Here is a 144,179-nt window from a genome sequence, read left to right on the forward strand (position 1 = left end):
GAGGAATCTAGCCAGCAGATGCTCTTGTGAAATTCCACAAAAACAAATGGTAGAAATGTTCACCCAAAACGTTAACAAAGACATTGGCGATGATCTAAGAAAAGCTTGTTTGTCTACCTTCAAGGATGTTATTGAAAAAGGCTTAGCGACAAAAAAGGTCCTAATTGAACAAGGAGTCATTAAGATATTCAAGGAAAACAAAGATGACTTTAAAGGAAAAGACAAGCCAAGATTTTGGAATAAAAACAAGAACACAGTCAATAATGGTGTTGTTGATGCCAATACAGTGCGACCCAAATTCATTTTTTTCGGATCAAATCAGGTGAATACTCAAACAACTTCTAAATCACGAAGGAAGTACACTCCATTGGGAGAACCACTTGAGTCAGTTTTCAAAAAACTAATGGCAAACAAGGTAATCACTATTCCAGATTTTCCTCCATATGAACCAAAGGTTAAACCAAATTGGTGGAATGAGGATGAATATTGTGAATTTCATAAGAGCAAGAGTCATAAGACAGGAAATTGTCATCGACTAAAGAACATCATACAAGATCTCATTGATAGGGGTGACATTGAGATTGAAGGGCACTCATCCAATCAAGAACATGAAATGTTTAAGGAACCATTCCCAAAGCATGACAAGGGAAAAGCTGTAGCCACAGATGACCAAACCAACTATACTAGAGCATCTTATAACTATGATTCAACTATCAATCACATTTCGATGGACAATTATGTCTCTACCATTATCATCAAGGACAAAACCCCTGAGAATTCTACCCAGAGACCCAAGACCGTTCTGAAAGGCATTGGATCTTCTTGGAGTGGTTCCAGTGAAGAATCTATTGAGTGTATTTCCAGCCCTCTTAAGAACTCACATAGCCTTACCATTTCATCCACTCATTCCATTTCCACTCCAGTCTCAGACTTGGATCAACAAGAATTACAAAAGCCCTTACTCATTGGGGATGAAAAATCAAGTTATGAACAGAAAAAACTAAAAGTCAAAACTAAAGAGAAGTCCTTTAGTCCAAATCAAAATCAAAAGCTATTGGACTCTGCAAAAATCAAAGTCAAGGATAAAAATCCTATGAAAGAATAGGAACAGGAGTTGATCTCCCCTAACATCAAAATAACTGGGGGCAAAAGTTCTAAAATTTCAAGTCATAAAGCATACTTGTTGATCTTAAGTCTCCATCATGCTATCCCACTTTCACTTCTTTTTGCAATCATAAGCCTTCATCACTCATCCACTTGTTCCACACATCCTTTCTCTTCTGGTGATACATCATGGACCTTTAATGGAGCTTTCTTGAAGGGCTTTGTTATTAGGGATGCCCAAACTTCTTTAGGTGACACGCATATGGGCTTGTGTAGTCCACACACTAGTAATTATATCGCAGTTCCTTCATCAAGGAAGACAGACACTCAAGCTACACATCATTCAGTCAAGGAACAATGCAGTTACAATCATAAAGTCAAGCCTCGCACATTTGAGGTAGGTGACTTAGTTCTCAGAGAAAATCCTAAAAATTAGCAAGACAGAGAGAAGAAGGGCAAGTTCGAACCAAATTGGCTTGGTCCTTACATCATTACAGTAGCATATGGATCTGGGGCATATCAGCTCTCAACTATAGAAGGTGAACCTTTGGAGGATCCTATCAACAACATGCACCTTCGCAGGTTTTACACATAGCTCTTCAGAGTATCCTAATTCAAAAAATACAAAAAAATTCAAAATTTTCAAAAATACAAAAAAATCTTAAAATATAAAAATCGTTACTTGGTGAAAACCTGGCAAACAGGTGCCTTGTGACACAAAAAACATTGAAAAATCAAAAAAAGTAAAGAGAAATAATTTTGTCCAATAGTGAAAACCACTTCGGCGACACCCTGGGCAAGTACCATGGTGAAAACTGGGTCACCAGCGCCATGTGTAGAGACATTGCTCCTCCCTCCTTCAAGATTCTCTTTCATCACTTCACTTTGCACACACTCACGACCAATTCATCCATAACAAACTTACCCATTCCCATCATGGCTTGTTATTGATCTACCCAAGATTGGTTAGCCATTCATAATAAACCTCCCTTTTCACCTCCCTTTCCATCCATAATAAATCAGATCCTATCTGTGGCTAAGGCAAATCCTACGTCTAGTGATGGGTGTGGAACTGAGAACATCACATGTTTTGAGGAGTATAGTTTCTTCCAGCTTCCTTCAGTCTATCCACGCACAATCTGCAATAAAGCAACATTTGCATCACAGATCCGCAATAAAGTTTCATCTTTTCCACAATAAAGTATCAGTTTCATGGATTCAGTCAGTTTCAGATGAGACAGCAAAAACAATGGGCTTCAACAAATCAAATCTTTCAACAAACTCAGACAACATATGGTTCAGTGCTATCTATCCTTTTTGTGAAAGTAAACATTGTGAGCACAATCAAATAAGACTTATACAAGTGACAAGAGACACTAAACTTGAGGACTACAATGAATGTTGGTGTCGAGTCTTGGTTTTCTTTTGATTTTATCTTTTTGGTGACATGTCTTTTAGCTTTTCCGGGATGTCTCTGACTAGAGATTCTATCTCCAGGATGTCTTTGACTAGAAAGGCGAGGATGGGGTATCATCACCTATTTGTATTTGTTGTCTATGGATTGTCTCTTAGTAATGCTATGACTTGTCCAAGGATATGAGGACACTGTGAGTCTAGCGTGAACTGGGGCATTCCTTGTTTGTGACTGTCTTATCTCCATGCAAACAGGTACAATGACTTTCTAGGTCGAACATATGCCTCGATTGTCATAACCTACTTGCCATAATAAAGCTCAATGATGATAACGCACAAGAAGCTCTTTCACTTTCATATCTTCTGTCTTCCATCCCCCTTTCTTGATTGACTTCCATCGTCCTTCTCGAGTCCGCGTAGCCTGCTATCACATGACTGAGTATAATGACACGCCAAAAACATTTGCATTTCATGTAATTGCACCTGCATTACCACATATAAGCATTTCATACATACATATAGATATCACAACTGCATCACATCCTGCACACAATGCCTGTTAGCACAATTTACATTTGCATTATCATATTCATCTGCATTACATACATTCACATTTGCATGCATTGCATCATATACATATTTGCATTCATATCATAAGCATCACATAAGAACATCTCATCACATAGGTACACATGCATATAGCTGCCGCAAAGATGAATCATCTCATATATATATATATATATATATATATATAAAGTGTCATGATACAATGATGTCAAAATCATATGGCTATAATCACCCGCAGGTGTCTACATCATCATACAAAAATGGTACAAAACTGATACATAGGGAGCCCTCTAAGGCTATGATGAACTCGCTCCCTCAGAGCCAACTAGCCTTGATGGTGTCTACATCCTCCAAGGTAACTATCATCTCACCCATCGGCAAATGGAAACTACAAGTCTTTGAGTCCCATCTCTCAGTCAGCGCAGTCAGCAATCCCATGTTCGCCTGAAACTCAGGCACATACAGAATATGTCTCAATCCCATAGCCTCGATTGCAGCTCGGTCCTCGGCTGTCAACTCAGGTCACAACCTTTGAGTCGATGGGAATCTCTCCCGTGACTCCAGCATAGGCAAATACTCCTGCAGTCACACAAATCAATCATCTCAGTCCTAGTGACACTCATTGTTCATCACAAAGTGTTGCTTCTATCCTAGTGGTACTCCCTGTTCATCACAAAGTACTACGTGTTTGGCACTCCCTGTTCATCACAAAGTGCTGCTCACATTTGCACTCATTGTTCATCACAAAGTGTTGCTCATATTTTAGTACTCCCTATTCATCACAAAGTACTATATCTTGGTACTCACTGTTCATCACAAAGTGCCTTGATCTATCTTATCCTAGGGCCTATGCTTGAGTGAATCCTCTTGAGTAGTTTCCTAATTGGCAACGTATGTTCTATCACAGAATTGTCAATCCTAGCCCTATTTGTTATCCTAGTCTTCCCTAGAGGACCTGCTTGAGTGTATCCTCTCAGCAACTTATCCAATCGACAGCGTATGTTCATCACAGAACTGTCGATTTGACCTAGAAGACAAAAATTCACATTTTTGGACACAAAGGCGCTTTCCTGACATAAATGTGCATTTATTACATTACCTAGCATGCATTAATGACAACAATAAATGCATCAAAGTACAAGGAGGTTTTGTGGTACTTACTGGCTCTCCTGCCTCTGCTGGCCTCTGGAATCAGCGACCGCAGTCGAATCTGTGAACCAAAGCCATCGCTGCTGACTATTGCTGCTCTTTTCTCTCTCTGCACTCTAATCTCTTGGAGGTGTAGATGACAATGAGGATGTATTTCCCTCATGGTCTATCTTATAGACTTCCCTAGCCCTCGTTTCCCGAGTCAGTCTTCATTATCCCGCTCGTGGTCTATCTTATAGACTGCCCTTGCCCTCGTTTCCCAAGTCAGTCTTCATTATCTCGTGACTCTATCACTTTATCTGGTCAATCCATTTTATCCCGTCTTTCTTATCGAGAGATTGTCTGCGATCTTTTCAGACATTTTTTCATCCAATCTCTCGAGGGGGCATATCATTCCCATCTTGGGGCAACTTTGTATCAGTTCATATTATCTTCTTTGAAACAACACGACAAGCCGCATTGTCTCAAAGAGGGGCAAAATGTAGACACCTAAAATTGTCCAGTCTAATTAAATAAATATCTTTATTTATTTAATTATCTTAAGCTTAATTTTTCTATTAATTAAATAAATCTTTATTTATTTAATTAATTCATTTATCCTCTTCTAGCCTTATTTCTCATTTAAATAAATACATTTATTTATTTAAATTATCCTTTTCCTAAATTAAATAAATATCTTATTTATTTAATTATCCCACTTCTTCTATTAATTAAATGAATCTTTATTTATTTGATTAATTCATTAACCTTTTCTACCCATGACACATGTCATTCATCTCTTAATTCATACACTACCTACCCCTTTCATTATTTTATTATTTCTTTTACCTACCCTCTAATCATAGCTGACCTCCTTTTACACCTCTCAATCTTATCCCTCCATTTCATATAGTGTCTTCTATATAAGGAGATGCTTCCTTCATTATTGAACCCTAATCAATCATCCTAATGACCTAACTACTTGATCAATTGACTACTTGGCATATGCGATCCTACTTGCAACCACATTCTGTTCTTTGTTGAGCTCTTGTGCACATAAAATCTGAGAGCAAATACATCAAACAAGATCAATGGAGATAGGAAAAATGGAGATCCAAACCCTATTGGACATGTGATGGTATAATCTTTGTGATTTTGTTTGATTTGCATTGTCTTAGGTAATCTTCATATGTTATGGTGGGTCTTTGTTGTTGTTAGGCTAGGGTTCTGTGGTTGAATTCATTTAGCCTTTCAATATCGTTATTATTGTTATCCATTTTCACCATATACAATCATAAAATTGGGACATTGCACTAATCTACTCACATCATGATATATTCTTATTGTAGACACCTAAATTTGATTAATCTAATAAATTGAATTTAGCTATCTCGAATGATTTTAAATTAAATAGTTATGCATTATTTAAGTAATTAGTGTTTCCTTTGTTCTTAATGGATTCATTAGAGGCATGAAAAAAGAATGTAACCTCTTCTAGTCTATACTTTCTTGTGAAATATTATGGATTATATGGAAGTTTAGAAATGAATCTATTTTTCAAAATAGGGACAAAACGCTTACTAAGTCTCTAAGGAGACTCATATTTTACACTATTAGTGTGCAAGTTACTCTAGTCATGAAACTTGCAACCAAGAAATTTGAGAGATTCATTAAGGAAGGATTTGTTCAAGTCTTCATGTGAGAGATCTCTCATTAATACACCTAGTCAAAGTTCAATATTGAAAGATCTCCTTTTGTGAATGCACTTGAATCCTTCATGTAGGATTAATGAAGGAATGAAGATGGAGCGGCAATACCAGGCCCAACTGATTGAAGCCAGAGTTATCCCAGGAACCAAAACCATTATCTGAATGGAAAGTCCCATGGGATGGACCTCCTATATGGACAACTGAGGGCATGTTTGGCCTCTTATCTTGATGTCTCACGAGTCTCTATTTTTGTAGTTTAATGTCCATGTTGTCTATGTTGCTACAGTTTATGTTGGGAGCCTATCATATATGAGAGGACACTACTTTTTAGAGTCTGTCTTTTTTGCAATTCGTTGGTTGTATCGTTTATAACTGTTGGAGTATATTATAGGAGTTCATCTGTATATTCTCAGTCTATTTATATTGATTCTCATGTCTAGTGGTGTCTAGTAGATAAGTTTTTGGTATTTGGTTACATGGTATCATTAGTTTAAACTCTTTATGATTATCATGTACATGATCTATTCTCTATATTTAATATTAAAAAATTAGTGTCCTCTCCTTCTAGCTAATTAATTTAATTAATTACACTATATTCCCCTTTTAATTAATTATTTGACAACCATAAATTATTTAATTAATTAAATCCACCCCCTTTCTTCTATTAAATACATCAAATACATAATTTGATTATTTAATTTACCTTTTGTCCTTTTCCTCCTTTTCCATTATGGAATTAATCAAATCAATTAATTCCATTTCCCCGCATGTCTCTTAACTCTAACCCTCATCTACCCCTTCCTCTAAACCTAACCCACCTAGCTAACCATAGGTTTTAGTCAACCTTATCCTCTTTCCCTCACCATATGTGTGCACATTCCCAAAAAATCTTAAATTTCCTAGAATTTGTGGAAATTTCTCAAAAATGGAGGAAATATCTCTAATATCCTAATATATGGGAATATCTTCATTTTGGAATGGAACCTTCCTATTTGGGTGTCCCTCTCCCAAATGGGCATGTGTCCTCAAGGACACATGTCATTTGTCCCCATGCCACTTGTCCTTCTCGAGGACACATGTCATTTCCATCCATGACACTTGCCCTTCTTAGGGACAAGTGTCTCATTTTCATGTCTCCTAATCTCCCAGCCTAGCCTATTTAGTACCCTCATTTTCTTTCACAATCCATGCACTTCTCATTTTCATATTGTTATAATACTATTTTGAATCCTCATCTTACATCCATTTTGCATCCACTTTCATTTTCATACCATTGTAATGCCAAATTGTTTACTCATCCATTTGCACATACATATCCATTTAGCATCCATTTTGCATAATCTTCATCTTGCATCAACCACTATGGAGCAAAATCGAGCATCTAAAACATAGCAAGCACACATCAAACTAGAATACAATCAAATCGAGGGTTTTGAGAGATTGTGTTTCTTTTATTTACCATTTGCTTTCGAAATTCCCTTTTAGCATCTTTATCATGAGTGTGGTCAGTTTTTGTGCTTGTTTAGATGTTTAGTTTAGCATTTTAATCTTCTTCATCCCATTTTGATGATGATGAGAGTCTTGTTGATTGTCCTTCATTTTCTTCCACTTCATAACATTCTAATGATGATGATAGTTGTTGATCAAGATGAATATGAATTTGAAAACCTTGATGCCCTCATCCTTAGTAAGCTTGCACCAAGTGTCATATACCAAAATCCAATTGTTCATCCTAGCTACCCTATCATTCCTCCATGCGCATCCACTCATAATCCTTATCATACCTTTGACAAGGGAAATCCATTATGTCTTCCACCCACATATACCACATCCATGTATCCCTCAAATGCAACATCCATGCCTCCATCTTCTCACATGAGCCTATCCCAACCTCCATATTTTCATAACAACACTACTACTTACATCCATTATCTATATCAACCATCTCATTATACTCAAATCCATTACACAATCCATAATCCTAATCTCCCATCCTGCCTCACTCCTCCATTAAATCTTAATCCCCCATCCTACTTCAATCCTCAATCTACTTCTAATCCTCCATCCGACCTCAATCCTCCATCCTACCTCAATCCTCCATCCAATATGAATCCCTCATCCTACCTCAATCCACCACCATCCACTTCATCTTATCTCAACCCACCATCCACTTCATCCTATCTCAATCCACCATCTTCCAATCCATCGTACACCAAAACACCTTCATCCACCCCATCCTACCTTAATTCACCATCGTCCACTCCATCTTATCTTAATCCACCACCCTCCATGCCTTCCTCCATTCCTACAAATTCCCTTCCACCTTCCACTCCTGTCATTCCTCTGCCACCTCTTAACACCATCAAAAACCTCCCATCCATTGAGACCATCGAACCACAATCCCCATCACCTACTCCTACCATCATTCAAACTCAATCCAATGAACCTCCCATCCTTCCATCCACTCCATCTACCCCAATTGAAGAACCTCCCATCCTTCCATCCACTCCATCTATCCCAGTTGAAGAACCTCCCATCCTTCCATCCACTCCATCTATCCCAGTTGAAGAACCTCCCATCCTTCCATCCACTCCATCTACCTTAGTTGTAGAATCAACCAAGTTGTTGGTCTTTGTAAACAAGATCAACTTTGTCAATCAAGAATAGATCCGCGTACACTGATAAAATGATTAGATGAAAAAATCTATAGAGAGTACAAGTTGCCTATTATCCTCAATTTTTTGTGTTGTGAAAATCAAAGGATACCCCACAATTTTTTTTCCGATTTGTGGTTTTTAATGCCCTATGCACACTTTACAAGACGCCATTGTCGTCGTAAGCGTGTTTTTCTCTTTTGTTTGTCCCTTTTTCACCAAGTGTGATATTCAGGTGCAATTCGAGTTTACAAACCTGATGTACACCAAGTATGGTTTTTAGGTGCAAATCTTGTTTATAAACTCAATTTACACCTCTTTCCTTCCCTTTTTTGCTCTTAGGTGCAAATCAGGTATATAAACCTGAAATGCACCTTGGCAAATGCAAATCGGGTTTATAAACTTGATTTGCACCTATTAATGACACTTCATGTTATTAATTACCCATTTGCACAAATCGAATAGGAATATTTTTCTTTGGTTTTTAAGCCTTTCTTCCATCATTTCAATATGTTTTTTTCCTGTTAGAGCTTGCTTGAGGTCAAGGGAGGAGGACTTGTTCGAATTTCATCCAAAGTTTTTTTCATCCAAATCGGGTATGTATTTATATTTCTTTGTTCTTCCTATTTAGGGTATTGAAACCCATTTAGTTTGAATGCATATTGTTTTTTATATCTTTCTTGTTCGATTTGCATGATTTTTCACCTCATTTAAATATGGTGTCGCATGGGCTCATTGGCCCAAATGACACCATGTTTGTGATGTCATTCGAACCAAGGGACTCGGGTGACACCTTTTCTTCCCTCCCTTTGCATTGTTTTTGTTGTTATTGCACTGTCTTCCATAGTGATGCGTGGTGGGTCTATGAACCTGCCATACACCATGAATATGCTTTCCCCTTTGCAATGGTGTGAGGCGGGACCGTAGGCCCGCCATGTACCACACTTTGCAGTGGTGCATGGCGGGTTTGCGACCCCATCCTGCATTGTGTTTATACTATTATGCCCTTCAAAATGTAATACCAAGTGTGGTTCTTGGCAGGGACATAGGCCCACCATGCACCAATGCATGGTGAGTGGTGGGTCTATGACCCCGCCAAACACCGACGATTATATTGCCTTTCCTTAGGTGTAAGGTGGGGTTGTAAACCCACCCTACACCATTTTGTGAAGTTGCTAAGGTATATGGTAGATCTATAACCCCGCCTTACACCTATGTTTTTCTAATGCTTTCTTTAGTGTAATTTGGGCTTATAAACCCAAATTACACTAGCTTTTTCTTTTCCCCAAAAGTGTAATTTGGGGTTATAAACCTAAATTACACTTGTTAGCCATACTTTTTCATAAGTGTTTTTCGAGCTCATAAACTCAAATCTCGCTTATTGCACACATGTAAATTGGGATTTTAAGCCTGATTTACCTTGAAGATATCAAGTTATTATGAGGGTTTTGGGAATCCTAATGGTCTCAAATGCATCATTTTCAGAAGATTGTTCAATTCAAAATGAACCAAAATGGTTGATCAGTTGCATTCCTCCAATACTGATGAATTTTTCTATCATAGTGTTTCCATTAAACAAATAACATAAGCTTCTTCGAGCAAGAAGGCAATAAAATTCAAGAAGCAAGACCCCCATCCAATCTTCTCGCCTTCTTCAGTCACATCAAATGTAGATCACATAAGAGATGCATAAATAGGTCATGTTGACCTATTTGAGTTTCTAAAGAGGGTTGACCAACCTTCTTCCTACAACAAAATGGAATCTATTATCAATAATGGAATCCATCTAGTGGCGGCCTTCCCTATGTCTGTTCAGGACCCCAAGTTCATCATAGTAGTTGCAAAACGCTTTGATCCAGTTAGTAAGAGTATAAAAGATGAAACTAGAAAGAACTTGATCAGGATAGATGAGTACTTCTTTGACACTATTTTCAAGTGTCCCAGCATCAAAAAATATTTAGACATTACCATTCAATCAACTCTAGCCTACTTTGATAGAAATTCTAACAAGTGTAGGCAGAATATGAATGAAAATTAGTTGAAGGTCTCAAGGCCTACCATTGCTAGATGGCCAGAAACTCTTCCTAGATGTGACTTGATTGAAGAAGTTAATGATTTGATAACTCTCTTGAGTAGGGTGAAAGGGCTTCCCACCTCCAACACCTACTATAAATGGATGTATCAATACATCCATGTTATCAAAGAGAATAAGGAGAAGATATTCTGGGGGAAACAAATCAGTGATGCCATTTTTTAGCAGCTCTCCAAGGTGCCCACCACTCTCAAGTTCTACATGACCTCCTACTTGGTTTACACTGCAGTATCAATGCGACATTTTCCAAGTTTATCTGCAATAGGTGATAGGAGGCAAGTTGTTGTGCACAAGTATTACTCCCAGTTGATATCAAAGAATAGTCACAATCATTTTCAAAGGGTGAATGACGCTTTCTTTGGAAACTACATGTGTTTGTTGAATAAGAATTTGTACAATAGAAGAGTATATGATCATACTTCGGAGGTGGTGAACCAATATGGATGCATGTTCTTGCAATTTCTAACCTTTTTATATCTCAAGGTTGGATGTTTCAATGGCGAGCCTTTCATGCTCCCAAGATATCCCTCAACCAAAATTGTGTTGATAGATCTATCTCATCAAATGGTAGCGGTTCATGAGGCCCAATCATGTTCTCATAAGACAGGTATGAAATTCTCTCACCATTGGAAGATATTCCATCAACTCCATCTTCAAAGCCAAAGCAATGGAGGGGGAGATGAGAAGAGTTACCATGAGGTTCTTCAAGCCCAAGAGGAACTTCGATTATAGAGGGATGAGAAATAAAATGAAGAAGGCATATATTCATGTGCATCGCATTTGAAGATGTTCGAGTTGAATGTCAAACCAAGAATGATGTAAGGAAACTTGATTATTGCCAGTTAACACTGGATCAAATCAGGGAGTTTTATCCTAGACCTTACCTATGTTGATAAGAACGTCTCCTCTACCCCTTTTCCTCTCATCCAATGGTCACAAAAAGAATCAACTTCAATCAGAGATCGGTTTTAAAGTATTCTTATGAACACAAATGTGTGGCTTTCAAGCAAACATATTCCATTGAAATCCTTCTCCTCTAGTTTTGATGATGACATTGTTGGCCCAATGGGAAGAAGATCATAAATTAGAACTAAGAACAAATAGGATCCTACCACTCTAGCTGGTGCAGTCACGGTTAGGAGGGACCTCAAGGAGATCAATTTGGATCGTGCAACAGGAGTAAACACAATGAAAACAAGACAAGATGATGGAGGCAATGCAAAACTGATTGAATTATATCATCAAAACCAATTACAATTTGTAAGCAACATGCGGGCTACAAGATTCGACTCACTGGCCTGATTACAGTATAAGCGTGTTATGTAACATTTAGCTCAAGCAAGAAAGCGAGCCAACTCTGAAACACCTAATCCTTAGATTTATTTTCTATATCCTAATCACTGCCTATTACATGCTAGATTACATTAATTTATATGATCTAGAAGGATCCATGTTGATCCAAGATGAATCGAATTCCGATGAACAAAATAAAGCGTGTAAAACCACCAGGTCAGCCTCCGCTAATGAAAATCCTACGAAAAAATACAAAGGAAGAAGTGCAGACCAAAGGGAATGTCAACCACACACCAAGGAACGTTGGAACAATGAACTAGAGCTCTACAAGCTATGGAAAGGATTCACAAGATTTACCAATAGCAAAATAGGTCCAAGCAGTTCTAGTGTTCTAAGCCAGAAAACTGTCTCGAAATCCAGAAGTGATAACTTGCCAGAAAAAAGATCCAAACGTCCTGCAAACTTGGGGTAAGAAAGATAATCACGTTCACAAGTAAAATCCAGCTCCGCAAGGTCAGATGAGCAAATACAAGAAAATGCAAAAAGAAATGTTGAAACTACAAAACTAAAAACAAACTGAAAAATAAATGTTTTTGGTTGATGCAAGATTGCCAAGAACTACAAATTTTCCTGCATCAGACATCCGGCATTGTTGAAAAAAGTGAGTCCCTCACTTTGCCGTCCAAGGCGGTCTACCTCTGCCTGATAAATTCAAGATGAATCTTCAACTGGTTTGTCCTTCCATTTCACAAGATACTCTTTGTACTAATTGCTCCGGGTGTTGCGCCCAATCCTACTATCCAAAATATCTTCAATCTGATCTTGTTCCTTCCAGGGCATGTGCTTCTCCAAGTCTGCAATACCATCTTCACTTGATTCTGATCTGTGATACTGATGTAGATCTGCAATGTTGAATATAGGTAAAATATCTAAACTATTTGGTAACTCCACTTCATATGCATTTCGGAACTGAATTTCCTCAAGATCTTGCAAGGTCCAAACTTTCTCATCTGCAACTTGTTATAGGTTCCAATTGGAAATCTTTCTTTTCTCGAGTACACCATCACTTCATCGCCAACTTCAAATTCCTTATGTCTTCTCTTCTCATCTTCTTTCTCTTTATACTTGTTGTTCATATCCTCCAATTGTTGTTTAACCTGAACATGTAAGGCCTTCATGTGATCTGCAAATTCTTTTGCTTCTGCACTCCTCTTGTTTTCATTACTGATATCTCTTAATTTTGATATTCCTCTAGGGAGTACTTCAGTAACAATCTCAAAAGGTATTCTTCCTATACTACTATTTACCGAATTATTGTAGGCAAACTCAGCTTGTGCAAGAATCAAATCCCAACTTTCTGTCTTCTCTCCAACTAAGCATCTCAACAAATTTCCCAAGCTTCGGTTTACTACCTTTGTCTGTCCATCAGTCTATGGGTGAAAAGTAGAACTGAATTTCAAATCTGTCTTCATATTCTTCCAAAGTGTCCTCCCAAAATAACCAACAAACTTAGTGTCTTTGTCTGAAACTATGCTCTTAGGTAATCCATGCAATCTCACTACCTCCTTGAAAAATAAGTTAGCTACATGCACTGCAACTAATGTCTTCTTATAGGCTATGAAATGAGCCATCTTCAAGAATATATCCACTACCACAAATATAGAATCATTCCCTCTCTATGTCTTAGGTAATCCAAGTATGAAATCCATGCTTATGTCCTCCCAAGGTCTCTCTGGAACTGTCAAAGGCTTATACAATCCCACAATCTAACTACTACCCTTTGCAACTTGACAAACTCTACATTTTTGCACAAATTTTCTGACATCCTTATGAATCTGAGGCCAAAATTAATGTTCACTCACCAATACCACTATTTTTTCAACACCAAAGTGTTCGACTAATCCTCCACTATTCTTCTCCTTTATCAAATTCTCCCTCATAGAACTCTTAGGTATACACAACTTAACTTCTTTGAATAACATCTCATCCTGAATGAAATAATCCAACCACTTACTTCTATCCACCATAATTGATTCTCTACATGCTTTCCAAGGTTTTGCAAAATCCAGGTCATTAGCATACAAGGTCTTCAACTCCTCAAATCCTAACACTGTCACTCTCATCTCTATCAGCAAATTCCTCCTACTCAATGCATCAACAACTTTGTTTGACTTCCCACTTCTATGCTTCAACACAAAGGTGTAACTCTGCAAGAATTCTACCCATCTCACATGTCTCTGATTCAACTTACTTTGACTGTTCAGATACTGCAAAGCTTAATGATTAGTATACAACACAAACTCCTTAGGAAACAAGTAATGTTTCCATTTCTTCAAGGCTTGAACTATGGCATAAAATTCTTGATCATACACCGAATATCTCCTTCTTGTATAATTCAACTTCTCACTGAGATAAGTTACTGCTCTTCCTTTCCGACTTAACACTACTCTAATTGCATTTCCACTTGCATCACAGTCTACTTGAAATACTTTGCTAAAGTCTAGTAAAGCTAACACAAGCTACTCAATCACCTTCTGCTTAAACAATTCAAAACTCCTATTTACTCTGGTTGTCCACTTGAATTTCTTCCTATCTCCTCTCATTGTCTCAGTCATAGGGCTACAAACTGAACTAAAATTTCTAATAAACTTCTAGTAGAAACTAGCCAATCCATGAAATGATCTGACCTCTCCAATGCTTTCCAGTGTAGGCCATTCTACAATTGCTCTTACCTTCTCAGGGTCCATCTTAAATCCATCCGTAGATATCACAAATCCCAAATAGACTAATTCTTCCTTCATGAAACTACACTTCTTAAGATTTATCAACAACTTATCTTCTCTCAATCTCTGCAAAACTTGTCTCAAATACAATGTATGTTTCTCCTTTGTCTTACTAAAAATCAAGATGTCATCCAAATACACAATAAAAAACTTACCCAAGTGTTAGTGAACAGATTTTGTCTTTCTTTTAATTGAATTGATTTGAAGCTCTGTTACCCTCTTTGAAAGACAAAAGTTCAACTTAAACAGTTGGGTAAGTGTGACATACATCACTTCCCTCTTAATTTTAGATAGGTACAGCTCCCTCCATTAGTTATTTAGGGAATAATCTAACTAAATCTGGCATGCTTTTAACCTGAAAGCATGTAAGGTTGCCTACTTCATTCTTAGATGAGGGGCTAGTAATTTACAAATATTTTAGAAAAACCATTCTTCAAGGTGCCTCACCATGAAAATCAGAAGTAATCGAAACAAAGTTCAATAACACTGACTCAACACTTCATAAAAATAAACAAGAGCAATAAAGTCTCTTTTCAAACAAATATCCTTCTAAACAACATAGAAAGAAGTCCCAAATTAATAACAACATTCACCTTCTAAAAAATAGAACTACTACCTTGCTATGGAGAATTGCTTTACCACACATGTGCTGGGGTATATGGAAAGAGAGAAATGATAGGATTTTCAGAGAAAAGTATACTAAGGCTAACATTGTGTTTGAAAAAATAAGAAGAAGCATAGTGGAAAATATGAACATTATAGGTGGTATTGATAATCCTAACACTAAGGAGGATCAATTTGTCTATAAAAAATGGAGATTAAAAGCTCAAGAGAGTATCCAGAGTAACCCTAGAGAGGGAGTGATATGGACCAGCCCACCTGGGGGATGGATGAAAATCAATTTTGATGGGGCCTCTAAGTGAAACTCGGGGGTTGCAGGATGTGGAATGGTCCTAAGGGATGAATGGGGAATATGTAAAATCATAAAATGTATTCCTATAGGAAAATAGACCAACCATGTTGCCAAAGCCATGGCAGCTTATCATGGGATTATCCTTGCCAAAGAAGCCAAATGCACTAAAGTTTGGTGTGAAGGAGACTCCTTAAACATTATCAATTGTTTAAATATGAAATTCCCACCATCATGGTCGATTAGTAATGCTATTAAAGCAACAAGGAAAATCAGCGAAGAGTTTGAAATGTGTGTTTTTACACATGTTTATAGGGAGGCCAACTCTTGTGCTGATTAGGCAACCAACCTGGCTTGCCAATCAGAAAACATCATCACTAGTTATGGTGAAAAGGAGATTACAAGTGAAATGAAATCCTTGCTCAATTAGGACCAAAGCTATACAAGGCAACGTGATACTTTTAATCATTATTTCTAATGACCTTTCCACCTTTTTTGATGCATGGCTTGCTTGAAGATAATGAGCTATTAAATAGGTGTCATATCATCATTATTTGGCACAGATTATGGGCGCTCTTACAGAATAACCACAAAAACCAGAGGAAAAGTTATCAAAACGAGAGAAGGCATTGCAAGGAAGGTCCTGGAAAAATGGGAGGAAACAAGAAGAGATTTGAACCTGCTTCCTGCTCTGAATGGAGAAAGAACGAAGAAGTCTGGAGTATCCTTCAGCAGGGGGGGCTCAATGTTTTCATGGAACGACTGAAAGGTAAGGACCCCACAATTACCAGCTACTTCATAAAGAACTAGAAAAATGGAAAAGTTCTGATTGGATCACATATGATGAATGTAGACGAAGACGTTATTGCTGAGGCCACGAGGATGACTACCGAGGGTATGAAATTTTACAGGGACAGAGGGATATTAGATAAGGCTGCAAACAAGTTTCCTATTACGGATGGTGAGAGAAGAAAGATGATCAAAATTGACAACTCCTACCACTCCCCAAAGAGAATTTGCAGGCCATGGAGGTTTGTCTTATTTGCTTCTATTGAATATATTACCTTAGATGGTAGGTTTACCAGGGCTTATGGGCATCACTTCATCCTTCTTAACCATTTTCGTCATGGTGAAAGGGTTAGCCTTCCCTATTACCTGGCCTGTTCAATGGATCATACTATAAAGGAGATCCAGAAGGACCCTAAAGGCGATCATGCCCTCCACCAGGGGCTCATGGTCCTGGTTTACAAAATGCTAAAGGGGAAGTGCATTGAAAAGCCTATTAAAGGCAAAAATGCCAGAGATGAGACTACGGAAAGTAAGGATAGTGGTTTCAATTTTGATTCTGAGACCGAGGGAGAGTCGGAAGAAACTAGCAAAAAAGGGAGGATTAGGGCTAAGAAGAGGAGGATTATTGTGGAATCTGAAATGTCGGACTCTGAAACTGATTCCCTTGAGGAAAAACCTATTAAAAAGAGGAAAGGGAAAGCCTCTGGAAAGAAGACTCAAAAAAAGAACACTAAAAAGGGTAGCAATTCTGATCTCAATTATGTTCTGGTTGAGTCCGAGGAGGAGGATGATGATAATAAGAGGATTGATAGTCAGGACAAAGAAGGGGAGGGTAACCCGATTAAGGATAATTTGGATACCGTGGAGACCATGAAAACCACTAGACTGCATAACAAGGAAAAAGGGGGTCAAAGTGATATTGGTGACAAAGATACCGTTAAGGCTTTCTGTGAGACCATCACTACTCTAGTGAAGGATATTAATAGTTTGAAAACAGATACACAGGCCATGGCAAGAATTACAGTTGGTGACAAGCCCTTGGCGGAGCATGTTAAAGAGTTAGTGGCCGTTCTGCATAATGCGCAAGCTATTGAATGTATGGTTGGTAAAATCTTAGCCACGGAGAAAAAGGTCAATGAGATGGGAGATAGAAAGGAAATGGACAACAAACTGAAAGATTTTGGCAGCAGAATTGACAAGCTGGAGCACAATGTCAAGCAGCTTGCTGATCAAAATTTCCAAATTCTTAAATCTTCGGTGGACAACGTGAACATCTTTATCAACAGGTACGAGAACAATGCAGAGAAGGAAGGTGATAAAGAGCAGGTGAACAAGAAGGGTCATGAAAGGAGGACTAGAGCCAGCACAAAGAATAAGGTCGACATCAAAGGTCGTGAGCTGGAGGATATGAAGACCTCAGCAAACAACATGAAACAAATGGTTGTTCATGCTGAGGAGATCCTGAATAGTATTTAGTTCCAGTTGTTGTCCTTGGTTCTGTCTCTTTGTTGTCTTTTGCTTTCCTGTTGCTGTCTGTTCCAAGTTTTATGTAATTATGTAATGATGTTTTAAGCTGTGCCCATCCGGTGGGTTCATTTTGACTTTTTGAAGTGATCAGGCACTTTTTTATGCTTTTCTATTCTCCTGGCTTGTAAAAGGTTCGGGTACCTTTCAAATACCTATTTTTACTTAATCGAAACATTCACCATCATAAAGATAATCACAGACAATTTGATTGGATTAATATTTGCAAAGAAACACTACTCCACGAATTCAAACTCAAAGATTTTCCACCTCAAAATGCATATGATCTTTATATGTATATTCCATGCAACAAAGACATAAGGATACACGCATAAGTTCTTTCCAATTTCAGTTTCTAGAAAAACTGATCACTTCCTTCAGACGAAACAAAATTTTCTAAAATCTAAGTCTCCTATTCTCACCCCTTCCAAATCTATCTTCATCTAACTTATAGTGGTCTCTTAAGAACAGAGGAGGTCTCCCTAAAAACTCGACCTCCTCTGAAACAGTTATAAAAACCAACAGAGTATTTAGGGGATAGGTGTCCTGAAGTCATTACAAGGTTTTGAAAACCATATAAAAATAAAACAAAACATAAGCATCATGTTATGCCACATCTCCAGCGCCATCCTCCCCTCCACTTTTTCGACATCGTGGGCTGTTGCAAGCTTCTGAATTATAGACTGACTCAGATTCTTCATGGCATTGATCTTCGCTTTTGCGGCCTCCTTTTCCCACCTATTTTTCACCATTTTCTCGGCATGCTTAGGTAACTGATCGTTGCCAATGAATGTCATGGACTCAATTCGGGCGATCTGTGTTATATCTTCAGAAGTTAAGTTACCTTTGGCCTTAACTTTCTCCATGTGCAACTTAAATGCCTTTATCGTGTCCTGTGTATTCAGCCCACAAAGTCCTTGCCACTCATGGTCTGGGTTAACCACTTTATTGTCATTGACCAAGCTACACTGAAGTTCCTGAAGCTCGTAAACAGAGGCCCTGACATCAGAAATCACATACTTGAATATAATTACCCGCCATGCTATAGTTTTCTTCAATACGAAGAGCTGGCACTCATCAGTTACCAATTTAATTGAATTTTCTGCTAAAAACTTCGTGGCTCCATATTTTTCTATCTTGGTGAACATGGGTAATACATTTTCCCATTTATGCTCTTCTTTTTCCCATGGCACAATCTGATTCTGGATCTCCGCAGTGAGGTTTTGTATTTCATCGCATAGCTTCTTGGAATCAGTAATATATTTTTCGCCATCTCTGATCACCCCTTCAATCCATTTCTCTATGGCTCCTACGATGCTCTTGGCTCGCTGAACTTGATTCATCAGTTTCTTATTCTCTGGTGAAGTGGGGTCGAAACTTTCTTAAGCATGTGATATGGGAAGTGCTCCAGAACAACATATGCTATCAATGAATTGAGCTAGAATCTTGATATGTTGTTTCCGTTCTCTTTTCTCTTGTCTGTCTTTTTCTGACCTGGTGAACATCTTCTTAGCCATCACATTAAAAATGTGATTATCAGAGTCCTTGCTCATGTTTTCGAGATCTACTTTAGTGACCTCAAAATCTTCTGCATTTATTTCCTTACTTTCTTCCTTGGGTTTATAGGAAGCGATTTCAGCAACCCATCTCCCGATCTTTTCATCAGCGTCCAACCTGGTGATTGTTTTGAACTTCTTTTTTTTAGGCCCTTTCTCCGTTTATTTCACCACCATGTCTTGAATTGGGATAGACATTGGGATCAAACTCCATTTTTTGCTTACTGAAGTAGTTAACCATTTGGGAGTTGTGCTTGAACTAGTTGTTCCTCTGGTTACTTTAGGTGGTGGTGTCATGGCTACAGTGATAGCATGAGAATATGTGGTATTGACAATGTCACTATCAAGGTCCTCAACCTCAAAAATCTGAGTATCAAGGATCTTGTCTTTCACCTCTGTGTCTCTGACCTGGTCCATTTTCTTTACAACACTCCGTGACCTTGTGTATCGAGGAGCAGGAAAGTTCAAAGCAGGATTAAGCTCGTGCTTGCTATGAGATGACTTCTTATTTTTACCTGCATGGATAGGTATAGAAGTGGTGTTAGAAAAGCGTTTTGGGGAACGTAGAGAAACCACATTATCTCTTGCATGATTAATCTTGATGCTTGATTTTGTCGCTCTTTTCTTATTAACCCAATCTGCAATTCTCTCTAAGACTCCTTTTGTTCTGAGTTGTATATCATCTTCCTCTTCCAAATCCTAGTTAATGTAGGATGTTTTAGGTTTAGTTTGATCTAGATACCCAGGTTCAAATAACTCCAGATAATCCTCTTCGATCCCACTTATATCAAGTTTCACCTACAGTGAAACTACCTATTCCAGAACCATTCTCATATTTGCTCTTTTGAACACTTCAAGCTCATCACAACAATCTTCCCAAAAGTCCTCCAAGTGTGGGATATGAAGGTGCAACATCAAACCAAGACTCCGTGAGAAACCTTTATTATCAAAACCCTTCCTTTCATGATACAGTTGAAAATTGAAATTCTTCAAGTTAGCTCCTATGCTCAACGCATCTGACATTGAACTACAAGATAAAATACCCAATTGAATAGGGAAATGATCCTCCCATTTATCTCTAGGTTGAGCTTTCTTAATTATAGTAGACAACTACCTACAAATCTCAGCAAGGACAAAACAATCTGAACAAAAACGAGGAAGTCTAAAAGGCTCTTCTTCAAAACCACCTACCCTTATATAACAGAAATGAGGAAATTGAACAAAGAAACTGCCATATCTTTTCACTAAAGCTTGGGCATCTTCAGACATCCTTTTAGATTTCATGTTCTTCAATTTATAACATAAGTCTCCCAGGAAAGCATTATGCACTCTCCTAAAATCTTGCAACGCATTATCTTTTTGCATTATGGGGTGTAAGTCGTATACAGAAACATCCCCTTCAGCAAGTTGCCTAGGAATTCCCATTATTTCTTTGACACATGCCAAACAATATATCAAATACGAAGACATAAAGAAATTTTGCTTGAACTTCTTCACCATGCTCAGTTGTTCCCTCATGGAGTCAGCAATAAGCTCTGCCTAGTCAAGAAACTGCTTTCCTTCCAGCACCAGTTGCACATAACAGTAAATCCAGTCATCAAAGTTGTAGGCCTCAACTAAACCTCTAACTCGATGTAACAACAACATAACATCATGGATGTGGGGAAGCATGTGATTTTTGTTGGGATATTTAGGTAACCTGGAGCCACCCCTCTGAGGAACTCTCAACCAATGCTTCGCTATATTGTTCTGGTGTCCAATTTTGTCTGCATTGAACTCAATGACTGATTGGGCAGGGGAAAATTTGAGAACTTATAATCAAGCAATTTGAAAATAGAAGAAATGACTTCCCTATTAATCGCAAGGAGGGTTTCACCATTGTCCCTCTTGATAGTTTTAGAAATAGGGTCATATCTCGCAATGCACTCCCTAACTAATTCTAGGCAAGGAATAGTAGGAGGAAAGGCCATCGCCTCTATCAGGCCACTACTTAGAATTTCTAAACCAAAAGAACCTTCAATATTTTTTAACGCCCTTTCCTTCAAGACCTCCAAATTCTCTCCTTTCAAGTCTATGTCACTGACAATGGGTTTTGTGCAAGCAAGACTAAAAATATTTCCGAAGAGATGCAGAGTGGACTTCATAATCCATAAACAACAACCCTTATTTCTCCCAGCAATTTTATTACGAGATAGAAAAACAACTAAAAATCACTGGGGAAGATAGGAATCAAAACTCACCTTCACAGTTGAAACCAATCGAATGACTATCAACAGACAAACCTTCTATCAAACACTCCACAACAATGAAGAACAAGTTTCAAAAATTAATCACTTCATACCTTATAGCAAATGAAGTGACAAAAGCTCATTTAGTGCATTAATTTCGCCCATCAACTCAAATGTGTCGAGCATCGGGATTTGACATCACGTGTGCGTATTGAATGCACGATGGCACTTTCAGCATAACTGCCAATTCCCAAAAATGATTACTTGCCTTAAAAAATCGGCAAATTGACATCACCCGATATATGGTCAGATCTTCATCACATTTGGAAATAAATGCACCATCACATTGTTTAGTCTATGGGACCCACCTGATTTGAACATGCATGAACAATTTGAACTGACTTCATGAGGGTTCAGGTAGTTCAAAGCATACGCTGCACCAAGGAGATTTCCTTTTGAAAAGATTAACTTTGTTGATTGTCGCTGGCCCTTTGAACTTCATCGAACATGTTGAACATCACTAAACTGTTTGAACTAAGTTCAAATGGTTCACAGTCTAGAGAAAGAGTATATGGAACATCACCCACAACCGTGAACAAGAGCTGCTGCAAAACACTTAAGTGAATGTTATCTTGAAAATGTCTTAGACACATCTTGGAACCTGCGGTACCTAAATGAACACTATGAACTCTTTTCAAGATGGTTTGAGGGGTTCATGAGGTTCAAACAGACCATTGAAACTTAACGCTAAGGATTAAGAAACGATTTACAAGCGGATTAAGGATTGAACCAACGAATTTTAAACAAGACAAGGACTCAACTAAAAATTTTGCAAGGCAACTCACTCTTGTTATGAGGAACGAATGACAAGGTAACACCAAGAACTTCTTCAATACCTCATTCATCAATCTCATGAAAGTTCTTGATGCATTAGTCAACCCAAAAGGTATCACCAACCATTCATACAATCCTTCATTTGTCTTGAATATTGTCTTCCACTCATCTCCTTCTCTAATTCTGATCTGTCGATATCCACTCTTCAAATCTATCTTTGTGTATTATTTGGCTCCACCCAAACAATCCATTATGTCATCCATCCTAGGAAAAGAAAACCAATACTTCACTGTGATCTTGTTTATTGCTCTAGAATCGGTACACATCCTCCATTATCCATTCTTCTTAGGTTCTAACATGGCTGGTATTGCACAAGGACTCAAACTTTCTCTAATCAAACCTTTCTTTAACAATTCCTGCACTTGTCTATTCAAATTTTCATTTTCTTTCAGTGTCATCCGATATGCTGCTTTGTTAGGCAAACCTTCGGGAATCAAGTCCATACAATGACTGATACTCCTCACAGGTGTTAATCCATTAGGCACATTATCTGAAATGATGTCTTCATACTCTATCAGCAACTCCTTTATCTCCTCTGGTTGTTCTTCATGCTCTGGGTTATCAGTTTTCTTAGGAACTAAGGCAAAATACACATTATCATGTCTCATTCCATCCAGGAATTTCCTTCCATCAACCAAACAGATTCTAACATTCATACAGACTTCACTTTTTAGGCGCTCCTCCAAGGGCAACAAGGTTTATTTCATCCCATTTACAACAATAGTGTATATGTTCTTTCTCCCATCATGTATTGTCTGTCTATCAAATTGCCAAGGTCTTCCCAACAATATGTGTCAAATATTCATAGGCACGATATCACACAAAACTTCATCATGATAATTTCCAATTTTCAATTTCACCAAGCATTTCTCACTTACTAACAACTTATGATCATCTTGAATCCATGCTATCTGGTAAGGCTTAGGGTGTTTCAATATTTCCAACCTCAACTTATTCACCATCTCTTCTGAAACAAGATTATCTGAACTACCACTATCAATAATGACTTTACAACACTTACTGGATACCTTACATCTGGTCTTGAACAAATTTCTCCTCTGCAAGGGTTCTTCATCCTCTTCGACATGACACAAAGCTCTCCTCATCATCAACAATTCCACATCTTCTAGTTTGTTGGTTGATCTGGTAGGGTTTTCTTCTACCAATGTTGTTCTCCCAGTGTTCTCTACCTTCTTACACTCAAAAGCATGATGTCCTTCTCCTCCACACTTAAAACAAGTTTCTCTAAACACTCTGTTATCTTGTCTTCTGTCATCTTTTCCATAACCGTCATTCCAGTAACCATTAGGTTCTCTTCTCTGGTAGAAATTTATGTCATCCTTTCGGTATGAACTACCATCCTTTCTTACTTCCTTGTCCTTGTTCTGATCTACACAAGTTTCTCTTCCTCTAGAATATCCTCTTCCTCCTTGAAATCTTCCTCCGAAAAACCTTCCACCTCTACTTCTTTGTCTCTACTCATGTCTTTTGTTCAACTTCTCTTACACTTTTAGGGCATATTGGTAAGCTTCCTCTACACTTTGCATATTGGTAAGCTTCCTCTACACTTTGCAACTTGATCAAACCGAGTTCATCTTATATAGACATCCACAACCCATTCAAATATCTTGCAACTTGTTCAACCTCATCATCAGTATGTCCAGATCTAATATTCAATTTTTAGAACGCTTCGGTGTACTCCTTTCACATTTGATTCCTTCTACTTCAGGTTCTATAATTTCCAGAACAAATTCACTTGATAATCAACTGGCATAAACTTCGATTTCAACTTGGTAACCATCTGCTCCCATTATTTGATCTTCTCTTTACCTCTTCTCTGTTTATCAACCTGTAAATGTTCCCACCAAAGAGATGCATGACCTTTCAATTTAGTACAAGCATACCTCACCTTCTTATCTTCTGCAGTGCCTTCAAAATCAAAATACTTTTCCATCTCTGTGATCCAATCTAATAATTCATCTGAATCCAACCTGCCATCATAATTCGATGGACTAAAATGCGGTCTGGTATTCACTCTTGACAATGCTCTTATAAATCTTTCCTCATTTGGATCATTCACTAGTGGATTTGCTACTTGTTCTTTTGGTGCTTCTTCTTCTTCATCTTCACTCACATCTTCACTCACATCTTCAATATATCGACCTCTTCTTTGGGTTGTCTCAATAGCTTCTAACCAGGCTGCAATTCCTCTCAACATTTCCATCACAACAGGGTCTACATTTCCACGTGCTCCACCATTCCTATTTCCCCTTCCTGCCATCTTCACACCAATCCTCTACAGTTGCAAGTTGGATCCTCAATCCACCATCCCACAACAAAATATTAAGGACAACACAATCTCCAGAATGAAATCTTGCTATGATACCACTTGGTGCAGTCACGGATAGGAGGGACCTCAAGGAGATCAATCTAAACCGTAGAACAGGAGTAAACACAACGGAAACAAGATAAGATGATGGAGGCAATGCAAAACTGATTGAATTATATCATCAAAACCAATTGCAATCTGTCGACAACATGTGGGCTACAAGATTCTGGTCACTGGCCTGATTACAGTATAAGTGTGTTATGCAACATCCGACTCAAGCAAGAAAGCAAGCCAGCTTTGAAACACCTAATCCTTAGATTTATTTTCTATATCCTAATAACTGCCTATAACATTCTAGGCTACATTGATTTATATGATCTAGAGGGATCCACATCGGCCCAAGATGAACCAAACATTGATGAACAAAATGAAGCGTGTAAAACCACCAGGTCAGCCTTCACCAATGAAAATTCTCTCAAAAATCCAAAGGAAGAAGTGTGGACCAAAGGGAAGGTTGGCCACACGCTAAGGAATGTTGGAACAACAAACTGGAGCTCCGCAAGCTATGAAAAGGATTCACAAGATTCACCAATAGCAAAATAGGTCCAAGCGGTTTCGGTGTTCTAAGCCAGAAAACTGTCTCAGAATCTAGAAGCGATAACTTGTCGGAAAAAGATCCAAACATCCTGGGGACTTGGGTAAGGAAGATAATCATGTGCACACACAAAATCCAGCTCCGCAAGATCTGGTGAGCAAATGCAAGAAAATGCAGAAAGAAATGTTGAAATTGCAAAACTGAAAATAAATGTTTTTGGTTGATGCAAGATTGCCAAGAACTAGGGATGCTCCTACATCACCAGCTAAGGCTCCCAAATTGAAGTTCACAATTGGATCCAAGAAAGGGAAAGCTCAAGGAGAGCTATTTGCTTCTAATGATCATGAGATCCAAGAGTCTAAGGTACTAGATGAACAATTGGAAGGTGAGCATCCTAATGAAGAACCAATTGATGTTGACCGGTTGGAAGAGGGTCAAGAAGGTGAACAAGAACAAGGTGAATTTGATGAAGAAGATTTGTCACAAGCAGACAAGTCCTTACCATAAGTACCTATTTCTTGATCCGCAATACAAGTTCCTATTTCTACTTTTGAGTCATAGCCTTTAGTGGTCACTTGTATTTCTCCCACTAATGTTATCCATGTATCTTCTACCATGCTAGTGAGTCTTCCCCAGATACTCATGACAACATTGAGAATGTTTTCTCTATTTTTCCCACATTATCTAAGGTGTCTTCCACCATGCTAGATGATTTTGACAAGTTTATGACCGAGTTTTCTCCTAGGTCTAATGAATCATCCCTGTTGTCACAATAACATCTTCTATTGTAACTACCACCATTCAAGATTCTATCAATCCCTCTCAAGTTGTGGTAGTAGGGTGAGGATGATGATTTAACTTTTCCACCATGGTTATTTTCCAATGCACCTAAGAGAAAGAAGCAAACAGTCTCAATTGAAGATTTTGATTTCCGTCAGCTTGTTCTTGTCAATCTCAAAACTACAAGGAAAGCTAAAACTCTGTCAAGAGTAAAAGTTGACAAAGCAAGGAACAAGTATGCTGAGGTTTTTGTGCCTCCCCTGAATATTGATTTTGATAAGATGCAGGAGTCAGACTATGTGGTCCACAAGATTGAACTAGGGAAGTAGACTCATGATTCTATTGCATAGGATGATCAATTAGCTTTGGAGGACCTAGTATCCAAATATGATGAAGATAACACAAAAAAGGACCAAATCAAGGCATGAATTAAGCAACTCACCTCAATTCTTATCAAAGTAACTAAGTCTTTAGAATCTATTGAATTGGTAGCCTCATCTTTGGACGAATAGGTTGTGAAAAGAGCTAAGCAAGCAACATCACAAAGTAGAGCCGTAGGGGAATGGATGGATAGAATGCAACTCCTAAGCTCAGCTTGCACCATTGTTAATAATTTCGATGTTGTGAGGACAAAGGTGGACAACACCATAGAAGCCTTCTCCCAGGAACTTAAAACACAAGAAAAATACTTTGAAGCCTGGTTGAAATTTGAGGATTATGATCCAGATGATCTCATTCAAAATGTTGTTATTCCTTCATGGCGCATGTATATTGAGCAAAGAGAGGCATTGTAACATCAAATGAATATTATAGAGTGCTTAGCCAAGGACACGAGGAAAGCCCAAAAATAATGTGTAGATAAGAAGAAAGAGATTGTTGAGAAAATCTCTGAAATTCCATTTGCTTTCCTTGATGATAATGGAAAAGTCCTTGATGTTGATGAAATCATTAAGGAGTTTAGTTTGTTGTGTCTGCTGAAGTTGATAGAGAAGACTTCTCCTTGTCCTCGATTGATAGATTGGTTGATCTCCAATTCATCTTGGATTTTCTAGATTCACTTTTGAAGAACACACAAGAAATGCTACATAGACTTAGAGGATTCCATCACTAGGGTCAAGATCATCACTAGCCATACCTAGGGACTCGATGAAGTTCAAATGAAGAATGCCTTGCAAAAGTTTGAAGAATTCCATAAGAAAGAGTCAAATTGAGGAAAATGACATGTTTTTCTAGTGCCATTTGGTTATGTCAATCGACACCTCAAGTGTCATTTTGTATATGCTTAGGTGCACGTGTTGAGTGCACAAGTCCTAAGTCAAATCAAACTCTTCTTTTGACTTAGTCTTAGAATTAGTTATAATTTCCTATTTTCAGGTTGCGCCCCTCTTCTATATATATGAGGGTTATTATTGTAATAAGGATCTTTTTTCCATCATTGTTTATGCAACAAAACTCTACCAAAGTGAAGAACAAATCGAGACTTGTTGTTAATTTTGTAAAATTTGCCATTTAATCAAAGACGAGATAAAATTGACATTCAAACTTTGTTTTGAGAATAAACTTATGTATGTTATGAATGTTCTTATGTCATTGGTATCATATTTTCTTGAATGATTAAAATTGAGTAAAGTTTTTGATGCTAGATATTGAAGAGTTTTGGGTCTTTGTAAGTAATCTTTGAGTTACTTTGAAATTCAAGAATTGGAAATTGTTTAAGAGAGGGTTGTTTTAAGTCTTTGGGCTTTTGCAAGTTATCTCTAGAATTTGTATTGAAAATATAAAAGTAGAGTCTTTCTGTTGTATAAATTATCTGGTTAGAGTAAAAGATCTTTTAATATATTTGTAAGTCTTTGAGCTCATAATATATTTGGGTTGTAGAGGTTGATAGGGATTAAGTATTCAAAAGAATCTTTGAGTTCTTAGTGTGCATAATTCCCGTCCCCAGGTTATTTTTTCAAAAAAAAGGAAGTAATGAAAGACTTTGTTCTTTCACAAACACTTTACTTCCTAGTTAGATTAGTTTAACATTCCTACAAAATTAGAGTTGTATTAGTTAAGAAATTTGTTCTAAAAAGAGAATTAGATATATCTGGTTCTGAAAAAAGAGAACAAATTTGTTTCATCCTAGAATAGTGTAAAGTTGGGAGGTAGATAGAATAAAAATTAATTGTAGTAGAAAGGGGGAGCCTTCCCTTACAATTAGGAGAGATCATATCTTACCTTTTGAGAGATATTATCTCATGTGCTGTCGTGAAACTCACATTTTGTAAACCTTCATCTGTTTACAAAATTTTCACCCAAAACAAGAAACCTGTCGTGGCTAGGAAGATAGAAACAATTCCTTCCAAAGCAAAAAACACATAGAGTTGTTGACGCAAATGAAAAATGTCTATCTCAGGAAAGATCTAGCTTGTTAACTCAATATTCCTACAAACAAATAAGAAGATTTGACCAAGCTAATATAAAGATCACCATGAAAGCATGATTAGATAAATTCTCAGAAACAAACTATTGGTATGCAATCATAATCAATTTTATAAAAGGTACGAAGGCCAAAAAAGCCAATACAAAGTTGCAAATGGAATACAAAACCGACCCAAGACAAGATATTGTACCTAACTATTACAAAAGGTCGCACCCAAAGATATAATTTACTTAGACAATATATGCTAGAACAAGGATTTTTTTACCCAGATCTTATAAAATTATTGTAGAAACGAACAATTATTGAAAAATAAATTCTGTAAGATGCTATTGGGAGGGGGCCTAATGGTCCTCTAACTAAAAAAATTTCTACAAAAACAATTTTACCCAAACATAGGCAAATTTGCAGTCAAAATTCTTGGAAATGACCTCTCAGATGCAATGGTGGAGTCAGATTTGGCCTAAGACACTCCAAAAATGTGTTGCGTCGAAAATCTCCCAAGATGCCAACCTTCAAATGCACCGAGATCTCTCCAAAATGACTATCAAAAGCACCCTATAGGCTCTGATACCATGTAAGAATTGGCTATGAAGGTAGCCACCCAAGATCTAGAGGCCTATTGAATAACACAATAATAAGAGAGAACAATAAAGATAACAACAAACTGTATTCTCATCAATAATCCAATAAGCTAGACTAGACCAAAATACATAGGAGACCCCCTTGGTTATATAGCCAAGGTGAGTGAATGAGACAACAAAAAGTGTTGTTGTCTCATGACATGATAAGTAGAGTGAAAAACTATCAACCCACTTGAAGTGGAAAAGTGCAACCATGAAAGGTGGATATGATAAAGTGATATGTACAACAAATGTGGAGATGCTCTAACTACTCCTATGCAATTCCCTAAGTAAGCTTAAGTAAAGTGTAATCAATACGTGGGAAAGAATTAACCAAGGTAAAATGCCTAAATTACACCATCGAAAACACTTTTACTAGGAACCCAAGTGGATGGTGGAGATGTCAAGAGAACATGAGAAATTTTAGGTAGTCCCCCTTCCATGGGACTGTAACCTTTCATTGTGATTAAAAGTAGATTAAACACAACTTAATACAAAACTCAATTTTCAATATAGATACAAATGAAATAGAAATTAAAGTTGACAAGGGAAAAATAGTAAAACTCTGTGTGTGTATATGATTTGATGGAAACAAATATATTACATAGATATTGACATCTTTTCCTTTATATAGGGGGTTGCATTTATGATGAAGCATATATATTTAGTGGTTTAGATATTTGTGGTCATGAAGAAAAGGATATCATTTGTTAAAATCACTAAAAAATTGAACTTAGTCAATCACACCTTTAATAGATTTGAACCTTAATAAATGATATAATGAAGGTACATATTATCGTCCTCATCAATTATAATCAACCACTTAGACTATACTTAAAAAATTATATTCCAAAAATTCCTAAATTTTCTAAACAATATTTAATAAAAAATTTGAAGGAACCTCCCCCATAAAACGACACCCTCGCTATTTTAATTTAAATAAAAAATAAAGACGACTTCATGCAACAGCTCTAGTTTTAATCTTCTAGGTAGTAACGAAAAAGAAGCCAAAAGTTGACTCGGGAAGAGGAGCAAATTTCCTTATAATTATAGCTCTTCTGTTGTCCCCAAGCTTTGATTGCTTGGAAATAAGAACCCATTTCCTCGTGGTATAAATTGCGAAAATGCCACATAGACGCAGGCGCTAAATTAAGAAGCGGTGACTTGTTCTGCCGATTCTGGCAGGGCAAGTAGAAAATACCGGACGGCTGAATGATGGGTTTTCAACACTGGTTACTAATTTCTAAATCTTCCTCTGCTCTGTTTTTGTATTTGTTGTTATAGCAGGCGAGAGTATTTTGTATGGATGAATGAGGAGAGTTGTTATTGTGTACGAGATTGGTTCATTTGGATAAGTGGATGGCGACATGGAGTTGGGAATAAGATGGCAATGGCAAAGGAGATACAGAGGCAGAGGATAGTGCTCATCAGAAAAGGGAAAGGGAAGGGGAGAGGGAGAGGGAGAGGGATCGGGATCGGGATCTCCGTCTCGCTTCCTACCCTTACACTTTCGCTTGTGTGTGCAGCATTGCTGCTTCTCATGGCCTTCGTATCCCTTACACTCAGTCGCTTCCTTGATCAACATCGGCAGGCACAATTCCATTTTTATTATCCTCCATAATAGATAATGGAATGCAATCTCAAATGAAATATTGATGAAAATAAACGCAATATTTTCACCAAAAGATTTCTCTCATTATCACGAACTGTGAAAATCTAATATTTGTTATTGCTATTTAATGTTTTAACATTAACCTACTCACCTCTCTCCTTTCTACTTGATATTCCTTAGGCGGACAAGGTCTATACCAATCTCACTGCTCGCGAATTAAGAATCAAAGGATTGGACGATGTCCCTGTATGTATCATTTTCTTTTCCTTTTTCCCACAGTTCTTCTGTTTCATTAGTCATAGGGCTATATGATTGATTTATGGGAATTCGGATGCATAGTGTCAGGTTAATTTTCACAATTAAACCATGCAGTTGACTCAAACTGTGCAATTCAATCCCGATTAATCATAATTTAATTTGATACTCATTTGTAATCTTATTTTATTTTTCACAATTAAATTTTCAACCATTTCAAAATCAATTTTATTTTGTTACAATTAAGAGGGTAACCCCATTCGTTTATTTAAATTAAGCTAAATATCTTTATCTTTCATTCTTATCAAGTCTTAGTTAAGCCCATTTGCATTCTACTTCTCTATTTTCATTAATTTTCAGGGTATATAATGACAAAGTTCAATAATTATAAATTTTGCTAAACATAAACTAAAGGCAGACTAAGTTGTGTGTGCAGTGTCAGAAAATTATTGAAAAAAGATCCCAAAACAATGCCACGGATTTGAGAATATAACATAATAACACTCATCATCTTTTTTATTATACTGCAGACTGAAGGTGACCGTTCAAGAAAACATGTCTGGAGTTCAAGGTTTTCAGAGTTTTACTATGGATGTAGCGATCCAAGCTATCGATTTCCATGTAAGTTTGATCTTCCATTTATTTGAATCTCATAAGCGTACCTTACATCAATTACTAAATAACTTTAATGCCGACTTGACATTTACCTTTGAAGTGAAAATGCATCCGAATTGTTGTAAACCATATATACATTGACCAAATTTGGTCTAAAATAGCACCATTAACTGTTTTTCTCTAATAAGTCAATAACACTGTATATATAAACTAAAACGTGATCTTGCGTAATTACTGATACCTTCACCTGTAGGACATGTACACGAAAACTGATGCAATGTATATGTGGCAAAAATATTCCTGTTTCCTGCAATGCATTTCAAATGCAATGCACCATTAGGTTTGACCTTCACCCGCCTTTGCTTTTTGTATAATAGTGTCTTAATTTTTTTGGGTGCTAATACTATTATCAAGCATCTTTTCTTTATGTTTGTATTGCGTGTCTAATACTCCAAGAGGGTATGACTATTGTAGTATATAACTTGTTTGTGTCCTTTACTAAACTTTTGAGCAAGTGTTGTTTTGATGGATACTCAAATGAATGAGATGTAAGGTAGGTGAGGTCTAGTGTCATTGGGAGGTTAGAGGGTGGGTGTGGAGAGGAGGAATATTATTATGTTTTCAAAGATCTTTGCACAAAGAGGTGTTCAAATCGATTTATTGTTTTTCTTGAGGTCATTGATAGGTGTTGATAAGTGAACTCGGGGGCACAATGGCAAAAAGTTGAGTTTTCCTAGAATGATTGTAATTATTCAACTCCTTTAGGTGGCTACATGCCTATGATGGCTTTGATTTTCTTTGGGCAACAAATGCCATGCATAGAGACCGAATCTGAGAAGTTTGCTTGTATTTACTTTGAAAACTATTTTGTGCACAAGATCGTGAAAGATATGTATGGCTTGCTAATAAATTGTGGCCTAACCTCCGGTGATCATCTTGTGGATTTGTACTATTGGTGCAATACCCCACAAAAATGTTTCCAAAATAAATTCCCAAATTTTTTTATTTTATTTTTTAAACTTTTGACATTAATTCTGATAACTCATTTTAATTACCCTTGACATAAATAACATTTAATCACAACACACAGAATCACTAATAAATAATCACTCTCTCACACATTACATACATGTGATAGTAGCATCACATTCTCGATTTTTTTAGATTTAATTAGTTGGGGCAATCTATAGGCGTCCCTGCTTGACAAAATAAAAATTTCATTAATTATGCTACATGAACATCAATACACATATGATTGAGAAGCCACGGAAATGGAACAAAAAGACTATTGCCAAATATAACTCCTTGTCACCTTGTGGGGCAAAGCCATTGTCCATGAGCCAAAAACCTCCACAAACCATGCAACTTCCATTCACTAGAGAGCATCACATAGAAACCAGGCAGCACATCAAAAGATTACAAGACAACCTATATTTTGTTGAGTTAAAAGGATAAATAAAAAAGGAACTAATTTTACATGTTACTTGACAATTTAAAAGCTTACAAGATAAATTATCTAATCTATCACATCTATATATATATATCAACTTTTCCAATCCATGATCTCATAACCTTAATTTACTCAAATTCCTTTCCATTAAATAGAAAAGCACGACTAAACATAATTGCTACTTGATGACTATCAGGCATTCTTCAATACGGTTTGAGACTTTAACTTATTTTAAATTTGTTTACTAGGCTCAATCGAAAGATTTATCACAACACTTAATTTGAACAATGTCTACAATCCTTAGAGCTATGTCACATACTTTGTTTGCTAAGGATAACTTATACGAGTAAAAAAAAATTTAAATATTCTATACTAAATTTATCATGCTATTTATGATTCTAATCCATACATAATGTTGTGATTAATATTAGAAACTGACTCAATTGAGGTTTACAGATACCAAAAACAAATTCACTAATTTCAATGCAAAATCTTAGAAACTGACAACCAAAAACAAATTCACTAATTTCAATGCAAAATCTTAGAAACTGACTCAATTAAGTTTTACAGATACCAAAAACAAGTCAGTGGATAGCCAAATATAATAGGCTGAAACTGTAGCCTATCAAAACTTTCTTGAGAAGGTATGGATGACAATTACACTTAAGAAAACATGTTTTTTTGAAGAAGCTCCGCAAAAGGGTTGGAAGCCAGTTGATGAGCTGTAGAAACCACATTATGCATACTGTAATAACCTACACGGAACATTTAGACACACGGATGTAGGATTATAAGGTTATTGGTTAAACATTAGGTAAAAGCATTGATGAACATCAAAAGGGGATGACAAGCTCCTCCAAGACATTGTTGCCTCTTTTTTATCTTTTGTTCACACAGCTCCATATCAGTTACAGAATATAGACACGGAGACATATTTTTTAGTAACCCTTTTGTTATAAACCCAAAGGTCTGGAGGCTTGGGATTCCTGCCGGTTGTTCACATGAAGACCCTTCTGAGATATTTTGGTTACCTAGGGCAATTAGGTTACCATTGTTAAGGCATATATTCTAATTTTAAATTCTATTTTTCAAAAAATTTGGGTGAAATAAGTGGCTATCATGGTTTAAATGAGCTGCAAAAGATGTGACCTTTTCTTTTTAAATTTAGAGTAGACACCTATGTCAACTTTGATAGCCAATAGCTTCTTCAGTATTCATCAGAGGTATGCATTATGGTATTCTCTAAAATGAAATTCTAGTTCAAGCAAAACTTGGATCGACTATGTGGGGCTATCATAGTTAGACAGAGCCATGAAGGGCATGACCCATCCTTTTCCAAAATTGTAGTAGATACCGTATGTCAACTTTGATATTAAACAGCTTCTTCAATATTTATCACAGGCATGCACACACTCAAAAAAGCTTAATGGTGTATACTTTGCAATAAAATACATAGCAATTCCTTGTTGGAAACAAAAAGCTGTGGGCTTTTGAGAACCAATCTCAAGTTGTGGACTGGTGCTGAATGAAAGGGGCATTTTGCAAATTTGGAAAATATAGCTGGAAAAGCCTTGAAAGTGAACCAACCCATCTACAATAGTTGCTGTATAGAGAAGTAGAGGTCAGGTATGTGACAAGGGCAAAAATATGAGGAAAGTGGGGTTTTTTGGATTAGATATCAAAAAAACTTAACATAGCATCAGCAAAAAGACTGAGTTCAGCAGTAGCCGGGGCACCAATAGAAGGTGCATATACAAAATACACAGTTAATGGGCACCTCCACTATATCAGGGATGATTACAATTGATATACATATTTGTAGACAAAACTAACATTAAAACATACTAAGCATCAGCTAGGGAATTAAGATTTCAACGTCTGGTGAGCTGTTGTTTCCCAGTGGGGGGAGCCATGCCACCCAACCCATACTTCCTTCCTGCCACACTTCCACCCGGCCATCAAGTATATCTTTCTTATGAGGATGGGATGTGCGCTCATTGATCAGGTCAGCCTCCTCCTAAATGATCTCTATATGCATCTGTCTACGTTCCAATTGCCTCATGAAGGCCATCAAAGCTTGCTCAAAAGCTTCTTTACCTGGTTCGTCCCTCTCCCAACTGAATCCGTCTGATAGTTCACGGATGTACACCGTAGTGGCCACCTCCTTGATCCGTCTGTCAAACTTGTCCGAGTCGAGTTTAAGCACAATAGTAACTTGCATCGAAATAAAATGAGTAATGAGTCTCCTAAGAGACTCAGTGAGGTGCCTGGTATTGCTATTAAAGATGTCATCATTGCGATACTTCCATATGAGACAAAGAACTTCCAAAGAAAAACAAGACCAAAAGATATTTGCAATTCTCCCACAGCCCTTGATATAGCCTAGAATAAAATCTATGTAATCAAGAGAAACAGATTCTAAGTTAAGACCAAATAGTCTCCATATTTCTTTAGCAAAATGGCATTCAAAGAAGATATGTTTCACAGATTCAGGTACTTTGCATATGCTACAACTTAATAAAGCACCTTCCTTATTTTTTATGGGGAGTTTATTTAGCAGTAGGCGCCAACCAAAGAATTGTTTTTTGGTTTATTATGGGCCATCCAAAACCTACTCAGACAATCTTTCCAGGTCTTCGGTTCCCAGTTTAGGTCCCAGCAATTGTTAAGGTGTATAAAAATGGCATCAGTCTCAGTGAGTGAAGAGTATATGTATTTGGCTTTTAGGGAAGGGAGAGGCGTGCCATCAGTCCAGCAAAGTGCTGTCATGGGGGGGCGAGGGAGAGGGGTGCGGGAGGGGAGGAGAGTAGAGGATAATGCCATTCTAAGTATGTTATACATCCTGCTCTGGGAGTCCGGGATAGAATAGGTGAGTTGCAGCTCCTCCCACGATCTGAGTTGGTTATTTGTATACAGCTATTCAAAGTGTTTAATACCCCTATTATGCCATTTCAATGCAGAACAGCCTTGGAGAGTGGCCAACGGTTTCCCATTATGAAATAAATTCCACCATATTGATCTGTCATCAGCAATATTCCCCTGTTTAGTGCCATCAACTTTGATATTCACCAAGTGTCTCACATGTTCCCAGGCCTTCCATAAGGACTTGAAGATATCAGAACCAGCCGGAGCTACCTCAAACTGCCCCATAAGACTATCAAGTAGTGGGAGGTCCTTCCATTTCTTAGCCTTCTTAGGAACTAAACATATAATATTATTCCTTATAAGCACTTTTCATGGCTCATTACCTTCCATGGCCTTAAGGATCCACTTGGAAGCAAGGGCAATGCCTTGTAGTTTTAGGTCTTTCAACCCCATCCCACCATATAATTTATTCATAGTGCACCACTCCCAATTGACTGCATGTTGTTTCTTAGTACCCTTGCCATCTGACCATAAGAATTCCCTAATCTGCTTTTGGACATGATTAAATTGGTAGTTCTTAAATAGCTAGGCTAATGAGAAATAGATATTATATGAGGCCAATATTTTTTGACACACTTGGAATCTTCCAGCCAAGGAGAGAAAATTCTTATTCCACTTGGAGAGTTTCTTATCAATCTTGTTTCTTACCCATTCCCACATTTCTTTTAGATTTGGGAGGACAGAGAAGGGAATGCCTAGATATTTTACAATCTGTGTTGGGCCCAACCAATTGAGAGAGAACTTTGTAAGCCAACCTGGAGGGTTGTTATCCCAGCCAAGAAGATTAGATTTGTGTAAAACAATTTTGCTGCCAGATGCTAGACAAAATATATCAATATTTTTCATCAGGGCAGCAAGGTTCTCTTCCTCAAGCTTAATTAATAGTGCAGTGTCATCAGCAAATTGGACATTACAAATTTCCTCCTTGTTAGGTAATGTAATACCCCTAACAGGGGGAGTAGAAGAGGAGTCCTTAAGTAGGTAAAACATTGCATCAGCAGCTAGAACAAAGAGGGCAGGAGCTAAAGGGCACCCCTTCTGATGGATCTAGTAAGTGCAAAATTGGAGGACCTTAATCCATTGACTTCAACAACAGCATTGGCATCACATAGTAAAGTTCTGACCATATTACAAAATCCAGGGGGGAAGCCTAATGATTGAAGCATCTGAATGATATAGTCCCATTCTATCCTGTCATAAGCTTTCTCAAAATCTATGAGCAACATGGCTCCACTCTGCCCTGATTCCTTCGCCCAGTGCAAGGACTCCCAACATGTAATTAAGTTTTCTAGTATATACCGTCCTTTAACATACCCTGTTTGAGTAGTACTGACAATCTTAGGCAAGATTTTTTCCAATCTGCATGCAACCAACTTAGCTAAAATTTTGTAAGACACATTCAACAGTGTGATAGGTCTCCAATTTTTAATTAGGGTTTTGTCTCCTTCCTTGGGAATGAGCTTTATTAGACCCTGGTTAATATTCTTGCCTAAGGAGCCACTATTTATCGCCTCAGTGTATAGGGAGTGTAGATCATCAATAATCCATCCAATGTTTTCTTTGTAAAATTCTATTGGGAACCCATCAGGGCCGGGGGATTTATCATTGCTAAGAGCCAGGATAGCTCCCCTTATCCCTTCTTTTGTAATATCCATTTCAAGTATCTCACTATCCTCCTTGTTAATGAGTTTAGGGACTAAGGACATAATAATCTTTCTGGCATTATCCTGTTCCTCCCTACCTGGTTCAGTAGAGAATAGATTCTTGTAGAACTGGGCAAAGCATTCAAGAATTTCAGTTGGTTTAGATAGGTTTTTATTCTGATCCCAGATAGAGTCAATTTTTTCTTTGGCTTGTTTCATTTTAAGAATATGAAAGAAGAATTTGGATCCTCAATCTCCAGTATCTAACCAATTCAATTTAGCCCTAGCTCTCCATCCTTTGATTTTCTGATTCTGCAGTCTTCTAAGATTGGTCTTGACCCTAACAAGCTGGTTGGTGAGTGATATATTCTCAGGGTTCCCTTGGAGTTCCAGTTTAGCCACTTGGAGGGCATTGTGCAGTTGTAACTCAAAGGCTCTGGCATCTTTTGCCTTCTTTTTACCCACAACTTGACAGAGTGAGGTCCAAGTTTTAATATTCTGATTCCATCTGTCTATGTTGGACATTTGGGAATTACCATATTTATTAAACATTTTGACCAGACACAGGGCACATTTCAGGTCCTCATCCTTTAAGAGACTAGTGTTCATTCTAAAGTTCGAGCTAGGGTTTGGTGGGGACACCCTTTTATCAGTTAGCTTTAGTCCTATCATAATAGGATGATGATCTGAAAGTGTATATGGTATGACAGCATACTGAACTCCCCCATCATTTTTAATAATTTCAAAGAAGTCTTTGTTGAAATAAAATCTATCAAGCCTACAGTAGACTCTTTTATTATACTGTTGATGGTTACACCAAGTGTACCATATTGATTTATACTCACCCTTCTTTCCTGCTAGAGGATCAATCAATTTCATCTTGTTAGTCATCCTCTCTCACTGCAGTCTCTCAGCACCCTTCCATTCCACCTTATTACCTCCCTGTTTATCTTGAGCATTTACTACCATGTTGAAATCCTCTCCCAGGAACTAGGGGATATCCTCCAAGTTAGCAATCCATTCCCACATATTTGCCCTTTCCCGGTAGTCATTGGAGGCATAAATTGAGCATATGCCAAAGGTGGAGTTGCCATTCTGAATGATAGCCCATACTGCCCTTGCACAAGGGGATTGCCCCCATTTTTCCACCTTATTAGCCCAGTTAGGGTTTAATAAAATTGCAGCCCCTCCTCCTCCTTTAGGGTGGTTGGTATATAAGGGAGTGGCCTCCCTCCAAATGGATTTTAATCCAACCTCTAAGGTGAAACCCACTGATTTTAACTCCTGGAGCATAAGACAGTCAATATCTTTGTGCATATTTAGAAATCTTTTGACCACATATTTTCTATCAGGAGCCTCAAGGCCCTTGATGTTCCATGAGATGGCTTTCAACATTAGGAGGGTTGTTCAGTAGTATCCATCGGGGACTTAAACCCCTCGAAGCACTTAGGCCAATCCTCAGGATTAGAGAGGTGACTGGCATCAAAGGCCACTGTTGAGAGTGGTCTACCTCTTTTTTTCCTTAGTTCAGAGAGCTGTTCGGGTCCCATTGATTCCTTCCTATCTGATGCCTCCTTAGATACCTTAGGAGATCTTTTCCTTCTTTTTTTCTTGGATTTATTTTCTGATAAGTCCCCTTCCCCATTATTAGATCCAAAGTCAAAGATTCTAGAATCTGAGGAGAATGGCTTATCCCCACCATTGTTGTTAACCTCACATTCATCAGGTTCCACACAGGGTCCAGTGCCAAGATCATCCTCAATGGCTTGGTCGGAAGGGGGGATGGTCAGCCCCAAAACCCCATCAATGTCACCTGATGCTAATTCAAGGGGTGTGGTAGGGTTTTGTGTCCCCTCCCCCTCAACCTTGGCCTCCAAGGGAATGTTTGACTCGGCAGCTATGGGAGGGATGTTCTTTTCCCCAAGGATGTCCCATTTGCCCCTACATTCAGCCCCCGGACTTATAGTGCAAATGGCATTGGTGGTATCTTGAAGATCACCATCATCCCCTTCGATCAACTCATGGAGGAAGGGCATGGTACTGGCCTCAATTTCCTTTTTCTGATTACTTAAAAACATTTCGAGTTGTTTTCTGTGTTCTGCAACAATTTTCAGCTTTTCAAGGACAATTTGCTGTGCATTTTGGGTCCTGGGTCCACCAATGTTAGTGGGGAATCCAACCACTTCAGGTTCCAGTGAGCTGGGGACATTGGTGGCCAAGTTGGCCTCTTTTATGGCCTTCTGGTATTTAGCCAAACACTCAGCAATCGAGGGAGGAGCACTGGGTGGGTTAGAGCAGCCTTGAGGGTAATAGCTAGTGGGTGGGGGATCAGTGGCAGGTGGGGGTGGCGGATCGGTATGGTTAGATTGAGAGTGGATGGAAGGCGGAGATTCAGTGTGCAATGGGGGGGAGTAGGGTTAGTCTGTTTAGGGTTCGAGGGGGTTTCGGAGGCAGAGTGTCTAGAATGCCGAACAAAGGTATTCTTGGAATGGGCGGCCTTGTTCCCCGCTAACAGAGGACAGTTTTTGAGGAAATGTCCACTTCTTCTGCACTTATGACAAGCATTAATTCTTCCCAAATACTCTAAGGGACATGAAAATAACTGGTTTTCAATGTACATATCAATTATAGAGGGAAGAGCCGAGCCAGGATTGAGGGCAATAAGCACTCTCGCATCCATATGGGGTAACAGGGCAGCAGAAGAATCGATTTTAATCACTTTACCTAGGGGTTCGATAATTTTTGAGATACAATTCCATAAAAAAAGCGGCACATTTTTTATAATAACCCATTTAGGGTTAGACAATACCATGACTTCCTTGTTACATGCAACAGGGTTCCAAGGAACAGCCCTAAAACAAGAGTTTCCAACATTCTAGAATTGTTTTTCTAGCACTTTCTTCTGTGTTTCTTTATCATTAAAAAAAAAAAAGAAACAATCCCTTTTGTAACATTCTACAGAACGAAAAATGAATGCCAAGCTTTGAAAACCAGACATCTGAAAACCATCTATTCAAATACTGCCTAGACGGCATTCTATCTACATCAAGGGCTGCTAAAAAAATCGTAGAATCCCTAAGTCTAGAAATTTCCTTAGAAATACATTCTACCATGGAAGAATTAGGTTTAATGACAACTTTAGGTGCCGAGGCAACCTCACCTTCTTCATGGGTCTGGCTTGTTGCTGCATCTTGGAAGACCTTCGACTCAAATCTTGCATCCTTCGGGAAGATGGTGCAGTGCCCTTCAACCGCCTGTCGGAACGATTTCTTCCCTTCTGCGTTGCCTTGGTTATTTTTCTTTCCTTCTGCGGTGTTTAGGTTGGATTTATTGCCGACCCCAACCTTATTTTTCTCCATTAATGGAGACACGAGGCGAATTGAATGCAGGGGGCCTCCCGGTATGCCTGGGAGCCCCTGGCCAGAGAGCCGACCTGCTTCCAAGGACTGTTCGTATTCGTCCTTGGTTGCAGAGCCAGCTTTTTCAAATCCTCACAAAAAAAGATTTCCTTTAATCGGAAAGTGGGGTTCACATAACAAGATGAAGGTTAACATCCCATGTACTTCTATTGGTTTGATATCCTCACACCTATCTTTCTTTTCTGTTTGAAGTGATAATATTTATGATATAATGATGCATCATGCTGTTATAATAAATGAGAGGACACTTATTTATAAATACGATAATGAAAAGCTATATCATATGCTGCTTGCTGAAGAACTTGATTATGAGATGCGCATTGTATGATGATCCGCACAAACCATTAAGTTTTTGATGTGCTTAATTAAGTTTGGTTGCACGGTCATGGTTGCATGATAGGTGTTATGCATATGCCTCAGAGACCATTTGAGAGTATTAGATGGTGAGGATAGGGATTAGTGATTGCATGCATGATTTTTGGAATAAAGTGATACTGGCTTATGGTTCATGAATCCTCTTAAATACTGCTTACTAATGGTGACAACACACCTTATAACCTTTCTTGACTAATGATTGTATTGGAATGAAGATCAATGCATTTGTTTATATTATATTCCTTTTAAATTAAGAGGGCTTATCCTCATGGATTATGACCTTGTGCAGGAAGTTTAAACTGACATTTTGATTTTTTTTTTAAGGCTTCCAACCATTATTGCTGTTTCCAGCCACCACTTCTTTTGTGTACAAGCATATCCCAAACATTCATTGCCGACAATAGTAGTTGCACTGGCATATCACTCTCCTAGCAGGGAGAGCTCACTCATTGCACAGTACACAGCACTGAGCACCCTTAAATATGTATGTTTGCACACAGATTCTACTATGTTTATGTGCAGGTATAAACTGAGACAGTTTTATGAACATCATATCATGGAAACATGCCATAAACATACAAGTAACCATCATAAACATGAATCAACTGGATTAGAAATGGAACGAGATTCATGATGCATCTATCGTAAACCACCTCATATATTATATTAACTGCCATTCTGAAATGAGGATTACCTTTCTCCTATCCCCCAAATCTTTCATATTAAATCGTAATCACATCAGACATGGTCCAACCATGAATAGATCTTTTTCCGGCATTTCTGTCAATCAACGGTCTGACCCAACTGCTAAGGTTTCTTTTGACTTGCCACTATCCCCTCTCATATTCTTTCTAGGCCGACCATAGCTCTAAAATTCCCTCATGCATGCAGATCATATGTGCAGGAATGTTACATCTGCAATAACAATGGCAATCAACACTAGCCTGCTCCAACTGATACCTATGCTAACACCCAAAAATAACTAGAATTGCCATACAGCTGGAAAGTGGAATTGAATATCTCGAGGGTTGACCTCTTTCTAATAGGATTTTGGTTCTTGGCTCTTAAGAAAATTGTGCTTGAATCATGCATTGTCTTTTGAAGTAGTTATATTCACTTTCACTTCCATTATTTGTATGGGGGCAATCTTGGCTTTGGAGGCAGTCTTTCTTGCTCTGGTGCGCAAATACCATATTCTGTGCCTCTGCACATGGCTCTGTGCTATTGCTTCAGACTGCACATCCATCACCAGCACTGTTGTCTTTAGGCACATGAATGCTCAATACTGTACTTCATCTCCTGCACATACCGATTTAGATGTTGGCCAAAATTCAAAAGGCTTGGTGGTTAACAGACCCATTTTGGGTTCTTTGTCAGAAAATTTGTGAAGCTACAAGACGCCATATTTACTTAAAGAATTTTAAGTACAACTCAAGTACATTAGGAATCACAAATGTTAGTAATGCAAGTAGTTATCCCTTAGCTGGTAGATGGATGCCCTAGCTATTGCAAGCAACAAATACGGAGTAATTTTGTGGACTCAGTGACCCTTTTTCCTAGGGTTTTGAAATAAAATCAGATCTTGTTAATAATAAACAAATTGACAAAGAGGCTGGATTTCATCTGTTTCATATGCATCAAGAGTAATCACCAACCTGATATTTTTTTTAATGCTTATGGTTATTCTTTGGAATAGTGAGTGCACACCTCTCATAGATTGATAATATCTTTTGATGTGCAGCTGCTACAGTTGATACAAAGTCCAAGCGGTACTTAATGATTGCAGCCAGTGGAGGACTGAATCAACAAAGGACTGGAGTAAGATTGTTATCTGAATCTGCAAAACATAAGACCATTGTTTGCTTTTGTTGTTACATAAGTTAGTCTTTAAATGCATATATTTACATGCTTGTGTTAATGCATTTTGAATAGGTTTTTCTAGCTACAAGTTTTTTGAAGTTATCGCCGTAGTTTTCCCCTTTTCTGCTTGTCATATATGATTTTTTTATCAGTCTGTGCTGAAGCTCTGCAAACTTTTTGGGGTGGCATGGCCACACCCTGTCTTGGGAGTTGCTGACTTTGCATGTGTAAGCCCGGTGGAGATTTATGTTGGCCTCATTTTCTGTTGTAAAGTGTTGAAGATTTGTCAATCACCCATGGGTGGGCACTGTTCCAACTTGATAAATTGCAGCTTTTCACCCCAGGCTAAAAAAGTGGGTTGGACAACAGGGGTCTTTCAGAATAGTTTCTATTGTTCTAGGTGTATAGGAGAAGTTTTTTAAGAAGTATTTACAGTCAAGAATAGGATAGGGAATATTGAATTTGTGAAAATTTTGATAGAAGTATTGTAAGCAGATACCAACCATTAGGTTGCGATTCACTTTGGATAGTACTACGTTTCTTGAAGTAGTCTTTGTGATGCTTCTGAAGTCACATTTGATGGCTTAGTGATAAAACTGATTAGTGCTCTATTTTATTATGTAAAATCTTTTCAATATAATCATGGAATGTTGTAGATCATTCATAGTCACGAAAAAAGTTGTCTTCTATTTGATGTATACTGAATTCTTTGAGTTCTAGTACAGATGAATTTGCAGCTAGATTGAATAGGTTCCAGAGTTAAATTCTTGTTTACCTATGTAAGGTTCACATTAAATCTTTGCTTGTTTTGATTCTTGATATTGTTTTCCAATGGGATATATACTGATGACAAGATGGTCCAATTGGTCCTCTCTTTCTTTTCAATCATTCTGTAAGCATCATATGTTATGATCTAATAAGTATGCAGGAGCTTAGTGATGCTAATCAAGGTCCAATCTTTAGAGAAAAAATTTGTATTGTTTGATCATTTTAGGAAAGCTTTTCATGTCTGGACTGTTTCAGGTTATGGGTGTTGTGAGTGCCAAAAACTGAGTATATCTTCTGGGAATTAACTGTTTTCATCTTTAGTCACCGTATAATTTGAATTCTATCTGCTTTGTTGAGATCGTTGGTCAGCTAAAATGGCAAGCTAGTGCAATGGGTAATTAGTGACAGTCTTTTGGGCTGTCCCTGTACATGTTATATTTGTTCCTGTATGGGGATCTCTGGGAAGACTATTGGTCTTGTACAGACCAAAGTGTGGAAGAATTGCCCACTCTTGTTAGAAGAGTTTGGTTTTGTAGTTTGATGATGAATCCCTCCTGGTTGCATAACCTAACTTTGTTACCTAGGGTTAGCCTTTGGTATGTGCCCTCTAGAATTGCAGGATGTGGCTTGGAACACCAACAAAATGCGAGACTCAAGGAGCACAAGGAAAGTGGGCTCTAGCAACATAGGGCGTGGAGGTTGCATAAAAATGGAGCATAGGAAAGAAAGGAAGAAAACACAAATGTAAAACACACTAGAGTGCAACAAGTTGTTGGTGGGAAAGTTGTATACATGTAATGCAGAATGTGAGGAGTTCAAATTTGAAAAAAAGGTATAAATTGGAGTAAAAAATGGATTCAGAATAATGCAAATGGAGATTGAAGCACAAAATGAGATAAAAGAGAAAAATACAGTGAGATAGAACTGGTTTGAATTAGGGTTGCATACTTGAGTATTCTAGTGACAAAATAAATAAGGAAGTGAGCAATGGGCCAAGTCAAGCAAAGATCATCCAGGACGATGTTGAGGAGGAAGCAGAAATGAAAACCAAGCTAAAGAAAGGAAGGAAAGGAAGAAATCATTGTTTGTAACTTTCAACCTACCATTGATGAATTAACCATTAGATGTGCCTACCGCAGAGATGTTGGAAACTTGCCTAGAGTGTCATGAGATTGATAAATTCAACCATCTGGACATTGTGTCTGTGTACAAGGGTTTTGGAGAATCCACAGCGATGGTGCATTGCATGCTAATATGAGTGAGGATGAGTGACAAGAAATGGGCACTATCCTTTGTAGCAATAATGTGATACATTTAAGTAGCCCTAAGTAGGCCGAGGGAGATTTCAAACATGAGTGACAATATAGTCCAACTTGATTCCACCATCATTGACCATTATTTGAAATAGCTAGGAAATAAGGAAGTGCTTTCAGATGATGATGAATTTGAAATTGATCTAGCAGTGATCATGAGTTTGATGGGAGAGAAGTGACCTAGATAAAAAAGGTGAAGCCTCATAAGAAATACAAGGTACCAACTGCAGAAGGACACAAATGGAAGGCCAAGAGAAAATATTTTAGTCTGAGTATAAGTGATGAAGTGCAAGCGAAAAAGAAGGCCATAGAAGAAAAGAAAAGGAAAAAAGAAGTTAGAGCACTGCATAGAAAGGCAAGGAAAAGGCCTTAGGAGTAGGTAGTAATTGAAGAGTGGGACAAAGAAAAATAAGCAGATAACGTGCCAAAGAAGAGAAAGTGAGGAAATTATGCTGCAGGCCCAATCACCACTACCACAATAACCACAGCAATCATAAGTTCAAGCTATAGGGGAAGGACAAGTAAAGAAGCCTAGGGTGGAGATCCAGTAATCCCATGGCAGCCAAGCCCAACTTTGGTTGTGGAGGAAGGGGTGCAAGAAAGGGGAGATGAAGATAAGGTTGAGGATGCATAGAAGGAGAAGGGTCTGAGATGACACTTGTGCAAGAAACGAAGGAGTCCAAAGTGGTGACATGCGACCACAATCAAGAGGAACTAATGATGGACTCTTGTGCAAGTGTTAGTAAAGGAGAAAGACATTGAGGACCTATGCATGAAGGACTAGGAAATTGAGGAGTGTTGGATTCAGCTGTGAAAGATGTGTATATGTGCTTCAACAAGTTACTGCTTAAGGATCTCTTGACTGGGAGGATCATGTTATAGTTTTTACCTTGAGTTGCTTGGCTAGTGTTCTCACAGTGATGCCACGACCATGACAGTAACAAATTTATTTTCATGTGCAACGGAGATATCAACATGGAGATGGCACAATTATTTAGAAAAATAATGCCCATTTATGTAGGACTCACTAGACTTCTTTGAGATTAGCACCTAGTTAACTATTTGAGACATGTTTGAGTTCTTGATGTAACTTAGTCTCAACTAATTTGATTAGTTGTTAGTTGTAGGCTTGGTTTATTATTAGTCAAACTTGTTGATCAATTTGTTAAATTGAGTTTCACTACAGTGATTTGTAAGCTTGATACCTAATCTAGTTTCTTTTAGTTAGGTTCTTAGTGAACTTGTCTATTTAAAGTCTACATATTTCGTAATGTCTAATTTTTAAAGTTTGGAGCTCTCACATTGTTTTCTTATTTCAGATTTAATGAGGAGACACTAGTTTTGAGAGTTCAATATTGTCTATTTGCTATTCATATTTTCAGCAATAGGTGTTTGTAGATTAACTTATTCGGATATTGGTGAGCTGGAGGATTTCAGCAGGTGTGATGCCTTTCCTTTAGTGTTTGATGTGACATGGACCTATGAGAGGTTGTAGGATGGGATCCCCTATGTGCTCCAGTGATTGGAGCGTTGTTCTACACATGTGTAGGTTGCTGATCTGAGTTATTTCTATCTAATTTGATTGGTTTTAGTGTGTTTTAGGAGGTGCAAGTATGACTAGTTTCAGTCTTAGAGTGTCACTTTCTAGAGGGTGTTTCTAAATTTACATCATGGAAACGAAGATTGTAGATGTTATCAGAGGAGATTAATCTTTGGACTTTTGTGGAGACAAAGGTTGCAACTCGTATTGACCTTTCTCAATTGGTTGAACATAATAAGAAGTCAGCCAAGGCGAATTCAATCATCCTAGATTTGGTGAAGGACCATAATGAGATGTATGATGCACTGATCACTTTGTAACAGTTGTAAACATTTCCTGTAAGATGTTGGTAATGAACAAACTCAATGCCACACACATGAGCGATATAGACATAGTGGTTGATTAGCTTATGAAAATTATTGAGCTTCAAGATCAACTTGTTGCAATTGAGCTGAAGCTGGAGGATGATGAGTTGGTGGCCATAGATATAAATGGGTTCTTTACATCTTGGAATTCATTTGTTCGAGTTGTTTGTGTTGATAGAAGCCTTCCACTCTTGAGAAGCTCTGAGATTATTTTATCCAAGAAGAGACTAGACTAAAGACTATTTCAGCCAAAGTGGAAGATAGCTAGATGCTAGCCTTTATCAGGAAATGAATTAAGGTAAGAAGGTGAAGGAGGATTTCAGTTATTCTCAATAGGGGAAGAAAGATTTGAACCATATCAAATGTTTAATTCTAAAAAGCCATAAGAATGACCACTTGGCTTCTTTGTGTCCTCAAAAGAAGAGGAAGGGCAAGTAGTAGTAGCAACAATTTGTAGGGAGTTGTAAAGATTTGGTAGTGGAGGAGCTATCATCTAGGTTTGAGACAACCTTCTCCATGGTGTCATGCCTATACACTTAAATGGTGGTATGTTAATGATGGAGCTTTGAGAGACGCAACCTTGAATAAGAATGCTTTCTTCTAACTTAGTAACAAGAATTGAGACACAAAGCTTGATGAGGATGCTTGGTCCTCTAAGTCTTAGGAGACCCCTTTGTGATAAGGAGGGTAAACAAATATCTTTTTAGGGTGTTGACCTTTAGAGTACAACAATTCAAAATGTAGTTTAACCATGTTCTTTTGCAAAAGCAGATATTTTAGGACAATCAAGAAGCTTTGATGTATTACTTAGATATTGTAGGAGGCATAGTAACAAGTAGGAGCATTGAAAACTCATTTCTTAGTGATTGATTAGTGGTGGTTGTACATGGTGATTGATTCTAAGTGATTGTACAAGATGAAGTAGGCAATAGATGAGAGCAGAGAGAAGTGCATGACTATATTTATTGTAGAAGGGTTCTTCTAGAGAGAGGGAGTTGACTATGACGTGACATTTCTCTAGTTTTGAGATACATTCTGATGATGTGGTTTATGCACAATGCAACACGGAATAAAATACTAAGTATTCTATCCTCTCTTGAACAAAATCACCTCCTATGCTAAACTTCGTGATCATAGGAGGTGACTCCAAGGTTCCGAATGTCAGGTCTTGACGTGCTCTTGGATGGATTCAATGATTGTGATGTGATATTGCTGGACTCACAAGGCGACTTACGTTGAATCTTGAATGCTTGAATGTTGCTGGAACGTGGGATTTTACTTAACTTAAAAAATAGCAAAAGGATAAAGGGTGGAGAAAGCTAATCTAATCCTAGGAATGCAAGAGCAATGGGCAATCTTTGGTGAAACTCAACTAGATTTTGCTTTGTCATGCAAAGCAACAACTCCACAAAGTTTAGTGCAATCTTCTAAGGTAAGCGTAAGATGTTCAAATCACTAACACGAGCATGGACACCATCAAGATGATGCATGTCAATGAGGAAGTAGCAATTGGCTAAGATGGATCCAGTTGACTACGCAAGACACTTTACAATCAGCAAGGTGTTAGTAGTATGCATGCATGAATTTTACCATTGATCATGCACAAAATTCTTCCATTCATCTAAACAACATGAAAATTAAACGAGAAGTAGAGACCATGCAAATTGCTGAATCAACATATGAATTTCACCATGTCTTCAATGAAGTTTACATGCTTCTTACAACAAAGTCTTGGCAACAATCTTTGCCTTCTTTTTCTACTCTATTCTAACTATTTGCTTGCTAGCTACTATTAACTATTAACTATTCACTATTAGCCTTTACAAATGAAGAAGTAGAGCCTTATATAGTGCTCTCATTACAATGAATGGCTTAGATTGACCCACAATCAATGGCCAAGATCAAAAGATAAAAACCCTAATTAGGGTTTGTGTCATGTCCTCGACTTGATGTACAACTGTCTTGCCCCTGCGTCAATTACATGTTTCCTTTCACTGTGAATATTATTAATAGAAAATAGGAACATCGTATGCATTTGGTCAATGCCGTGTAAAGGATGACACAAATTAATTAGCACGTGTTAAATAGTAGCATATACGATCCATCAAGATAATGGATTAACCAAACAATTTGTTAAGAATAACAAATAATTAAGTTGCAGCAGTTGAGAAGATGAGGAGATGCCACTCCTCAACAAAGAACCCCACCCAAAAGCCACACCTTCACCAAGTAAGGAGTATATGAAGAAGACATGGGGAAGATATGTCATTACGTATTAGAATAATATCGATCAGAAAGAATAATAATAATGCAAGCAAGGTTACAATCATTCGCACAACAGTCTGATTTCTATGATAATTTATTAATTTATTGTGAATTGAGAATATGCATTAGCAGATCCAAAGGAGCATAAAATAAATATATATAGAGATTGAAATTGCTGTCTAAGACAAACACCAAACTGTAAATATTGTTAGTGATAATTCGATTAATTTGTAATCTAACCGATACCTGGAATGCACAGTTTATTATCATATGACAGCGAATTAATTAAGAGAATGATCTGTGGCTAATAGATGTGAAAGGGTGCAAGGAAAGTGGTGGTTATGAACAGCCAAGAGTCAGGTCTTTTGCAACATAACTTTCATTGCCATTGGATAGTATATAAGACCATCGTTCCAACTGCAAGAAAGGGAAGCGATAAATCTGGCTCTCAAACATTCAGTGAAATTGATTTATTGCTGCAAATAACAAACGGCTAAGGCCGGGGGGAGCTTCTATGGATATGCCATGGGCAAGAGATTGGAGATTGGATAAGAGGAAAGCAAAAACACAATCTTCAGCAGATCGAAGGCATCACTTATACCAGCAACCAAGCATCAAACACCAATCATATTAGTTAAGTCTGCAGAAGCAGGGATTGAGGTACGTAGCAGCCTTATATGATAGGTTATATGATACATATCTATAAGTAAATATTTGATACAATCGATCCAAACTGGATATGTTTGTAAATACAATAGCATTATTTATTTAGATTTATTCCACATGAGATGTATGCACTTGAAGAAGTGGTTCAATCTGTTTGCTGCATCTTGTGGGAAGAGGTTTGAGGTGTAATCCATGGCGATGGGGGGCTCACAAGTGGTCATAAAGACCCTTGGAGACAAGGAATCAGATTGCACTCTCCATGCCAAACTCACAAGATGCTGTGTATGGGTAATGGGCTTGAAAGGTAAGCAACATGGGCTGCCAAGTCTAGCAAGGAGGTTAGAAGCAACCATTCATTGGGCTTGGTAGACAATGGATCCACGCAACCCCTCTCATGTCTCATATATCAGTTTCTATCTGTTTTTGCATTAGAATGAATTAGGTCTATTTATAATTAAACATGTATGTAGGTGTTTGCTTTTCTTTTTGGGTATAGGTTGTCCTCACAAGACTACACTCATCTAACATAAGGTATGCCTCAAACCTTAATCCTACTTATGTCATTCACGATTTCTTGATTAAGAAATAATTACATTTTACTGTTGAAATAATGATTTTATTCAGATAATAAGAATAGTAATTGTCTCCTAATTAACCAATTTTAAGCCATAAATATATTAAAATAGATTAATTATTGCTAAGCAAGCCTACATCTAGTAGGGGCATTACAATTTGTTACACCCATTACAAAACATTTAATGCTTGATCAATGATAGATTTACAATAAAATGGACACATGTCCTTCATTGAATATTCAATTGATAGATGATGAGGGTAGGTGCATCGAACTCTGTGCCCACATGTGGTAGTTATCCTCTTTGATGGATGAGTCAGGTACATTGAATCTGGATGCCTTAGCTTGAAATAATGTGATTGGATAAATGTTGATGGAGCGCCACCTCAGCTAGCTGTAACTCATCACAAGTTGAAGGTGACTGAGGCATAACTCTTGATGCTCAACATTTCCAAGTGCTTGCAGTGAAGAATGGGGTGATGGTAGGAGATACTCCCAAATTGCATTATCTCCTTGACTTGATCAACTCTGCCTTGGAGCTTCCATATTTTGGATTTCCAGAGGAAATTCAAGATTGTGCAAAATTTTTTCCTTGAGTGTTTGATCTTCCTTGTACAATGTTGTTGTCTTCATGCGGTGAAAATCCTTCATACTAAGCCTGGAGTTTTCTTGTACTCTCCTTGATCTCTTCTACTTGCCTTGTAGTGCTTTCAGTTTGGTGACCCTATCCTTGTGCTGCCCTTGCATGAGCTTGAGACTTGAAGTGTTGCAATGTCTTCCTTGGGTCCTCATCTTTGCTTATGTGGTGAAATCTTGATGTTGTATGTGAGCTGATGAGCCCTCATCTTGGAGCTGATCCTCATCACTCGTTGCTAAGTCCAACCATAGCTTGAATCGCTTTCTCTAGCTTGCCTTAAGTGTTTTGTGTTTGATCCTTCGAGCCTTTATTCACCCTCTTGCATGTGAGTGATGTTCCTTCCACGCCTTGAAGTCTTGACCCCCGTCACATTCCTTTGCATGTTCATCCCCCTTGCATCAAACCTGGAAACAAACATAATTTGAATTAAGCTACCTAGTTTTAGTATCAAATTTAATGAGTGCACAATCTTCTTACCATGGTCTGGAAATTCAACAGAGCAGAAGCAAGAACATGAAGAACACTGTGTGGAGAAAGGAGAAAGAAGAGGAGTAACATAGAACTTTAGTAGAACATAGTGGCATTTGATTGGTCCAATTGGTCTTGAAAGATAAGAAAAGATGCAGGGAGATGACCAAGGAGAGTCATGGGCTCCACTGAGATCAGAATGCACATCCATTGAAACATGGAATGAATTGACTTAGCTAGTGGAGCATCACGCGGATCATCCAAATTTTGAAGTGTGATGTGGGTCATGTGGGATGGTGTTATGTTGCATTTATAGTTTCATTATCCTTCAAGGGGGAATGATAGTGAGCAGGTGCGAGAAAGATAGAAGAACTTTTCCCTGGCAGTATGGGAAGGAAAGATTAAAAAAAAGCTACAAGCAAATGCAGCAATGAAGTAGGTACCCTTATGAACCACATGGAGATCAAAATGGCCTCCTTGATGTAACATCATTCCACTTAAATGCCAATTGGTGTCTTAATAAACCAAACATGAGGTAATAGATACTTTAGGACCTTTGTAAGTGAACATGGCATGGTGTGTCAGAGTGATCCAAACTAGATGCTGTCTGATGGCAAGTTCTTTCATGATTTTTTGATTGAAGGAAAGAGTATGAAGGTCAAAATGTTCTGTAGCATATATATAAATAAGCATTATGATAGTTTTGTGATTATGGCCATTCTATGTAGGATATAAGTTACAACTCAACAATATTATAGATTTCTTTTCAGGTAGATTTGTAACCAAGTGGAAAAAAAATTGTTTAATCATTGAGAATAATAATAACAATTAGCCATAGCTCGTACCAGCTTTGTCTAAACATTAGTACAACGCTTTGTCTAAACATTAGTACAATAGTATTTGTGGATAATAAGGAAAAATGATGTAGTGGAAAAGTGCATTCGCAAAATGGTGTCTCCATTACAACTGTTCCCCTTATATAACAGTACATGTATGAAAGGATTCATTCTCTCTTAAAATTTATGATACAGGTTGCATGTGTAAGATATCTTAGAGGAATTATTATATAAAGGCTGTTTCTAGGCAGGTTTCTGGAAGAAAATGGTCACTCTCTTAATTGTCTCTACTGTTTAGTGATACAATTTTCACATTGATTTTGTATGTTAGTAAATGTATGTATTTTAATTTTATGCATAAATAGCTTTGTGAGCTGTTCTTTGTTTTGCTGACTACAAAATCATATTTTTCCCTGGTGAATTATGTGCAGATAATAGATGCAGTGGTCGTGGCTCGAATGCTGAATGCTACTTTGGTTGTTCCAAAATTGGATCAGAAATCCTTTTGGAAAGATAAAAGGTGCAAGTTTGTGTGTTGTAATCTCTTAATGATGGGGTCAATGAACATCATTAACAGATTTTGATGTATCGTCTTAACCTAGACATTTTGTTGATCTGCAGCAACTTTGAGGAAATATTCGATGTTGATTGGTTTATATCTTCACTCTCAGATGATGTTAAGATTGTCAAAGAGCTCCCTGAAAATATTAGAAAAGAGGTGGGAAGGCCAACAAAATTGCGTGTCCCCAGGAAATGCAGTCGGCATTGCTACGAAAGTCGAGTACTTCCAGTGCTTCTCAAAAGGCATGTATGTATGCAGGATAGTTTATACAAACTTCTATGGCGGCTCTGCAAATAGATTGATTCTTGATGCCTAGTCTTATGGCATTGGGACTTATGTCTTGAATATGTCTTGATTGCTGATTTGAATTAAAGATTTACATGATTCTATGAGGAACATGGAATTAGATTCATAAGAAAAGTTTGCTAGTTATGCTTGATCTATCCTCTAATTGGTCCTAAAGTTATATGATACAAAGTATCATTTCCTTGATGGCAGTCTGGCTCTATTTTTTTTCTATTGGTTGATTTATATGGGGTGGTTCATTTATATTGAAAAACACTTCATTTCCTATGTTTATATATTTGTTGATGTTTAGGGGACGGCTTCTTGTGTTTGTAGTGTTAATATCCTTGGAGATTGTAATGAAATTAATTAGCATAAGATAAGAATAAGAGAAAAGAAGATGCAAATACTGTATTATAATAAAGCACCTTGAGGGGGCAACCGCTAAACTTCTTACAATAAGAACAAAACATTCAATAAGATACTTAACAATTACTCACTACCTCTTATTTATAGGCATTGTTGGGCAGCATTAATCCCCTAATTCTAATGAGGCCGACCTCGCTTACAGTAAATATAATAAAGAATTAATAAATGACTAATATAGAGATTATATGAGTCATTTGGTCGTCACATGTCCCCATATATCTAATGGGTTAAAGGTGTAGCATGCCTCTCCCCTTTTAAACAAGTGTTGAGGATGACAATGATTAATTGTGGATGGTTGTACATGAAATATTCATCTCTCCAATTAGTATGTTTAAGATGAAAGTTCTTTCTCTTGATGAGGTATTCCATAATGAGCCTAGTCCTCAACTTCTATCAATGAAAAACCAAGAATCCTCATTTCTATTAGAAGACACATTTACTTCACGATTCTTGATGTGAATCTCCTACTTCAAAATTTCTCACTTCTGATGTTGGTCATCCTTCATTTGGTTTGGTGCTAGGGTGAGATTAGTCTTGAGGGAAGAAAGTACTTGCTTTCGATGTAGAATGGGATCCTTCACCATTTGAACTCTTCCTTAATTATTGAAACTTTCTTGAGAAACTTTAGCATTAATTCAACCTAACTTGGAAGCTATGATCAAATTTATTTTTCCTTGAATTTGGTGGTTGATGCGTTCCAATTAGCCTCAAAATCTTGGGACATCTCTTCTTTTACCGAATCCTCTCTATCCACAGGATTCCTTTCTGTGATTGGATTCCTTCCCTTGTTTCTTTTTGAAAGCAGCCACAAAGTCACTAACTAATCTTTCAATAAATTATTAAAAACAAATCCAACTTTTTTGCCAAATTTTTACTTTAGCTAGCATCCGATGCTCACTTTGGTAAATTTTTTTCATAAAGATAGATAATGTAGCCTTGGAAGTGAATGTGGTGAAAAATCCTAATTTCACAATAAGTCTGTAAATAATGTTTCAAATTTCTTCAAATTTGGAACGTAGCTTTTTTAATGTGTCTTTGATCACCCATCTAGATTTCAAAATAAATTTGCAAGTATGAGAGAGATATGTTTGACAATAGTGCCTGCTAAATTATAAATTTTTTTGGTTTTCTTCCCCTTCAAGGTGCCAAGAACATGCTCTGATACCACTTGTAATGAAATTGCTTAGCACAAGAAAAGAGGATACAAATACCTTATTCTTATAAGTCACTTTGAGGGAGCAACCTCCAAAATTCTTACAACAAGAACAAAATTTCCAGTATGATGCTCGACAACTAATCACTACCTCCTATATATAGGAATCATTAATAAATATAATTAGGAACTAATGAATGACTGATATAGGGATTATATGAGTCATAGTTGGTCATTATATATCCCCAACCATCCAATGGGTTAAGGGCTTGGTAGAGAGCTTACCTACCAATATATTTTTTATACTTGACATCTCCTATTTTGGGATAACCTTCACCTTAGAATCTGTGCCAATCAGAAGAATGGCTGCATGGAGTTTGAGAGAATTGGATGGCATACGTTTCAACATGTCTGTTTGTATTGAATGTGGAAGTCACATTTATGGATAGTACATACATTTGTGATATAATAACTTTATGTTTGTCTTATCATATATATGTTGAAGACATACATTGATTGTGTAACATCATTAAGTGTCTAAAATCTAATGTGGTGTCATTACATCATTAAATAAGCAATAAATGCATATGTACAAAATGTTGTTTAACATTGTCTAGTTGCCTAACATTATATTATATCTAATACCTCTTCTTATTGTCTAAACCAAAAAACAACTCCAGTAGTCAAAGTCAAGAAAAGGATAAGGATGCCCCTCAATGATATTTTATAACTCTTTATCTTTTACATTTGAGGTGACCTTATATAAAGTTACTTTGTAATAACTTTAAAGTAAACTTTAATGTTATATGATAATGATAAAAAAGCAAAGTTTCTTTCTAATTTTACTCTTCAACGAGTTACAAAGAAAGGTTTATGTATGATCATTAGGTAAAGGAGTGATCTTTTTCTTCTAGCTTATCTCATATTTTTTCCAGGGTTATCCCTATTCTTTCTCCTTATTTCCATTTGGGAATATTTTTATAGAAGTTGTACAGGAATTTTTTAGTGGAGTCTTTGAGCTCACAGATTTTGAATGCAAGGAATACAATTGAACATTGCATGATTGATTCTAAATTGCTGTTTATTTTCCTTATGTTAAATTACAACAACCTTTCAAAGATTGCTGTTCCAGTTGTAAATATTATCTCTTTTATCAACCTTTATTTTGCATGCTAGAAGTTGAATAGTCATATTCAGATTTCGAGCCTAAAACTATGCACAGATATTATTTTTCTTATGTTAATATCTTGCTATTATCTTTTCGACAATCTATTTTGAGGAATTTATTATACTAATTATGCTGAGTATGAGACTTATTGTTTATACCGTTAAGTTATATTTCTTGGAAAAGCTAGATTTTGGCCTAATATCAATTATATCTTGAGTTTCCTTTCTTTCTTTTACTTTTAATTTATGCATCTTTCCTATTTTTTGTTAAAAGCATTCTCCCAATAATCTTATAATGTGCCTACTTTGAAATAAAAGTTAATGGTAAATAATAATAATAAAATTTAAAATAAAAATATACAAGTATAATTAAATATAATTAAATTTTAATTAAGTTAATGAATGCTCAAAAGACAAGAAATGAAAAGTTGTGACTCCCTCAAATATGAGATACAAAAAGGGAAGAGAACCTCATTTGAGGGGAATAAGTTGGGGGAATCAGAAGTGCAGATCTGATTTCAAAGGGCAGAAATAATAAAGAGTTGCACTCTTTCAAAGTGTGCTAAGGGTGAAAGGGTGTGCCTCTTGCCAAAGGGCATACATGATGAAGAAGTGTGACCTCTCCCCCACATTGAGTGATATAAGGGAAAGGAATCAAAAGCCTCCAGTGATATCACCAACGACCAGACCAGATCAGCACTGTTATTAAGTTACATGGGGATGTGCTTAATATACGAAGTCTGATGATATTCTTATGCAGAATTTAATAGTAATATTAATATAGACTGCAATATGAATGACAGTCATACTTAATTCCATCTACATTCATAATACATTGAAGTTAGTACACTTCTAGCCCATTCCTTAATTTGTCATGCTCCCGACCTGATACATGGTGAGCAGCAAATCAATCGTTGAAATTGTCTTACAAAGTAAGACTTCACAATTTCATGAATCAAACACAGTCGCTTATCCCATGGAAGTCGGGTTCGTTAGACAATGCACAGCATCACAGCATCAGCCTAAAGGATCAGATCACTTCTATAATGCAGTGACCATATTCGTCATAATTGATTTAAGAAGTGCGATAACATTCCTAACAACCGAATAGTCCACATAGATCAACAAAGGGGCAACGGTCAAACCATGAAAAGGTGCATCCCTCACAATTATTGCAACCCATGGAAAGGATCAGATTATTTTTTCAACATCCTCACATCGTCCTGAATTAGGTTTGAAACTTGCTATATCTTTATCATCAAACATTCTTTCATGACTCATGACTCTCCAATGTCTAGGGAAGGATATAAGGGACCACTCTAGTGCCCAGATCAGACCAGGGAACAACCTTGGAAGAGAAGAGAACAAAGAGATTGATTCTGCAACTACTGTCAGGATAAGACAGTATTCTGGATTTCTTATTTGAGAAATAAAAGTATTCTTTCTAACCCACCCATAGCTGTTAAGAATTGAAATCTAGGATAAATTAGGGCATTTCATAAAAGGGGACATTACAAATCTGAAACCTATTATATGATGGAATTGTCCCTCAAATGCAGAGGAAGATCGTTAATTCAATGTGATCTTTGTAACTACTGTAAACTTTGTCACTTCTGATGGAAATGTTGTTGTGACTCCCTCAAACATGAGATATAAAAAGGGAAGAGAACCTCATTTAAGGGGAATAAGTTGGGGGAATCAGAAGTGCAGATCTGATTTGAAAGGGCAGAAATAATAAAGAGTTGCACTCTTTCAAAGGGTGCTAAGGGTGAAAGGGTGTGTCTCTTGCCAAAGGGCGTACATGATGAAGAAGTGTGACCTCTCCCCCAAATCGAGTGATATAAGGGAAAATAATCAAAAGCCTCTAGTGATATCACCAACGACCAGACCAGATCAGCACTGTTATTAAGTTACAGGCATTAACATCCTGGTTCTTGGTGGTATGCATGGGGATGTGCTTAATAAACGAAGTCTGATGATATTCTTATGCAGAATTTAATAGTAATAGTCATACTTAATTCCATCTACATTCATAATACATTGAAAGTACACTTTTAGCCCATTCCTTAATTTGTCATGCTCCCGACCTGATACCTGGTGAACAGCAAATCAATCGTTGAAATTGTCTTACAAAGTAAGACTTCACAATTTCATGAAATCAAACACAATCGCTTATCCCATGGAAGTCGGGCTCGTTAGACAATGCATAGCTTCACAGCATCAGCCTAAAGGATCAGATCACTTCTATAATGCAGTGACCATATTCATCATAATTGATTTAAGAAGTGCGATAACATTCCTAACAACCGAATAGTCCACATAGATTAACAGAGGGGCAGCGGTCAAACCATGAAAAGGCGCATCCCTCACAATCATTGCAACCCATGGAAAGGGTCACGACTCTCCAATGTCTAGGGAAGGATATAAGGGACCACTCTAGTGCCCAGATCAGACCAGGGAACAACCCTGGAAGAGAAGAGAACAAAGAGATTGAATCTGCAACTACTGTCAGGATAAGACAGTATTCTGGATTTCTTATTTGAGAAATAAAAGTATTCTCTCTAACCCACCCTTAGCTGTTAAGAATTGAAATCTAGGATAAATTAGGGCATTTCATAAAAGGGGACATTACAAATTTGAAACCTATTATATGATGGAATTGTCCCTCAAATGCAGAGGAAGATCGTTAATTCAATGTCATCTCTGTAACTACTGTAAACTTTGTCACTTCTGATGGAAATATTGTCATTGATGTCAAAGAAGACAAATTAGTCATGTCAAAGGTAATGGTTAAGGAATTGGATAGCTGTGATTTATATGAATTGGATAGCTGTGATTTATATGAATTGGATAGCTGTGATTTATATGTTGAAGACATCTCCATGATCAGATAAATGATCAGAATTGAAGATAAACTCCATATATAAGATGACTCTATGATGACTCTATGAATGATGAAGAATATCAACAGCAAAATCAATATGAGGATAGCTGATCTGATTGGGCCATAAAGCACCAGGCAATATGTGTGAAGATGATAAAAGTCAAAGGAGTTAAAGGCTATAAAGGAGAAGCAATTCATATCAATCCATTAAAGATACAGTCCAACATAAAAGATGCAGTGATATGTATACATTTATTTGGTGTAACATACATATACAGAAAACTATGTGTATGTAGAGAAATATCTAACAGAAGCAGCTACGGTGACCATTCTTGTCATTCTACCTGCACGTGAAGAACATACCGAAATATATGCACTGTAATACGGTGACTATGCCAATGTATATAATGGAAAGTCAAAACTTGTCCAAGATAATTACCCATGTCCAAGATAAAATCGATTATATCTAAGTTGTATTCATCGGCTGGTAAAATCTATCAATTTGGAGGGAGTCGATAATTCTATCATCGACTTGGTAACATTAAAAATTAAGGGTGAAAGGTTACGATTTATATTGACTAAGTCAACAAATATAAATCGTGTATAATGATTATAATATACAATGCGGTGATTCAAACCTTACAAAGGTTTTTGTATCCTTCAAAAGACAGCGATTACATATTACTAAGGATAAGGACAAAGGAATAGTGATAGAAGTGGCGAGAGACAGAGTCACTACCTTAGAAGGGTTTGAAAACAAGGTGCGATCAGTTAAGTCAAAAGTCAGAAATAGTTATTAAAATAAATACTGCCGACTTCATGCAATGATTAATATGGCCGATGATCATCAAAAGATTTTTAGAAGACTTTATATGCAGTTCGTATTTGGAGAACAGTTCACATTTACTGGCAGATGTCTACACAGTCAGTGCTGTCAAAAACAAATCGACAGATCATTGCTGGCAAAGACAAATACGCAGTCAATATATATGGAACTGCTAAAATTATGAGAAGGCAAATACGTATCAAGGTATGACGGGGTTCTTGAGGAGCTTCAGGCAGAGAGGAAACATGGTAATACCATCGATAGTTGAGACTACAATATACTATTGCATTGAGATGGTAGCGACTATGGAGTAAGGTGCGATTTTATGGACGAAACAAAGAAGGGTGTTGTGTGAATGAATGGAGAATAAAAGTATATATATCATATTAAGCACCCGTATATCTCAGACAATAGCAGCGATTAAATGACAAAGGATAAAACCCGATAAAACAATAGTATCCTTCAAAGCCAATCAAAATATGATCGAAGTCAAAAACTTTCGATCTAAATGTGTTAATAAAGGTGTGATCATATTCAAGAATAATAATTGATATAAACGCTTGTTTAAGGCAAAACTTTTATGTCTCATCTAAGAGACACGTATGATACAGATGTTAAGAAAAGTTAGTGAAAGAGAAGACAGCGACTCTATTGGAATGATGAAAGGTTATTAAAGTTACGATTTCTATAATGTAATTTGTTTATTAAAAACTACATGCTAAAGTCAGTCTTTTTCTAGGAGACACAATCCTTGTAAAGAGATATATGAAAGATATAAAGCGTAAGTAATAGAAATATAGAGGTGTGTGTGGTGTATGGCATGAAAAAGAAATATATATTTAAGAAGTGTAGTGCGGAATACAATGCTGAAATAATAATTCAGTAAAAGTGTAATTTTCAGGTGTACGTGGTGAGTGTGAGTGAAGAATGTAATATGTGTGAGTTGTGTGCAATAAGGAGTGTGAGTGAAATAAAAGAATGAGTGATAAGTAATAAAGAAATATATAATTCAGATATATATGCTGATGTATATGCTGACAGAAAAGAGTAGTATACACAGATATTAAAGAGGTATTCATAAAGATATAAAGGAGGATATTATACAGATACAGAGAAGGATATGATGCAGATTTAAGGAAGAATTTGTAGCAGATGTAAGAAAGACTTTACAGCAGATTTGTGAAGAAGAATTGAAAAAGTTGTAAATGCAGATTTGTGAAGAAGAGTATATGCGTGTGAGGAAGGAATATATGCAGATTTGAGAAGATCAAATTGTCCATTAGCTGTTGTTATAGCAACATTGCCAAGGTGGAAAATCAGATTTATGTGAAGTAGGTTGGTGCTCACAGATTCTGAATTGGGAGTTGGTGCTTCCAGTGGTAGGTGCTCACAAATTTCAGAAGTGGGAGTTGGTGCTTCCAGTGGGTTGGTGCTCACAAACAGGGTTAGGGGTTGGTGCCTCTAGTAGGTTGGTGCCTACGAAATATTGTAAAAGAAGAAATAAATAAAAGTATTGATTTACTGTGGTTTTCTCCCGTAAGGGTTTCCACGTATATATCTTGTGTTCTACTTGTGTTCATATTATTTAGATCACATATGAATGTTGGTGTGCAATGAATATCTTAATGAAATAAGTTATATACTTGTGATTGAAGTTGAAAAAGTTTAAATTGGTAAAAGATTGTTGTTATACTGATTCACCCCCTCTCAGTATAACCGTGTGCTCTTCAACTTCTATTGGGCAAGTCAAGTTGTTTTTTCAGAAAAACATCTTAGGGACAAATCTATTTACCAACAGCTGCCATTAGGTACCTAGTCTGCATGTAACATACTCTCTAAGGTTGTGTTATGTGTTAATAGCAGCTTGGTCTATAGGGCAATCTCTAAACTTCTTATGTTAATGATGGGTGGAAAAAGATTGCTTCCCACACGGTGGTCCATGTGAGGGTTGCTTTTGGAAGAGTAGAGGACTTGCCTCCATCAAGAGACAAAATGAGCCACAAACTTGTTATGATCTTAATTTGAAGAAATACCTTATGCCAACTTTGAGCAATTTGATCATGCCAAAGGCTGATAACTATCCTATTGGTTGTGCATGGATAGTAATGATATTAAGAGCTAAGCTGATCAATCTCATTGCCAATTGTGGGGATCTAGTTTCTGGGAGCAAACTAGGTGTTAGAGGCATGTAGATTAGGGACAAGGATCTCCTAGTTAGCCTAGTTTTCCTATTGGCGAGGGGATGGTGAATGTGATTTGTTTCTAACTACCTAAAATGATCTACTAATGTGTCAATAAGGCTTCCAAGAATGGGTAGTATGATGACCTTGTTTAGGGTTTTTATTGCCACGTTGAGTTTGAGAATGCTGCCTACTATCATTTTTTGTGCTTTGAACTAATACAAACTTGTCTTCCATTTGTTGCCAACTCCTTATATCTCATGTGAGAGAGATAGTTAGGGTTATTTTGACCTATTCCTTTCTCAAGAGCTTGTTTGGCATGCATGGATTTGTGTCTTTGCTGAGAATTAATATAATTAGTATAGGTATATTATTCCTTTCCTTCTTAATCTTTAATTTTTTTCTTTCTTTTTTGTCGGGTGACCCTTAATCTTTAGATCACCCCTTTGCTTAGTTTTCACATTTTCTTTATTTTTTCATCTCTTTATTATTTTCTCACATCTTGTCTTGGTTCTATTTCACCTTCTTTGAACCTCATGCTATCCTCTCCCCTCCACTTTTTAACTTGTCTTGGTCTACATTTCATCCGTTTTTTTCATGCAGCTCTCTCATCTTGATGATGGGTCATAGTGTGTGATCCAAAACATTGATGCAAACAAAATCATACACAGTAAAATCCAGAAGCAAAGCAATAATTATTAGGCTTGTTTTGATTGTTTTTGGCTTGATCATTTTATAGGGACGAAGTTGTTGATTAGGATGTGATCCTTGATTAGGGTTTTGCTAGATGTTTGGTCTAATTGCTTGTTTTTTGTTTTGTTGGTTGGTCGGGCTTTCTCATCCTCATCCCAATAATGGATCATAGTGTGATCTAAAATGTTGATGCAAAAAGGTTAAAACAGTTGAGTCCAATAACACACAATATTTTTGTCATGGACTATTGAAAAATCATGTCTACTAGGACCTCCCCTTCCATTCCTCAAGGCAACAAGTTGTTTTATTTGTCTTGCTTGTTTTAGCAAAGAAACTGTTGCATCTATCAGAGTGCCTATCTTAATGTAGTGTTTCCCTTTTTGGTCCATTCCAACATTTTTGTAAACTCCAACTTCTTTGGAGAACACCTGCTTTCTCTTAAGGAAATTTTGATAGCAGTGGTGTGTTCTGGGAGCCTAGATATGCGCAATGGTACTTTCCATCTGCGAATCCAACATTCTGGGAGTACTCCAAACTTCTTGGAGAGAGGTCCATCATCTTTGGATAGAGGTTAGTTTCCATGGAGTAAACTCTTATGCAGTTAAGGAGTTGGTGGAACTATCAGGACAGTTTACTTGGCCTATTTTAATATTTTCCGTAAGATCTTGAGATGGTCTAAAGGGGAAAATTAATTAAATAATTAAATATCAAAGTCATTGAAAAAGTAAAATTAAATGACTTATATTTAATTATTTAGAAAGGCGTTTTAAGTTGTGTTGCTAGGCTCGAGGTGCTAAAAAGGGTCATCAGGACACTTTATGTTTTTCGTTTGGAAAAAGTGTTTTTTTAAAAGGAACAAAAAGAAAAGAAATGCTTTTTCAAAAAAGTAATGAAGAAGCAAAACACTTTTTTATCAAAAAAGCAATGAAAAAGTAAAAGAAATTGCTTTTTCCTAAAATAGCTTGAAGAAAGTCATAGGAGGAGAGTTATTGAAAAGGACTACATTTTTTTTTGGAATTATTTCTTTTGTCAAGAATGAACGCACGTTCATCTTCTTCATTTCCCAAAGATGGAAGCCATTTGAAAATTTGAAAGCTTTGAGGACAAAAACTGTCCTAGTTTTCCACGCAATTTCATCTAGGGATTGTTAGTGGACTATATTTTGACATTTTTTAGTGCTTCAGTTTGGGGTGTGAGGTTTTCAGTTATGCTCTTCCAGTTTTGATATGAATATTTTTAGAGTTTGCAAAACAGTTTAATATGATTATAGATGCATAATTTCAGTTGTTGAAAGAGCCAATCCCAGTATTTCAAGCCGTACAGTTTAATCCTTTTTATAGAATTTTCAATGACACTGAATGTTGAGGAGAAGGATTTAAGTGTTGGTGCCTAGCTATTTTCATTCTAGCTGTACTAATACCTGTCATTGCTGCTGTTCTATTTTGATTGCTCCTTTATTTTAGGCTGTACAAGTCTCTACTAGACCATCCTAGCAAAAGATTAGGTTGCAGCTAACTAGGGGCATTTTGGGGTCAATATTGGGGCTGCAGACCTTTTCTAGCCTAGCTGACACTATGGGAAGCGTAATTTCTGAATACAGGTGCTGCTTTTAATCCTTTGTTTGTCCTTGGATATTACACCAGTTGAACTATAACTTTTGAGTATGATTGAGCATCTTCATTTAGGCTTCTAGTGGCTTTTAGTTAATAATATTCATCATTTTCAGGCAGTTCCAGTTAACAAGCAAGGTGCAAATTTATTTTTTATGATTTTCCTGTTGGTTGTAAAGTGTTTGACAAAATGCTCATTCTCAGAATAATGAAAACGATGTGTCTAAGTTTGGTTCAAATATGTTTGTAAATGAATATCAATCAATATTGTAATAATCTGAAAGGTATTTTGCCATATTCTTTCTTTTCCAAGTACTTTCATTGTAAAAGATACTTGGATGGTAGTACAGTTGGATCCCATTTTAAGTTTCTATTTTACCCCACCTTGCATAGTTAATCTGCCATACAACTTTGTTTGCACTCAATATCAATGCATTTGACTAGCATGTTTTTATGATTGTTTTTAAATTGTAAGTTGTTTGGCTTGCCACCAATACTTCTAATTGTTTTTCCTCTATCCTTGTTCTTACTTTGTATGCTCTCAACTTGCCCAGTTCTGGGACTTAAGTGATCAGAGAGAGTAAAATTGTGTTGACCGCAAAAAAAAATTATTGGGATTTGAGCTAATGCCCTATGTGGAGTATTGCACTCAACATGCCTAGGTTATGCTTTCCATCATTGTTAAAAAAATCCAATGAAGGAAATTGTTAAAAATTAGGATCTTAGGTTAGTAATTATTACAAATAAATATCTAATAAATAAGATAAAATTACAAGATACAATGATCAAACACATTACACAACATATACATGGGGAAGATCCTTTCAGTTGGAAACCCCATAACACATCATTCTATTATAGAACATAAACAAAGTGATCAATTAAAATATAGATTGAACCTAGGGAAACGCTTCTCCTTACTTCTACATGACCAATAATACATCTTGTGCATAGTAATAGAATTCACTATATAACTCCAAATTCCCGTACCTCTCAATGAGAGAGAAGCTCCTTAAATATGGAAGGGGTGGCAAAATAGCTGAAGAGGTATTAGTCATACCTATTAAAAACTACCATTTATAAATAATTAATAATTTAATAAACTATTAGATTATTAATTATTTATATGGTATATGCTTTGAAAAGCATAATATATGTATAAGGTTTTAAAACCTTATAATGGAATAATGTATAAATGTTATAAGGGTATGATCCCTAATAATATTTATGTTCTAATAGAAATCCTCATCTCATGACTTCTTGGATTTGAGCCAAAGCAAGCTGCAGAGATTGGATGTGAGATCCAAAAAAGGAACTTAGACCAAGACTCTAGAAATTCAAAGAAAGAAGTCCCTAAAAGAGACCCTATATCGCCAAGGAGCTTGCTTGGTGACAAATGAGTCGATTTGGCTAAAAAGAGGGGCCCACTACGTGCACTTATATGGCTACACCATGCTCTATGTCTAAGAATAGATCTTTTTAGAAAATTGGATCAAAAGCTCTGCATGGAGACTACAGCCAATTAGATCGACTGGGAAGGATTAATGTTGTTTGTTGACATTGAGCTGAAGTCAGGGCAAGAGGTGTAATAGGGGTCCTGTGGCATGAGTAGGCAAGTGGTCATGATGATCTTGGAGCGATTGAGTGAGGGGTAGCAAGAGAGTAGTTGGAGGTATGGAGGTGCCTATCTCTAGGATTGAGAAAAGGTTCTCAAAACTGGTGGAGTTGCTCAAGAAAAAAAGAATGGGAGTGATGATCTATGTTTTGACTTTTGAAATGCTTTAATGTTTTTGGGTTTTGAAGCTGTTTTGATGCCAAAAGTTATGTCAACTAATATGGAAAGTGAATCTGATCTAAGCATGCAAAAGAAAATATTTTTTTTATATTTTTGTCCAAATATAGTGAATGCAACCAAAATGGATGCAAACCAAGGATGTAAGTCTTTCCTATATAAATGTTCCCTATATACTACATAGCTCTTTACGGCAATGCAGGGTATCAAAGTGAGCATGAAAGAGGTGCTAGACTGCTGTTGTATAACATGAAAGCGATAGGATAAGCCTGAGGTATATAGGATCTTCAAAGGCCAAATATGGTTTCAAATAAGCCTAGTAGAGTGAGGCTAGCAAAGAGAGTTTCGGCAAGCAATCAGTGAGGTCAATCCAAGATTTTCAATGCTCTTAGGGGTTGCTATGTCTGAGGGGCAAGCACAGACTGATACGGGTGACTTGGAATTGATGAAAAGAGGGCTGAAATGATGGAAATCAAGCTCAAAGTGTAATGCCCCCTACTAGGTTTAGGTCAGTTTTAACCACAATTAATCTATTTCAATATACTTATGACTTAAACTAGATTAATTAGGTAACAATTCCATCTTGACATGAATCAATCAGTGATATTCCATAGTTCAACTGATTTATCAAATATTAAATTGTTCATTCACTATACTAGGTAATTAATTTTCTCATTCATAATTCTAAATGCAAATGTCCATTTTTATTACTGCTTCAACTTTAAGGACGGAGACAATGGTCTTTGTTACTAAAGCGCTTGGATACCACAATACAATAGGTTCCCTCAAGGTTTACAGGTTTCTGATTCCCACCCTATCTTGGGACTTAAACTATTGCTTGGATTTAGACTATCCCTCTTTAGAAACATCTCAATTCCCAACTTCTTAAACATTAACAGTAGTAACAAGAATTATTAAATATAAACATATTTTTCTTACTGTTTATTATCTTATGAACTCTTGTTGGTTTACAATCTAATGTCGTTATTTGTCTTTTTAAAACTATATATATATATATATACCTTATTCTGATATGAACATATAAACAAATAAATAAATGAATTAAATACTATTACCAATGATTTATGTATTTGCTAATAACCTATTATATAAATTATAATACTACCACTGCTTAAAACAATTTTAGTTATTTATTATATTTAGGGGCTGGCAATGGCAGACAGAACTGGCCATGTCAAATCTGGTCTACCACTGTCATAAAATTATGTATTGCCATATTAAATATTTCAGTCTAAGTTAATATTATTATTCAAATTCTGTATAAAGACATTATCAGGCTTCATATATTACACATACTTATTAAGCACATTCTATGCATACCACCAATAACAAGGATGTTGCTGTCGGTAAACTTTATGACAGTTCTGGATTAGTCATCTTGTCTCCCTTATTCTCCCCCCGTCAAACTCACATGCTGATTCTTCCTTATATAACTTCCTCCGTTAGGAGTTGCGACTCTTCAATTAATGAAGAGTTGTGTCTTCATCAAATCGCTACCCCTTTAAGTTAATAAAGCATCGCGTCTTTTTGAATTAAGATTATTCTGACAGTGCTAATGATCATTTTTCTTACCTCAATCGCTTCCAGGATAATAATCGCTGATTTAATGTTTTCGATGTCTTTTTTCATAGCAATCGGTTTGCTTATCATAATCGCAATTAGCTATTTCTAATCGTTGTCTTATTTGTGATTATGACTTATCATTGGATTAGTCGACTTCTTCCTAAGATGATTCATTTCGGTCAGCTGTTGTTTGGTTTATACCTTAATCATGATGTGAGTCGATATTTGTTTGATTAATCGAACTTCCTCTTTGGCGATGGATTAGTAGCCTGTACTAATTTTGGTATTGCATTATTTGCTGCATCTCTATTTTGTATGTGGATATATACATGTGCTCATATCCATATATATATATAATAAATATTAATGAACATTAATAAAATATTAATAATATTAATTAATAAATATTGAGAATATTATTAAATTATTAATCATAAATTTTAATAAATAAATAAATATCTAATAATTTCAAATAATTATTCGTTGATAAATATTATACTAAATAATAATAATTGTTTCATTGATGCTATATATATGTAACGATCAAGGAGGGGACATGACATCAAGAGAGGATGTGCAGGCTCCTCTAATGCAATGCAAACCTAGGACAGTGGGGTTTGAAGGGAGAAAAAAGAAGCAAATGCCACAAAACACCTATAACAACACACACAAAACAAATACGAAAAAAAGCATATTAGAGCATAAACACACTAATTCTATACTAAAATAAGGCAAACAAACAATAAGACTACTAAACTGTTGATTTTCATGATCAGATTAACAATAATGAGCAGGAAATAATAATGCAGTCGCAAGAATCAAAGCACACAAATAGAAAGGGCACACAACACAAGTTTACCCTGGGAAAACCTCCCTCTTGGAGGTGAAAAACCCGGCAACAAGATCCAAGTTTATATTAGACAATATCAGCATACAACTTTGCTTACTGCACTTGAAGCAACATATAAATAAGAACAACAGAATGAAGATTCCAAACTAGGGCACAAGGAATAGCTTGATAGACTTATCTGCACTATCAAGATTTGCTGTTTGCTGTCATGCAGATCATTCACAAAGCATAGGAGTGAATTTGCTAACTGTGGATATGATTCGCTGCCACTGAGACAATTCGTTGTTCCTAGGAATGAATCGCTGACACAAGGAGATAGTTCGCTGCTCTTTGAAGGTTGATTCACATAAGGCTAGCAATGAATTAAAAATGAATGTCTATTGTGTAGAATGAATCTTGTTTATATACAAGATTCATGTTCAAGTCTTCTAAGTCGGCCTTAACCAATTCTCTTTATTTTACATATTTTACTTTGCACGTTGGCACCCAATTTGGGGCCTACATAACTTGCAATTTGAGCCACGTTACCTTTTGGACCCAACCCTATTGCTTACACATTACATTTGGGCCCAGCCCTATAGACATCAATTGCTTAATCTACACGTTACATGGGAATAGGACCCAGTTGAGTCTCCACGTTACATCAAGAAGAAGAACCCAGTTGAGTCTCCACGTTACATCAAGAAGAAGGGCCCAGTCCTATAAGGATTCGAATCCTTACTTATTTTCCTCACTAAGTTACAATAAACTAACACTCCCTCTTAACTAGGGAGGAAAATAAATACATAACCATATTCACATGGACAATCCCATGGCATGAATAATTACAATGTTTAAGATTAGGGCCCAGCCCTAATAGTACAATCAATACACAATTCGTGATTTGATCACGCAATTATATTACAATGAACCTTTACATGATCTTCTCTTGCAGTCCCTGCAGAGGATGAAACCAACGCTTCATAACTTTACACTACATGTAACACCATGATCTTTCATCATGCACATCCATAGAGGATGACAAAGACCTTTCCATATGCAGACCTGCAATAATTAATACTCAAAGATATATATAACCATACAACATAAATCATGCACAACCGTAGAGGATACATAAGCTTCTTCATTGAGAAGAACAACCTGTCACCTTGCACACCGTAGAGGGTGAACTCACCTTGCACTCCGTAGAGGGTGAGAAATAACCGCCACCTTGCACTCAGCAGAGGGTGGAAAGAACTGCCACCTTGCACTCCGCAGAGGGTGGAGAGAACTGCCACCTTGCACTCTGTAGAGGGTGGAGAGAACTGCCACCTTGCACTCCGCAGAGGGTGGATGATACGCCTAGTGTATCATAGAATATAACTAGAACACTTGTTAGTTTCAAAATAAAGGAAAACATTTGCAATAATCAAGTTACACATTTATCAATTTCATCATTAGAGCAATAGAACACAATGATTAGAAACCAGCAATAAGATTCTACTGAGATAAAGAGTATTTTAAAGATGTCATAGGACTCCCTCTAAAACCCTATCTAGAAGATAAATCCACAACAAATTTCTGACTTAAAGTTGGAACGAAACTTAAATCTAAAACAGAATTTAACTTAAGGATGGATCAACAAACCAATAGATCAAAAGAGGAAATCTTCACGATTGTGAGGATTTGATACTTCATTTATGTTTGCATCTTCTTGCTCATCTTGAATTTGACAGTCCCTTGCAAAGTGGCCACGCTTGTTGCATCGGATGTGGGATAAGTCTCTTGGTCTTTTCTTTGAAGGAGGGGTAGGAAAGCTGAAATCTCTATTTCTCTTGAAATCATTTTTCTTCCAATGGCTGCCTTCCTTCTTAGCCAAGAGGACATGTTGCTCATCATAAGGTTCTTAATTTTTCCTTTCGCAGCCAACCGAGACTCTTCTTGAATGCAATCTCCCATTAATTGATCAAACTTAGGAAGCTCAACTCTGGCACAGATTCCCTGAACAAATGGTTCCCAAGAGGGAGGAAGACCATTTAGGGCAGTCATAGATAAGTCACTGTCTTCAATGCTCTTCCCAACGGTGGCAAGTTGATCTCTCAGCTTAGAGATTCTCATGAAGTAAGCAGCAACAGGTTCTTCTTTCTCTAATTTGATGTAGGAGAGTTGATTCCTTAAGGCAAGGATGCAGCTGGTATTGTTGACTTCGTACATCTTTTCCAATGTAGAGAACATCTCCTTGGCGGACTTCTTCATGGAGATGGATGGCACCAAATGATTTTTGACGGAGATTATCCTTTGAGCTTGGAAGTCTTTCTTCTTCCAATCTTCTTTCTCACTTGCACCGTCAGGTTCCTTAGCATTCTTGCTAACATAACATATTCAGCAAGATCATTCAATGCCATCATTATCTTGACCTTCCAAGAAGAGAAATTTGTGTGACCTTCCAACCTATCTTCAAACTTGATATAAGAAGCCATGGGGACTAAAATTTTGAACAGCAGGTTAGAAGGAAGCACAAATCTGATAACAGTCTCTATACAAACCTAGGGCTCTGATACCATGTTGATTTTCGTGATCAGATTAACAATAATGAGCAGGAAATAATAATGCAGTCACAAGAATCAAAGCACACAAATAGAAAGGTCACACAACACAAGTTTACCCTAGGAAAACCTCCCTCTTGGAGGTGAAAAACCCAGCAACAAGATCCAAGTTTATATCAGATAATATCAGCATACAACTTTGCTTACTGCACTTGAAGCAACATATAAATAAGAACAGCAGAATGAAGATTCCAAACTAGGGCACAAGGAATAGCTTGATAGACTTATCTGCACTATCAAGATTTGCTGTTTGCTGTCATGCAGATCATTCACAGAGCATAGGAGTGAATTTGCTGACTGTGGATATGATTCGCTGCCACTGAGACAATTCGCTGTTCCTAGGAATGAATCGCTGACACAAGGAGATAGTACGCTGCTCTTTGAAGGCTGATTCACATAAGGCTAGCAATGAATTAAAAATGAATGTCTATTGTGTAGAATGAATCTTGCTTATATACAAGATTCATGTTCAAGTCTTATAAGTCGGCCTTAACCAATTCTCTTTATTTTACATATTTTACTTTGCACTTTGGCGCCCAATTTGGGGCCTACATAACTTGCAATTTGAGCCACGTTACCTTTTGGACCCAGCCCTATTGCTTGTCCACACGTTACATTTGGGCCCAGCCCTATAGACATCAATTGCTTAATCTACACATTACATGGGAATAGGACCCAGCTGAGTCTCCACTTTACATCAAGAAGAAGGGCCCAGCTGAGTCTCCACGTTACATCAAGAAGAAGGGCCCAGCCCTATAAGGATTCGAATCCTTATTTATTTTCCTCACTAAGTTACAATAAACTAACAAAACAACACCAAAAGCAGCATAAAACATCATAATATGCTGAACAAAGTACTAAATAAAGAAGTAAATATTTGCAAGTAGGGATCATGAACCTTAGTAAAGTGTCTGTAAGTACCCATTTTCGCATGTTGCTATATGGGCTAACATTTTGGTCTTTATCACTTTTTATCAATAATGGGGAAAATGGCTCTAATGTGCCATTAAAAATATATGTTGAGATGATGATAGATTGTCAAGAATGTAAGGTAGGGTGGGTAATAGGTTAGATCTATTATGGATCATCATGGCCCATAGTTGGAGTTAGTGGCTCTCCTAGGGATTCTTCCCCTATGATTCTTGCAAACAAGTAAATGTACCATCTCCCCTTCAATCCTTTTGAGCCAAAAATTTTGGCAAAAGGAAATGACATGCCATGTATCAATCCCATTATCTCCACCCAATAGACACTACAAGATCATTCCAAGGATGCTTTTAGCATCTAGGGGTCACAAACAGACCATATATCCTGATTTGAGGGATTGCCATATATGTACTTTGTTGTGCACTATATGTACTTTGTTGCCATATATGTATGTAGAGCGTCCAGAATGTATTGCTACAATGAATAGAGCAGCAATGGTGTGGGCTAGCAGTACATAGTTTAAAGGTAGGCAATGATGGATAGGCTCATGATAATGGCATCATTGGATAGGTCATGCATACAACTACTTATACATCATAGATAGAGTTTGACTAAGTTGGGCTTCCTTTTCATAACAGAACTGTCAGTTTTGATACCTTATCATCTACAACTCCTTAGAGGCCTTCGTGAAGGCTCTCTTTGTCCATTCAGTACTAGTACTAGACAAATCCAACCTAGAATGCAAGGTTATAGCGCTGGAGCTTATTTTGACGAAGAAACAATTGATTCCTTTAGTTATCAGTAGAGTTGCCAAAATTTGTGCTTCCGACATGTAATTGGATGTCCACACCATAATACCAAAAAATGCCAAAAAAGTGAATAACTGTGTTTAATATGTAATTGCCACCAAAACTGTATGGTACATACTCCCCGTGCTTGAGTAATTCATTATACCAGTCAAAACTGGGTCAATGTGGGTCAAACTGTGAATAAAAGACAGGTAGTTGAAAAAAACATGTTTTATAATCATATAATTCAAAACACTGCTGGCTTTTTCAGTCAGTCCATGGGTTTTTGCCTATAAAACCATCTACCTTGTTTATTTGACTTTTTTGCAGTTTTAGGTAGGAGGTAAATAGAGTTTGAGTATTTTAGCATCTTTTAAATAGAGTTTGAGTATTTTAGCATCTTTTAAATAGAGTTTGGGTTTTTTGCCTTGTTTATTTGACATTTTTGCACTTTTAGTTAAGGTAAATAGAGTTTGAGTATTTAGCATCTTTTAATTTGCCTTTTTTTTTCCTTGTTTTAAACCAATGTAAGAGAATTCCATTTATACTTTTTGGGTTGTCGTATTGTTGCTTTGTATGTATAATGTGACTATGTCCCAGAGTGCTCCTATGAGTAGTAGTACTGAATGGACAAAGAGAGCCTTCACAAAGGCCTCTAAGGAGTTGTAGATGATAAGGTATCAAAACTGACAGTTCTGTTATGAAAAGGAAGCCCAACTTAGTCAAACTCTATCTATGATGTATAAGTAGTTGTATGCATGACCTATCCAATGATGCCATTATCACAAGCCTATCCATCATTGCCTACCTTTAACCTATTTACTACTAGCCCACACCATTGCTGCTCTATTCATTGTAGCAATACATTCTGGTCGCTCTACATACATATATGATTAGTTCTAAAATGTGATAGTGATATCTCTATTACACAATCCATTTGGTGTGCGCTATCTGACACACAACATTAATCAGTCTATCTTGACACTTATTCATGGATCCTAAAATATGACTCAATTGTTATATGAAAGCTTGGGGTTTGAATGGTAGGTGTTAGTATGGTTTATGAGGTTGGAGGTGTTACAAGGTGAGAGAAGGGATTTATGGTGTTTGAAATTCCATGTTGGGCAAAGCCATTGCTTGTAGTAGATAGGCTATCGTGAAACCATTGTGACAAGGATTAATTTGTTGGGTGGTTGTGAAATTTTTTGTGGTGGTCATAGAATTGCCACAATGGTTACACATCTATCCTGTGATTTTTCCATACTAGGTGAAACCTTTAGAATTTGAAGGCAAAAATGTTGGTCCACAAAACATAAAGCTACAAGAGGTTCAATAACACACTAACAATGGTCAACACGAGGATTTTGGGGCCACAAATTACTTAAGTAGTTGTCCAATTGCTTTTCTTAGTGCACAACAAAGTACATATATGGCAATCCCTCAAATCAGGATATATGGTCTGTTTGTGACCCCTAGATGCTAAAAGCATCCTTGGAATGATCTTGTAGTGCCTACTGGGTGGAGATAATGGGATTGATACATGGCATGCCATTTCCTTTTGCTGAAATTTTTGGCTCAAAAGGGTTGAAGGGGAGATGGTACATTTACTTGTTTGCAAGAATCATAGGGGAAGAATCCCTAGGAGAGCCACTAACTCCAACTATGGGCCATGTATGTGTTGGCATATGTGCAGAGTTTAATGACATGATGGGATTGTATGTTGTCATTGATGTCAATATGCTCAAGTGAACCGGTATGAATGTCAATATGCTGAAATGAACTTGTATGATGGTATGAACCGGTATATGCGAAAAGGTGAACCGGTATGTTGGAATGTGAACCGGTATATGCAAAGTTTGTATCGGGGTTTCATTTGATATGACTACCGGTTGGTAGTCTCAGCTTCAGGGTTTCTGGTTGATGCATTCCAAGTCTGTGTAATTCGACCAACGACATCTTGTGATGAGTTAGCATTGAAATGAAGATTAGATCGTGTTGCCACGTCAGCCTTGTGCTCGTGAAGAATTTCCTTGAGGATCTTGCATGAAGAAGATTGATTCTATCTACCTCGGGAATGTGCAAAATCTTAAGTAAACGGTGGAGAGCGCGTGATGGGTTATCAGCTTCCAAAAGCGGTGAAGAACGAACGATGGAGAACGTCTTGAGATTTGTTCAAGATTGTTTTACTCTATGTAATGTGTTTGAACGATCAGGATTGGATGGACTGTATTGTTAACCTAGATGCTTAGGGTTTTAGGTTTTAGCTACTGACCTAATTGTTGTCTATAAGGTCGATGATGATTTTCATTTGAGATTGTTGGCAAATGAATGTATGTGAGGTGATTCTTGTCAAACCGAAGAAGTGAGTAGAGATTTGCAGAGTGTGATTGCAGATGTAAAGGAACTTGTTGTGACCTTTTTCACACATCGCCCCATTGCAAATGGGGACCCTCTCTTTTCCTGCTTTCTAGGGTTTTTGTTAGTGTCCCATGGCCTTTCGCTTCATTTTTGCCAAGCCTTGCTCAGTTTTGAACGGTTCAAGTCCTAGAGGTTGAAAGCTAGTTTTTGCAAGCCAAGTGATACCAGAGTCCGGATGCTGTCAAAGTGCCTAGAAAGGCCAAAGGACGAAGATCGCAATTGATTTGGACGAATTTGGACAACTTTCTATTTTTAGAAAGTTTTCTTTTTTGCTCTTTCCTATTTTTTAGGAAGTTTGGTTTTTGGCATTTTCAGCCCGATCCCCGGTATGGCTATTTTTAGAAAGTTTTCCCTATTTTTTAGGGATGTCTGCTTTTTGCTTTTTCGGAATGGGAACCTAGGGTTTGCACTGACACCACTGACCAGCTTCGACCGGGACTCAAGAATTCCAAGTTTTGACCTAAAAAGCCAAATCCCTAGATTTTAGGGATCATACTGCTTTTTGCTTTTTTAGGATGCAAATCTAGGGTTTGCACTTACACCACTGACCAGTTTCGACCGGAACTAAAAAATTCCAAGTTTTGACCTAAAAAGCCAAATCCCTAGATTTTAGGGGGCGTGATGCCTCAGATGATCCACCTAGGCATGGATTTCAAATTTCAAGTTAATCTGGTTAAATTTGATTAAGCTGTGAAATTTTGAATTTTTTCTAAGAAATTTGGCTAAGTCTGGAATGTCATCCCGATCCTGAAATTTGACTAAGTTTGGAAAATTGGAGAATCCTCAAAAAACTAGATTTTGCATTATTAGTCCTAGAGGTCGGAAACCACTCTCAAACATCCTGACAATATATATGAAATATAACTTAAAGTATAAGAAAGAGAAAAGACATATTGAAATACCACTTATACTTCATATATTGAAATGTTATATTTCATATATAGTCCGCCCTCTTGAGAGCCTCCAAAAGTCCGCCTTGAGGAGAGAGCTCTAAACTCCGCCCCATGATGGAGAGGTGCTCAAAGTCCGCCATGTTGAGAGGGAACACCAAAGTCCGCCATGCATGAGGAAGACCTTCAAAGTCTGCCTTGGTTGAGGTCACCCAGAAGTCCGCCATGTTGAGAGGGAACACCAAAGTCCGCCATGCATGAGGAAGACCTTCAAAGTCCGCCTTGGTTGAGGTCACCCAGAAGTCTGCCCAAGGAGAACACCATCCAAAACTCCGCCCATGGTGCTGGTCATCCAAAACTCCGCCCATGGTGCTGGTCATCCAAAACTCCGCCCAAGGTGCTGCTGAGTGAATGGTGGCCAACACTTGAAACTCCGCCCTATCCTACCGTGTTGGTGGCCAACCCTCCAAAGTCCGCCATAGGTTAGGAAGACTAAGGGGAGGGAAGTCTAAACTCCGCCATATCTTTGGTGCCACCTCTAAAGTCCGCCCTACCCTAGCAAAATGATGGAGAGGTCTAGAAGTCCGCCCATGAGGAGAATCCTTAGAAGTCCGCCCTACCCTAGCACCAAGCTAGAGGACTCACCAAAGTCCGCTCTAGGAAAAGGTAACACCAAAGTCCGCCCTATAACTTGTGGAGTGGGGAAAGAAAGTGTGGGAGCCTCATCAAAAGTCCGCCTTAGAAGGAAGGCATGTGAAGTTGAAGACCCTCTAAACTCCGCCTTGAAGAGCAAAGGTCTAGAAGTCCGCCCATGTTGGAGATGTCTAGAAGTCCGCCCATGTTGGAGATGTCTTAGAAGTCCGCCTAGGGGGTGTGTTCCAAAGTCTGCCCTATGCCTTAGCCAAAAATTCGCCTTGATTGAGCTTTGTTCCAAAGTCCGCCCTCCATGTTGAAGGGACCCTTGAAAAACTCCGCCCAAGGAAGTAGATGCTAAGTATGATGATGAAGAGCCTTATGAAAACTCCGCCCTAGGCCTTCAAATGTTGAAGAAGTAACACCAAAGTCCGCCTTGGTCCGCCTTGGTGGAGGTAGCATCAAAACTCCGCCCTATCCAAAAGGAGATGATAGAGAGCTTCTAGAAGTCCGCCATGCTAGTTGAAGACCAGCAAAAGTCCGCCATGTCCTGGGAAGATGCCCTCAAACTTGGCCTTGACTTAACCATGACTAAGCTAGAGGAATGTCCAAAGTCTGCTATGCTTGAAGGAGAAGTCTTCAAACTTTGCCCAAGATGCTAAGTATGATGTTGAAGAACCTTCTCAAACTCCGCCATGCCTTGGAGAGGTAAGGAAAGTCCGCCCAAGTTTGAGGAAGATGAAGGTAAGCCTCCAAAAGTCCGCCTACACATAAAAGTCAAACAAAATCAACAAAAATACAAGTGATGTCATGAAAATCCTCCAAGATTTTGAACTTAAATCCAAAATAGAAAGTTTTCAAAAGGAGAATATTGGAAGATTGATAAGGATTTCGAACTTAAATCCAAAATGGAAAGTTTTTTTAAAGAGAATATTGGAAGATTAATAAATATTTCGAACTTATAGCCAAATTGGAAACTTTTGGAAGATATTTTCTTCGAATTTGGAAACATGACAACACTTTCCAAAAGAATGAAGTTAAAATTGGAAACATGATTTGGAAGATTTTAAGGGTTTCTGATTGAGGATTTAACTTTATTTACAAATACTTCGTTGTAAACTTCATTTCTACACCAAGAAGTTCGAAAATATTAAGGAGAGCATAGTAAAATACTTTCAGTTTGGAGTTCATCTGGAGAAAGTTTTGGATATTGCTGGATGTTGGATAAACTTTTTTGACAAAAGTTTCACAGATTTTTGGAGAAAGACAACCAGTATAAGGACGAATTATTGAATCTCTCCTGAATTTTTGAGGGTGAAATTAAATTCATGATGCAGATTTATGTATTTTTTGAGTTTTTCCAGAGTTTGAGAAATGATTTTTATTGAATTTGTTTGAATTTCTAAGGGAGGAAAATCATTTTTTTTGGCTAAGTACAAGAAATTTTCGGAGTTATAACACTTGGTGTTGGATTGTAATCACAGTTATCTTGAAGGTTGGAGAATTCACATATGAAAATCCCATTCTCATGGCTAAGTATGAAAATGAAGTGAAATTTTCCAAACACTTGGCATTCGCAGCCTCGATTTTCTTTAATCCAAGATAGATTTCTAACTTACTTTCCTTTGGTTTTACAGGTCGCAGGAGGAAATAGAAGTGGGATCATCATAGAGATTGCAGTTGGAGTTTCAAGCCAAACGAAAGATTGAGGACAAGTTCACAGGCAAGGTTCATCCGGGCGTGAAGATAGCCAAAATTTGGCTAAGTATGGGAAATGTTTCACAAAGAAAATTCCAATTTCCTCAATTATGATGAAGGCATGTCAGGGTATCGAGAAGAAGGACATGATCACAACGAATGCCTGAACAGCTTGATCCCATCATTTCATATTTGCAAGGGGTTATCTAGAGCTTTTACCCTCCTCCCACGCAACATAAATTGGCAATTGAAGGCAGGATCATCACAGAAAGCACAAATGGAGTTTCGAGCCAAATTCAGAATTGAAGATGGGACCACAAGCAAGGTTCGTCCGAGTATAGAGAGGGCCAAAATTTGGCTAAGTATGAGAAAAACTTCACGAGGGGATTTCTTCTCCAAATTCGAGGCACTTGAAAGAATCTCAAGGCATCAAGAAAGAAAAGTTCTCAGACTTGATGAAAATATGGAAAAGTCAGATAAACTTCCAACTTCTTGAAGGATTTCATCTCCTGAAGGAATTAAAAAAGACAAGCTCCCAAACAGAATCAAATGGCGACAAGAAGGAATCAAATTTCCATACTTAGAGGATTTCTTGACACAAATTGGAGAATTCAAGAAAGACATCCAACACGTTGAGGTGGCGCCTCGTCATTTTCCAGCCAATCAAATCGCTCCAAGTCAGCATGTCCAGGTTCGATGAACCTGACTTATCCAGAAGCTTCTAGAAGGGCACACTTCACAATGCAACAACCTTCTATTTTCATTGATGGTTCATATTTAGCAAGAAGGACAAGTGTCCCAAATGTAATTGGTCGAGGGTAGTTAGTTTTGGGAAACCCTAATTAGGGTTTATAGCTTTCAATTTGGGCTCTTGATCACTGTTTGATCTCGGTCATTCATTTATTCTTGAAAACTATATAAGGCTACCTCCTCTCATTTGGAGAGTGTGAGATTTTTGATGTATTGTTGCTTAAGGTCATTTCCAGATAATATATTGCATGTGCGCTGCTTTGTAATCTCTATTATTTGAATGATTTGCATGGTTTCAATTGCCTCAACACTTAGTTAGAATTAATTTAGATTTACTTTCGTTGTTGTTAACTTGAATGAAGGATTTGATAAGTATCAATTGATTGTGTATCTCCACTCATAATTTTGGTAAATGGATGATTTCCACTCTACCGTGCAAAGTTAGTCTGAGCCCATCCCCTGTGCATTCCAACATCTCGATCATAAGCACAACCCATTGAAGATTGCACCGGCCTTGTGTAGTTGTCCCTAGTGTGGCGAAGTAAGGTTTGGTTTCTCGAGAGCACCCAATTGATACCGTCTCTAGAATTCGTAGGATTAGATTAGCCTTCTCAAACCCTATCCCTTTTTCCCTTTCTTTTGAAAGTCTAAATCCCAGAAAATTCCCCCAAAAAAGAAGAGCCTAAAATTGCTAAATCCATCTAAGTCTAGCAGTTCAAGATACTTGTTAAAAGTAAGTCCCCCTTGAAATTTCAGCATACACTACCCAAGAAGCTATTCCACTAAAGTCGCTTGTTCACACGTATAGACCTTGGAATCAGTAGTGATTTTTCAGGAGAGGATGGAATGCCTTCGGGTATCCTATCCTGATGTTTGGTAGATGATAAAACAGACACCAACAGAATTGAAGCAGATCGGCCTTGGCATTAAGTGCTGTTATCAGATCAGTGTATTACCTGTTGACTTCTAACCATTTCAGCAGATGGAAAATCCCTTTACCGGGTAGCTTTAACAGGCTTTTTGTAAATTCTTTAATAGGGTGACTCAAAATCATTGAGTTCTTTAAATCCTCTGACAAGATAACCTTTAACAGGGTTTTAACCTCTAACCGAGTATTTAGCCATCCCTTAACCGGGTGATCCCTAGCAGGATCGGTTCCTAGCAGAACCTGGTGTAAAGTCTTTAACCGGACTAGGCTCCTAATAGAGCGAACTTCAGAAGAGTTCAAGAACAACTTGTGGGTATTCATCCCCACCGTGGTTTTTCCCAGTTGGGTTTCCACGTGAAAAATCAGTGTGTTATGTGTGATGCTTTTTCATGTGATGTTTTAGTATTTTCTGTTAAGTGGTAATGCAAGCTGATCCAATGGTCATTGTATTTCTGATGTTTTACTTGCTTAAGCATATGGGTGAAGTTGAGATGAGATGTGAGGTCTGAAGATGATCTAGATGAACCGGTTTATGTCTTTTACAGTCATATTGTGTGTTACCGGTAGTGCCTTGATTTAGATTGGTGATAATGTTTACCAGTTAGTGCAGTCTTTGCAATTTAAGGTTGTTGGAGAAGTTTTTGTCTATACTCTTTCACCCCCCCCCCCACCCCCCCCCCTCTCAGTATCTGTTGGTTATTTACTGTTCATCATTATTCATCAGTATGATCCATAATAGATCTAACCTATTACCCACCTGTTGACGTGTATTTTGTACACAACCAAACACAGAATAAAATACCTAAGTATCTTATCCTCTCTTGAACAAAGTTCCCGACTGCTGAAGATCTCGCGAAAAGGATCAGTCGGAGTAAGTCCAAGGTTCTTTGCTGTAGGATCTCTACGTGTGGATAAGCTCTCTGTGGTATGATGTGATTTGCTGGAATCACAAGGGGACTTACACTTGACGACCTAAACGTCTGATTTGCTGGAATCACAAGTCCTACTAACTAACCGGAAGACAAACAAATGGCAAAAGATGCAAGGTTCAGGAAGTTTATTCTACTACCTAGAATGCGAGAAGATGGATGAATGACTAGGTGGAGTCCTACTGGGCTGGGTTTCACCATCAGGCTGAACAATTCAACACCAACTCAATGCGATCTTCTAAGGGATGCTTCCAATATGTTTAAATCGTACACCATCTGACAATGATCACCATTCAAGAAAATGCATGAAACAATAGACGTGTAACGACTTATGATTAACCTCATTTGTTCCAATTGACCACGCAAGGCGCACTTACCATCAGCAAGAGGCTAGTGGTTTGGATTAGACGGATTCCACACAGGTGCATTCAACAATTTCCTTCATTCGATCTAATCATCTACCATCTAGAATTGAATATTCAACAAGAAACCATGCATATTGCAAGAAACGACACACTTCACCATTACTTCAATGAAAATGGAGTTTATTTACAATCAATGGCAACAATTTCTTGCCTTGTCCTCCTATTCTACTCTAATTGCTATTCTATCAACTGACTACTCACCTTCTAACTATTGACTAACTATTCCTATTTTCTCTAACTCTCTCTATTAGACTTTACAAATGAAGAGCCGAGGTTTATATAGTGCCCATAATACAATTCAATGGCTTAGATCAATTTGAGATCAATGGCCAAGATTCTACAATGAAAACCCTAATTAGGGTTTGTTACAACAAACTCAATTCTGACCAATGAAATAATTGTATTAATTGGACACATGTCTTCTTTGGAAAATTCGACCAATGGATAGCTGGGGTAGGTACATAGAAGTTTGTGCCACCTCCCATGAGTTAGGTACATTGAATCTGGACATGTTGAGGTGGACCAAACCGACTGAAGAAGTGATGACTGGGATGCCACCTCGTCTGACACTTGGTTGATGCCAATTTGATGTTGCTAAGAAGCTAGCTTTAATTAACTCTTCTGAAACTATCTGCTTCTTCAACGAACCCTTGCTCTAACTTCTTTTGTCTTTGATGTGCAGGATGATAATGTACCTCGCCTTGGAATGCTGGATTGGAAGAAGTTATTCCTGATAATGCTTGACCGAAGAAGGCCGTCCTTGTCGATGCTAGACTGGAGAATAGATGGAGAAGGTCATCCTTGTCCTTGCTTGATCTTCTTTGATGAAAGTCTGCTAAGTAATAGATCCTCCGGCTTTGGGTGGTTATTTGAAACCTACACAAAAACTTCAAAATTATTCTTTGAGCATAACACCTTAAAGCATGAAAGTTAAGGCCTTTCAAGGGTATAACTTAAGATATTAATTTAAAAATAAAAATAAAAATGATAAATCAAGAATTATACATTTTCAAATTAATTATGAATGGAAATTGGATTTTCAAGACTTAGATTTTACAAAATTGCTATAAAATCACAATAAGTCTTGAATAAGAAAAAAAATGATTCTTCATACCTCCTCCTTGAATGCATAACTATAAAACCTTGGAAAATGATGAAAGAAGACCGGATTTTGCTGGACAAGGGTTGAATTGTGGTCTTCCTTTGGATGAATTATGCTTCCATTAGCCTCCAAAAGGCCTCACCTTCCACTAGCTTCTCCAAAATCTGGAAATTCGCCTTCAAATACCTTCCAAAATCTGGAAATTATCCTCCAACTTGCTCAATTTCGCACCTCCAAATATGCTCTTCAAGTTCGCATTTAGAACAATGAATGAATGATTTGCAACTTGAAACAATGCCCCCCTATTATATAGAGCGCTCACCTCCTTTCCTCCAAGGCCGACTTGGCAAAAGGGATAAAAAAATAAATAAAAACTCTTTAAAAAGGTGGCCGACTTGCCTATAAAGGCAAAATAATGCCTTTGAGCGCTCATTAACAAATTTTAATTCAAAAAATTAATTTTAGATGCCTCCAAGATGTCCCTTTTGATTATTTCAAGGTCAAAAATTAATTTATTAAATTGCCAATGCCTTTAATTTAATGCGAATTTAATCTTTTCAAATGCTTCAAAGTTAGCAATTTTGGGGGATTTGAGGAATATCAAAGTTTGATTAAGGCCACAATGAAGATTGACAATAATTTCGCCCTGGACCCTCAGCAAGGGTCAGGAGTGATTTTCCAAATTAGGCCTTGAATATCCAATTTTTGCAAATCCAAAATATCACCAAGGCACTCCAAATGGCATCTTTTACTGGAGTTCGGGCTTGATTTCACTTGAATTTTGGAAGAAAAGTGCATTTAGGATTTTTTTTGCTTTGGACCCTCAGCAAGGGTCAGGAGCGATTTTTCAAATTTGTGCTTACTCCTTCATCAACTTTTCATGAATCCACCCTTCAAGGCTAGGCAAAGGTCTTCTTCTTTCACTCCATCCAAGCTTGGTTCGTTCTTGCAAGGCAAAATAGGGGATTTTCAAATTTTCGCCCTGGACCCTCAGCAAGGGTCAGGAGCGATTTTTCTTCCCTGGCTTAGAATCATCAAGTTTTGGAAGCAAATCCTCATTCATCATGTTTTTGAAGGCCATTTCTACCTTGGTATAACCTTGCCTTAGCACAAACTTGAAAGGAAATTGTTGGTTTTATGATTTTCGCCTTGGACCCTCAACAAGGGTCAGGAGCGAATTTTGCAATCTAGACTCAAAATGTTTCATTTTTCACCTTGAAACCTCTTCGACATTCCAATTCAACCAACACTAAGCAAAAAACATCTCCCACAAGATTTTCGCCCTAGACCCTCAGCAAGGGTCAGGAGCGAATTTTAAAAATCCTTCACTTTTTCAAGTTGACACTTTCTCAGGTGGGTAAAGGGAGATGTCCTTGTTTCATCTATGTCCAAAACTTGACTTTTTTCATTGCAAGATGAGAGCTATTCAAAATTTCGCCCTGGACCCTCAGCAAGGGTCAGGAGCAAATTTACCTTTGTTGCCCAAAATTCATCATCTTTAATGCTTTCCAACTTTTCAAAGGCAATAAGAATGTCCAAGCTTCCCTCCAAGGTACCCTGCACATCACAATTTAGCCAAAATTAGTGAAAAATAAGCTCCAATAAGATTTTCGCTCTGGACCCTCAGCAAGGGTCAAGAGCGAAATTCACAATCTAGGCTAAACTGCTCAATCTTTTAGTTTCAAACCACTTCACAGGGCGAGGTAAGATCATTTTCAAGGCCAGGAACAAGGTTTCAAGCTCATACAAGGTGGCAAATGAAGTTTATAATGAATTTCGCTCTGGACCCTCAGCAAGGGTCAGGAGCGAAATTCCTAATCTTGGCCAAAATCCATCATTTTTTTCAAGGTTTTCAATCAATTCCAAAGTCCAAACAAAATGCTTTGCAAATCAAAATTTGGTCAAATAAGGCAAGGAATGGGTCCTAGATTGATTTTCGCCTTGGACCCTCAGCAAGGGTCAGGAGCGAGATTCGCTTTGGACCTCCTGAGAGGGTCAGGAGCGAAATTTGCTTTGGACCTCCTAAGAGGGTCAGGAGCGAAATTCGCTTTGGACCCTCAGGAAGGGTCAGGAGCGAAACTTGACTTTTTGAACTCTCCGTCAGGAATATTTTATGGAATATAACATTTAAGTATAAGTTAAGTTATATTCCATATATACTTTCAGGATGTTTGAGAGTGGTTTCAGACCTCCAGGAGCTATATTGCAAAATCTAGTTTTTGGAGGATTTTCAGTTTCCAGACTTAGTCAAATTTCAGGATCAGGACATTCCAGACTTAGCCAAATTTCAGGATCAGGACTTTCCGGACTTCATTTCAGGATCAGGACATTCCAGACTCCATCACTTATCAACTTGACCTAACTCAAGCAGAACCTGCTATCCAGGTGATCTCCCTGGCGACACCACTCAAAATGCAAAGGCTAACAGACAAAACCCTAAACACCTAGAAAACAAACCCTAAGAAGGAAAAAGCAGGGGTCCCCATTTGCAATGGGGCGATGTGTGAAATGGTCACAACACCACCCTACCTTACATTCTTGACAATCTATCATCATCTCAACATATATTTTTAATGGCACATTAGTGCCATTTTCCCCATTATTGATAAAAAGTGATAAAGACCAAAATGTTAGCCCATATAGCAACATGCAAAAATGGGTACTTAAAGACACTTTATTAAGGTTCATGATCCCTACTTGCAAAGAGGGGTTTGGGAGACACTTGCATTTTATTTTTCACTACTCTAGTATGGCTTGCCTAGGTTTGGTTAAGTCACGTATTGGGTCCCTTCGCCCTTGGAGCTTCAAGTGTGCCTTGCTTGAGGGCTATTTGGGCTGAATTTGTTAGTAAGCTCATCACTATGGTTTTGGCAATGGTGCTTAGGGGTTGGCTCTTGTGCATCTTTTTGCTTGATTTATTTGACCCTTTTGTGTTGGTCTTGATTGAGGTGGAGAAAGGTAAAGGTTTGAAGGAATGAATGTGGGTATCGTGTTCATTGGGCTATATTAAGGTCATTAGTAGGATGCCAAAGCATTTTATTAGAATTTGAGATTGGTAGTTAAAATTTGATGGTAACTCACAGTAAGGGTCGTCTAGAAGTGTCTAAGTTCGATGTCTCTATCATATTGGGATGGTGATGACCTGGTTTGAGAAAAACAATGGAAGGAGATTTTTCATTGTGTTGAATTCCTTGGCTTGGATCTATAATTGGATGGTGCCTTCTTTGTGTCCTCAAATGAGAAATTACCTTAGGTGGTTGTGATGGATGTTGTGGGTGGGGTGTTGACCTCGCTATCAGGGTAGGAGGCTGGGGTGTTTGATTTGAATGCTAGTTCACCTCTTCCTTGAGGTTTTTGTATGTTTATTTCCAATGATCTAGGGTGATGATTTGGCGAAGGTTTTTTTCTGTTTCTTTTTTACTACATGCACTTGTTTTGCTAGTTTTTAGTTAGTTATATTTGTAACTATTATGTGATTTACTTGGGCAAGGGTCCCCTATAGACCCCACAGCGTATTATCAACTCTAAAAAGTTGAAATATAATAAATTGTTTTGAATATTCTTAAGTTAGATGTTTTGTTTTGAAATTAAGATTGAATGAAGGTGATGGTGTAAAGTTTAAGACTGGCTGTATAATACACAACATGGGGGCCAAGTGTGAGGGATTCACAATTGAAGAAGTGGAATATTATCATTCTTTTTCTTCTTTGTACTTCTTAGGAAATAGTAACAAAGATTCAAAAACTTACAAAAGTTTTTAAAAGAATTTTTTTGGAAAGCTTAATTGTGATTTAAAAAATGTTCTGGGGATGCTAGAGCATCTTTGGATGCCTCCTATAGAGGGGGATGTCCCTAAGGATGCTTCTTACTCTGCAAGGCTCTCTTGAGGATGGCCTTGTAAGTGGTACCTAGAGGGATGGTGGGATGGGGATGAAACCACCCGCTATCATCCCTGCCCTAGGTTCAGCCTTTCGACAACATTGATTTGATTGTAGTTTCAAATTTCTCTTTGGACAACGATTTGTCTCCTTGGATGGTGATTTGGATTCACTCCTTTTTATCTGGACAGCGACTTGTGTCCCTCCAAATGGTTAGGTAGTGTGCCATTTCTTAGGGTTTGTTCACTCTATGTATCCTCTCCAAGGGCGTCATAGCTTTAATATCAAATATTGGAAGAGAAAAGGCATGTATACTTGTATTTATTATTGAATATGAAGCTGCATCTGTTGTTGTACCTTACATTGTAATTTACTTTTTATGCATAACTAATGCAGTATACATGTGTAAATGATAAATGCCTTTGTATAAATTGCAGTCATACATTAGTCTAACATAGCCTAGGGTTTCATTTTTGTCAAAGATACAGATGACTTGCTCATGGCCTTGTCCATTGGTGCATATCAACCCAGCTTGTTGGATGCGGTATTGTTACCCAAATTTAACACTTTATCATGTCTCTTGGTGGACTTGACATTGGATTCTGCTTTGAAATTGCATTTTCTTGTACTGCTTGAACTTGCCGTCTCTGATATATTTTGACTTCTATGAACTTGATTTTTTTTTGTTTCGATCGTGCCATTAATAGGTATTCTTGAAAACTTGAGTTCTATTTCCTATTTTATTATTTGGTGTAACTTGTTAGATGAGACAGTAATGATGAAAATTGAATGCATGTCATAAGGTAGGCAACTGTTCAAATATCAAGTCCAGGGTTAACAAGGCCATTGTTCATTTATGCATTCCTGACCTAGTGTTTATGTTTTGTTTTCTTATCGTTTACTATTTGTCCCATGGTAGTTTTTCTTTGTATTGACTTTAGAATTTTACTTTTCCCCCATTTGGAAATAAATCAACTTGTCTCTTTGTGTTGTGGATGCAGGTTGTTGAACTCACTAAGTTCGATTATAGGCTTGCAAACAAGTTGGACACTGAATTTCAGAAATTGCGTTGTAAAGTGAATTATCATGCGTTACGGTTTACAAAGTCTATTTCAGAAACAGGCCAGGAATTGATTGACAGAATGCGAAAGAGGAGCAGGCGTTTCCTTGCTCTTCACTTAAGGTTATTTGAATGTCCTTTTAGGTTTTAAATATCTAAATATTACTCTGATTATTTTGGGGCCAAGGTAGTTTATTCTTTATGAACTAATATATCTAGATTTAATGGTTTTCGTTTTTTAATTGAGATAATATTTTTTCTGCATTCCTGAAAAGGATTTTAATTCTACGAGCTACATGTTTTATAGGTTTGAACCTGACATGCTTGCATTTTCTGGATGCTACTATGGTGGAGAAGACAAAGAAAGGAAAGAGTTGGGTGCCATACGTAAACGGTGGAAAACCCTGCATGTAAGGCTTTGAGCTGCTGCTCTTTGTTTAGATCAGATTAAATACTTTCTTACAATCCATTTTAGTATGCATGTTGCATTAAACCAAACTTACTGATCAGCTATATTTACTAACTGATATAGCTAAGCAGTCCCGAGAAAGCACGTAGACATGGGAAATGCCCTCTCACTCCTCAAGAAGTGGGGTTGATGCTGAGGGCATTGGGTTTTGGAAGTGACGTACACCTTTATGTGGCATCTGGTGAAGTGTATGGAGGAGAAGAGACATTGGCACCTTTGAAAGCTCTGTTTCCAAATTTCTACACAAAAGATACTTTGGCGAGCAAGGAGGAGCTAGAACCATTCTCATCATATTCCTCTCGTATGGCTGCTCTTGATTATATTGTTTGTGATCAAAGTGATGTATTTGTGACAAACAATAATGGCAACATGGCAAGAATGTTGGCAGGACGGAGGTGTGGATATTATTTTATATATGAGTTAATTTGTGTATTGCTATAATTTGCTTAACACTGAAAAGAGCTGTGGTAATTGCAGGCGTTACATTGGACACAAGCCTACCATTCGTCCCAATGCCAAAAAGCTGTACTTGTTATTTTTGAATCGACATAACATGAGTTGGGATGACTTTGCGCTTAAGGTGCGTGCATACCAGAAAGGCTTCGTGGGGGAACCCAATGAAGCTAGGCCTGGAAGAGGTGAATTTCATGAATATCCTTATTCTTGTATCTGTGACCGTCGGGATGCAAAGAAGACTGTCATAAACATAAAAAATCAGAGCAAGTCCAATTCAGCAAAAGCTGGGGATCTGAGGGAACAAACTATGGAAGGTGGCAGAGCAAATGAGTCAGTTGATTATGATGCTGAAGGGATTGAAATGGACGAGTCTGAAGAAAGCTCACTTATCCATCAAGAAGCAGAAAATGATGATTACACTCATTTTACAAGGACAGATGAACCTGAATTAGAAGAGATACTATCAGACTGATGAGTTTGAGGCTGGTCTTTTTTCCCCAATATAAAGCATTCCTGTCTGATGTAAGTTATCTGAGATAGGATGTTCAACAAATTTGCAGTCCTCTTCATTATCCAATGAAAGATATTGCTACTGCCATAGATAAGCTGCCACAACTGATGTATTTTATCTCCTGTATCATTTCAATGTCATATTTTGTGAGCTTATCATTATTGTAAGCATTTATTCTAAGGTGATAATGTATGGAGGAAATACACAGCTGTAGAGAGATGTTTTTGCAAGTTGTTGATCTCTTGGAGTGGGTTTTTCTTGTATTGATTAGTAGGCGCCTGAAATGAAGATTACCTCATTGCATTGATTGTTTTCTTATGGAATTCTACTATTTTCTTGTTTATCTTGATATAGTGTATTTTGATTTTGTAGACTGACTTTTTGTAAGTCATCATTCCATCAGTAAGTTGCAAGGAGGGTCTGATACAAGCCTGCTATTTATATGTAATAACCAAGCTATTTAGGTTAGTCATCATTCCATAAGTAAGTTGCAAGGAGGGTCTGGTACAAGCCTGCTATTTGTATGAAATAACCAAGTGTTATTTAGTACTTAAACAAAAAAAATATGTGCAGATGGTATCGTGTCACTTATCATAAGGCATTAAGCCTAAGCTTAAATCAGAATTCATACTTGCTACAAGTCCACTACGAACACATACACCATAAACTATTATCGAAGTCAACAAAAATTCTGGATATTTCTGGACTAGAAAAGTTATCTAAGAATCAACAGAAACTAGCAAAGCCAACCATAACCAACTGCAGGGTGTTATTCCAGCTCCAGGTGGAGTTCCTGGCCATTTCCCCAGCTCCAGAAATAATGAGGTTGTGTCAAGAATTGGCTGATGTACAGTGCTTTCAAGGGTCGTGTCTTCAGCATAACTAGCTAACACTAAACTCCCCAAGTTTAAGGTTGAGACATGATATTCCAGCAAGAATTTCTGTCAAAATAGGATGCTAAGTTTGAGTTGCTAACAAGCTATATGAGATTTATTTCATTTCGAAGAGGTAGGCACAATGCCTTGCATTTCATTGATAAGTTGGAAATCAGAGACATTGAGTTAAAACCTGGCTTTCAGCTTTCGTCATTCACACACGCTCTAATCTATTTAGGAAAAAATGTTTGTTAGATTTGATGTCCTTAAACAACCCGAGAACTTAAGTAGACAAAAAACTTCGTTATGGGAAATCTTTGGGCCAACACATGGGACTACCATAGAAACTGCTTCTTAAAAGAGCGTAGACCAAAGTGTAATGACATCACAAACCATAATATGCTTCAGTTCCCAAGCTTTCTGAATGCTCTTAATCATAGATATCCAAGTTATCTTCACTTGGGCAATGGGTAGATTGTACAAGTCTAGCTGTCTCCAAAAATCATTTCCACAAGGAGCTGCTGGCAAAAAATGCTTACTCGTGAGGAATTTTCTAGCCATATTTCTTGCAAGAGCTTTGATGATCCATTTGGTGCAAAACAGTCCCTTGTAACAAAAATGTAGAATGCTTGTGCCATCTTAGTGCTTGTACTGACAGAGGATTCTTGAGATGCAACATGAAACCTCTATCTTCATGAGGCCAGGCTCAAAGAAAATCTTATCAATTTCTTGAATTTATTGTGCCATTGAAAGAGTCCAACAAGAAGAGTAATTTGCACGGATGGTAATGAGAACCTTAATCATAATTGGAAAACTTAAAAGAAAGAGATACCTAGGTGTGGTGATTATATAGATCCCTTTTCAACTGTGTCCGTTTTCAAAGGCAAGGGAGGACTCACAGGCAAAGGGTTATTTAATAACTTATCTTCAATGTATCAACCTAGACTTTGCAGTGGGCAAACTTCATCTAAATGAGTTTTCTGACATTGTACAATAGAATCTAAAGGCTTTCTCGGCATATGAAGTGTTTAATAGCATGGGGAGCAAATATTCTACATTTTACTAAAGTTACTAACGAGTCATCGACTAAGTGGCCATTTAACAAATGGGCTGTAGCTGGTTTTGGCAAAGGAAGTATCCAAAGGCTTTTAAAGAAATGACATAGCAAAGAGTTAGGTGACACCCATGTTTAATAGATTGACATATGACAAAGCTCAAGAATTTTTGTCCATTCATGATCATACAAGTAAACTCCTTAACAAACAATGGGCAATATTTACGAAGCAAATATCAAATCCTAGAGATTGAAGTAAGAGCCAAGATAAAGTTCAACCCAACCATAGGTAATTTATCAGTTGGTTTTTCAGAATATTGAGCCCATTACATGACCTCTAGGACAACAATGGACATGTCTTTGATAAACCTATTTAATTAAAATGTGCCAATAGGATCAGATTGCATACCCTTACTTCCAAATCTATGGATATAATCTTATAAGATGTTCAATAAAGTGAGAGCTCTCTAGCCGGTAAAATGTTCTAAGGTTCCATGTAGATTGAATTTGATGTTCTCTATTTTTTATCCATCTTGCTAGTTGGCAGTGACAATTGCTTGTCTATTTGGTTGTTAGTGCTCAAAAGTGGCTCAAAACAAACATGTACAAAGACTCAAGATATAACTACTAGTTCTTCTTCTTAGCTGCTAAGTCTACCACTTTGCTCTTTAACTGTAATTCTTCTCCTAGTCACTTCAGCCCTAAAATTTGTCCCAATAATCTAACTTCCATATGTTTAAATAGGCATTAATCAAACAAATGAAATGCCTTCTTTCTTTGGAAATGAAGAGACGTGGATGTGAGTTGTGTGGAACAGTAGGAGTTGTGTGGTGTGTTCCATCTTCTCTTCGAAGTGGAGAGACAAGTGGGGCAGCCATTCCTTTTTGGATCTTTATGGATCGTACCTACCCTCAAAGAGTTTTTTTGTCCCACAAATGGTTAATAAGGCACTACTTTGGTAAGGCTCGTCATACTTTCTTCTTTGAGTATTATTTTGTTTGTTTCAGTATGTATCCCTTGAGTCCCATTTGCCAAGATTCGGGGTATCTATTCCAGTCTATTTTGTCTTCTTTTACAATAGCACATCCTCTAGTAGTATGGCATATTTGCCAAACACCAAGTTCTTCAATGAAGGTAGCAGTCACTCTTCAATCTTCTTCACTCAACATGGATGACTCATATAGATGCAAGTATTCACAATTTATCATTTAATGTTCACATATGGGGCTAGGTCAAGTCTGAAAGCATTGTTCTAATGGTCTCTTGGATGTTGAATGGTCCATGTCTTAGGGGCTTTTACTAGAAGATGTTGCATTTATAGTGCACCTAGTCAACACTCTTGTTCTAACTCATTTAGAGCCTTGATGGGCAATCTCTTATCACTTGAAGTCTTGACAAATAGGGGACTCTATAATGAATGGTTCATAAGACATAAGACATCTAAAGGTTTTGCAAATGGAATCACAAGCTAAGTGGAATTGATTTTAGGGGAAATTCCATTGTTAAGCATGCTTTAAGTTGGAGTAGTACTAGGATGGGTGACATCCAAGGAAGTCTGTATTGGTGCTCAAAGTTGTAGGTTTCCTAATCTCTACAACCACCTAGAACAAATAGCCTATAGCTTATGATTAGGTTGGTACAATGATAAGATTAGCATACCTATATTTTAAAAAATCTTTGTAAAATACATTGAGATATATCAAATTTAAAAGTATATAATATTCATAACTAATAATAAAGATTTTTTGTAATGGATTTGAATAAAAAAATTTAACAATCAAAATGAGATATTGTCTTAATCTAAGAATATAGACATTTCATTTGTCAAACAATATATAATCAAATTTTAAAACTATTATTCTCGTCTCTTGCAAGCATAGCACAACATTAAAGGCGTCATCTTATAACTATGCTATTTGAATTTTCTACCATCCCAAAATTTAATGAAGAATTTCATCATTAGAATTTTATTTTGGGGAAAGCAAAGTTGGTAATGGGCTTTTGAATTGTTCACCAGACAAAATCCTACAAGGCTCTTTTGCCTTTGCCTAAATGTTACTAATGATATTTTTAACCACTCCTATTAATTTATTTCTGTAGTCTTACTACATTTATTGAACTTTAATTCAAGGATAAGAAGACATAAACATAAGAAAATTGTGCCTTGAAAAAAAATCAAAATCACTATGAGAATTAAAGATCAAATAAACTGTTCCATCAAGCTCATCTATCAATTCACAATCACCTAAATGAAGATCACAATAATGGAACTTTCTTAAACCACTTCAAGTACATGTTGAACCCATATCAAACTTAGATTCAACAATCATTACAGTTGCATTATTATCAAGGAAATAGAACTATAATGTAAGGGAAAAAACACAACTTTCCAACCACCATAAGTGCATAGATGAAAACCCATTGTGTAATACCCCGCTATAGCCTATGAGGCCTAGAGGATTTAAACAAATAACCAAAGAAAATACCAACAATTTTTTATATTTTTTATTTATATTTAAGAGAATCCATACAATTGCATTGAGATACATGAACATCAAGATAAGGAAATGATGTAAAAAATACTAACTAGCAAAAGTCCTCAAGGCCCCACAACGATGTTACTCAAGGATAGCATTAACCAACACATAAGAGCAAAGAAACCACATAAATATGATAACACTGTTCTATACAAGGGGCATGATACATTATACATTGCCATGAGAATATACATATGATTGTCGGTTACATCACAGGGCATCCATAAGGATAAAATCTCCATGAGTACAAGCAATGGAGTTAAATACATAGATCTGGTACAAAAGAATATCTTCAATCCTCCCACGAACCAACACGAACATGCTGCTGGACGAACCAAAACCCAATGGGTGCGAATAACACTCCACCCAACCATGTGGTACCATCAGGTTCGCCCCTTGTGCTAGGAGGTATCAACCAGACCCAAGAGACAAAATGAAATACAAGAAGATCCAATGGACTCACACGAGGCTCGCATGACAACAATCACAAGGGACCCACAAGGCTATAACCACAAGAGACTCACAAGGCTTATCCACAAGAGACTCACAAGGCTAAACCACAAGAGACTCATAAGCAAATCAACCAATTTCTAGAGGCTCAAGCAAACCACGGAAGGATAAAAAACCAAAGTTACCACTACGTATGCAATAGGGAAGAGTGTCATCACTAGGTTGTCATGAGTTATCTTAGTAGGTCTTCACTAGGTCTCGGATAAAAAACCAAAGTTACCACTAGGTATGCAATAGGGAAGAGTGTCATCACTAGGTTGTCATGAGTTACCTTGGTAGGTCTTCACTAGGTCCTGGATAAAAAACCAAAGTTACCACTAGGTATGCAATAGGGAAGAGTGTCATCACTAGGTTGTCATGAGTTACCCTGGTAGGTCTTCACTAGGTCTCGACCCCCATCCTGGGTTACCCTGGTGAGCTCTCTCGACCCCCGACCCCCATACAAACACTAGTGGACCACACCAACCTTTCAAAATGACAAGATTGGTGGAAAGCCATTCCAGGTCCTTCTCTACTTACCTCAGCCCTAAACAAGCACCTGAGCGTAAGAGAGGCAACAACATTTAATCTTTCTTAATGTGAGCTAACTACCCATCCCAATTCATTATATTATGTTTTCACTTGATTACAAACTTTCATTGAATTACCTTGGCCACCACTTTGGGTTTCAGCCCCCAATGAAAGCCACTTCCCCAAGATTGCACCTAGGAATCCAAGCAACACCAAAGATCAAACCAGAAGTCACAGAATGGTAAAACACCAATATACCATAGCAAGGCTTGACTCTCTTGCTAGAATCAGATAACATACAAGGAGTACCCAAAGCGGGCTAGGAAACCTCATCTAGCTTCAAACACATACAAGGCTTGAACAGTTGTCATAAAAAAATAAGCATGACTATACAATAAAGAATCCATAAATTCTCTTCCCAAGCCTCTGGAAATCAAATACATAAAACCACACATCTGAGTATCCCCACAATGAAGACAAAGATCCAAAAACAAAAGCAAGGTCTCATTATGCCAAATACAAAAGAGTTCATTCAAATCAGCCAAAGAGACCATAATAACACTTATACATCAGTTAGTTCCAAATCAACAATGATTATGTTAATCCATTAGCTCGATTAACTTACATCATATTATTTCACAAACATAGTAATCCATTTCTACAAATTTGCTTTCATTATATTAAATGAAGATTACCCAAGTTCATATGAAAACATGTGTATAGAAATCCTAAGCAGAACTTAACCAAATATTGAGAAATAACATATCTATAAACCTAAATACATTTACTTTCCCAAGAATATATCTAATTTTCAATTAAGTCTATATTTAACAGAACACATGCATATGCATATTTCGCAACCATAACTCTATACTCAAATCTTCTAATCTAAAATATCTAATTCAATCCTTTATTCTATCATTATCAAAACCTAGCTATAATTATCCAAAATATAACTAATACTATCTTATCAAAATGAACTACTTCTTCCTAAGTTATGGATATGTATATTTATTAATCCAATTATTTGACTAGCATGAATAAATATAAATAAATGTATTTACCTTTATGAAATATTGAATTGATCTGAGAGAATATATATATATATATATTCAAACCACATATAATCGAATAATAAACAATTGCGATATTTACAAAATTATAAAATTAACTAAACAAGCTGCTTTATATAATTTTTTTTGCAGATAATATATTCAATGCCGAGAAGGGGGGAATATCCCATCGTGGACCCCCACGATGGTGGTGGATATCCCACCACCACCGTGGGTACCCCACTGCCATGGGTAAACCCACAGTGGGGTGGGGTTTCCCACCTATATGGATTATCCACAACACCCACCAAAATACACAAACTAAAATATAATGTGCAGAGATTTCATTTAACGCGCGGAAAAATAATTTACACTCAGAACACACACACACACACACACACACACAATATATATATATATATATATATATATATATATATATATATATATATATATATATATATATATATATATATATATATATATATATATATATATATATATATATAAACACATGCAGACATGATTTCACAAACAAATTTCTATAAGAGGGATATTTAAACTTTCAAATCTATAAACCCATAATCTCCAGAATCACAAGTTTCACTACTAATTTTCAATAACCTAATAACCCCCCAAATTCTCCCATTTTCAAACAATTCCATTTCATTTTCTCATTACAATAAACAATGAAATTGATTTTTATTCAAATTAAGAAGAAATTTTAACATGCAAAGAAGAAAAGAATCAGAAACCTACCTCTTTCCATTATCTGGTAACATCTTAGAGGTGGAAGCAATAATTCCCAAGGAAGTCCGCAACTGTGAATCTGATACGCAAGGCACAAAGATCTAGAAAACTTCAACCAAAATCTATCAATCTCTTCACTAAATCTCCAGCAAAACCCCAAACCAAAATTCCATTATTCTCCAATATCATCTTTCAAAACCAGATTTTTCCCCAAAAACCTGAGAAGATTTTTCAAGCACCATGCTTCCCAATTTATTTTCACGAGAAGAGCTTCCTCCCGTAATCTAATAATTTCTCCAAAGTAACTCCCAATGCATGTGAGAGTTATTTTTCCATTTACAAACGCTATTAATTGTTCATAACTCCCATCCCACAATTTGAAAATTAAATATTAAAATTATATTTTTATTTGAAGATAAAATAGATTATTTAGTGTGCCAAAATATATCAATATAATTATTATTTTTTAAAAATTAATTTCTTGAGCACAATTAAATACCAAGTATTATTTGTTTACAAAATTAATCTTTTTTTCGCAAAGGTATTTAATTAACATTAACCAAATTCTAAGATGACACATAACATGAAGACACAAGGGCATGACCGGTAGTTACAAAACTAACTACGACCACTAGGATACCTGACAGGGAGGGTTATATCTAGGGTCTGACTGATATATCCAGTTTTCCACTTTACCATTGAGTTGAAGAGCACACTCAGATCTGAAGATTCAGGTGGAGTCGATGCTCAGTACTTGTAGCTGCATAAGAAAACCGTCGAACATGTGCATTTAAACCATAAAATATCACACCGTGAAAAGGGAATGGAAGCGACATAGCTTGCCCGTAGAGAGTAGTGTGGCGCTTTTCTCCTTCACCCAAACACAACAGAGATAAAATACAGTGTAAGATCAGAACAAATAATCATCCATAAGCATAAAGATTATATCCTAACATTACATATAGAGGAGGAGGAGAACATTGTAACATATTATTTGAAATGTTGCCGCTCAAAAACTCCTGCCCAGTGTCTTGTGTTCTGGGGAGGACACCTGGAGGAAGCCCTTCGGCCTACGCTATCCCTGGTCCTGGAGGTAGCCCTTCGGCCTGCGTTGTCCCTGGTCTCGGAGGTTGCCCTTCGGCCTGCGTTGTCCCTGGTCCTGGAGGTCCTAGAGGTAGCCCTTCGACCTGTGTTGTCCCTGGTCTTGGAGATAGCCCTTGTGTTGTTAGTGGGGCTGCTAAGAGTTCATATGCAGATCGATTGGGTAAGGAGACTCAGTCGTTCCCTGTTTGTCGCTCCATTGTTGTTAACTTGGATGATGAAATGATTAATGAAATAGATCAAGTGGCCTCTGATCTATCTTCTCATGTGGTTATCTGTCGATTTAAAGGCTTTTGGCCTAGTCTTCTAGGGCTTCATGATTGGGTCTCTAAGCAGTGGGAGCCCCTTATTTCAAACTCGGTGCAGATTTTCCCTTTGGCCAAGGGTTTCTTTGTTGCTAAGTTTGAAAATGCAGGTGACAAAAAGATTATTCTTTGCGATCATTTTTTTTATTTGGGAGAACCGTTACCCTTTGATGATTAAACCATGGCATGAGGACTTTGTCCCTTTGTCGGAATCCTTTTGTAAGATGCCAATCTAGGTTAGACTCCCTAACCTCCCTCTTCACTTTTGGGTGGATCCACTTCTTGAGGTTGTGGGGGATGCTTTGGGAGATTTTCTAATGGTAGATGTTGAGTCTTCTGATATCCTTCATTCTACCTACGCTCGTATCTTGGTGGACATCGATGTTTCTAAGGGGTTGCCTAAGGAGATTAAACTATCGACTCCCAAGGGTTTCTGGATCCAACCTCTGGATTATGAAGGCATTCCCTTTAGATGCAGAAGGTGCTTCAAGACAGGTCATGTAGCGGCTAAATGTGATTTACACAAATTTAAAGCAAAGAAGCCTTCGTCTTGGTGGATTGGGGCTTCCTCCCACCATTACACGGTGTTAAAGGGCTCTTTTTAGATGGGTACGGGGTCTGATATTTCTCCTAAAAATGTTGTTGAAGATGCTCGTCCTGCCTCTAGTGAGATGGTTCATTCGGAGCCAATCGGAGGTTCGGAGCTGTCAAATGTTGTTGGATCTGCCCCTATTTTTGACAGGTCCGAGGGTGTTGTTCATGTGTCTAGGGAGGTTGCTGGAGCGGTCCTTGTGCCTATTCTTGTTTCTAGGGGTGTTTCTAACCCAAGTCCTACTATGCCTGCTGGAGCTTCGTTGCTTGCTGGCTATCCCTCAGTCGGTGGTTCAGAGGTGTCAAATGTTGTTGGATCTGCCCCTATTGCTAGTTTTGACAGTTCTAAGGGTGTTGTTCATGTGTCTAGGGAGATTGCTGGAGCGGTCCCTGTGCCTACTGTTGTTTCCAGGGGTGTTTCTCACCCAAGTCCTGCTATGCCTGCTGGAGCTTCATTGCTTGCTGGCTATCCCTCAGTTGTTGATTTTCCTGCGTTAAATTCGTTGGAGTGGCAAGATGAGGCTGCTAAAGTTGAAGATGGGTGGATAACGGTAAAAGGTAAACGGTCTAAGATGTCCTCACCTTCTTTTGACATGACCCTTCGATCCCACATGAAGGATCGCAAAGGGAAATCCTAAGTGAGGGGGTTGTCTTTACCCTTGTGGGCAGTTGTGCTCTATGCCTGTAGTTCCTCAGGAAGCTTGTCTCTTTGGGGTTTCTACTCTTTCTTTATCTGGTAGGCCTGCTGGTTTTCTATGTCTATTCTTTTTCACAGCTTCGTTACTTTTGTTGGAAGCTGTTGGGTCAGCTGTGCTGGTTTTTGGTTGTGGTTTTCATTGTTAATATCTTTTCACAGCCTGCTTTGTTGGGTTCTAGATCCTAGTAAAATCTTTTGGGTTTTGGGTCCCTTCAAAACCTGTTGTATGGGGTTTCTAGTCCCCTTAAAACCTGTTTTCCCTTATTCAAAAACATTACATATAGAATCCATCTCAATAAACATCTAACTACCAAGGCATAGATATCACCAACTAATCATATCATAAACAACAATACGAAAAACATTATCGATCCTTAAAGCGTATATCTACAACAAAGGTCATCTAGAGTCAAATTAGGTTAAATCAGGTTTGGCCAAGGGAGGGGCATTACACACTGTGGGTAGAAGAAGATGAATAACAAAAAAAATCATAGTATTCAATTTTCTAAGAGTTTATTCATAACACACCTAATGAATTTTGTCAGATTGCTAACACCTCCTTCTTCCATTGGTCAAACTCTTGTAGATTGGGAATAGATGATATTGTCATAGTTTCTTTCCCTATTCAGTTTAAATAGAATTTTACCTGTTGCATCTTTGATAGTATTTCTTTTCTTTTAATTTTAAACACAGTGTTTGTACAAATATTTGTTTTCAAAACAAAAAAAAATGTAATATAATTTTTATTTTTCTATTTTTTAAATAAAAAACATTGCTTTTATCAAATTAATAACAAAAATAACATTTATTTTGTTTTAATTTTTCTTTTTGTTATTTAAAAATATTGTCTTCATACAATGCAATAGAAATTCTATTTTCATGTTTTTTTAAATAAAAAACATTAAGTGCATAGATAACCCACAAAAAAAACTCATATTATTCAATTTTCTAAGATTTTATTCATAACACACCTAATGAATTTCTTCAAATTGCTAACACACTCTTCTCGGGAATAGATGATATTGTCATGGTTTCTTTCCTTGCACATAGTATTCATAGTAGTTTTTGTTGCACAATTGATAGATTTTCTATTTTTGTTTTTTTAACAAAAAACATTGTCTCCATAAAACTTAATAAAATTTCTATTTTTCTAATTTTAAAATAAAAACATTGCTTGTATGAAATAACTTCTATTTTATCTTAGTTTTTCTTTTTGTTATTTAAAAACATTGTCTTCATAAAATGTAATAAAAAAATCTATTTTCTTGTTTTTAATTTTAAAAACCATTGCTTAAAATATAAAATTAATAAAAAACCATAGAGTCTATTTTGTTTTTATTGACATAGGTTTTTTCATTTGTTTGTGACTATAATACACCTCTTGGTGTAACTAGTTGATAAGGATGAGTAATTTCTTTCGCTTTAAGCTCTACTAGGCCTAGTGGGGGTATCACTCAAGGTGTTATCTTTAAGATACTTAAAAAATGACATGAGAATGGACCATGTGAGAAACCATATCCATTGCATAAGAAAATCTAATTTGACTATCACTAAGAACCTACAGGTTTCTTTGTTGATAGAAAGATTTCACTCCTTCAATATGTAGATACACAATCATATAAGGAGCCCAAAGATATTTCCTTATTAATTGCTAGTAATATTTAAGTATAAACACAAATATGGATGCATAAAGAACAATTTGTTAGGAATTAGTGTTTTCATGGATTAAAATAATAATGTTAAAAGATGAAGTGAGTTTTAATAACAACTCACGAAACTATTCTAGATAAGAAAATAATTATTTAATTGTTAGTATTGTTTGTGTGTTAATTTGGATTGTTAAAACAACTCATATATTTAGAGGAGTTGATCCCTATAATATAGGATCTAAAAATCCTATATATATGAAATGTGTTACTAAATGGAAAGTGAAATAAAAGCACATATTGTTCTCTATGTAACCTTTTGCAGGCTATACCAGAGTTGTATGAGTTAGTTGGAGGATCTATGCAAAAATATTTGAAAGCAACTAAAGCAAAAGGTATAGATTTGTCTCATTTCAAAAAAAATTGTCTTTGGTGGATGTCTTCTTTGATATCAACCTATCGAATTTTTCTCCATCCTGTTACGAACTGGGAGAAGATCAATGTTGAGTTAGATATGTTGGTATCATGTGAAGTTGTTCAAGATAAGCCTAATTTAGAGTGACTTTTACTTTGGCATCATGTTGCTACTATTTCTTCTTATCCAGAAGAAAAACAAAGACAAAATGTTGGGGTGGCATGAGGAAATTTGATGAGCCAAGTAAGATGAAGAGGACACAAGGTTCAACTTTCCATATGGAGGAAGTAGTACCAACATTTAAGAATATAGGACTTATCTCTGAAAGAGTTTGCATGGTTAAATGTGAGAAAATTTTTGGATGTGAGTGCTATAATGAATAGGACAAAAATGATTACCAAAATCAACACTACCCACCTTTGAATTTTGCTTAAAGTTTAGAACAATCATCATTTTAAGAAGAGTCATTTGTTTGTGTGTAATTGAGATTTAGGTGTGTATGAGCTTAGGAGGATCAAATAATTGTTTTGAATGGCACCGTCCTCATTCATTAGATCGATTCTTGTAAGCAATTATCGGTCTTCAATCACAATCTTTTCATGCATGACACATGCATCCTTTAACAACAAAAATCTTGTCATTTTTGGTCTACCAAACTAGTGTTTAGTCCATTTTCAATTTTGGGGCTTGCAAAGAAGGGTGAAGAGTACCAATTCTTGTCAATTGAAGTTGTCACAATTTAATGATGTGTTGCATGAATAGTTCTATTGTTACATAGTCACAAGTAAGTTAATTATCAAAGGCTTTTCCATTAGATAGGTCTCATATTTAAATCTAGCTTTGTTCTCCATATGAAACAAAAATTAAAGTTAAAGAAGTGTATGTATAAGGTATTTGCAAATATTCAAATTTAATGGACAAAGGCATTGAGTTTTATAGTAATGCTTTGAATCAAGGTGTATTATCGTTGGAAATTGACACCTTTGACCTTGTTTTAATTAAGGGGTGAGATGCTATTCATAAGAAGATGTTTTTTCAATCTAAAAGTCAATTTGTGTTTCAGAATAGCGTCCATCTTCATGAGTCTTTAATTGTTTGTCAAAATGCAAAAGTGTCAAAAAAATATAAAAATATAAAAAATTCTTAATTGTGATTGGACGGGCACACAATCTCTTGTATGTGATGTCCATCTTGTTGGGGTTGGGGGAGGCAATCTAAAATTGAGTTTCAAAGACAAATTTGCTAAGTAGTAAATCCATTGGAGGTTGGAGGCATCAAAGAAAGGAGGCTAAATAGGGTCTCTCATCAACCATTGGTAATGAGGTCGCCTTTTGTTTTAGTGCCATTTCATTTCATTTCATTGTTGTGTGCAAAATAAATAATTGTAAATATTTCCCTATTAAATTTGAAGAGGAGAATTATGATATCATTGATGGTGCAAACAATTGTATAGGAGAGAAATTGACTAAATAGATTCTTAACTTGTTAGACTTCTTGGAAGTATGCTTGGCGTATGATAAGCTCACTAGAAGTGAATGTTGGCTGAGTTCTTGTCTGTAGGTGATCATATGTGACAAGATCCACATAGCAATATGCATACATGCACAATTCTATTTTCAATTCATGTGATGTACTTTCTCCCCATATTCACACTAATGGGGTGTTAGGAATTAGTGTTCTCATGGATTAAAATAATAATGTGTTAAGAGGTGAAGTGAGTTCTAGCAACAACTTACAAATCTATTCTAGGTGAGCAATTAATTATTAAGGTTGTTAGTATTGTTTGTGTTTGTTTGATTCATTGTTCCCCATAATATAGGATTTAAATTTTTTATAAATATGTAATTGTTTATTGAATGGAAACTGTAATAGAAGTACATATTATTCCATGTGTACTCTTTTGCAAGCTTCTATAAACTCAACCCATTATCTTAATATGTGCACACTTCACCTCTACGCTTCAGTTAAAGCTTGCAAAAATTGTTGAGATTAAATGAACTATTTAACACTATGTTAAAGATTTGTATTTTATCTTTCAATTGTGATAGGTATGACAAAATGTAGAACACATAGTAGATGTGTGCCTTTATCTAGTAAGGGCAACAAAGTTGATGTTTTGAAACTAGAGGAAAACATGAATGCAACTTAATAGAAGATACCTTAATAAAGATGGCAAGAGGGGCTACACTTTTAATCACACACATAAGCTAGGTTCTATGCATGCAAGTTGATAAGAAAAAAAAATTAAAAATCATTTAGGTTAAAGACACCTCAGTGATCCATGAACAAACATACAAATTTCATATTTCTTTGATAAGATACTTTACAAAAGCTTTTTAAGGATTTTGTAGTCTTATACATGGCAAACTAGTCAAAAGGAACATTCGAACCAACAAATTTGATCATGGTGGATCAACAAGACCATCAAAAGCTCATATAAGTAATGCTAATGGAGATAAATTTACACATTAAATTCACTTCTTATAGTTTTAGTATTCACATTGCACCATATTGAAGAAAACCAATAAAATCACAATCAAAATGCTCTTGATCTAATATAAGAAATCAACAACAATTTGCAACATTTTTCTTCCTTTTGTTTTGCAATGTTGTCACCAACAAACCTTTATGTAATTGTAGACACCTAAAAATGTCCCAACACTTGCAACACTTTATTAACTTTCCTCTTAATTAATTAAATAATATTAATTGTATAGTTAAACTACTTCTATTCTTCTAATTCAAATTCAAAATTCACTTTTCGCTCCAATTTCTACAATTAAATGATTTTTAATTATTTTATTCTAAGCATTTTTCTAAAATTAATTAAATAATTTTTATTATTTAATCAAATATCTTTTGATCACATAATTAAATTAAAGTTAATGATTATTTAATTATATTTATCACTTCCCTAATTCAATTAATCATGCTCTAATTTAATTAATCCATGCTCTAATTTAAATATATTTATCACGTTCTAATTTAATGAATCCACTTTAATTAGATTCCCAAATTATTTAATTTACTAATTATGTCTTCACAAAAATTTCTCAATTTATTTAATTTCTCGACGCATGTCTAAAACGAAATTTCCTCCTAAATAAATAAAATGTTAATTTTATTTATATTCATCTATGCACATGTTTAAATAATTTTTATTATTTAAATGACTAATTGTGTCCTCTCTTAACTACCACTCACTCCGAGTTTCACTCACAATCACCTTTTTGTAACCAAGTCAATCAATCCACCTCACTCCCAATCAACTCACTTAACAACCTAGTCATTTCTCCTAACATATCAATCAAGTTAGTTGAGTAATTAATCAATTCCAATCACTTGAAAAATCAACTCTCAAATTTTCTCAACAATCCTCAACCATTAATTATTCAACTTTATCATCAAATATAAACCATTGATCAATATCCCAAAAATCTATACAAGCAAACCTGATCTCATTCATAAACAACCACAGTCTTTGAGCTTTTGTGTGATCACGTTGCTAAGTAAAGTGCTATAATTTTGAGAGCCAACTTACAACACAAAAGGGAGAATAACAATGGAGGCCTCAACATATATACCTTGAATCTTATCAAAATGTTGGGATTCTCTAAGGGATGTATAAACACTTCAAAAAGAATAGTGATCAGAGGCATAACACATTTCCAAAGGAGTCATCACAATTCCTATTACAATTGGATCCATTGTACAAGATACTTTATGCCACATATTGGACCTCAATCTTGGATACAATCTTCTCCTCGATTGACCATGGATCCATGCCATGAAAGTTGTACCATCAACATACCACCAATGCATCAAATTTCCCTATGATTGCATTGAGATTACCATATCAAATGATCTCGATCCCTTTCAATACTACAACAATTTAAGAGGAATCTCAGACAAGTGTCAATCAATCAAGTAGCTTCACCATCCATCCCTCATACATCAATCCCTCACCACTCTCCAAATCAAACACTCCATACATGTCCAATTCCAAGGTCGAGGTCAAAATCCAAGATAGTTTGTAGCAAGTACAATATCCAAGAAGCCTTTTTCATCATCAAGTTACCATTATCACTAATATCTTACAAGAAGCCCCATTATATCCAAAAAAATAAAAAGGTTATCATCTAGTATCAACCACCTACTACATTTACTAAATGGGGAAAACTTGAAAAAGGATACATAAAGGAAGAGTTAGAATTGACTAGGATACCTGTTGAGCAATATGAAAAAGGATACACCATGCTAAAACAAAAGGGATATGACAACTACAATGGCATGGGTATACATAAATAAGGAATCAAGGAACCAATTCAACTGATATTCTTGCCCAAAAATAGTTGGCTCAAAAATCTACATCATCGAAAATGGGAACTCTTAGTACTAAGTTGCCTTCGACTAAAGACATTGGTTCTTTTGACGATACCAAGACATCTGATGAGGATTATGTTGACATAGATTCCAATGAATATAAATGGGATATAGCCTGAACCTCCAATACATTTGCGATAGATCAACTCCTTTAAAATCCCAATGATTTACCTCCCCAAGATAGCCAAGCATGGATTCAAAAGTTCTAGGATCTTGATGACACTTTCATTTTTACCTTGAGTATCACTTCCATAAACTTTGCTAATGCTGATGATAACATTTCCCTCATTTACCCTCGAGCTTATCGATTGGAATCAACATGGACCACCAAGTTTAGACATCGAGTTTCTAGAACTTTGACAAGGTATACACTCAGGTTATCACAAAGCTGATTTTTCCATGGATCTCAATGCTATGACCTGTTTTGGAGACACTACCTAGCCTTCTAGTCGTAAAAATGAAAGAAATCAAAAGTCAAAAAATGAGGTCTTTAGGTGAAAACTAAAAGGTGCCTTCTGACCATGAAAAATTAAAAAGAAAGGATGAATACGAGGGTGAAAAATGCTACAAGGGACTTGTGGATGGAAGGTTGGACATTCTCCCTATGAATCAAGAAAATTCCCCCCTCTTAGCAAAAAAGTCAGAAGAACAAAACATTGGGATAGGTGAAGGCCCTAACATAATCCACTTTGCTACATTACCGACAGAGATAGAGAGAGAGAAATTTACTGAGTTCTTTACATAGAGGCAAATTAACTTTGCTTAGTCTTAGGTGGACATGCTAGGACTAGATCCCAAGTTGGTCAACCATCATCTATCCTTACATCTAGGTGTCAAGCCAATCAAATAAAAAAAAAAATGCACCCACAAATTGCCCTATTGCTTAAGGCAAAATTAAAGAAACCTTTGGATGTTGGCTTTCTTTGGCCCATCAATTATTTGTATATCCAATTTAGTGTTGGTCACTAAGCCTAGTGGATACATTAGAATATATATAGAATTTAGGGATATAAATAAGGCCTATCCAAAAGATGGTTTCTCATTACCAAATATTGACTTGATAGTCGACCTGACAATGGTTATGATATGCTATCATTAATGAATGGATTCTCTTGCTACAATCAAATACAAATAACACTTGAGGACCAACATAAAACTGCTCTCACATGTTCTTGGGAAACATGCTCTCGGAACATCATGCCCTTCGGTCTCAAAAGTGTTGAAAGATACTTATCAAAGAGATATGACTACAATATTCCATGACATGATGCATACATTAATGGAATATCATGTCGATAATATCCTAGTAAAACCAGTAAACAAATGTAGACAACTAGATGTGTTGAGAGTGATCTTTCATAAATTGGAACAGTATAAAGTGAGGCTTATTCCCAAGAAATATGTCTTTAGAGTCACCTTAGGAAAACTCTCATGCTTTATTGTTTCTCATTGAGGAATTGAGGTTGATCCTTCAAAAGTAAGATCAATCATTGATATGCCTCCACTTGTAAACCTAACACAACTCAGGAGTCTTCAAGGTAAATTTTGAGCTAATCATAGATTCATAGCTTAACTAGTATATAGTGTCATCCATTCAATATTTTCTCCACAAGAGTGTACCTTTCAAATGAATAGAGCATGTCATCAAGATTTTAATCAAATCAAGGAATATTTGCTATCATCACTAGTGTTAAAGTCACCAGTCCAAGGAAGAGAATTAATCTTGTATATATTAGCTAGAACTACAACATTAGAAGCCATTTTGGCACAAAATTATGATGAAGGGAAAGAAATGACAATATATTACATTTGTCAAACATTGGTGGGATATGAAATCAACTATACACCCATCAAGAGAGCATATCCAAAGTAGCACAAGTCTGATCTATTAGATAAATTGTTCAGTAAAGCCAAAACATAAACCACATCATATTTTGTCTTCGGAAAACAACACAAAGTCTATCTTTCCAAACTCTCCCCCCCCCCCCCCACTCTTCTCTATTCTATCATATTTTTATACCTAAAACCCCCTTTTTTTCTGTTTCCAAGAAACGATTCTTTCCATAGTAACGGTATTTGAAAATGACTATTTTTAAACATGTTTTAAAGAAAACAAAATTATCAGAAAACCCTATCATTAGCATTAATCCTTGCATTATAAACAGCTACCAACTTCACATTTCTTCTTCATTAGGCATCAAGTTCCGACCTACAATTTGATTATCAATCATCTAAGCCTTTGTCTCTTCCTCGATAAGCACCCAGAGAATTGCTAAAAATTCATCTTCATCCAATATGAGTTCTCGACCTAGGTTAGTTATGTCAAAGAGGATGTCATCCTACATGTGCTCAACATCTAGTTGTACCATAGGCCCTTTTCCTTTAAGCACCATGTCTGAAAACTAATTATCAAGGCCTCTTCTTGCAATGATTTCTTCCTCCAGATGTTCATGATTTCTGGCTCGCTCCACAATCTTTTCTAGTAGAGCGATAGTCTTTCTATATTCGGAAAATTCAATTTGTTGTTTCCATGCAAGAGACCGCAATCCTAGCATATTATTCCCTTGCTCAATTGCTAGCCAATTTAGGTCTGGATTATCAAATGGTAGTTGACCATCATGAGGGAGAACCATCTGGGAAAAGAAAACTCATAATGGCATGTGTTACTCTGATCGGCTCTTGAGGGTGGTGCATTAAATTTCCTACAACAAGATGATAATATCACATTTTACGGTTTTCGCTGCCACCTTTATGTGCTTCCAACAGTTTAATCTATCATTAATAATGGTACTTTCAAATCTTTCATTGATTTGTTTCTTGGAAATTGAGCATCACATGGCGACAACCTGAGCTGGAACTACGACAAACAAAGGTTAGAATCCTCTGATACTCCAACATCGGGTTGTAAGGGAATGTCGAGCATTGGGATAAAATGGGAAATGAGGTTGATGCTAGATTCTGGTTATCACCCAATGAACATTATCTCTTCTTCAAGTATCGCCACATCAAGTGAAATTAGAACATGAAGATCCCAACACAAGGTTTCGGTATATCAAGGTTTTACCAATAAGGTTTAGTCGTTAAAAGGAAAGAAAAGGGAAAAGATAAGACAAGTCAATTTTTTTTGGATAGAGGTTGGTATATTTTTAAAAACAACATGGAGCCTAATAGTAGTATTAATGAAAATAAGATTTATTATTTTTTTATGAGGAAGCTTTAGTTATGATGCTTGTTTCTCAATACTCGTTATTTCCCATCTGTGGTTCTGTATATGTGAATTATCTTGTATTAGTCATCTTTGTTTCCTCCTTTGTGTTATACCTGAGAAGGGATGTGGCTCAATGTAATGGTGGGTTTTGTATTTGTAATGTCTTTCCAAGAAACCCTAAAGGATTCAACTAAACACTTGAAAAAGAATGGAAATATTTATAAAAAAATCATAATGAACGTACAATTACATTAAGATGAAAGATTGTAATTAATTGCACAAGTGGAAGACTTAAACTAAAACTCCTAAAGGGTTTCCCAATGTGGATCACTGAATTAAACTAATCATTATTTAAGGTCAATTAATCCACTTAAGATAAAATTAAACATTCATGAACTTAAGCAGATTAATTCACTAAATAATTCCCATTAAACAAAGATTGAATCATACATTGTGCATTTAATAACATAAACATTCCTAAAGCCACATTTAGAACAATTCATTCCATTGCATTGAATCAATAATTTCATTTTATTAGATAAAATCCTACCATCTAAGTCTCATCACAATTGCACTGCATTTACATCACAAGGTCTCATCATAATACATCATGTTTACATCATAATTACATCTTTGCCACAAAGACACACGTAAGCATATGATACATCTGACCACACAAGGTCCAATATATTTACACAAAATATCCATGAAGGTACATGGAAAAATCCAGCTGGTACACTAAGCTGACCATATCCACAGGGCAAACTGGAGCATGTGCAAAGCCAATCCTCGCAAGATTGGAACAAAACACCCAATGGAAAAAGGCACTACCACCTGACCATGTGTCCCAAAAAGGAACCACCCCTCCATGCTAGGAGATATAAGGAAGGCCCTCAAACAAACCACAAAGGAAGCAACACATGGTCTAAAACATCTCACCGAGTAACCACATAAACCAAGAACTTACAGAATAGACTCCAACAAGAAAGCTCAAGTGTTAACATCATAAGACTACACACTAGTGAACATAAGGGTAGAGTGTCATAGCATGGTTTGGAATGGGTTATTCTAGCAGGCCCCAGCTCCCATCCTGGATTATCCTGACAACCTCTCCTGAACCCCTGGCCCCCATCCAATCACTCATGTGGAACCAACAAACCTTTCGTGAGGACAAGGTAGTTGATTATACCATTCTAGGCCTTCCCACTACATCCTGAGTCTGTACGAGCACTCAACCATGAGAGGGGCACAATTAATCTTGATTACTGTATTAAACTACCCAATGCCATAATAGATTATTAGATTATCACTTACTTATCCAACTTTTGAGGGGTTATCCTGGCAGCCTCAATTGTCTTCTCCATCTCATCTGGAGTTATAGCAACACATATAGCTAAAAGTTCTTGTGTTTATCTTCTTGTGTCGCAGATAACCTTCTAGTATCTAACATCTTGTATAGCTCTGCCGGTATTTGATTTTCTATTTCAATTAATGCTTTCTTATAGATATATAAATATAGAAGAATTGCTTCCTCTACCTCTCTCTGTTCATTATCTTCAAATGTATCATAATAAGACTTAACATTTTTCATCATCCCGTCCTTAGTTATTTCATCTACAATTTCAGCACAAGTCATAGGCGGAATAATGTTACATTACCAGTCTCTAGTGCCAAATCAGTGTCACTCTTCTTCCTCCTTCTGGCAGTATCGGATGCAGTTGATGGTGTAGCCTTGGGTGCCTTCTTATGTGCTGGTAATTTGATGGTGACCTTCCTAACCGGTTGTTTTTTTGTTTCCACTTTAGATTCTTCTGGTTTCTTCCTCACAACCCTTTTGAAAGCTAATGGTGTCTCATCTTCAGGTTCAGAATCTGTAGTCACGGGTTCAATGTGAACTACCGGATCCTTCCTCTTTCTCCCTTTCTCTGGGACAACATCAATGAGCTCCTTAATGTCCTTTGTAACTTCCTATACAAACTTTCTTGCCTTACCTTCTTGTTTTTTCCCTCTTCTTTTTGTTGAACTCAGTTTCAACCTCAAGAATCTTTTGTTGTGTTGTTCCACAAGGTTTTTATATTTCATCTATCTCTGCATCAATCAGAATTTTTGCATATGCATCAAGAATTAATGCATCCACCTCATATCCCATTTCCTCTATCCAAATCTTATGGGGCTCGACTGCTTCCATGAGAGTCACATCCTTCTTAACCATGAAACAAATGTCGGTAGAGTATTTCTCTACTATTTGCTCAGGTATCCTTAATCTAGACCTCATAGATTTCTGAAAAGACTTGAAGTAACCCCATACCTTATCACCTCTAAGATTTCCCAATACAGCAATTGATTGCTTAAGCTATCTTCCTACTGAGATGTCAAAATCCCATTGCTTCTTTCCAAAACCGGGGGTATCATTCAAAAAGTATAACATTAAGCATACTAACAGATTTCCATACCAAAAGGTGCCCTTCTTCTCACCTTTAATCTTTCCTTAATTGATCAATAGCTCCTCAAGCATCCAGTCATAAAGATCTAACTTGATATTTTCTCTCATCATCCTATAAGCAGCCAAAATACATGAACTTGAAACTGAATTCAGTCGGTTAGACTAAGTTACCTTGTAGCCTATGATCATGCTTCCGAATTTGATGTCAGTGTCAGTGATGGTGCTCACCTTCATCGATCTCTTGTCTGATGTAGCATCGGTGATCTTCCTTATGAAGTCATTTGATACTTTATAATCTGGATGTTGCCCTGTTGATGGCAAACCAGTAATTGCCCGGATGGCTTCCTTAGTGATTTTATAGGGTCGGTCCATCCATATGAATTCCCCATGTACTCTTCTTAGTACATATCCAACAATCTCATCCTCGAACTCTGGAATATCTAGAATATCAGTGAACCCTAGATCTTCGATGTGTTTATATGCCGGTTTGATTTTACCAGATTCTCCCATGAGTTCATTCATATACATTCCCTTGATCTCCAAAGTGCCTAAGTCCTCTATATGTCAATGAATATAGGCCCTAACATCTTCCACATATAGCACTCCCTCTGGGACATGATAAAATGCTCCAACTGAATCTTCCTTGGTAGCCACATGTGGATACCATTTGAAAATTGGCCCGGGGCAGTCCTTGGCTTCTACTACAATTGGATTTGCAACGAAAATAGGAGCAGAAGATGATCTCGATTCCATGATTCAAGAAAAATACCTTTAAAACATTGTCGATGAAAGCCTCTTAACAAATCCTTCCAGATGCCAGTGTGATCATTCAAGATGAAATCCGATCGCCTCTGAATAAATTTTGATTGCACTAAGTCACTCTAAAATCACTCAGAATGCTAGGTGAATAATAAGAATTGTAATCGACCTTTTATCCATCGAGAAAACCCAAATTTTTTGTTGACATAAATGACTATCGGTGAATAAAACTAGATCTCACTCTGAACATATCAATGTCGGATAATCCTCTCCAATACCTGAAACATCTTCCAGAATCTCCTCCAGGGGCATATGCATCATCTTCCATGAAATTTGCCTACCCCTAAGGCATCTTCCTTAGTTACCAGATGAGCTCACTGCCGGTGTAGGAGCAGCCTCTTCTACCAGATAGGTAACTAGGACATTCCCATCTGATGATTGCTCTTCAGTATTCCTTACCCATCTCTAAGTATGATCTTGTCGGATTTCACTAGCCTTCTCTTTGCCTTTATCATTTGATCCTCCATTGCCAACCGATGGATTTTTGCTTCTACAGAACTTAGCAATATGTCCAACTTCATTGCATGCATAACATGTAACATTGTTCTTTTGAATTGCCTTGCTAAAACCGGTGAAATTGCTTGACCTGCACTGATTAGCCATATGTCCAAATTTTCCACAAGCATAGCCTTTACATTCATTCTGCAATCTTCTGTCTTATGACCAATTTTATTGCATTTAGAACATTTACCGAGAGCAGAATCAGGGTTATGATTTGCTATGTTTCTACATTGCCTAGCCATGTGACCAAATCTATTGCAAACAAAAAATCTACCATTGAATTTATAAGCATGGAATTTCCTTACCGGTGCCTTGTGGTTTTGATCTTCATTAGCAGTATCGGAACTCTGTCCTTGCTCAAATCCAAGTCCACTGGAATCTCCAATCTGCCTCTGTCTCTTCAATAACTCATCAAGTTGTGTTGAGTTGATCTTGAATTTTTCTTTGTACTCACTTGCAGCAGTTAAATAATCTCTCAATACTGTCATTTATCTCTCAAGCTCTTGCTCATTGCTCCAGGATTGTACCAAATTAGACCTTAATATCTCATTTTCATGAACCAACCTACCACATTCTTCAAATTTGTTCTTCAGGGATACAACAAGATTTTCTTCCTTTTTCTTTATGTCCTCAATATCTTTGGACAACCTCATAGTCATAGTTTGCATTTCATTCTTCATAACTATGTTCTACTGACTCAATTTATGGCATTGTTCCTTAAGTGCATCTTCATCATCCTAATTTTGCAAAATTTCCCTCCTCCTAGCTTGAACAGATGAAAGTCTCTCTTGTAGGACAAGAATAAATTCTTTAGAAGAATTCAACTCATCATGTAGCTTTAAGTTCTTCAATCTTTCAACATCATAATCTTCAAGTTCCATCTCAAACTGCTTCTCCAAAGCCATATTCAATGATTTCGGTTTCAAGATCTTCCTCAAGCTGTTAAACTTCCTTCGAGGCACAAGGCTCTGATACCAATTGTTGGAAACCAATAACACTTAGAGGGGGGGTGAATCAGTGTTATACTGGAATAGAAGATTTTAGCCTTAACAAAACATACATACACCAACCAGTATACCAGTATAAACATAATTGAAAGAAGTAATGCAACCTGTAGACACATAAATCTATCCACTTAATTAAATGAATATTTACTATTTATTTGATTATTTTAACCATCAATAATCAATTGATTAAATTGATATTTAATTAATTCATCCTCAACCTCTTCTTTTATTAACTAAATAAATTAATTCATTAAGCCACACTCTACATCAATTAAATGAATAAAACATATTTGTTTAATTTAACCCCTTTCCTCATTTAAATAAATAAATAAATATTTATTTAAAATCTCTAAAACTCCCCCCCCCCCCCCCCCCCACTTGCATTCTCCTACAAATAAAAGTTGCACTATTTTGGTTGAAATAAAGTAATTTTATTTTAATTAAAATTCTATTTTCTCTCACCCACCAAACCCACGTGTTCTTCTAACCCATTCTAGACTCTTCTAAACCCATTCTAGATTCTTCTAACCATTTCTAGTTACCCTAATCCTATCCTCTAATTATTGTCAACATTCCTAAGCAACTTGAAGTCACTTCTCAAAGCCTCAAAGTCTTTGAAAAGCATTAAAGGCTTTATGTCTTCAACAAGTTAACCCCCAAAGTCTTCCAAACCATTAATGGTTCTTACATAACCATTAATGGTTAACCTCAACTCACCCACATGGTTAGAGACATTCCCTCTAACTCAACCCCCATTTAACTCATGGGTCTCTTCAAGCATTCATTGCTTTGACCATGGTTATCCCCACTAACTCTTGCACAAGCATTTATCCATTGGATAAAGGCATTATTCACTGGATAAAAGTTTTATTCACTAACCCAAGCATAACCTTACCTCCTAAGGTAACCTTCATGTCATCTCAAGCATTTAATGCTTCTTCCCTCTCCTCTCAAACCATCTCATGTTGACATTTGTCATCCTGGGATTGGGTTGAAAGCCCTCATATAGATCACAAACCCATCAATCCTGGCCCTTGTTGAGATTACTCAATCTCAACCATCCATTTCTCTATTTTTCCTATAAATAGAGCCCATTCCTTCTTCAAAAGGATCCAGAAATCTTGTATGCATCAAACTTATATTAATTTTAAGAGAGCATTATAGGAGCATTTTTACTTTGTTATTTTGGCTAAAATCAACATAGGATAATTAGGTGCTTTCTCATAATAGCTTGTTTACATTTGTATAATTAGTAGTGCATCATTTTCATAATCTTGAATCTCCATAAGACATCCATAATAGTGCAAAAAGTTGAGGGCTACACTCATGTGGAACTTGGAGAGGAGAGGAACAAGGGAGGAGCAACTATGAGCATGTTGGAGGGCATCTTGGGGGGTTTTATTTCTTTCCTTCGTTTTTGTGTGCTTTTCGTAATCTCTTTTTTTATCTCTCTTGGTATGCATGTTTAGGATTATAGTTTCATTCATCTTTCATTTTTTATTGTTACTAATGTAGACGTATAAAAATATGACCATATTCCTAAATGAATATTTTATGTTCATTTCTCTATTTAATTAAATTAAATTTAATTAAATTTCCCACATTCTTCTGTTTAAATTAAGTAAATTACTCAATTTATTTAAATTAAATTCACTAGACTTTTTTTTACCATTTAATGAATAAATCATTTTTATTCAATTAAATCCCTTCTATCCACTTTTAATTAAATTCAAATTTAATTAAATAAGTTATTCTAAATTGAATCAATTTAATTTATTTAATTTCCCCAAATTGCAACCAAATTGAATTAAATTAACTTTATTTCAATTAAATCCTATTATCCCTTCATCCACTTGCATTTTCCTACATCTCCCACTTGCATTCTAAAACCTATTCCTAAATTTCTTCTAGACCCTTCTAATCACTTCTAAATTAACCTAACCCATCTTCTAAACTTTGTCACATCCCTAAACAAAGGGAAGTCACTTCTCAAACCCTTAAAGTCTTTGATAACCATTAAAGGCTTCAAGTCTTCAACCACTTAATTTTCCAAAGTCTCCCAAACCATTAATGGTTAATTCAACCCTCTTACATGGTTAGAGACTTTTTGCCTAACTTAAACTTCATCCAACCCAAGGGTCTCATCAAGCCTTTAATGCTTTGACCATGATTATTTCTTAATCATTTGCACAAGAGTTTATCCTTGGATTAACTCTTAATCCAATGGGTAAGCCTAACTTAAGCTTAACCCTTATCTCTAGATGACCATGAGGTCTTCTCAGGCATTTAATGTCTCCAACCCCTTCTCTCAACCCAACCCTATGTTGACACTTGTCACCATTTCATTGGTGCAAATTACAAACATGGATTCCCAACTTTCAAACTCAACCCTTGATTAAACCTTTCAATCCTGGCCATCCATTGCCCTATTTTTGCTATAAATAGAGCTCTCATTCCTCCATTATCACAATCCAAGTTTGTAGTATCATACTTATGCTCAAATACATTCAAGCTTTCATACCATTTTATGCTCATCATTTTAGCCTCTCTTTTAGATAGAAATTAGTCTAAATATGCATGTTTAGAATACTTTCTATTATCATTAGCTTAAATCATTGAACTAATATAGTATGCTAGGATAGTTTGTTTACTAACCTTGTCATCTTATAGTTAGTTTATTGCATTTCTAGAATCATGCATAGCTTAGGATGCATCTCATATTAAAACCAACAAAAAGCATCTCTCGTTCTTGCATTTGCCATCCCTAAACCATTTTGCTCAGTGATCTGAGAGCAAAAACATTGGTTTGAGGGACCATGTAAGATAGAGAACCATGGGACCAACCTTGGGAAGCTGAGTTATGCTTCATAACTCCATAGCTTGCACCAAGAAGTCTTGTGGGTGTGTGAGCAAGGCTCCCTAGAGCTCCATTTTTCGCATTTGGAGTTCTATCGACCTGCTTTTCTTGCATACATTTCTGGCGCCCACCGTGGGGCTCGACCCCATATATCTAATCAGTTTTGAAATATATCCACTTTTGCAGGCACGCGGGAAAAATACGTTAAGTTAACTGTTTAGCGCATCCGGTTAACAGCTTGGCGCATTCGGTTTATTGTTCAGCGCGTGGAGTCCATCATCTAGCGTGTAAAGTCCATTTATCAGTGCATAAGATTACTAATTTTTCTTGTAGGTCTCGGCGCGGAAGAAAAACAAAGCAGCGTTTTTGGCACATAGAGTAGCGCATCCCGAAAATAGTGTAGCGCATCATATTCATCTTTTAGCACATCTCTGTTATATTGTAGCACGTACAGTTTGTTTTGTAGTGCATCACAGACAGAAAAGAGAAAACTAATTTGGGCTTAAAAAGAATTTCATTGGCAAACTAAAAAGAACCACAAATCAAACAAACTTTGCTTTTTTGCAAGTTAGGGACAAAATTTTCATTTTGGGCTAAAAACAAACCAACAACTTTCATCTCTTGCAAGGATAAAATTCACAATCAACCTTTTTATTAAAAAGTTAAAAAGAACAAACAACTTGTCCATTTTTGTTTACAAATCACTTCTACTTTGAGCAAACGTGCTTTCAACTTGGTTGACTGGGATTTTCACTTTCCTAGTTAAAAAATAAATTGCTTTGTGGGATTAAAAAGAACACCATGGTTGTTGGAGCAAAATCTCCAAATAGCATATAGATCACATTGCGATAAAACAGTTAAATAAAACAAGTGTTTTCCGTGTTTGGCACACTTGTGCAAAATCTATAGAGTGGTCCCATTTCTAGCACACACTATCCTCTCCCTTGGCTCTCATGGTCCTAGGTGCAAGAGAAAAGTGTTACTAATGCTCAAAATTTTATATTTTTAAGAGAGGCTTGCCAAGAGACACATCACTCTTGGGAACGACCTTGCGTAGTAAATCCTTCGAGCCGCTATAGAAATTAGGTGAGAGCGAAAGTTGTAGCCTTGGGTGTAGCTGTTCCTACAGTGTAACTTGTCGAAAGGACATATGGGCCCCACCACAAGTTACAAGGCTGTTAAGTGAGTCACTGCAAAATGAACTTACGTCCAAAAACATCGAACATTACTAGACACCTTTGATTCTAGAAACCCACCCATTCTATTGATTGAGGATATTTGTGAAAAGTTCAGTGCAAGAGCATGGATGGTTTTTCTCCCAAGATACTCACCATACATATTTCCTATTGGCATTATACACTCAGATGAGAATGGTGGATGTTGTCATTGATGGAAACAAGGTTCCACAGGTTCAACCAGCAATAGACTTCACCTACCAACACTGGCAAATACAACAAGGCTTATTCACACCAGCATCAAGTTTACACCGACAGAAGATTATACCGACATTCCAGGTCGACATGGAAATAGTACTATTTATGTGAAATGAATTGTAATGTAAATTATAATTGTATGGCTGACATGTTATATTGCAAAGACTCATATATTTATGAGCTCTTGTAGGTAATTTGAAATGTATGAAAGTGATGATATGAGATAGGATAGAGATATGATAGCGAATAGTTGTATATGCATTTTGATGTGTTTATTTTGGAGCGAATAAAAAGCAGAGCTAAGCGAAGATTATTTTGTGTAAGCAGAATCGTTTGACAATATACCGGCTAGGGTTTTTGGCAGAGGTAGAACCGGTATCAGACAGAGAATAACATCAAACTCATCTAGCATTTTGATGCAAGTTGTAAGAGTTCATTTTTATGTTTACATCAGTGTGATGTTTTAGTCAGTGTGACTCCATTTTTTGTTGTTGAGCAGTGAGCTCTAGGCAGTTGGCCTTCCGGCATGTGCATGCCCCTTTTGTTCTAAGTAATATTTATTCATATGGCCAGTGAGAAAATATTGTGGGTTACAAATCCCATCGAGGTTTTTCCCTTATCGGGTTTCCTCGCCAAAAAATTTGTGTTATGGTGTGCATTGATGTTGATTCCTTTGTTTCTCTTTACTGCATTATTATTTGTTTACCGGTATATTAATCTCAGTTAAAGAATTGCAAATAATATTAAATCTTTCATTTACTGGTCAGACACTGATTCACCCCCCCCCCTCTCAATGTCTTTGGGATTAACCAATTATCTAACAATTGGTATCAGAGCCCGGTCCTCTATTTACAAAAGCCTAACAACTTGAGGAAGATTCTGAAACTGGTACTGATGGAAAGTTTGAGACAACAGTTGGAAGGGGCTCTTGAATATTTTGATGCAGAAAAATTAAAGAATATCAAACTGGAAGAAGAACTCAGATCTGCTCGAGAATTCATCAAAGCACTTCAAGAAAACCTGGTCATGGCACAGAGTAAGAGAAAAGAATTGTTCGAGTCACTACAAAAACAAGATGATGAAGAAAAAGAAACTCTAAGAGATATTGTAGAGAAACTGAGAAAAGAGAACAATAACATGAAGAATGAGATGCAAGACTTAACCATGAGACTATGTAAGGATATTGAAGATAGAAAAAAGAATCAGGAAGATTTGGCTAGACGATTTAATGAAAGATCAGATGAATCTCTAAGGCTTAGTCATGAAAATGATATGCTTAAAACAAAGTTGATTCACATGCAACATGACAAAGAGGAACTTATGAGACAAGTTAGCACTCTGGAAAGTGAGTTGGTCACTGCAAATGAATACAAAGATAAATTCAAAAAGAGCTTAGACAAGCTTGATGATATGTTGAAAAGTCAAAAACCTAATGGAGAAATAGTTGGACTTGGATTTGAATATGGAGAAAGTTTTAGAACTGCAAATAATCATGATCACAACAAACCGGTAAGGCAACCCAATGCTTATAAATTCAATGGAAAATGTTTTAATTGCAACAAATTTGGTTATAGAGAAAATCAATGCAGATATAGGAATTATCAGAATACAAACTCATCTATCAGTAAATGTTTCAAATGCAATAAATATGGTCATAACTCAAACAATTGCAGAATGAATGTAAAATGATATGCTTGTGGCAGATTTGGACATCTATCTAATCAATGTAGAACTCAAACCGGGCAAGGTTATGGAAAAGCTATTCAAAGAAACAATGTAACTTGTTATGCATGCAACAAGATTGGGCATATTGCAAGATTTTGTAGAAGCAAGAATGTATCGGCAAACAACAGAGGATCTAATGACAAAGGCAAGGAAAATGTGAATGAAATCAAGAAATAATTCTCTAAACAATGGGTCAAGAAGACAGATCAAAGAAATGATGAATCTAACTCTGCACCAACAGAACAAAGCAATCTTGCACCAGCAGGAAATTCTTCATCTAACTAAGGAATAATCCTTAGGGGTAAGGCAACTAATTGAAGATCATGTATTTTACCCTCAAATGATGGTAAGAAGTCATAATACTTCTTTATCAACACATATGATGAGTTACAATAGAAATTCACTAAACCGACGAAGCATTTAATGTGGTTGTTAGTTAACTTTTTGGCTATAAAGCATTGAAATTTCTCATTTCGACTCACCAAGAATTCAAGTATTCGAAGAGCACAGAAGTAGAGCATTGACATTCAAGAAGCGAAGCAACAAAAATTTTCTAGGGCATCCAAGGTTTTCACTTGCATTCGACAGAAAAATGTTTGTTTTGCATCATGGCTTCTTCATCTTTCGTTCCTGAATTCATAGAAAACCCTACTATTGTGGAGAATATCAAACATCCTAGGCCAGTTTTTAAGATAATCCCTAAGATAGCTAAGATGGACGACTCTATTGGAGCATTTTCAAAATTCTGAAGGGAATCGCATTTGCAGAAGACCCTGGGGCATACATTCACTGTAATATTGAAGATTTAGGGTTTGAGGATATAAAGAACATGTTTATGGAAGTCACCACAAACAACCAAGGTATAGTCAAACCTGAACATAAGATTGTGGAAGATTTAGGGTTAGTAGACATCCTTCATATGCCTGAATTTGAAGATGAAATTATTCGATATGTTCTAAGTAGAGTTCATGATGAATTCTTATGGCTTGACTCCATCCTCAAAATCACAAGGGAAGAAATTAATGTTGTTACAGGTTTACCCTCTACCGGCACAAGGCTTGAGAAGAAGAAGAAAATTCCAAACAAAGATGTTATGAATCTAACCGGCGCTACATCTAATAACATATCACTCAGGGTAAGTGACATAACTGATGGCAATGTTAAATATGTCACCATGTTTATTGGTTACAAGATTGCACATACAAATAGGCTGAATTTTGTTTCCAGTCTATGCATTCATAGTGCTTATGAAATGGTAAAGAACAATGCAAAAATTGATCTTTGTGAATGGTTAAAAGATAAATTGATAGATAACTTGGACAAAATCAAGGGTGATAAAGGGAAGAATAAGGTTGGCAGTGTTCCTGACTTAACAATAAAGGATAACTTACCACCACCGGCTCAGGCCACCCCACCGATAATAGTAGAGGCATAGGCAGAAGTGCAGAATCAACACGTGGAAAAAACATCTGGGGAAGAAAAAGGAACAAATGCAGTTGATCCCGAGTCAAACATTCTATTCACAATGAAGGTTGACACTCAAGACATCAACATTATAATGGATAATACCTCTATTTCAAAAATTGATAAAGAAAGTTTTGAAGAGAAGAAATCAAAATTCATAAATGTTGAGATCTCTGACTCATCGGTCAAGGCAGTTGACACTCAGTAGGATATTGAGATACCGGCAGATAAAGTACAAGAACAGACAACATCTGAACCGGCAAAGGATAAGAATGAGAATAAGGAAGAGGAAGTGGTAGCTGAACAAAAAGTAGAGGAAGGGACAAAGAAATCAGGAGAAGAAAAGAAAGATAATGTAGAACCTAGCACTTCTCCCAGTACTTCATCTTTGGATTTCAGACCAACAACTATTACAGAAGTACTTTTGGATTCTGTAAAGAAAATAACAAAGTGTAATGCCTTAGCATTTAAGGCTATCGATGAATCTCTACCGATTTTGCAGATGATTGCACTAGAGTGCAAGGTAGATCATATTGTTGGCTCGATAGGTAAATTGGACACATTTTCTAAATTCATTTCTACTAACATTCAGACATTAGACAAAATAAATGAGAAGACTATTCAAGAAAAAATTGATAAAGAAAAGGAAGAATTCTTTGGAAAAACAATAAAGGATTGTACTCAGCAGATTGATACACTGCTACCGGCATTGAATTCTACCATTTTGGAGTAGAAGGAATTATACCAGGAAGCTTGTAAACCACATCAACTAACAAAAGATATTGATGATCAGATCAAAAAAACTCAAAAAGAAATTGATGATATTGCAGATAACATAATTGGTTCCTCGGAACTAACATCAATCATAGAATAGGAGATGGCTATATATGAGAAAAAGATTGAAAATCTTGAAAAAGAAAAGGCGAGACTGAAAATGAAAACCAGGGAGTTGAAGAATAAGCTTGGTCCAAGACTGGACAATCTAATCACCCACCGGAATGCACTATCAACGACTACAATTCAAGGAGATAGATCACCAGAAAAGCAATTGCACTATCTTACCATAATGATCAGGCAAACAGAAACAATAATTACTGATAGTACGAAGTTCATGCAGGGTCTGAACTTAGTTCTGGCAAATATTTTTCAAGTTGTACACAACCGGCTTCAGGGTTCTAAGTAAATTTTTTAATTTTTTTTAATTTTTGACATCCTTTGTCATTGATTTCAAAGGGGGAGTGGTATAGTGAGAAAAATGAATAGATCATTTGCTCAAGGGAGGCACTCATCGTTTTGGATTCACATTTTTTATTTTTCTCATGAGTGTTGCCATCAATGCCAAAGGGGGAGATTGTTGGCATCATACATTTAGATGAGAATGGTGGATGTTGTCATTGATGGCAACAAGGTTCCACATGCTCAACCAACACTAGAAGTCACCTACCGACATCAGCATATACAACAAGGCTTATTCACATCGGCATCCAATTTACACCGGCAGAAGATTATACTGGCATTCGAGGCCAACTTGGAAATAGTATTATTTATGTGAAATGAATTGTAATGTAAATTATAATTGTATGGCCAACATGTTGTATTGTAAAGACTCATATATTTATGAGCTCTTGTAGGTCATTTGAAATGTATAAAAGTGATGATATGAGATAGGATAGAGATATGATAGCGAATAGTTGTATATGCATTTTGATGTTTTTATTTTGGAGTGAATAAGAAGCAAAGCTAAACGAAGATTATTCTGTGTAAGCAGAATCATTTGACAACATACCTGCTAGGGTTTTTTGCAGAGGCAGAACCGATATCGAACAGAGCATAACAACGAACTCATCCAACATTTTGATGCAAGTTGTAAGAGTTCATTTTTATGTTTACATCGGTGTGACGTTGTAGTCAGTGTGACTCCATTTTTGTTGTTGAGCAGTGAGCTCTAGGAAGTTGGCCTTCCTGCATGTACAGGCCCCTTTTGTAATAAGTAATATTTATTCATATGGTCAGTGAGTAAATATTGTGGGTCACAAATCCCACCAAGGTTTTTCCCTTACTGGGTTTCCTCGCCAAAATATTTGTGTTATGGTGTGCATTGATGTTGATTCCTTTGTTTCTCTTTACTGCATTATTATTTGTTTACCGGTATATTAATCTCAGTTACAGAATTGGAAATAAGTTTAAATCTTTCATTTATCGGTCAGACACTGATTCACCCCCACCTCTCAGTGTCTTTGGGATTAACCATTTATCTAACATTTCCTTGAGTAGAAACAAGGATTTTTGAAAGGCTACTTGTAGCTTGATGAAACTGGTGACTCCCCCATCATAGGGATCATCTATCTGTTATGCTCGCACAAGACTTACATCCTTACCTGCCACAATAGGATTCATAAGGTATGTAGTACCAAAGTCAAAGAAATATCAAGATGTGGGCTGAAAATATCACAACTGGCCATGACCTTAGGGTTAAAAAGTGTTTGAGTTGTCTTTGTCTTATTTCAGATCAGTAACAATTTGGGCCAACTTCAAGATTTGGGAAATATAAAATACATTTGTAAAAAGGGTCAAAAAGTTCATGATTGGGTTGATTTAGACCCACACCTATTTTTGCCTTTTGTTGAAAAAGGGGCAAGGTTATTGTGCTTGTGTGCTTGTTGTGTTTTCTTGTCAAAGAAATTCAAAACAATTATAAACCAAGTATTCATCCAACAAATTTACATCAAACATTGATAAATAAAACAACATCAACAAGTGAAACAAAGTATCAATTTGTATGACCATCACTCATATCTTAAGAAAAAGTAGTCTTCATCAAAAGACCACATTGAAAAAGAGACAACTTGGTTCAAAAGATCTTATCAAAAGAAGGAAGTTTTTCTATATCAATAGACAGCTATTTCTCTCACATAGGGTATTCTTACGTCATATTCACTTGTATCTTCAAGGAAAATCCAACGAATTTGACAAAGAGCCTTTGAGCAATAGAGCTTTTACTCAGTATAGAGCTTTTGGTTATCACAAAAACAAAGGGGGCAAGATCAATCCTGCTTTCTTTCCAAAAATTTGTATCACATACAACGAAGCTCGAGGGGAACCACCGACCCCTGAGAGAGAGGAAGAATTATAAACCCCCTTTGTAATAGAGAGTTTTTATTGAGGTACATATTCTATCCATTTTCACCTTCATACATCACAAATCCATTCAACTCTCAAAACATAAAGAGGTCTTGTCCTAAGTTCTTTTAGATATTGCTTAAATCAAATAAACAAATCTCTTTTAAGGTGTCTCTACATCTAGGATCAATCATCCTAAGAGGCATTTTTACACAGGTTAAAACTAGTTTATGAGTGCATCCTCTCATCACTAGGTAGCTTGGTTTGTAACACATCTCAAACCTACCTCACCACATCAAAATTGTTGAAAAACAAAAGAGAAATTCACAAAGAACTTTGTTAACATCCAACCTTCAGTGTTAGAGATCCATCTTCCAATACACATTTCACAAAAACTTGTCCTTCATCAAACATTTCATCACCACCTCATAATCACTTTCACAAACATCAAACTTTCAAAAATATGGCTCAAACAAGATCAATGAGAAACTGACAACCAGAGATTGAAGAAGAGGAAGAAAACCTCAACGATTTTCATGAAGCAGTAGGAGGAGGCACAAATGATGAAGAACCTAGCACTCCCACTCCAAAAGATATAGAAAGAGCACAACATAATCCCAAATTCAATAGACTATTTGACAAAATCCTTAGAAACAATGCAGATGATCATTTTCTGAGACTTGCTCAAGACGGTGCCAAACTACCCTCCAAATTTGATACCACATAGATACGGAAAACATTTGAGCAACATTGTCATCATGATGGTGGAAGAGGTAGAGATTACTTCCGCTATGACCTTAATCATCAAGGGAATCTTCCACCTCCTCCTCCTTCAGAAATAGACATGCTGAGACAACAAGTAGAAGATCTCGCTCAACAACTGAATAGTGGTGTGAAGACTACTCGGTTTTCACTTAATGATATTTGTCCCTATCCTTTTGATAGGAACATCCTTATGCCACCTTTTCCATGAGGGTTCGAAATACCCAAATTTGAAAAGTATAGGGGCAAAGGAGATCCTAGGGATCATGTATGAGAATTTCACTCAGCTTGTTTAGAGGTGGCCTATGAGGACACATATCTAATGTGCCTCTTTCCTCAAAGTTTGGGAGGCACAACCACACAATGGTTTTCATGATTACCAGGTGGCATTAGAACATTTGAGGAACTAGTCCAAAAATTCATCACTCATTATGCTCACAACATAGAATGAGATGTTACCATGGTAGATTTATGCAACACCAAACAAAAACCAGGGGAGTTGTTCTCAAATTTCCTACAATAGTGGAGGCAACTGTCTAGCAGATGTTCTCTTCATCTACCTAAGCAAGAACTAGTGGAAATATTCATTTCCAACTTGAATGATGAGATGGAATTCCATTTAGACATGAAGGGTACAAAATCCTTTGAAGAGATGATCACTCAAGGACTAAAATGTGAAGGAGCCCTCATCAAAAATGGACTTATCAAAATCTACAATGAATCCAAAGATGGTCCTCGTCCACGTTATAATAGTGATAAACCAAATTTTTGGAACAAGAACAAAAATATTGTTAATGACAGGATAATGGATGCATGAACAGTAAAAATTGCACAACCTATAGATAGGTTTGCAGGACAAAATCCTCCTCCTAAAAACAACACCATCACTAATCCATAAAATCAAGATCACAATGCGCCACAAGAGGAACCAAAACAAAGGCAACAAAACTACAAGCCAAAATGCACATACACACCCTTAGGGAAACCCATCGAAACAATATTACATCAATTGGTCTCTTCCAATCTTGTGACCTTACCAAAAACATCCAACTATGAGCCTCAGGTCAAGCCTCCATGGTGGCGCGATAATGAACATTGTGAATTTCACCAAGGAAGAGGGTATAAAATGAGAAATTTCCATCAATTGAAAGATCTTGTTCAAGATCTTATTGATAAAGGAGAAATTGAAATAGAAGGACATGACCCTAAAAAATCCAATGATGATCATTTAATGTTTAAGAATCCACTTCCATCACATGATCAAAGGGGCCCTTCCACCTCATGATGAAACACGGATATTACAACTAATTATACTGTGAATCACCTTTATGACGCTAATGAACAAGTTGTGACTCTTACCATCAAAGATCCAAATCCTGCATGCAACGTTGTTACGCATAGTAGCAAGATTACCGTTGAAGCAGCACCACAAGGAATGACACCCCTCCCCAATAAATATAATCGTGTGGAGAAATTGGATAAAATGCCTGCCCTCATATCCATATTAGAGCTTTTGCACTTATCCCCCTCACATAAAAAAATCTTGGATCAAGCTCTCCAAGAAGCGTCAGTCTCACCAACCTCAACACAAATCAATTTCAAGCCATGGTTGGTAGTTTGAAGTCGTCAACATGTCTCACTTTCACTGAAAGTGACAACGCATCCTTCCAACAACCCCATAATGCATCCCTGCAAATTGAAGGATTTGTAAACCAACATAGAATCAAGCGAGTCTTGATTGACAATGGAGAAGGCTTAAACATATGCACCTTGCGGTTGGTAATAACACTAGGTTATGTCATAGAATCAGTGGATGCCAGCAAAAAGATAACCATTAAAGCCTATGATGATGCAAAGTGTTCTTCCAGAGGAGCTATTGTATTACCTATAAAAGTGGGGCCAGTGGTGAAGCATATAGTCTACCAAGTTCTAGACCTTCCTTTTCCATATAATCTCTTGTTAGGAAGACCTTGGATACATGTCATGCCAGCAGTCCCATCTACCTATCACCAATGTATCAAGTTTCCACATAACGGTGTAGAAATTACAATCCTCAGTGATACAAATCCATTTGCCTATTGTAATAATATTAACCATCAGCCAAAGATCACCGTACCTAACAATAGATAAGTTATCCCTTCCACATCATATGTTAATCCAACCTCTCTTTCCAACTCAACAACCCCTATACCCAAGTAGGAGAATTTTAAAATGAAAATGGCTGAGGAAGGTCCCGAGGAATATAATCTTAGCCAACTCTTTTGTGTTGGGAAATTACTCACATCCCCTAGAACTCATGGCAAACCCCAAAAGTTTCTTCAAACACCACTGGCCAAAAGAACTTGCACTTTGGCACAATTCATCCCTGGTAAAAGTCAGGAGGAGGAAACCATGGATGAGGACCTGGGAGAATGGATCTACAAAGACCCTATCAACAAAGAAAGTCAAAAGGCTAAGTAAGCTTCCCACTGACAAATATGGCAAAGACCTCACTGTCATGAAAAGAATGGGCTATGATGGCCATAGTGCTTTGGGACATTGCAAAAAGGATGACACGAGCCGTTACAACCTGAGTTAAAACCTAAAGATAAAAATGGAGTAGGTTTTCAAAAGGAATTTCTTCCTAAGCTTAGATTCAAAGGAAAAAAAAGCAAACTCGTGTATCAGCCAGTTACTCCCATGAGGCCATCCTTGATTATATCTGTGACACCAACAACACTAGCGGCACCAATAAAACTAATCATCCCATTAGTAGCATCAGTAGCACCAATTGCACCAACAAAACTGATAATCCCATCAGTAGCATCAGTAGCACCAACTGCACCAACAACATCGATAAGCCCAGCAGCACCACCAATAACCCTATTAGCAGCATCAACAACACCGATAACCCCATCAGTAGCACCAACAATCCCACCTCCAAAAGTGCATAAACTCGTGACCAATACACTCTTCAATTCAAATGACATCCTAGCCTGGTACAGTAATCGGATGTTAGAGAGTGATTCAGAGATAGACCCGCATGAGTGGGAATGGGATTCAATGAATCTAAATATTTCAGACGAGGAAGACACATCACCTCCACCACCTCGTAAAGATATCCCAGTTTATGGAGAGGCATGGATTAAAACCTTTTGGGTTCCTGAGCAAGAAGAAACTTCCACAGGCCCTATGTCAAATCCTATACTAGAATCTAACAAGGAGAGTACCATTGATGAACTTCACTCACCTATATTAACCCTCACTGACACCCCCTTTGAACTCAACTTAATCGACGAGGTAATGCCTATCATCCACCCCGAACTCATTGACTGGAACTAGCCAAATCCCCCATGTCTTGATCATTTCCAAAATGATGAGGTGCTCATAGACTTTTTAAAAATACAGGATAACATACCAAGTGGGGATCATAAAGTTGGGTTTGCCATCGAACTTAACAGTGCAACATACTTTGGGGCAGATGCCAAACCTTTCAACTACAAAAATATCACAATAAAACATGGATCTTCTAGTGAAAACCACACAGTGGCACTTGTTGATCCCCAAAAAGTAAAAATAAAGAACGTATCCAAAGGTGAAAACCTCTCTAAGGTGCCTGAGGATGAAAGGTTTGACATCCTCCCCTTTTGTACAAATCAGGAGAGATCAACGATCCTAATCGAAGAAACAAAAGAATTCAATGTGGGGACCCCTAAGACTCCTCACCAAATACATTTTGCATCTCTATTAACTCCAAAGGAACAACCCAAATTTGTGGAATTCTTCCAAAAGCATCAAATAAACTTTGCATGGTCTTATGCAGACATGCCTAGCTTAGATCTAGATTTGGTCATGCATCACCTAACTATGGCAAAAGGAGCTAAACCTGTCAAACAAAAACTTAGAAAAATGCACCCATAGATTGTTGTTCTTGTCATGGCTGAACTTAAAAAGCTCTTGGATGTTGGTTTCATCAGACCAATTGATTATGCAGATTGGATCTCCAATATTGTACCCGTCGGTAAACCTAATTTGGGCATCTGTATCTATACATACTTCAAAGATTTGAACAAGGCATGCCCTAAAGATGACTTCCCTTTACCAAATATTGACATGATTGTCGATTTAACGAGTCATGCAATGCTTTCTCTTATGGATGGATTTTCAAGGTACAACCAGATTAAAATTGCTCCAGAGGATCAACATAAAACTGCTTTCACATGTCCATGGGGAACATACTGTTGGAATGTAATGCCATTTGGTCGGAAGAATGCAGGGGCAACATATCAAAGAGCCATGACTACCAGCTTTCATGATATGATGTATGCCATAATGGAAGAATATGTCGATGATTTACTAGCTAAATCATTAACAAGAGAGGGTCATCTGGCAATACTGGGTAAAATTTTTGACATATTAGAGCAATATCATGTCCGTCTCAATCCAAAGAAATGTGTCTTTGGAGTAACCTTCGGCAAGCTCTTAGGATACATTGTCTCAAGCAAAGGCATTAAAGTAGATCTGGTGAAAGTCAAAGCAATCATGGACATGCCACCTCCAAAGAATATCAATCAGTTAAGAAAACTACAAGGGTGGCTACAATCAATTCGGAGATTCATTGCACAATTGGCTGATAACTATCATCCCTTCATGCATCTGTTACATAAGAATATCTACTTTCAATGGGATACAAAGTGCCAGCAAGCATTCCAAATGCTATAAGACTACTTAATGCATACACCCTTACTGATCCCACCAGATCCAAGTAGACCTCTATTGCTATATATTTCAGCTACAAATACGGCATTAGGAGTACTGTTGGCACAACACAATGTAGAAGGAAATGAATGTGTTGTATACTATATCTCTTGCACATTGGTAGGCTATGAACTCAATTACACACCTATTGAGCGAGCTTTCCTAGCAGTTATCTTAGCAACCACCAAATTGAGGCACTACATGTTAACGTACAAGGTACAACTCATTGCCAAAATAGATCCACTCAAGTACCTACTCAGCAAGGCAGCATTGATAGGCCTCTTGGTTAAATGGGTTATGATCTTGAGTGAATTTTATATAGAGTATGTAGATCGCAAGGCTATCAAGGGGAAGGTTATTGTAGATCAGTTGGCTGATGCACCACTCAAAGGTGACCATCCTCTTGTGTCCAATTTTCTAGATGAAGAGATCTCCATGATCACAGATACACAACCTTGGAAGTTATATTTTGATGGCTCATACACTAGATATGGCTCGGGGGTAGGTATTCTTTTTATCACACCTCAAGGTGACAGCATCCCAAAGTAGGCTCACTTTCCCATGCACCAATAATATAGCAGAATATGAGGCCTTGATCACAAGAATCAGATTGTCTATACAATGGCATCTAAAAGAGCTACAGGTATATGGAGATTCTCAACTAGTCATCTGAAAAGTCACTAATGAATACCAAACTAAGGATGATAAGCTCATGCCGTATAAAAGGATGGTGGATAGTTACAAAGAATCATTTACAACTATCACATTTGAGCAAGTACCCAGAGATCATAATCGATATGCCAACACAATGGCTACAATTGCATCTCTCCTGGATCTTCCACAAAATTCAACACGCTACGAGTTCTTGGTAGAACAACTTTGGATCCCCATGTATGATATCCCTGAAATTGAAATAATATGTTGCCTTGTCGGTTCTGAATCCACATGGTACGATGATTTCTTCACTTACCTACATGACCACACACTTCCCCCTAACCAATCGAATAACCAACAAAAAAACCTTTATCTGCCAAACCGCTCGATACACCATCATTGTCGACACCCTCTACAGGCGAAGTCTTGATGGTACTCTCATTTGATGTTTGGAACAAGATGAGATAACAAAATCCTTGGAAGAGGTACATCAAGGAATTTGTGGGGCTCACTCAAGTAGTCCTTCACTAGCAAAGAAAATCATGCGCATTGGATATTATTGGCCCTCCATGGAAAAAGACTCCTACTATATTGTCAGAAAGTGCAAGAAGTCCCAAGTTCACAGAGATCTGATACATGCACCAGCACAGGAATTACAACCAATCACAACATCATGGCCCTTTTGTCAATGGGGACTTGACCTTGTGGGTAAAATCCATCCATCTTCATCCAATGACCATAAATTTATCATTACCGCCACCGAATACTTCACAAAGTGGATTGAAGTCGTTTCACTTACCCAAGTCATCGACAAGCAGATCGCCTCATTCATCCTTAATTACATCATCTGCCTGTATGGTGTACCCATGTCCATCATCACAGATAATGACCTTCCTTTTAAAAATCAGGATGTCCGTGAACTTTGTGAGAAGTTTCACATCCAACATCGCTTTTCCACCCCATATTACCCACAAGGCAATGGTCAAGTCAAAGCATCAACAAAGAACATATTGAGGATCCTCAAAAAGACAATCAATGATGTTAGTCATGATTGGCACGTTTGCTTAAATACAACACTATGGGCGTATCGAACTAGCATTCGAACCCCTACAGGCGCAACTCCCTACTCACTAGTTTAAGGAGCAAAAGTCATCCTGCCTATTGAGGTTGAAATACCATCTCTATGGGTCTCTTTGCACAATTTGATAGATGATGAAGCATACCGAGTCTCCCGTCTTCAGGACTTGGAACTGCTTGATGAAAGGCAACAAGTTGCATACAACCACCTAAAAGCCTATCAACAGCGCATGAGCAGAAGCTACAATCATCAAGTCAAACCTCGTACATTTGAGGTAGGAGATCTTGTTCTCAAAGATAATCCTCGCAACCAACCAAACAGAGAACATCAGGGCAAGTTTGAATCCAATTGGTTGGGTCAATATGTTATCACTGTTGTCTTCGCGTCTAGAGAATATCAGTTGGCAACTTCAGAAGGAGAACCACTAGCATATTCGATCAACAACATGCACCTCAAATGGTTTCATACATAAGTTGTGCAGACCATCAGGCTCCTCCAATATATCAGAAAATACCAAAAACATTCAGAAAAATGTCTTGAAGAAAATACCAAAATCAAGAAAATAGTAAAGAAAAATCATGCATCCAAACGGTGAGAACCACTTCGATGGCACCTTGGGTAAGTACAGTGGTGAAAACCTGGCAAACAGGCACCCTTCATAAAGGGTATGGCTCCATTGTCTTTCAGACTTGTTGTGATCACATCCATTGCATCCATTCATCCATCATTCAAATCATGGCTTGTTATTGATCTGCAATTAGGGTTATTACTTCATGTGTCATGCATCTCGCTTTCATAGCGACATCTAAACTGGGGGCAATGCTCTTGACCGACTAATGAAAGTGGATTCTACATTACTGGTGATTCATTGACTTCCTCATTCAAAATTGGCTGGAAATATAACAAAAACATTTAAAAACACTCACAAAATCCATAAAAAACATGGTAAAACATCAAAAATCAATCAAAAACATATGCAAAAATATATTATTGTTTGTACATAGACATTGCAACAGACACCAAACAAACATTTTGAGCTACCACCTATCAAATCAACCAACCAATCCAAACATCTACACACCACTGTCTTCACAAGGATGCATCCTTGCTCACAAACAAGACATGGTAACATTTTCTTTGACAAGAAAATTATGTTAAGTTGATAAGCACTTTGTTGGTTTGTTATTTATTTATTCATATCAAGTTCCTACGCTACTCCAGGATATGCACAAGTGATTAGAGTAATTGGGATGGGTCCTGATATCTTTTTCTTTTTTTGTTGTCTACAGATTGTTCCAATGAAGTTCTGGGGCATGTACTAATGGTGTCTACGTGGGAAGTTCACTAAGCTACGTAATCATATGCAAAAATATAGTCATGGATCACTATGGCTTACTGACTACAGCGTATACCTCGACCATTGGTGCATGAACCAGAATGGAAGGTAACTTTTCCTGGTCTGCGATGCTTGCTTATAAGTGAAATGCTCAAACTTGGTTCCTGCTACCTCAACCAAGAAAGATACTACCATGCTCGATGATGAAAATAAATCAGTGTGAATAATCTATGGATCGTCATTTCATGTCATCTATATATATTGCATTCCATCCATCCATAATGTTGCATATCATTCATACATAGTAATGACAATGGATACTCTCTTTTTTTTATCTTCTTCCATAGGAATGAGTCCTAGGTCCTTCATACCTACGATCTAACATTGAATCTCATTCTCACCCTCCCCATCTAGGTCATCATCACAATCCCTTCATTGTTTTCCATCAAACCAATCAAGCCAGTTACTTTTTCTACACAGGCACATCGACTCACATACACCTAGACTATCAACAGATACTTTTCAATCAAGTATCTTCGGGTCTCAACAGGTAATTGATTATGGAAAACCTATACTACAACAGGAATTTATCACAATGCCCTAGTCTCAACAGGGCTACTATGATTCACCACAAACAACCTATAACGCAAACACTATCAATTGATCAACCAATCAAACACAATCAACACGGACAATTACATCAATTATCTAAGTCTCAACAAGTATTTTGCTTCATATACCTTGACTTCATCAAATAATTACATCAATTGTCTAAGTCACAATAGGTCACTTTGATTCACTTACTCAGACTTTATCTTGTCCAAGTGAACAACTGACATCAACTGACATGCTTTGACTCAACTGAGGCAATTTAACCCATTGCACCAGATTGTCCAGCCAATTTTGATCAATTGTACAGTATCAATCAACCACACAACACTGTATCTCCTGCATGACCTAAGGGTACTCACTAGCTTGCCCTTTCTCCGTATTCAATCTGTCTTCTCCTATTCTTTCACCAATATTTCTAAATTCTTCTATTCTACCTCCCCCCAACTTCTTTCTCTTTTTCGAGAGATTGCCTAATTTTTCAAAAAAAATCAGCCCATCTCTTGAAGGGGCATACCACCCACTAAATTAACATTTATGGGGCATATTTCTTTACACCTATCTTTCTTTCTTTGAAATGATGCGATAAACCGCACCATCTCAAAAAGGGGCAAATGTAGACACATAAATCTGTCCACTTAATTAAATGAATATTTACTCTTTATTTGATTATTTTAACCATCAATAATCAATTAATTAAATTTATATTTAATTAATTCATCCTCAACCTCTTCTTCTATTAACTAAATAAATTATTTGATTTATTTAAATTAATTCATTAAGCCACACTCTAAATCAATTAAATGAATAAAACACATTTGTTTAATTTAACCCCTTTCCTCATTTAAATAAATAAATAAATATTTATTTAAAATCTCTAAAACTCCCCCCCCCCCACTTGCATTCTCCTACAAATGCAAGTTGCACTATTTTGGTTGAAATAAAGTAATTTTATTTTAATTAAAATCCTATTTTCTCTCACCCACCAAACCCACTTGCTCTTCTAAACCCATTCTAGATTCTTCTAAACCATTTATAATTAGCCTAATCCTATCCCATAATTATTGTCACATTCCTAAGAAACTTGAAGTCACTTCTCAAAGCCTCAAAGTCTTTGAAAAGCATTAAAGGCTTTATGTCTTCAACAAGTTAACCCCCAAAGTCTTCCAAACCATTAATGACTCTTACATAGCCATTAATGGTTAAACTCAACTCACCCACATGGTTAGAGACTTTCCCTCTAAATCAACCCCCATTTGACTCATGGGTCTCTTCAAGCATTCATTTCTTTGACCATGGTTATCCCCACTAACTCTTGCATGAGAGTTTATCCATTGGATAAAAGAATTACTCATTGGATAAAAGTTTTATTGACTAACCCAAGCATAACCTTACCTCCTAAGGTAAACCTGCATGTCATCTCAAGCATTTAATGCTTCTTCCCTCTCCTCTCAAGCCATCTCATGTTGACATTTGTCATCCTAGGATTGGGTTGAAAGCCCTCACATAGATCACAAACCTATCAATCCTGGCCCTTGTTGAGATTACTCAATCTGAACCATCCATTTCTCTATTTCTTCCTATTCCTTCTTCAAAAGGATCCAGAAATCCAAAAATCTTGTATGCATCAAACTTATACTAATTTTAAGAGAGCATTCTAGGAGCATTTTTACTTTGTTATTTTGGCTAAAATTAACTTAGGATAATTATGTGCTTTCTCATAATAGCTTGTTTACATTTGCATAATTAGTAGTGCATCATTTTCATAATCTTGAATCTCCATAAGACATCCATAATAGTGCAAAAAGTTGAGGGTTACACTCATGTGGAACTTGGAGAGGAGAGGAACAAGGGAGGAGCAAATATGAGCATGTTGGAGGGCATCTTGGAGGGTTTTGTTTCTTTCCTTCATTTTTGTGTGCTTTTCATAATCTATTTTTTTATCTCTCTTGGTATGCATGTTTAGGATTATAGTTTCATTCATCTTTTGTTTTTTATTGTTACTAACAATACTAACAACTTTGTCTTATGTTTCTTGTGTCCTTTTTAGCATGCATCACAACCAATAAGCCAAACATATAAATGAGAACCATAATACACAGATTTATACATGGAAAACCTCAAAGAGGAAAAACCACGGTGGGATTTGTGACCCACAATATTAATTCACTGGCCATATGAAGAGATATTACAATATATGATGGGCCTGCACTTGCAGGAAGGCTTACAGCCTAGAGCACACTGCTCATCACAAAAGGAGCCTCACTGACTACATAACAATCCAGACAACAATCCAGAGAAGTGTGAACTGCTTAGTATAGCATCTCCTATTCCAGAATACAATTCTGGTTTAAGCTCTGTCTGTTCTGGTTAAAACCCTAAACCTCAGTACCAAAATAACCCTTACAATGAGTTCCTCACATACATAGTCGCTATGATATATTTTGCATTACATTACATCTATATATCCATTCCACATGTCTATCCCTATTTCCTTATCCATTCAAAATAATCTAATCAATCTCCCCTATATACCCTATACAAATTTATGCCTTATGTTAGCTTACAAGGATATATACTATATCATATTTACATTTCAGCCATATAACATAAATGAATAAGCATTAAAACAAGTTGTCGATGTCGAATCCAAGATGTGTCGGCCTTCAATACCGATACCCTTTACTATACAATGTCGGTCTGCATTGTCGGTGACCAAAGAAATCTTCTATCCTGTCGGTGTCGGTGTAGAGTCTGTGAAGTTCCTATCAGTACACCATATAAAGTCGAAACCCAAAATCATGTTGCCATCAATGACAACATAATGAAACCTAACCAATAGAGTTTCAATTGCCAACAATATATATATATATATATATATATAACCAAATTGAACCATGATGCCCCTGACAGAATACCCACTTTGCAAAGTGGAGGTAAACATGGGTTATTGACCCACGACTGTGGGTCTGCAGGGCCTCAGTCGTGGGTGCCGACGATTGTGGGTTTGCAACCCACAACCGTGGGTATTTCCCACGGTAGTGTGGGGGTGGAGCCGCAAGCCCCCCACACTTGCCAAAAAAAATAAAAATAAAAATTAACATAAAAAGAAATAAAAACAAAATTTATTTAATATATAAAATAAATTCCTTCTTTGAGAAAAACAATAGACGGTATTAAAATTATAGATGAGCAGCACAAAAAAATTACCATGGATGCTCAAATAATTTTTTTTATATAAGTATATAAGCTTAAATAAAAAGGAATGAAGATCCAAGCACCAAATTTTCCCAGCTAACAATCTTAACATTAAAAACTATGAAACTCAAATCACCTAGTCTAAATCTTTCTTTCATCCCTGAAACTCACAGAAAAGAAAATAAACAAATGAATGGAATAACCTTATATAAATTTTCCCAAATAGACTTAATAATTAACCCTTTCTTTCAATAGAAAACTTCAAAAATAATCCATTAACTCACAGCATGCAGAGATTATTTTTCAAAAACAACAACTACAAGGGATTTTAAAGTCTACCTTCAAACGCAATCCAGGTAAGAATTGTGAAGAAGCTCCAACAAATGGCAACGCACAACAAACCACAATAATCCTCCTTCAAGCTTCCAAGAAAATGAACTTCTTTTTTTTTAACTAAAAAAAAAACCCAAAGAAATTCATGAAGTAGCCACAAAATTTGCAAAATGAAGAATGACCCCCACCTTATGAAAAAATTCTAGAATATAAAGGATTTTTACAAAAAATCCTTTCTAGAAGGAAAATTTCTCCAAAAACTCCCAGACACACACAAGCTCAAAAATCTTTCCCTTTTTTGAAAACTTCTATCAAAATTTAAAATTTAAAATTTAGTTTCTAAAATAATTAATAAATATTTAAATCTAATATATAATTAAATTTATTCAATCTTTAAAAATCCTTCCAAAATGGATCATATTTATTGAATTCTAAATTAATTTATTCCTCACACAAAAAGCATGACACAACTAAAAAAATCAAACTTTGTTTGATTTATTAGACAAACAATTTATTAAATAATTTATTTACAATTAATTAATTAATTTAATAATTAAAAGGTAAAATATCAATTTAACCCCTTTATTAACTTTATGCATAACAACATTAACATTAATTATTAAATACACTAAGGTAATAATAATGAATCAAATATAAAAACACACAAAGAATAATTTGATAAAACTCAATCAACATATTAAAACATAAAACTCAACTAAGCAAAGATAGACATGACCCACATACCAAACATCGGAAAGTTGCCTAAGTGGTGTTTCGATAGTGTTGACAAGACAACTGACAACGCTCAAAGATTGAGCAAGGCTAGGGATGACACTGACGGGCCTTAAATATATCTCCTCCAATTTCCAACGGCTAGTGTAGGTACGCACAGACCTATGAAGCCAAGTGGAGTCGGTACCTTGTACCTGCAATTCCTGCATCACTGAACAACACATATATACATATATCCAAATATGGTAGACACGTCGGTGAAGGAGAATCGTGACATTTGGTGTCTCACCGTAGCGAGTGACGTAAAATCATCCCCTTACACTTCATACAAACCCCACTATACAATGAAGACATACACAGAATACATCTCATACATAAGGTAAATGAGTTAGTCCATGGTCAGTACACATGAGTAAAATTAACATTTCATCATCCACAAAGATATAATGCATAAGCAAAGTTAACATCTAATCATCCATAAAGAAATAGTGCATAAGAAAAATTACATCCACTGAATCACATACCAAAGCATAGCCTATCATAGTTATTACCTCCTATCATAGGGGGTGGACCTTTTGGATCCACATGGTTGGGTGGTAGTTTCCTTCTTCCATGGGGGATTTTGAACATGTTTGTGCATGGATTGGTTTCATTCATGTTCCAAAATTGCTACTCTTGGATTTGGTCAGCTCAGTGAGTCAGATTGAGATTTTATGCTTCTATCATGTTTTATATATGCTTGGGTCAGATGTAATTATGTATGTGCATGCCTACATGATGAATGATGTAATTATGATGGAACTATAATGTTCATTTTCATTACTTGTGTAATTAAATATGTTCATGTTCACTACTTATGTGTTATGATAAACTATAGTTAATGACTTTCAATGAATATAGCCTTGGAATGTATTTATATTATTCAATGTAATTGTATGGTTAGTGTTGTCACAAAAGGTTGAGTCTCTGGAGAAGGCTGACTTCCTTTCCAATCTGATGCAGGTGTTGGACCAACCCAGCACAAATAATCTAACATCACCGATTTCTGAGGGAAAAAGGGAAGAAGGATTGCTTTAAAAGGAAAAGGTTTGCACCTAGATTGAATGTTTGATCTTCCTGCCTATATCAGCACAGGACATCAATAGAATTGCTCTGAGTATGCACAAATTCCTATCCTAGTTAGCCACATATGTGTGAATGAAGGTTGGAATCTTATGAAATGAAGAGAGGAACTGAGTTCAATTCAGAGTCAACATCCATGGAGGGATCAACATAGACACTTACAACTAGGGAAACAAAACATAATACTTTCACACAAAGAGGTGAAATATTACGCAGGTTGTAAGAACTGAAGAAGGCAAAGTAAGCATAATCTATTAACGTACAAGTGAGGCAACTTTTACAAATCATAAAAACAAGTATTCAACTGAAAATGAAAAGGAAGAAGATCCCTCATAAAGATACAAAAATTGCCTTTATAGTTCAGGCATAACTCAGAATTAAACAACTGATGAAAACCCTAACCCTAACCGGGTTAGGTTACAAAAATATGAGAGGGGAGAAGAAGATTAGATCAAGGATGATTTGATGGCATGTTGAATCTGGCCTCTCAAGGCGTCCTCTGCCTCTAGAAGAGCGCAAATCCTTGCAAATCAAGGAAAACCTTGCATCTAAATGCATCTCTATGTACCTGCAGAGCCCAAAAGTCTTCATAATGCCTTGAAGAGGCATGGGTGGTGTCTGAAATCAGCCTGCAAGGTCCAATCTGGAGTAAAGGTGAGCAAATCCGGTGGTTGCACTGAAATCTGGTCCAAAATCGGGCACTGACTGAGCAAAGAACATCCTCGACCATCGGGTCGATAACCACCCTCCTGCAGAGCATTCAAAACTCAACGTCCACCATCGATCTGAGAGATTCGCGTGAAGATGGATGCATGAGATCTCTCCATGTAGCATCCAACATGCCTAATGCAATATTAAAACATGGTCATCAGATCTTACCTTTATGAAGATCCGACAAACACAATTGGCTGACGTGGCACCCCGGGTCCACGTTTCCCTAGCTATGTTTGACTGTTGAGTTGCTTTGAGTTCTTGTCCTGCATGGTCTCTGTGGGTCTATTTTTGCCCCATGGGATAAGATTTTGCTTGTTTTGCCTTTTATTTCTTTATCCTGGGGGCCACATATTGTTCTCCTTCTTTGATGCGAGATAAGGGTTCTTTGTTTATGTCTTCCTTATTTTCTTATCCCACGACATATTTCTTGTCTTTTTTCTATTCTGTGGGATAAGGGTCTCTTTCATTTACCCTTGCTTCCTTATCCCGTAGGGCCTTTGATTCCTTTATTTTACTTTGCGGGATAAGAGAGGCTGACCCTCTTCACACTAGGATCTTATCCCATTAGGCTTCCCTTGTTTCTCTTGTATATACTGGTAGTCTGAATGTCATCGCCACATAGGATAAGCCCTTTGGCTTATCTCCTTCTATCCTCCTTATCCCGCATGACCTTCTTGTTGACCTTTTCACCCTATGGGATAAGGGAATACATACATCTGCCTTTATGTTTCTTATCCCATGGCATCATTTGTGCCCTCATTCTACTCTATGGGATAAGGTTTTCTTCTTTTCTTTGGACAATTCCTTATCATGTGTGCCGTCGTTGTTGCCTTTTTAACTCCGCTGGATAAGAGGAAAGCCTATACTTTACCCCCGACAAGCTTATCCCGCGCGACCCTTGGTACATTTGTTTTATCTCGCCAGATAAGGGAAAAGCGTCCTTGCCTTCATTATATTTGTATCCCGTGAGACCAACTTTGTCTCCATTTTACCTCATGGGATAAGAAAAAACACACCATCTTGTCACAAACTCTTATCCCGTGAGATGTCGTTGTTGTCTTTCTAACCCCGCGGGATAAGCAAAATGCTTATCGTTATTCCTTATCTCACGCGGTCTCTATTTTACCTTTATTTTCTTATCCCGTGGGTCCCTTGGGAACACGCGGGATAAGAAAGTCCTTCATTTTCTCTTTGATCTCTTGTCCTACATGACCTTATCCCACGAGACCTTTTTTCTTTTCTCCCTATTAAGGTTGGCACAAAAATTGCCAACATTTCTGGCAACTCGAAGGGGGTGACAAGCCTGCTTGGCACATTGATCAGTAGCCTTATGAAGTCCATTGGGCATAGATTCAAGGTCTAAAATAAAAAATAATCTATGCCCCTACAAAAAGTCAAATATTTTCCATTATGGAGAATAGCATGTGCGCGTGCACTTGCTGGAAAGCAGAAGAACATAAATTATAATATTTACAACAGAAGTTGCAACAACAACCTTTTAAGCGCATGCTTTAAGGTGAATCCCATTCACCGCAATGGGGATATTTTCCCCATTCAGCTTGGCTAACTTGAAAGCATTAGCCTCCTTGCAGTCTGTAATCATATAGGGACCACTCCATATTGCATCAAATTTTGAGTGCCTCCTAGGTTTCACTCTATCAGCATCCCATTTTAGGATAAAATCTCCGACTTGGAAGGTCCTCAAAATGGCTTTCTTGTCAAAGTATCTCTTTACCTATCCCTGGTGGACATTTAAAGTCTGCTTGGCTTTCTCCCTAACCTTTTAAAGCTCTGTAAGTTCTACATATCTTACCGATAAGGCATCATTTTCTAGGAGCTCCAACTGATGTATCAGGTCCAGGGATGGCAACTCAAGGGATAAGGGGAGCCTAGCTTCCCTCCCATATACGAGCATGAAAGGAGAATTACCCAATGCTCTCTTGGGAGTAATCCTATCAGCCCTCAGGGTTGTTCTCGAATTTAAGTGTCATGCTCTCTGATTGTCCTCAAGAGTCTTTTTGATAATCTTGATTATATTCTTGTTGGACTCAGCCAAGCCATTGCCTTGAGGATAATAATGTGATGATGTTTTTAGAAACACATCATGTTGGGTTGCCCATAAGCTGATTTGAGAGCCCACAAAGGCCTTGGCATTGTCTGATATGATATTAGAAGGGGCTCCAAATCTAGTTGCAATCCCCTCAAGGAATTGAACCATTGAATTCTCAATTGCTTCCTTCAAAGCAATAGCCTATGTCCACCTTGTGAAATAGTTTGTGGAAGCCAAAATCCACTTGTGGCCTGCACTTTACATTGGATTGATAGGACCAATCAAATCAAGCCCCCATTGTGCAAAGGGTTGATTAGTTGAAATGGGATGAAGAGGAAGGGCAGCTAACCTTTGCTTACCTGCAAAAAGTGCACATTATTTGCACTATCTGAGCCATTTGTGAGCATTATTGAATAGAGAAGGCCAATAATAGCCTACTCTCATGATCTTCATAGTTTTACTTTTTGCTGAGAAATGGCCACTAGAGGGCCCATTATGAAATTCCTCTAACAACCTATTGGTTTGATCTCTCTAGATGCACCTTAGAAAGACACCATTAAGGTCCCTTTTGAATAAAACCCCATTCACCAAATCATAGGGGATGTATTGCAACCTGAGATGCCTTCTCTTGGTTCTATCAAAGTGAGAAGGGTAGATACCACCCTTTAAGAAGCCAGACATAACTTCCAACCAATCAGTTTGTGCGTCTCCCTAGTTATCAACCTGTTCTTCTTCCTGCAGCAAGAGGGAGTTCTCTGACTCTTTCCCAAAAGAGGAATTGAACTTCTCACGGAGTCCTCCTCCCCTCACTAACCTATTCATTTTGATGTCAAGGTCATACTCCATGACCTTAGTGATCCATCCAACTCTCTTCTCACCTATATCCTTGTTGAGAAGGAAATCCTTAATGTTGGCATGTGGGACTAGGAGTTGAATACTGTTGTTTGAGAGCATGTGTCTGAACTTTTTTAGTGCTCACACAACTATGATGACTTGTTTTTCCACATAGTTGTACCTGATTTCATAATCCTTTAGGCCTTCACTGAAAAAATCTATGGGCTACTCCATATCATCCTGATTTAACTGTGTTAGAATAGCAGATATACTTGATTCTCCTCCCAAGGTGTAAATGATGAAATCCTTCTCATAGTTTGGATTTACTAGGGTAGGAGCCTGAGGAATGGCATGTTTGATCTGATCAAAAACATCCTTCCCCTCCTTAGTCCATTTTTAGGGAAAATCCTTCTTTAGCATAGTTGTGAGGGGCTTAACCAAAGCTGCAAGGTTTGGGATAAACCTTATAACAAAGTTGATTCTACCTAGAAATCTCTAAAGTCCCTTCCTATGATTTGGAATTGGAAGAGACACAATGGCTTCCACTCTCTCTGGGTCTATGGCCAAACCATCTTTGGATACAATGTGTCCAAGTATTTTACCCTGGTCAATGGAAAATATACACTTGTTGGGGTTCAAGGACACACCATATTCCCTGCACTTTTTGAAAACTTTCTCAAGGTGAGCAAAGTGGTATGTCGCATGCTTGGAGTATACAGTAATATCATCAAGATATACTAGTACAAACTCTACTAATACTCCCTTAAAATCCATATCCATGGCTCTTTGAAAAGTTGCACCTGCATTTGTTAGTCCAAAAGGCATTTTACAATAGGCATAAGTGCCCCATTTAGTAGTGAATGCAGTCTTGTATTGGTCAGATTCTTGGACTAAGATTTGGTTATATCCTGAGTATCCATCCAAGAATGAAAATATTTCAGAGCCACTAACCTTGGCTAAAATATGTTCCATGGAAGGAAGGGGATAATGGTCTTTAAGGGAGGCTCTGTTGAGGTCCCTAAAGTCTACACACAGTCTGATTTCCCCATTTTTCTTTTTAACTGGAACAAGATTGGCTACCCAAGAAGATTGCTTAATTGGAAAAATAATGCTAGATTATATAAGCTTGGATAGTTCTCTCCTTATCAAAGGCTTGATTTTGGTATTTATAGGCCTTTTCTTTTGTCTAGTTGGTTTAGCATTAGGGGAGAGATCAACAATACATCGACCCTCGCACCATTTTTGTTCCTTGAACCATCAAAGAACATGTCCCATATCCCCTGCATATCATTGTCTTCCTTTGAAAGATTGGGAATGGGGGTATCTTCTTCATGTATAAAATATGTACCCAGGCTGGTATTATTGACCTCATCAATGGGGTCAAACTGAAATGCATTTGCCCACTCATCAAGTAGGCAGTCAGGAACCTCATCCAACTGAGTTGCATGCTCTCTTACTAAAATTTCTTCTTTCTCTTCATGGAGAGTACAATTCATGTTGATAGGACTTGGGGTATAGGGCTCTATATGATCATTGGCAATAGGTTCATCCCTAATGGTTACTTTCATGCCATATT

At 37.0% G+C, this 144,179-nt stretch overlaps 1 protein-coding gene across 1 annotated transcript; it reads left to right on the top strand.

Annotated features, from left to right (window-relative positions):
* The first annotated feature begins 30,431 nt into the window (after nucleotides 1–30,431).
* On the top strand, nucleotides 30,432–89,746 carry LOC131065726 (protein ROOT HAIR SPECIFIC 17). The gene is made up of 10 exons (XM_058000332.2): nucleotides 30,432–30,984; nucleotides 31,186–31,251; nucleotides 31,791–31,881; nucleotides 43,429–43,505; nucleotides 53,411–53,499; nucleotides 53,601–53,787; nucleotides 87,947–88,128; nucleotides 88,313–88,415; nucleotides 88,538–88,869; nucleotides 88,952–89,746. The coding sequence occupies exons 1-10, from the start codon at nucleotides 30,700–30,702 to the stop codon at nucleotides 89,400–89,402; spliced, it is 1,863 nt and encodes a 620-aa protein (XP_057856315.2). The 5' UTR covers nucleotides 30,432–30,699; the 3' UTR covers nucleotides 89,403–89,746.
* The last annotated feature ends 54,433 nt before the right edge of the window (nucleotides 89,747–144,179 follow it).

This window comes from Cryptomeria japonica, chromosome 7 (assembly GCF_030272615.1).
Source record: "Cryptomeria japonica chromosome 7, Sugi_1.0, whole genome shotgun sequence".
NCBI classification, from domain to species: Eukaryota; Viridiplantae; Streptophyta; class Pinopsida; order Cupressales; family Cupressaceae; genus Cryptomeria; species Cryptomeria japonica.

What these genes read in the sequence shown, in the direction of transcription:
- LOC131065726 (XM_058000332.2), top strand. Translation starts at nt 30,700, where the DNA reads ATGAATGAGGAGAGTTGTTATTGTGTACGAGATTGGTTCATTTGGATA. An exon ending in CAGTGCTTCTCAAAAGGCAT is followed by an intron (nt 53,788 to 87,946) that starts GTATGTATGCAG and finishes TTGTGGATGCAG; the next exon opens with GTTGTTGAACTCACTAAGTT. An exon ending in AACGGTGGAAAACCCTGCAT is followed by an intron (nt 88,416 to 88,537) that starts GTAAGGCTTTGA and finishes TAACTGATATAG; the next exon opens with CTAAGCAGTCCCGAGAAAGC.